The sequence below is a fragment of the Ovis canadensis genome, chromosome X (genome assembly GCF_042477335.2).
Source record: "Ovis canadensis isolate MfBH-ARS-UI-01 breed Bighorn chromosome X, ARS-UI_OviCan_v2, whole genome shotgun sequence".
Classification (NCBI taxonomy): domain Eukaryota; kingdom Metazoa; phylum Chordata; class Mammalia; order Artiodactyla; family Bovidae; genus Ovis; species Ovis canadensis.
Genome location: NC_091727.1, coordinates 116,572,111 through 116,704,023, shown reverse-complemented (window position 1 = coordinate 116,704,023; position 131,913 = coordinate 116,572,111). Strand labels below are relative to the sequence as shown.

Genomic DNA, 131,913 nt, shown 5'->3' with positions numbered 1-131,913 from the left:
GCTGCCTTCAGGTACAAGGATGACACATACGTGTACTTCCTATTACAGTAGGTGTTAAGAGCTGCTAGTTATAGGGAACAATAAGACAACAAAATTTTTAAAAGCCAGTTCCTAATTTACTAGCTGTACTTCTAAGTACTCGGTAGCTAAAGAACATTTCTATCATTGGACAGCCCCGTATCCTAACTGACAGGAATATTTATTCAGTACGTCATCACAAACCATATAATACAACAGTTCCAACGTTTCATATTTATTACTGAGTCTCAGACTGATAGTTAGGAAATAAGATACATCAGGAGCCAAGCATTACAGTAGTGATGTTCTCACTGTGATTTGGCTGCTTAAAAAAGTGGTCTTCACATGTGTGGCACACATGTGAAGACCACTTCTTATAGACCCAGCTTGCTTCTTATAGACCCAGCTTGGTTCTTCTCCAATGTCTTCTCTTGGAGTTGTACCTACACAGAAGGAAATACCAAGTTACAAAGGCAGTCTGACCTCAAATTAGTTGCTCTTACTCACCATAAACTTCGCCTTAAAAGTACCATAAAAAAAAAATCTTTGAAAGCAAAGGGTTCCATTTTCCCTTCTTTAGCAAGTTTGGAGTTCTTTTTGGAGAGTAAAAAATGATTTGCTAGATGTGTTAAAGAACTAGTCAAATCAATTTTTTACCTCTCAAAATGACTCCAGGCTAAGGAAAACACACTCGTTCTTTACTGGGAGTAAGTAGTAGAGAAGCTCACTTACTTTTGATTCAACAGAACTGGAGCAGACCCAGACGGAGATATATAACCCCAACTACTAAACTAGATCAAACCAGTCATTCTACATAATGGCTTACATGTACATACAAGCTCTTGCATAATGTTAATACATTAATATCCTCAGTCACTTCAAAGGCCATCAACTGTTCATGTCAATCTGTCATGATTTTACCCCCATAAATGGCAAAATCAAAAAACGATCAACAGATTTTCTGTCAGCAGGATAATGTCAGTACTTCCACAAAAGAAAGCACTGTAATTGCAACCTGCTTTCTCTGCATTTTAAAAGTTAGACCATAGAGCAAAAGACCAGCATCTGATAATTGCAGGTACCCTCTACTGAGCTATGCACTGAGCTTTACATACATTTCTTTCATTTCTCACAACTACACAGGCAGGTCCTACCATCACTGATGGGATACAATAAATCAAAGTTTGCAATTGGCCTATAAAGCTACAGTGGGTTGCGATTTCCACATGTCTAACTGGCTAAATGAACTAAGGAAATGGGCCTTCATTTTAGCCCTGACAATTCACATCTCAACCTTGGTCTTCACATCAGCAAACTAATCCCACGTCTATTTGCCATACAACCAAATCAGACTTCTACACTAGCTTCACAATCTTGCACTCCTGAGCTTCAGTGTTTATTTTGGCAAGGACTCACTTGCTAGGCCCAACCTACAGTGTCAGCTTAAAAATGCTCTGAAAATACTTTGGTTGAAAGGCATGCAGGAGAGTCTTAGATCCAGCTTTGTCTAGAGTTAACCTAAATGACCTCAGAGGTCCTTTGGAGAAATTCTAGTAATGTCTTTCTCCTAAAACCATCAGCTCAATTCTGCAGGGGAAAGCAAGTCTTTCAATCTTCAGAAAAAATAAACAGTTTCTGGTCTTCCCACTGGGATGTGTAATGAGAGAGCCACCTTATGTTCTGGCTCAGAGGGAAAGCAACCAGGAAATAAAAAAAAGAATTTCAGAATGGTGGCACAAGATTAATTAATTAAACTGCATATAACTTTCAACTGTGCACCCAAAGTAATCCTAAATTTAACAAAACACATGGGTGGGGGAGTGTGTCCTTACCTGATTTTATTGCCAGTTTTCATTCGAATCCATTGAGGAATGGGACGATTCTGCTTTTGTTTCTTGGCCAGGAATCGCTTGATCCTGAAAGTCTTGTGAGAAGACTGGGAAGGAAACGCAATCAATTTAACAGCAATACCAGAACTTATTCAAAAGTTGGGAACTCTCTAAATCCAACAAATACTCAAATGCTTAATATATGCCCCAAACCTTTTCAATGCTAAACCCATCACTGCCCCTTGCTTTGTTCCTCACTTTCCCCAAGGCAGATACAAGGCTAGGGTGTGATCCAGTCTTCCCTGCTGTCACCCTAGGACTGAGAGGACCACAATCACTGAAGACTGGGACTAGAGCACATGGTTTCCACTAACAACTTGCAAGTCAACCAGCTTCAGTGCACTGTTTTGTACACCAGGGTACTGGGAATCCCCTGGCAGGCCAGTGGTTAGGGAATCTGTGTTTACACTGCAGGGGGCCACCTTCGATCCCCGGTCGGGAACTAAGATTCCTGCAAGCCATGCGGTGCATTCAAAAAAGAGAAAAAACACCTTACACAAAGTCCTTGACATTTGGCAGACCTGTTCCAGCTCACCGACCATCTTGGTATTAAATCTAACTCTACTTAAAATGTCACTTTCCCAAGTTCCCGCTGTTTTTTGGCTTTCATAAAGAACTTGGGTCATCTAGTTAGTGTTAGTCGCTCAGTCGTGTCCGACTCTTTGCGACCCCATGGACTGCAGCCCGCCAGGCTCCTCTGTCCATGAGATTTTCCAGGCAAGGATACTGGAGTGGGTTGCCATTTCCTTCTCCATGGGTCATCTAATCCAAACCCAAACACCTCCCTCCCCGGTGTGCAGTAGAGTTCAGAGAAATGGCCTGAGTGCTGGTTTAAAGTCTGACCGATGTGGCTCAACACACCCTTGCATAACAGGAGTTATTACAAAGGAAAAGACTACACTCCTCTCTCCCAGCTCATAGCAGCAACTGTAAATTTCTGCTAATAAAACCGTATAACACCAGATACCGATCCTCTCCACATCTAAAAGCATATACACAGTTAAAATTTTCCAGGGTACTATCACAGGAAAAACCCAGTTTTTCCCACAGGAAAAATCCGCACGCGGCTAGCATTTTACGAAGAACGCCCGAATGACACACAGATTCACACTACATCACCCCTTGTCCCTCAAGTTTAAACGGGGTAACGTTCAAGTTCCCGAACAAAGGGCTAAAAAATCCTATAATCTCATCAAGTGGAAGGATTCTGGCCCCCAAGTTAATAAGTCTTCGAAAACCAGCAGTCCACATTCCCTTGACCGAAACATCCCGCGTCTCACTGACAACATCCCGAAGTCGGCCCAGTTTCTGGGACGCCCACTCGACGTCTTGCCCCAGAAACACAGTTCGCTCTGGGAAAAACGGGAATCCCCGCCCGCCTGAGTAACGGCCTGCAACACAGAGAGCCCTCTCGGACCTTGCGGGGCCGGCACAGCCCGCCCTTTCCTAGGCGCTAGCTCGCTCGCTTCCCGCCAGGCCCTCGGGCTGGAGCCGAGGCCAAACTCCCATCTCCTCTGGAAAAGGCCTTAAAAAGGATCCCGCACCTCGACGCAGCCCGCGGCGCTGGGGAGCTAGCAGAGATCTCAGGTCTCGGAAAGCCACCCCAGAACCGATGGTAACGGATGGACTTACCATGGTGAGGAGAGAACTCAACCGCACATACGATGGCGGAGAAGAGAAAAGAGGAGGAAGTGAGCGGAAGGACGTGTTTAGAAGGCGCCGCTGGGGGCGGGGCTTGGGGAGGTCACACTGTGCGCCAACCAACGCCCTCTGGCGGTCCCTCTCTGCCCACGCTCCCGTTAGACCGTGGGAAAGAGCGCTTGTTCGTGTGAAATGGAATTTGGTTTGCTTCAGTTACGTAACTGGGTTCCTCTGGAGCCTGTTAGTGTGCCAGGGGCACCTTGTGTCATGGGTGAGGCAGAAGGTCCATGATAAGTGCCAAGGCAGAAACCCTTCCGAAGGCGGGAGGAGCAAGGGGGCGGGGCTATCTCCAAAGAGGGCGGGGGAGACGTCATGTTCCAGCGCAAGGGACTTCGGTCCTCGGCTAGGGAGGGAGCACGCGAAGGGGCGGGGGCGGGGGCGGGGCGGGGGCGGGGCGGGGGCGGGGCGAGGGCCGCCCAACCAGGGAGGGCCAGTGGGATTTGCACCCACACCTGCTTCTCTGCGGGGCTACCCTGGTGGTTAAATGGCAAAGAACACGCCTGCCAATACAGGAGATGAGGGTTGGATCCCTGCGTGGGGAAGATCCCTTGGAGAATCAAATGACAAACCACTCCAGTATTCCTGCCTGGAAAATCCCATGGACAGAGGAGCCTGGCAGACTAAGGTCCCTGGGGTCGCACGGAGTCGTGTTAGCGACTAAACAACAGTTCTTTCTTGGCAGTCGCTTCTTTTTCTTCTCCACATTTAAAAACAAAGACCTCTATCTTTTCAATCACTTCAAGCATTTTTACAGTAATAGATTTAGGTAAGGATTTTTAACAGCAGAAGTTTAGTTACTTTAATCCCACTTAGTGTTTAGGTTCAGACCCTCATCCAAACTTACATTTGATTCAAGTGAGACCTCAGGCTTCTTACCTTGGATTTTTATTATTTATTTAAGAGCCAGTATTTTATTTTTGGTGGCCAGAAGGAGCAACAGATAAATAAGCCTTTAATAGATGAATTTTAATTGTCATCATCATCATCATAGCTACCATTTCCTCAGGTTTAGAGTGTGACTGACACTGCTAAGAGCTTATATAAATCATTCTTTTAATTCTTACAGCTTCATAGGGCACTTGTTCTGCCTGGTTTTCCTTCTACCTTGCATGTCACCCTTTCTGAGTTTTTTTTGCTGATTCTTCCTTATCTCACTTCCTTATCTCTCTTTTTTTAAACATTGTAGAGCCCTGAGGTTCAGATTTGGACTTCTTCTCTTTCCTATATACACTCTCTCCTTTGGTGACCTCACCCAATATCATGGCTTTAAATTCTCTCTTGGACTTCTTCCTTGGAAGTCCGGTGGTAAAGACTGCGCTTCCAATGCAGGGCACATGGGTTCGATCCCTGGTCGGGGAACTGGGATCCCCCATGCTGCACAGTGCGGCCAAAAAATAAAAAGGAGTTGGTGGTTTCTGGTAGATCATGGAGAGAAAGGCAGGAAGGAGAGACATTAAAGATGCAGGGAAACCCAGGTTTAATAGTGTGGGGGTCTCAGCGGACACAGTGGGCAGGCTGAAGAGCATCAGGAAAGAAATTTGCCTTGAAAAGGACAACAGTCGTTTCCCAAGTTAGGAGGGAAAAAAGATGGATGAAGAGAGAATTTGTTTTTGTAAATTTAATTTTGTTTTTTAATCATGTAAATATTTTCCATGGTTCCACTTACATTCTATATGGCCCTACATTTCCTCTCCTAGATGTTTCTCCAACAGAAAGGTGAACAAATATGCATCAAAAAGTATGTACTGGGACTTTCCTGGTGGTCCAGTGGTTAAGACTCTGTGCTCCCAATGCAGGGGGCACAGGTTCCATCCCTGGTCAAGGAACTAAGGTTCCACGTGTCATAGGGTGTGGCTTTAAAAAGTAAATATATATATTTTTTTAATTTGAAAAAAGGCATGTACTAAATTGTTTATAGCAAAATTATTTCTAACAACCCCAAACAGGAAACTGTCTATCTTCAACTGAACATGTAAAGTGTGGTATATTTACAGGGCTATTGTACAACAGCAGTTTTCAAAGTGTGATCCAGGGAACTCTGGGAGATCCTCAAGACCCCTTTCAAAGGGCCTGCAGGATCAAAGTATTTTTATAATAATACAAAGAAGTCATCTGCTTCTTTTACTCTTGTCCTCTCACAGGTGTACCATGGGGTTTCAGAGACTCGGTTCGGTTCAGTTCAGTTCAGTTCAGTTGATAGACATAATCCACACGAAGGCCCTTTGTGAAAGTGTTAGTTGCTCAGTCATGTCTGATTCTTTGCGACCCCATGGACTCTAGCCCACTAGGCTCCTCTGTACATGGAATTCTCCAGGCAAGAATACTGGAGTGGGTTGTCATTTCCTTCTCCAGGGGATCTTCCCCATCCAGGTATCAAACCTGGGTCTCCTGAATTGGCAGGCGGATTCTTTACCATCTGAGTCACCAGGGAAGCCCTAAAGGCCCTTTGGAGTCCTTAATAATTTTTTTTTTCTGGTTTTATTACTGGTAGTTTATTGCACATGTTTTTCTGCATCAAAAATGTATCTGCTAAAAGGAGAAATGGGTGTGTCTGAATTCAGATCTTCCTCAGACCTCTAAATCCACTCATCTAATTTTAAAGTAAATATACTTTTTACACAAGACAATCCAAACTGATGCAAAATATTTATTCCAAGTTAGTTATTTTATGCAGTAGTTTTCCCCCTCAACAGACTTGTGATAACTACATCTTTTAAATCTATAAATAATGTTATCAAAATAATCTTAATCTTTGAAATCTCACAAAAATTTATATTTTACAATCCACCCTGAATATCAAGGCTGCAAGAATAACACAATATTTCCTATATCCAAATATTTTACAGCTGTACCCAGAAAGGGAAGAAAACCACATATGCTTGGTTAAGGGCTAACGTGACCCGAGCAGCCAGAAATAAAATAAAATATCCAAATTGTTAGCATTAATTTAATACAATTATAACTTCAATAGTTACTTTGTCATTGACAGTGATTGCTTGAGCAATGGGCTGAGTGCCCCAAGGGCTGGTAGTAGAAGCTGTTGCTGCAAACCAGTGTGTCCTCCTCACTCAGGACTGCCAGCTCCCACCTGTGCATTGCCCCATATATGCTTTGTGTATGTGTGTGTGTGTTTTTAAAGTTCTTCCCACCACACAAAGTTCTCTCTATTAAGCAGATAACAGGGAAGAACAACAACAAAAGCTGAACAAGCCAATTGCTCACTTTCTCTTTGGGATATGATTATTTCCCTTGTGCGTGAAGTATTCAACAATAACATAGAAAAGGAAAAGAACGATTTCTTCTGTGTAATCCCTAAACACACAAGCTGAGTTTACTGGGTCAGATTTAACTGTGAGCACTTATATGCCTATTTTCAGGCATTGTCATCAGATGTCTCACTGCTACTTGTCTCCTTGGCCGAGTCCTTAAACTCTGCTCTGCAAATGCTTCTCTTAGGGGAGAATAGGCTGGAACTTCGACCCTGCAAGAAGCCATTCTTTCCAAAGCCATTTCTTCTCAGCTTCTCTGTCTTCATGTGGAACTCTCTGAGCTCATCCTCTGTGAAGGGAAGGCAATTCTCATCATTTTCAGGATACTCCTGCCATCCCATTGCTTTCAGTAACCTGTGCTCTGCTTCCAAAGAGTGAGAGGGGGGCCTTCCCTTCCTCTTCTACAGGGAAGTGAAGTGAATTGAAGTGAAGTGAAGTCATTCAGTCGTGTCCGACTCTTTGCGACCCTGTGGACTGCAGCCCACCAGGCTCCTCTGTCCATGGGATTGTCCAGGCAAGAATACTGGAGTGGGTTGCCATTTCCTTCTCCAGGGAAAACGAGACCATTCTGATGACAGCCTTCCTCTCATTTTCCTTTGGTTCAGGTGTGCTGTTGTCCTCCAAATCTTCCAACTTCTTACCCTCTCTGCTCTCTGAGAAACCCCCATTCTGGTTATCCTTCAGAGTCTTCAGGAAGTCGCTCTTCCTGTCAGTAGTTCTGTGGGTCAACTTGGTCAGACGAGAGGCGCTGATCTCAATCAGAGGAGTGGTGCTGGCGGGGCTCTCTTTGGGAGAGGCTAAAACTACACCACCAGCCAGTACTACTGGTTTGGTAACAGAGATTGGACTGGTAAAAACAGACTCTCGGCTAGAGGAAAGGGATCCTGATTTGTGTTCCATTCTGTTAGCTTTCCATGCACTGGCCTTGGATGGAGGTGGTACAGGCTTAGGAACCAGGTTCTTATAGACACTTGGAACCATGGTTGACGATTTGTTTCCATTTGCATGGTGAGATCCTGGTGAGGTGAATGCAGCAGAGAAGGCAGCAGCAGGATCCTCTCTGGAAAGTTTTTTGATGACTAGCATTTTGGAGGGCTGCTTGGCACTAGGTGGGCTTTCCCACACTCCAGAAGGGGTCCCAATAGGTCTGCATGGCTGATTGTGTTTGCCAGCTTCTGGATTCAAAGAAGGAAAGTCTTCCTCTTCAAACTGCAACTTTTCCACCTTCTTTCTTCTCTTCCCTAATATCTGCAGGTGGCTTTTCCTGAAAGGCACAGCCTTTCTGGGAGTGGAAGCTGCCATTCCAGTGGCAGTGGTTTCCTGTGCCACCCCTACTATGCTGGCTCATGCCATCACGACCTCGTGAAGAGCCATGCCAACCAGATAGGTTCCCTATGATTCCAGCATATGCTCCCTTAGAGACACCAGAGTCCACAGAATCATGGCGAAACAGGGAGGGCTGGTGCCAATAACCTCCTGTCGTTCGAAGAGATCCATTGTTGAAAAAGCCATCAGAGGAATTATGTCTACAATGGCTTACTCCAAATCTACCATTTCCTTGGGGTAGGTGCTCCCCATGTTTTTCAAAAGTCACTGTAGGTGACTTAGCTGACTGTGGCGTTAAGAAATTTAGCCAAGCAGGAACAAAGTCATGCTGCACCATTTAGGTCCAGTGTCTCTTTTCAACAAGGTGAGGCATCCAAGCTCATGACCAGGATCCCAGAGTATAACCTCTGTGGTCCTGCTTCCTGAACTTCTTGAGTTGCCAGCTGGATTTCCATGGGGTTCTCTTGTTAAAAGGGTACTTAATTAGGCTGGCCAGCAGAATGCCTTACGATGAAGCACAAAGAAGCCAGGCTCTTTGTGGATCAATCTCTCAGTCCCCTCAATTGCTCGTCTTAAACTATCTAGTTCCTGACATGTTTCCCAAAGGGGAAGGGGAAAGGGGAAAGGAAAGGGGAACATAAAAAGTATTTGTTACATTTAAAAAATGGGGGGGAAGGGGAAAGAGCTATATCAATGTTTACCTCATTCAACTTCCTTGAGTGATGGCACTACGATGTTGCTTACATAGATAATACATGGACATTTGCACAGTGAATGCAGATACTGTTCACAAGGTCATAGCTTAAGAAGACAGAATGACTTCTGTTTGGTCAAATAATGTCATTGAAGTGATAGATCAAAAATAAAACATTGAAGAGCTATAAAAGATTTTCTGAGTAGTCAACTCTAGTAGCAAAACATCTACATTACAAAGCCTTTAATTTACAAATCTCATTATTCTTACACAGCTGTAAAAATAGTCTGCAGGTATGAATTTATATGTCCTATCCTTCAAAATCTAAGGACATAAGAAACCTTGTTAAAAAGAAAAAAGAGAGGAACTTGATATGCTTTTCCCTCCAAGAATAGCAGCTTTCTAGGCAAATTTCTTGGTATAAAGCTCCCAAATGTTTTTTCTATTTCTTTGGTCCTCACTATTTATAAATTTACAGCAAAATTAAAACAAGTAGAAAGGCAGGGTTTAAGAATAGTCATGGAGAAAGTTCCAAAGTGAGGTTTTCTTCTCTTCAGTTTTCTGTACTTCACTCATTCTGCCCGTTCCCGAAGACTAAATTGAGTTAATGGAAGATAATAAGAATCTTCTGCTTCAGTAGAGAAGTCACTTTGGATCCATTTTTATCGTTATTAAATCATTTAAAAGGCCACAGGAATCTATCATGAGTAGCGGAGGGGCTACAGTTAGGGACCAGTCGTGGCATCTGAGGGTGTGTCCCCAGCTTCCTGATCCGGCAGAGGTGGAAAGCCCACAACCATAACAAAGGTCTTCCCACTTAATAATTTTTAACTGTAAAGGGGTCCTAAAGACTAAAATGTTTGTGAACCGCTCCTATACAGCAATGAGAATAAACAAACTACAGCTACCCACAATGGCATGGGTGGATCTCACAAACATCCACTAATGTGGAACAAAGGAAGCCAGACACAGAAACATGCTTACTGTATGATTCCATTTATGTCAAAAAACAAAAACTGGGCGAGGCTAATCTATGCCTTTAGAAGTCAGCATAGTGGTTGTCCTTGTTGGGGGAGGAGACACTGGTCACATTCTATTTCGTGATCTGGGTGCTAGTTCTATGGGTGTGTTCCCTTTGTGAAAATTCATCTAGCTGAACACTTTGGGTTTGTGTGCTTTTCTGTATGGGTGTTATATTTCAACATAAAGATACTTTTACTTGGATCCAAAGATAAAACTATAGATGAAATGTAACTCAGTCCCCTGCATTGGACTCGAGGAGTCTTTTTTTTTTTTAGTATTTATTATTTGGGACTTCCCTGGTGGTTAAGAATCCACCTTCCCATGCAGGGGATGTGGGTTCAATCCCTGGTTGGGGAACTAGGATCCCATATGGTGCAGAGCAGATTAGCCCTGCATGCCCACGTGCCACAACTAAGACCCAATGCAGCCAAATGAATATTTTTAATATTTATTATTTTTATTTATTTGGATGCACTGGGTCTTAGTTGACTAAGCACGTGGATTCTTTCTGTTGCAGCATTCGAGATCTTAATTGCGGCATGTGGGATCTAGTTCCCGGATCAGGGATCGAAACTGAGTGCCCTGCATTGGGAGCATGGAGTCTTAGCCACTGTACCACCAGGGAAGTCCTTTTTTTCTTTCTTTATTGCCTAACTCCCTCCCTAGAAAGTAAATTTCATGAGGTCATAGATTATGTATTTTGTTCACTGCTGTCTTCCCCAAGCCTAGAATAGTGCCTCACACATGGTAGGTGCTCAGTAAACATTTGATGAATGAATGACCTTGGTTTGGTGGTTTAGTCACTAAGTTGTGTCTGACTCTTGCAACCCCATGGACTGTAGCCCACCAGGCTCCTCTGTGCATGGGATTCTCCAGGCAAGAATACTGGAGTGGGTTGCCATTTCCTTCTCCAGGGGATCTTCCTGGCCCTGGAATTGAACCCAGGTCTCCTGCATTGCAGGCAGATTCTTTACCAACTGAGCTACAAGGGAAGCTTAATGAATGGCTAAAGACCTCAGACAGACAAAACAGAACAGGCCCCTCAGGGCAGTGGACAGCTTCAGTGTTTGGCCTGGACACTTCTTGTTTGAGGAACCCCTAAAGCACTTCTGCCTAGCCAAGAGGGTTCCTCAGAGTAGAGCTTCAAAAAGAGTGGAAACAAGGAGACCCACAGGGGCCGCTGCTGCAAGTCCCAGCACAACCATGCGCTCTTTCATTGTAGTGTCCCCCAGCCTCTCCCACCATTCCTTGCAGACTTAACTCCTGGCTCACTGCTGCTCTCTCCAGCACTGTCATGATTTCGGGTGAATTCAGCATCCACTTGTAGCCTCTTGTTCCTTTGCCCTGCCTTCAACCTTACGACGATCCCACTCTCTGCTCTCCTTGCAGCTAACTTCCTGTAGGACCCCAATACTGATGATGCTCCCACCTCACTAGGACCACTCAGCCTTTGAACCTATACCCTTTCCCTATTCCCTCCGCTGCCCCGCCATGTCTCCTCTTCCCTCCTTATTTCACTTAAATTGTATCAGCCACTCAGTGGTCCACACCCTGCCCTTTTTTGTACTTGCTTGGAGAAACCGTAACCCTGGTAAATCCAGTTCACCTCCTTGACAGCCTGTGCCTCTGGCAGCTGAATGAGGCTGAAGAAGACTGACGGGCCTCCCTTGAGGTTCACAACCTCTGGCTTCCAGTGGTCTCTCAGTGCTGCCCTGCAGCTCTGAACTCCCCCAGTGTAGCCACCCTCTGGTCCTCTTAGAGCAGTGCTCTTCAAAATTCAGCGTGCACACGAGTCACCTGGGAAATTTGTTGGACATGGACGACAGGTTCTCTCTTTTTTTTTCTTTTGGTTAAGCTGGGTCCTCGTTTCTGCACTTGGGCTTTGTCTAGTTTCAGTGAGCGGGGGCTACTCTCTAGTTGCAGTGTGCAGGCTTTTCATCACAGTGTCTTCTCTTGTTGCGGAGCACAGGCTCTAGGCATGCAGGCTTTGGTAGTTGTGGCACACAGGCTTAGTTGCTCCATTGCATATGGAATCTTCCCAGATCAGGAATTGAACCGGTGTCCCCTGCGTTGGCGGGCGGATTCTTACACACTGTACCACCAGGGAAGTCCAAGATGAGAGGTTCTGAGTCTGCATTTCTGACAGCTTCCCAGGTGACCCCTGGTCCCAGAAAGGGCCTTAATCAGGGGGCTGGCACACTGTTTCTGATAGCAAATATTTTAGGCTTTGCAGGTGACATACGATGTTTCTTATAGCTAGTCAACTCTGCTGCTGTAGCTACTGTACATAAACTAATGGGTGCGATCAGGTTCCAACAAAATTTTAGTTACAGAGACTAAAATTTTAATTCATAGAATTATTTTATATCACAAAATATTATTCTCTTTATTTTTTCCCCATTAGTTATAAATACAAACCAGTCAATCCTAAAGGAAATCAGTCCTGAATATTCATTGGAAGGACTGAAACTGAAGCTGAAGTTCCAATACTTTGGCCACCTGATGTGAAGAGCCGACTTCATTGGGAAAGACCCTGATGCTTGGAAAGATTGAAGGCAGGAGAAGGGTAGTTGGATGGCATCACCAACTCAATGGACATGCGTCTGAGCAAGCTCTGGGAGATGGTGAATGACAGGGATGTCTGGCATGCTGCAGTCCATGGGGTCACAAAGAACTGGACACGACTGAGTGACTGAAAAATAATCACATAAATACAAAAGCCATTCTTAGCTTGCAGGCTGTATACAAATAGGCAATGACCAGGCTTGGTCCACAGTTTGCCCACTGTTGGCCTGGATGGCTGTCTCAGCCCTGCTTCCTCCCTTCTCACTCTCAGCGACAGCCTTGCTTCCTAATCACTGAGAAAACTTCAGCAATTACAGGAGAACTCCACAACTCACCTACCATATGCCAGCTACCAACACTGTACTCCAATCCTCTCTACCTTTGTCCTGTTCCTACAATGGATCCTAACCCCTGTTACCTATTCAGAAACCTGTCTCTGGCTGTTTCTCCCTTTCTGTCCCTGCTTTTCCCTGGATTGTTCCCATCAATGCACAGATAAATACGTGGTCGTTTCTCCCATCTTAAAAACCCACTCAAAACAAAAACCTGGTCTTTATTTAATTAATTAATTTATTATTTATTTAAATATAAATTTATTTATTTTAATTGGAGGTTAATTACTTTACAATATTGTATTGGTTTCACCATACATCAACATGAATCCGCCACAGGTATACATGTGTTCCCCATCCTGAACCCTCCTCCCTCCTCCCTCCCTGTACCATCCCTCTGGGTCGTCCCAGTGCACCAGCCCCAAGCCTTCAGTATCATACATCGGACCTGGACTGGTGATTCGTTTCATATATGATATTATACATGTTTCAATGCCATTCTCCCAAATCATCCCACCCTCTCCCTCTCCCACAGAGTCCGAAAGACTGTTCTCTACATCTGTGTCTCTTTTGCTGTCTTGCATACAGAGTTATCATTACCATCTTTCTAAATTCCATATATATGCGTTAGTATACTGTATTGGTGTTTTTCTTTCTGACTTACTATCACTCTATATGTACTTTTCAATTACTCTCCCCATCCTTTTTTTTTGAGCTATAGTTCATATACCATAAACATCACCATTTTAAGTGTATAATTCAGTGGGTTTTAGTATGTGCACAACCATCACCAGTATCTAAGTCCAGAACATTTTGATTACCCCAAGAAGAAACCTGTGCCCATTAGCAGTCACTCTGCAGTCCCCTTCTCCTCCCAGGCCTGGGCAACCATGTTCTGTTTTTATGGATTTGCATATTCTGGACATTTCATATAAATGGAATCATACATTATGTGACCATTTGTGTCTGGCTTCTTTTACATAATGTAATTTTTCAGGGTTCTTTCATATTGTGGTATGTGTCAGTACTTCTTTCCTTCTATGGCTAAATAATATTCCACTGTGTGGACATATCATTTTGTTTATCCATTTATCAGTTGATGGACAGTAGGGTTGCTTCTGTGTTTGGGGCTACTATGAATAGTGCTATAAACACTGGTGTGCAATTATGTTTGAGTTGTTTAGTTGCTAAGTTGTGTCCAACTGTTTTTACTACCCCATGGACTGTAATCTTCCAGGTTCCTCTGTCCATGGAATTTCCCAGGCAGAATACTGGAGTGGGTTGCCATATTCCCAACCCAGGGATCAAACCGCATCTCCTGCATTGGCCAGAGGATTCTTTACCACTGAGCCACTGGGGAAGCCAGTATGTTTGACTACGGTGTTTTCAGTTATTTTGGATATATATCTAGGAGTGGAATTGCTGGGTCATATGGTAACTGTTTAACCTTTTGAGCAACTAGTGGGGTATTTTCCACAATGGCTGTACCATTTTACATTCCCTGTAACACTGCATAATAGTTCAAATTTTTCTACAACCTCCCAAGTGCTTGTTATTTTCTATTAAAAAAATTATAGCCATCCTAGTGGGTACCCGTACTCTCAGGAGCCCACTCCAATTAGGTTTTCACCTAGCACTCAAGCTGAAATTGTCCTAAGATTATCAGTGACCCCTGTGTTGTGAAATACTCATTTCTCTGATCTGATCTGACCTGTCAACATTTGTCTTAGCTGACCTCTCCTTAGAATGCTTTATTTACTTGACTTCCAGGACAGCACATTTGGCTTGGTTTTCTTCCTATCTTACTGACTGCTCCATCAGAATCTTTTTTTCTGGTTTTTATCTCATTTCCTTCTCTTTATTCAAAAGTCATCTTCTCATGGAAGTCTTTCAGCCCCCATCCACGACCATCATACTCCTTTTCCCCTGATTTATTTTTCCCCCTAAGTGCCTGTCACTTTCTAACCATAAGTAGTTTGCTTATTTTCTCTCTCTACTTTAATGTAAGCTCCATGAAGGCAGGAAGTTTGTGTTTTGTTCACTGATGTAATTTCAGAATCTAGAACATGAATGGCATATGGTGTGTGCTCAGAAAATGGTGAATCTTGACTAAATGGCTGCATGAATGATGGCAGCCTGAACCTGGGCTATGAAGGGCTGGAGAGGAGGGAGATGAATGGGCAGAATGATTGAGTGGCCATGGGGAGTGAGGATGGAGTCAGACCTGATCCTCAGTGCTGAGTGAGTAGGTGGTTCACATCCTCTGTAAAACCGGATGGGAGGAACCTGAGTTCAGTTTGCGGCCAGAGATACTTGGGGTCTTTGGATGATGTCCAGGGGATGGATTAGTCAGGGCTGGAGATGTGGAGAGTCTTAAAGTCTGGAAATGTGGATAATACATCAGGTACCACAGTAGCAATGAACTGTTATGCATTTACCCATGTCTCCAGAGTAGGAGCTGAAATCAGTATTTGGTAGATGAACAAATGAACTCTGTGAGATTTTGAAGGATGGCCGATCCTATATATTGTCAGTATACACTTTCCAAGAATTCACCAAATGGCAGCTTATCTGCTCCTTGCTTCCTTTCTAAGGATATAAATGGTCATAATACATTGTTACAGTGTAGAGGACAGTCCCAGAGATAGTAAATTCTGGACTACTCCATAAAAACATGTACACTGAGCTTCTATATACCCAGAAAAGGCCACAAAACTAATTAATCTCCTATGGAACTAAAGATAAGGTCAAGTTAGATCTTAATTTATAATCAGTTAAATGACTGCCTCAGGACTACTTTGTATATGCCTGCTGGGCAAGGGGATATGGTTTCTGATTTTGAAGGCATGAAAGCCTCATGAATGTATAGGCCACCCCCTTTCCACTGCCCTGTAGGTACCTATTCTCACTACCCTCGCTCCTTGAACTTTTCCTGCCTATTTTCCCTTAGCATCACTTCTCTCCACCAGAGCAGCAAACTCTGCAAGGCTGTCAGCCTCAGGAGGGCAGGGACCTTATTCACAACTATGGCCTTAGTGCCAACATACAGGAGGTGCTAGATGAATATTCAGATATCCAGTGTTTGAACTGTCTCCATCCTGTCTTTATTTCCAAAGAAATCAAATCTGTATCTGAAGAAGGCAAAAATGCCATCAGTTGCTTTGCAGGAGGGAGGGCCCTCCTGTAGTCTCAGCAGTTGGCCTGGTTTAGGGATTTTCTTCAGCAACATTTGGCAGCCTAGGGGCAGATCCCCACTCCTTCTCACATGGTGCACTGTGCTCTGGTTATTTCTGGTTGTCTCTTGACACCACTGGCTGATGGTTCCTCAAGGACAAGGGCTTGTTTGAGTCTTTGAATCCCAGGGCTTAGCACACAGTCAGAGACTAGTAAATGTTTGTTAAAGGGAGTACATCAATGGATGGAAATTTAACAGGGGATAGGTAAGTATGGTTTAACGAGTTGGACTGGCAAGGCCAGCAGAAGAGAAGAGGGAGGTAGTGACACAAAAACAGCCATGAGGGCTGGAAACAGGCCCCAGGCTGGGTACAAAGGCAAGTGATGCCAACTCATGACTGATAGTTTTGGGGCGATGCTCCTCCGAAGGCCAACTCCTCTACTGTCAACAACCTCAGCTGTCAAGAGGCTCCCTTTTCACCTGCCTTCTCAGGAAACCTACACTACTGGTTCTCTCTTCCCCTGGTATTCATCTCTTCTCAGATCTTTCCTTTGGGCTTCTAAAAATGCTTTAGTATTTGTCATATTTAAAAAAAAATCCTTCCCCAATACCCTTTATCTATCACCATTTTTTTTTATTTCTCTGAAGAGCTGTCTATGCTGTTTCCATTCTCAGGGCAGTCTGGCTTTCATTCCTTATCATTCCAGGTCATCAGTGATTTGTTAAGTCACTGAATTCCATGGCCTTTTTTCAGGCATCACACTGACCTTCCAGCAGCATCTAACCCTGATGGCCACTCCCCTTTCCTTCTTCATTCTTTTCTCTTGGGTTAGGTAATACTGGTCTTCTGGTTTTTCACCTACTTTCTGGCTACTCCTTTTCTGTCTTTATAGATACATTCCCTTACCTGTTTAGCATCCTTAAGAGTTCTTTAAGGCTGGGCTCTAGGTCTATTTCTGTTTTTTCCCTACTCTTTCCCTCTAAGTGATTAAATCCAGGTCCATGGCTTCAATGATCACCTAAAAATAGATGAATTCCAAACTGGTATCTACAGTGCAAATCTCTCCTCTGAGCTCCAAGACCCGTATGTCCATCTGCCCCCATCTCCACTTCCCACCTGCCACTCACCCCTCACTATAACATGGTTTCTTTCTCACCAGTTCACACATGCTTCAATAGTGCCAAATCCAGTGAACACTGCATGTTTGTCTTCCTTAATCTCCTGTCCCTGTGGCATGGGACACTGCCAGACATTCTTCTCCTTGAAAATTCCTCTTCCTTTGTGTCAGCTGAGGAGCATTCTCTTTCAATCACCTTCAATGTCTCTTCCTCTTTACCTGCCTTTTGGGATTCTGGTTTCTAAAAGCTGAGTAAACATAAAGCAGTGACTTATTAAGTAAACGCAAACTGACGCCATCATAGGAGAAGCTGGCAAGATGGAAATGAAGCAGTAGCTCAAGGATGTCGTCCAGACGAATTCTGGTTCTCATGGAACAAGAATGGTGAACCATGATTTGGTCTTCTTTGGGGGTAAAAGAAAAGCACGGTGCTCGTGAAGGCAGAAACAAATAGCATTCATCCACTTTCAAAATTCCCAAAAGATAAGTATCAAAAGTTTAATTTCTCAAAAGTAATAGCTATTTTGTAAGGTTAATAAACACACTTAGCTTCATACTTGAGTGATGTTGATATTTATTGACATCAATGCAAAACAAGCTAAGTTGCTATTTAACAGGAACAAATATTGGTGCAGTTTCCTTCCTGGAGAGGGTAGGCACTCAGCTCATGAGACCTAAAGTCAAACAAAGACTGGATTGTCAAGAATCAACTAAGGGTTAAACTTTACAAATATAAAAATTACTAAAGGCAAAAGGAGATGTTTAAAAACAATTTTTTTACACTAATCTCACGTAAGCAAACAAAGAACTAAACTGAAAGTGAAAGTTGCTGAGTTGTGTCTGACTCTTTGCAACCCCATGGACTACATAGTCCATGGAATTCTCCAGGCCAGAATACTGGAGTGGGTAGCTGTTCCCAAACTAATCCTAAAACTTTAGGACATAAGATATCGACATGACATGACTATTTAAATTTCTGCATAAGTGAAAATGTGTTATATCCTTCACTGTACTTGTATTACAATTACATGCTTCTTGCTTCTACACTACACAAAGTCAACAGTTATCACCAACAATGACTATAACTAGATCTGAACGAGACTTCACAGTGACTCTGCTCCATTGAAATTTAAGAAAATTCAATCCAGGATTAAGAAAACCTTTTGATTTTAAAGCCACTTCTATCTTCTTCTCGTGTCATACCTAAATAAGTCCTCTCGTGATACTTCTTGCCTGCAAACTGCAATGCGTGTCCTCTCCCCCTCAGCTTTGTCTGACACTTTAAATTTGTAGGAACTGCATGAAAAATGAAAATTGTACTTCCAATCTGAACCTGCAATCGGGTTCCTGCTTTAACGCAAAACATACTCCTCTGCAGTGTACCCCACCAGCACAGCGACCCCCTTTCTCTCTCTCTCTATTCCTTTGCCCTGAAGGCACTTCTGGATTGCTTAATTCGTGCTCTTTGGCTGCCTAGACAGTCAGGACACCTAAGGCCATTTGGACCTATCACTCCTCGCTTCCTTCTTTTCTATGGCTAATACCACTTTCCTGCTTTTTTTCTATGGCTGAATCTCCGGACTTGGTGCTGTCATCAGGGGGACAGAGTCGATTTCGGCTTCGAGCTCCTGGCTGGTAAAGCTGCATCGCTGGGCGATCCTAAAGTAAAATGAAATGCTCATGTTACAAAACTGCTACTAAGCATGTCCAGGGGAATATATATACCAGTGAGAGCCCACACGAGATCAAAATTTGAGGGCACAGTACATCACAGTAAGTGTTGATGGTTACTTGGCTTCAAACTGCCTGCTTCCTTTCCCCTACCTACAAAGAAAAACAACTATTTCACAACTATTTATTTTTATAAATAAAAAACAACTATTTATAAGCAATAGTTATCAAGTATTATTTTATATGCCCAGAGTAAATTTTGATAAGTTTACTGCCTAATTTTCTTTACTATCTCAAGATGTTCTGAATCAGCTTGAATAGTTTTTATTTAGAAACTGTGGTTGTTGTCTACCTCTCCTCCCCATCAGTAAATGGATTTTAAAATGCACCGCCACTTAAGAAAATTTTAGGAGTGAAAACAATAATAAAGAATGCCAATTCTTAATACTGCAAAGTCCCTGAAGTTATGAGCTCAGACACTAGTAACTTAGCACAAATATGACTCTCTCTTAATTCAGATTTGACAAGGTGACAACCCAGCTTGAGAATCTCTAGGTAACACTTTACATCTCAGGTTCCTAAATAGGCCTCAATATCATCACCAGGTACCTCTCAGTTCAAGTAATGTGTTTGGTTTCTCACAATATGACCCTGGAAAACTTAAATGTATAGGCCTTTTTTCCCCTAATTCAACAAAAGACAACATGAGCCTTCCTTGTCCTTTCTCCCTGACATATGAAAGAGCCTTAAAGCATTATTCTCAAGCGAGTAATTCCAGCAAAACATTTCACTGTTTTAACAAGAAGAAACATTAAAACAGATGAGACTGCCACATAGTATTTAGAGAAGCCGATGATGGGGCTGCCAGTGTGCAAAGATAGTACAAGTTAAACGTCAACAAGGGCAATAACTGATAATAACAAGTTGGAGTTCACCAAGTATTTCTAAATCCACAAGTTATTTAAAGACTAAGCAGAACAAAACTCATTGATAACCCCTACAAGTTGCTGGGACACCAACGCATTACTCTGAATACTGTAAATAAAAGGAATGGATCAAGTGCTATTTTTGCCTTTCCTGTGTGAACTGAATTTCAAGACTAACCAAATAGTTGATAAGGGAAAACAACTCTCTGTGGAAGAATTTCAGATCATAAATGCAACAGGAAAGGCAGAATTTGTATATATATCAACATTTTCCAATCTCTCCCTATGAAATAATGAATCTAAACAACATCATTAGGAGAAAGGCTGACAAAATCTTACATGGATCAGGCTTACAATACCTGAGCTAACTGATCAGCCATTTTTCCAACTTTTTATCTCAAAAAATTTTAAATCTATAGAAATGTTGCCAAACTTGTACAATGAATACCTAATACCCTTCTCCTAGATTCATGATGATTAACATTTTGTCAAAAATGCCTTTGCTGTCTCTAGTGTGTATGCAGGCACACACATACATAGATACATTATTATTTTTGCAGAACCACTGGAGAATAAGTGCTTGTGTATCAGCTTGTATATCCTCGGAGCAAGGACATCCTATCACATAACCATAATACCATTATTATTGATCATATGATTCTTCATTGGTAATATTTCAGCTTGTGTATCCTAAGAGCAAGAACATCTTATCACATAACCATAGTACCATTACTATTGGTCAATCTTAACATCACAATAAACGGATACCAAGACATTGTATGCTTCCTGATACAATGCAGTAGGAACTGCACACCACCACCTATCAAGTATTCTTGCCAACAATTGGGTCTGAATATATTAAGGCCTCTAGATGAGGGGGCCACCCACCTCTTTCTGTGAAAAAAGTTTGGCTCTCAGCCATGCTTATTCTTTTACATGCTGTTTATGCCTACTTTCCTACAAAGCTTACTGGTTTTGACAGAGACCACGTGGCCCACAAAAGCCTAAAATATTTACCATCTGGCCCTTGAACGAAAAAAAATTTCTGACCCTGCTCTAGATATGACTACTGGTTTTCAAGGAAACATAGAAGGTAGCGGAACATGTTCAGTGTTACCACAGGGATATAATTAGCCACTCTGGACTATTAGACGCTCTAGAGGGCAAACTGGTTTCTGCAACAAAGAAATGGTAGAAAACGAAAGGAGGAGGAATTACTTAGATTAAAAGAGACTTAAGGGAACATTTCAAGCAAATACAATTTGTGGACCTTGTTTAGAGCCTATAAAAAAGATGTTAATGAAAAGAGATGTTAATGAGACAATTGGGAAAATCTATACATTGGGTAGATAGGATGCTAAGGAGTTATTGTCAGAAATTCTTCTGTCTGGTGTGAAAATGCTATTAGGGTTATTTTATTAAGAAAAATAATATTAGGGTTATTTTATTAAGAAAAAACCCTGGCAATCCAATGGTTAAGGCTCCACACTCCCACTGTAGAGAGCATGGGTTTTGTCCCTGGTTGGGGAACTAAGATCCCATATCCCATTTGCCTCACAGTGTGACCAAACTTTTTTTTAAAAAAGTCTTTACTCTTTACATATTTACATATGTCTTTACATATTTAAAGAAGAAATTATCTGTCTAGGTTTTGCTTGAAAATAATCCCATAGGAGTAAGATGGGGTAGAGTAGAAAGAAAATTGGCCACAAGGTGATAATTGCCAAAGCTGGGTGATAAGTACATCCTACTACTCCTCTGTTCTCTCTACTTTTGTGTATGTTTGAAAAGTACTGCTACTGCTGCTGCTAAATTGCTTCAGTCGCGTCCGACTCTGTGTGACCCCATAGATGGCAGCCCACCAGGCTCCCCCGTCCCTGGGATTCTCCAGGCACGAACACTGGAGTGGGTTGCCATTTCCTTCTCCAATGCATGAAAGTGAAACCTGAAAGTGAAGTCGCTCAGTCATATCCGACTCATAGTGACCCCATGGACTGCAGCCCACCAGCCTCCTCCGTCCATGGGATTCTCCAGGCAAGAGTACTGGAGTGGGTTGCCATTGCCTTCTCCGTTGAAAAGTATACACAAACTTTAATAAAAGGACCCCACCAAGACTGAAAAAAGATACAGATAAAGTTCCCCTAAAATTCCATAACAATGAGCTAGCCCTCTCCTTTATACTTGCAGGAAAAGACAAAGAAAACCCTCATGAAAAGAAGTTTAATGAAATGCAGCACCTTGTTTCTTATGCGATCTCTCTTAACCACTTCTTCTTTCTTTTCAGTTTTTTCTGAGCTGCCTACTGGCTCTGTACTTTCAGGCTTCTTTCCTTTATCCCGAAGTGTTTCTTTCTCCTTCTTCATTTCTTCTTCCTTTCTCTTGAAAGCCTTCTCTTTCTCATAGCGCTCCTTCTGCCTCCGGCGCTCTTCTTCCTGCCGCTTCAGCCTCTCTCTCTCCCGCAGGATGCGCTCTTGGTCTCGATCATAATCCCGCTCCCTCTCCCTGTATTCTCTGCCACTCTCATCTTCAGGTCTGCACGAAAAACAAATCTGAGAATGCACCCTTGAAGCTCTTCTAATCACAAGGAACACTCTGATCCTGCCTTGGCCACTCCAACGAGGCTGAACTTTCGGAGCAGCATTGAAAAACACAAAAAAACTACTATTTTGAAAAGCAATTTGGAAAAAAACCCCAAGTCATTCAGCCAGATTAAGATACTAAAATACTTGAAACCTGTCCTCCTCATCCCCATACCCCTCATAAAACCCAGTATCTTGATTCAGGTACAAGTCCAGAATGCAGCAGTAAAACTAGCAGCCAGAAACAGGTCGAAAACAAATGTACCCAAGAGCCCTCGACTACCGACCTCTTAGGCTTTTCATCTTTAAATTCACCCTCAGAACGCTTGGGCAATGTACAACTTTGCCCACTGGCTCTTTCATCACTCAGATTCTCTTTGTCCAATTTCTTGAGCTTTTCTCTTTTGTCCAATTCTTTTTCATCTCCTTTTTCTGGCTTCTTGAGCAGCTTTAAAGAGAACAAACTTAGGTTTATTTTGAAGGATGGGATTGTCTTCTGATTCTCGCAAAGAAAACAATATACTAAATATTTTCAATGCAGGCTACTGAAGGCCCCGTCTCTGCAGTACTCAAACTTTCAGGTGAACAAACAGTGCACAAAGAGCAGTAATTTGCTAAAAGGGTGCTATTAATGTGAAAGTGTTATGCACTCCAGTGAAGTGGTTTAATCACTTTGTGGCAATAGGATCAAGACTCCTTTGGCTTTAAATGGGTCAACCTTTGAGTAGATCAACCCTTACTTTCAAGTATGCCTTCTGTAGCAAGCCAGCATATCGGTATAACTTGATAGGAAAATATGGTACAAATTTAAAATGCTAGCCAGGTCATTATTGCTGGACTATTTTTACACAGTTATTAGAACAACAAATACCTTGTCACCAAAGGAGAGATCCATTGCAGGAATAATTTTGCCTTGAGTCTGAGAGTAGCTACATACTTATGATGGTACAATCATACTATCATTAGAGATGAAAAGCAAGAATTATTTGGCATTTGATTTAAAAATCCAAATATCTCATACAACAGAACTGTGAAGTTCCATCTCTACTGAATAGGAACTCTGTTCAATGTCATATGTATATATGACAGAATGCAATTCTAAAAAAAGTGGTTTATAAAGTTCAGATTGTTAACAGAAGTTTATTATGCCGCTTCTACAAATCTCTCTAGAATACACCCCCAAGTGTTGGATATTCAGAGAGATTTTTAGGAATTTCAAGTCTCAGAGTGAAGGCATCATACAGAGTTTCATCTCAGTGTGAAGGCATCATACAAGCCACGAAGCTAAAGGCAAAGCATCGCGCATGAGACTTAAGCATGAAGTATTTCAGCACACAGACAGCCACTGAAAACAGTGAGTCCAGAGTGGACACTATAGAGGCACCAGTGCAAAGTGAGGATAACATGTGCAGGTTTCATTGCAAGTGTTCTTATTTCTCTAATGAACATCTTCGTCAGGAGCCAAGATGTTCATTATTCTAATAAGACTATTAACGAACGTCTCTAGCATAGCCGGCTTGACCTTCTGCCTTGCTGACAGAAATAGCGAGTCAGGTTGCTTGTAGCAGGGCAGACACAGAGATTGATAGAAGGAATTAAGACGAGAACCTCCCCACCCTGCCACCGCCAAGCCCCTTATCACCAGTGAGTCCTGGAGAGCCTCGGGGTGCCCTAGCGACTTGACCGGCTGAATTCTGAGGAGGTAAAAGGAGACTCAGCCATCATCTCTGTGAGATTTTCTCTGACTTTCTCTGCCATACTATGTACAAGTACTTCCCTGGGCAGTTTGCTGGAGCAAGGGCTGCCCAAGCCAGGCCCCTGGAAGGGAAGCAGCTAGGCTGGAGTCTTTCCACAGGTTTTCCTCTTCCTACATGCACTGTGTTAATCAGAATCTGCTGCTCACAGATTCCCAGGGAGACCCAAGAAGGTAACGTGGGGAATCATGTGAGAGGGGAGAGGATGTATATTCCAAAAACTCCCACAAGGCAGCCAGGTATGAGAGGTGTATAAAGGAAGGGGAAAGAGCTCTTAAGGCATGGCTGTCCTCTCACTGCACATTGTTGAAGCTTCTGGGTACACAGCAGAGCATCAGGAAATCATCTGGGTTTCTTTCTAAATCAGGAATTTAAAACGGTTCAGCTTTTAAGACTCAAGTCAGCCTGAGGGCATTTTCTACAGGTAACACTACCACCACCGCCACCAAAAGGACTTATTAACTAAGACCTGTGTGTGTGTGACATGATACTAGGTGCTCTGTATCATGTACTTGGTCCTTACATTTTTCTGATTCACAGCTTGTAACAGAAACCTGTGTACCTGAAGACAGTGGAAAACAAACAGATGAGGCAACTTCATGTATCAAATATGAAGGAAAAGCTGAATAAAACCCATAATTCATGCCAGCCAGCCCTACGCCCTTATATATGAACTGAGAGAATAATAATCCAAAATCGAACATTTTCAATGATTATAAATAACACTGCACTAAAGAAATCCCATGTAAACTACTTAATCTTTTAAATTATCTTAAATTAAGAGTAATACATGAATATTACAGGAAAGATTCACTCCCTCCCAAAAAAGACAAAAACAAAACTAAAATAGTTTACACCAATACAAGATGCATGCATATTTGAAGAAGTAGATATAGTACATGCAATTTTCAGCAACATGCAGTCGGTTTAACTTATGTTCATACCTTAATCTTTGGTTCATCCTTTAATTTGTCCCTTTCTGGAACTCTGTCTATCTTCTTTAGCTTTTCTATATCTTTCCGTTTTCGTTTCTCTTCTTCTTTCCACTTTCTCCTCTCTTCTTCTCTTTGTCTTTTTCTTTCTATTTCTCGCCGCCTCCTTTCTTCTCTCTTTTCTTCTCTCATCCTCTGCAAAGAAACATCAACAGTCTTCAGACAAGGTAATTACCACCAAAAACATAGTTCAGAAAGTACGGTGGGCACCCACTTAACTGTATCATCTTTCCTTCCCACTTTCCACTTCCTTAACCCCCTCCCGACTCCATTCAGAATATGAGAGAGAAAAAGACCACAGCCTGCTCATCAGTTTCCCACTGCTGCCTTGCTACAGTATCCAAAGGCTTTCAAGAATGCCACTGGAACAAGCTAAGGAACCCCTAGCTCTGCAGAGTGAATCTATGGTCCAACAACCAGAGTGAAGGAGCAGGTCAGAGAGCCAAATATTTAAAGAACAGTGGTAGAGAAAGCAGCTATCCCTACTGTACGATCCCAATGCTCTTAAATTTACAGAATGCGAACCAATGAAATAGAAGTATTGTGAGAACCAGAAAAACAAAAGGTTTACCTGCTTGTTTTTCAGGAAGCTCAAAAGTGGAGTTGTCTTTTTAGCTACACAAATGTAAACAGATTATTAATAATACTTAATCAAACCCTAGAAAGGAGTCCATTTTCTGACATTCCCTGCCAACCACCCGAGGTGGGAAAACTACACCCCTCAAACAGTAAGTTCACAACTATCTTATTGGAAAGAAGTTTTACAATAGTCTACTTAAATTAGGAAGGTTTAAAATATTAAAAGTTAAGAAATTTAAATTAAAACAATAAAACAATTTTTAAAAAGAGCAATTCCTGGTGTCAGTGAGAATAAGGTGTGAAGGACATTCTCTTGTTTTACAGATGGGAGTATAAATCTGTTCAACCAGGAAGAAACTGGGATAAGGGGCTAAAAATATCTAATACTTTTGACCCCGTAATTCCACTTCTGGGAATTTATTTTATGGAAACTATCAGAGGTGGGCTTATACTATGAAAGTGAAAGTCGCTCAGTCGTGTCTGACTCTTTGCAACCCCATGGACTATATAGTCCATGGAATTCTCCAGGCCAGAATACTGGGGTGGGTAGCCTTTCCCTTCTCCAGGGGATCTTCCCAACCCGGGGATGAACCCCAGGTCTCCCGCACTGCGGGTGGATTCTTTACCAGCTGAGCCACCAGGGAAGCATCCATTAATAAAAACCAAGTTTTAAAAGAATATTTAATTCATTTTTCAATATTCTGAACAATGCTATCTAATCTTACAGCTAGCTTTTTGAAAAGCATACTTCCTTTGGAGAAATTCCTAGGAGTGGAAATCCTGTGCAGGTTGGAGGCTATGCTTATGTTTAGAGCCGATGCAGTAGTGACAACTTAATACCAAAACCAACATCCAAGCTAGAATTTCTCAAGAGGTTTTCAATTCTGCAGTAACCAATGTCATTTTTTTTAATATTTTCAAGTCAAAATTTTTTTTTACGAATATGAACTTATTAGTAGAAAACATCAACTGATCTTCAAAGACTCATTAACATCTTAAGGTCCCATATAGCTCTTCAAAGTTTTATACTAACATTTGTGTGGCACTAAATAAGTCAGAGGGGGCTTCCCAGGTGGCTCTTCTGGTAAAGAACCCGCCTGCCAATGCAAGAGATATAAGAGACCCAGGTTCTATCCCTGGGTGGGGAAGATTCCTTGGAGGGCATGGCAACCCACTCTGGTATTCTTGCCTGGAGAATCCCATGGACAGAGGAGCCTGGCAGGCTATAGTCCATGTGGTCACAAAGAGTTGGACATGACTTAATTGCATATGTGCAATTAAGTCAGAGAATATTTCCCATCTTATTGATGGATTCTTATAATCCTGTGAGTCAGCTATTATCTGCACTTTATAGTAGAATGAACAGTCTCAGAGAAGTTAGTGCCTTTACTATGGTCACATAGCTAGCAAATGATGGAAGTGGGAGTCTGACAGGTCTTCTGATGAAAAAACCATAATGCTTAATTTCTTTTGCCCACTTACCTATTAGTTCTCTATTTTTTGCTTCTATTTCCTCTAGCAGTGTCTCTGGAGTAGATGTCATTTTCTCATTATCTGCAGCATAGCTCTCCAAAAATTTTCTATATTCTGGATCTAAATAATTATTTAAGTAAATAGAAAATATAGCAGACTTTAAACAAAATAAGAAATATTATCCAGGATATTTACTTATCAAAGAAGATAATTTTCTGCTTCATGGAAGATTGAAAATAAACCCAACTATACCCATAAGATAGACTATTTGGGGCTTTATTGGTCACTTACTCTGAGAACTCCTATTAGATATACCGACAGAGTCAGGCAAAGTGAGACACCATGCATTGTAACACAACCTCGAGGGATGTTAAGTAGTTTGCTTTTAAAAACCACCACTCCTATTAATCCAGAGTCATACTTATGGGAGAACTGTAAGCTATAGCTATGGGACCCTCAGAGAGTATCATGTAGAGCATGTAAGCAGTTCCTACATGGGTACACCTCACTTTAAAGAAACTCAGAATATGAAAATTGGGTGTTCTAAACACCCAATAAATGAGGGGGGATGTCCTAGATGTGGCACTAGAGGTGATGGTAATATCTGGAATTCTTTCCTACATGCCTCCGACATCAGAAGGGGTAGCACATCTGAGTCATTATATTCTATGTGGAGAATGCACTGTGGAGCATGTCACCTGATCTAGTCTTCAACATCTGAGTCTATGATACAGTCAATAAGCAGCTGTGTGTTGAGTCTTGCCTGCGTTTTCTTTATAAAATACACATTATAGTAATAAATAATAATGGAAACCAAACTAGGTGATTCTGAAATACCAATCTGATATAAAATATTATGGCTAAGTCCTTAACCAACAACCACATTACTGAGATCTCAAAACCTGGATCCAGTTTACCATAAATGGCAATTATTTGTTTTTTAGTTCCAGTATTTCAGTTCAATGTGTGCAGTTAACTGCATATTCAAAGCCTAGAAACAGGATTGGCCACTTCAGTTACTTTATGTTGTTACTCAAGCACAGAAATTTTTCCATCACAGTTCTCAATGATAACTCTTCTTCTTTATACAAATGGAAACCAAAAGTCAAATAAATAATCATAAAAATGGTAAGAGGCCTTAAGGAGTTGTATTTTGAAACATCTGACTTTTTCCATTGTCTTCTAATGAATATACCTAAGGTGATTTACTACTCAACAGTCAACAATATATTGTTTAATGGTGAAGGAATGAAAAGCCATTAGCCAAAGAGAGTGATAACTAGAGGAAACCCATCTCCATTCTAACAAGCAAAGCTTTCATCAGTGAATTACATTTCTCATGAACTTTATTTCATATGTTTTCTTAATTTAAAAGATTGGAGTCCACTCAATTCCCACAAAGGTAATATATTCTTTTAAAAATCTATGGCCCTACTATATAGCACAGGGAACTCTATTCAGTATTTGGTAATAATCCATATGGGAAAAGAATCTGAAAAAGAATGGATATATGTATAACTGAATCACTTTAACACAACATTGTAAATCAATTATTAATCGAAGATTAAATTTAAAAACACATGGCATTAGCGCATTAAGTAACTAGAGCTATACTATACCATCATCAATAGTTCCAACTTTAGTATCTCTTTTCTTAGTCTTCTTTTTTGCAGCTTTTTGAAAAGGTGCAAATTCTACGATGGCAGGATATTCCTGACCTGTTTAGAAAAAATAGCACACTTGCTAAAAGAAAGAAAATGTCAAAAATGGATACAAGAGACTCAACCTCCTGCTCTCTAGGCTTCCTTTGATGACAGTGATCTGAATAGGGTCTCCCAAAAGGCATAAATCTTATTGGCACAACTAAAATCAACATGGTACCAAAGCAGTCCCCAATTCATACCGAAAATACAACAAAAATACATGGGAGGGAATTAAAATATTCATTTAAATTCAACCTCTAAACTCTGATATTGTGATATGTGGGGGGAAAAATCTACAAACTAATTTTCATTTAAAAAATATATCAAAGGGAATCCTTGGTGGTCCAGTGCTTAATACTTGGCACTTTCACTTCAGGGTCCAGACTGGATTCCTGGTGGGGGAACTAAGATCCTGCAAACTGCATGGCACAGCCAAAAAGCAAACAAACAAAAAACAAAACAAGATCACAATACTGACTATACAGGGGTATAAATATGTCAAAAGTCACCAAATGCACATGTAAAATGGATGCATTTTAAAATGAAAATTATACCTTAATTGATTTTTTTACAAAACCAGAAATCTCTACAATAAGTAAGGCTAGAGACAGAAGGCAGGTTAGTGCTTGTCTAGAGATGGGGTGTAACAACTAATGGGTACATGGTGTGATGAATGTGTTCTAAAATTAGATTGTAGTGATAGCTGCACAACTTTGTGAATATACTAAAAAAACACTGAACTGTAATTATTTAAAAGGGTGAATTTTATGGCATGTGCATTATATCTCAGTAAAGCTGTTATTAGAAAATACAGCAGGAGACACCAAAAGCACAGGCAACAAAAGTGAAAAACAGATAAACTGTGCTGCATCAAAATTAAGAACTTCTGTGCATCTAGGGACACAATCAACAGAGTGAAAAGGAAGCCTACAGAACTGGAGAAAATATTTTCAAATCATATATCTGATAAGGGGTCAATATACAGAATATGTAAAGAACTGTAACTCAACAACAACAAAACCCCCAAATAATCTGATTTTTAAATGTTCAAAGGACTTGAATAGGCATTTCTCCAGAGATGATATATAAATGGCCAATAAGCAAATGAAAAGATGCTATGTGCTTAAGAATGTGAAGAGATTAAAATATTACCTCACTAATCATTAGGGAAATGTAAATCAAAACCACAATGCAATATCACCTTATACCTGTCAGAATGGTTACTATTAAAGGGGGGAAAAAAAAACAGAAAATAGCAAGTGTTGGCAAGGACATGGAGAAATTAGAACCCTCAGGCATTACTGGTGGGAATATAAAATGGTGCAGCCACTATGGCAAACAGTATGGTGGTTCCTCAAAGAATTAAAAATAGAATTACCACATGACAGAGCAATTCCACTTTGGGGTATATATTCAAAAGAAGTGAAAGCAGAAATTTGAACAGATGTTTGTACATTTCCAGCAGCAGCATTCACAATAGCCAAATGTCTCTCAAAGGATGAAAGGATAAAGAAAATGAAGTATATACATACAATGGAAAAGGAAATTCTGACACATGCTATAACATGGATTAACCTTGAGGACAATATGCTAATTAAAATAAGCCAGTCACTAAAAGTCAAATACTATTATTCCATCTATATGAGACACCTAGAATGGTCAACTTAATAAGAATAGTGGTTCAAAGAGGCAGAATGTATTAACAGCTAGCTGTCAGAGGCTTGGGGCAGGGAGAAATGGGGAGTTGTTTAATGGGCAGAGTTTCAGTCTTACAAGATGAAGTTCTAGAGATTAGCTGCAGAACAATGTGAATGTACTCAGCACTACTGAACTGCACACTTAAAAATGGTTAAGATGATAAATTTTATTTATGTGTATTTTACCATAATTTTTAATAATGTCAAAAACCAAAAAAAAGCAATGAGATAATGATACATACTATAACATGGATGAATCTTGAAAACATGCTAAGTAAAAGAGGTAGTCACAAAAGGCCATATATTATATGATTTAGTTCATATGAAATGTTCAGAATAAGGAAATCCATAGTTAGTAGATTAGCCGTTGCCAGGGGCTGGGGGAGAGGAGAATGGGAGATGACTGCTAATGAATACAGGATTCTTTTTGAAGTGATGAAAACATTCTGGAATTACCCAGTGGTGATAGTTATAAACCTTTGTGAATATACTAAAAACCACTGAATTTTATGGTATGAGTTATATCTCAATAATAATTTTTTAAAAACCTAAGTGACTACTGGAAAAATACATCAAATCCTTGCTATAGAATAATGTAATAGAAGGTATAAAATACCATCTTTACACCTTTGGTGTGTAAACATAAGCCAGGATAAATTACTAGAACTGACCATTAGATATCACAAAGCAGTCACAGAGGAAACAAGATTTTAGAAATCCTAGTGAGTGCAGAATCATATTACCTTAATAACTGATATACCTGAAAAGGAATAGATAAACCAGACCGAAGCAAAAGGAAATTGTGGAATATAGGCAAAAAAAAAAAAAAAATTAGAAGTGAGGCCAAACAATGGGAGATGACTGCTAATGAATACAGGATTCTTTCTGAAGTGATGAAAACATTTTGTCTACCTAAGGAATTTGGACTTTTTCCCCACAACTGCTGTCTTAAGTCACTATCTTCAAAAAGATTATTTTCATGGCAAAGTAAGACTAAATTATACAGAAAATGGAAAATTCTATAAGTTTAGAGAGAGTGGTTGTCTAAGCATTAGGTGATGAGGACATGTGAAAGTATCAGTAAGTCTAACGTCCTCAGTCTAGATGAACAAGATATTAAAAAGCAATAAATTGACAAAATCCATCACTTGTTTAAATGTAAGGGATAAAGAGAGGAAAAAGTTAAACACAACTCAGATTTTCAGGAAACCATTTGCTATCTACTGGAATAAATTTGTGGAGCAGAAAAGTAGCTGGTTTGGGGGGATTAATAAAAACTGGACAAACATAGTAGCAATTCTTCAACTTTTACTGGCATATTCCCTGACAAAGATTTCATTTTTTACCAACTCTGAAGTAATATTGAAAAAATATAATCTAACAAAAACACACATCATTCAATATTGCATAGCCAAAAGAAAAGTAGCAAACTTAGTAGCAAAAGTAGCCAGACTTGGACATTCTCTGGCTAAATGTTGCAAGCAACAAATAATAAAATGAGGGTTAATGCAGAAGTTTTTCTTCCCTATAAACTCCTGGATAGGAAGTGGGAAATCATCAAGCTCAGTGGTTTAATTACATACAACTTAGAATGTTAAACAGTACTCCAACTGGCAACTATTGACATAAAGGATCTGAATTAAATAAGTATTGGTCCTTGAAGCAAGATGAGAAGTAAATATTTAAAACTTGTCATACAAGTTTAAAGAGTCACTTGTCAGTATCACTTAAAACTAGTAAATACTCAAGACAACGGATCACCTAAAACAGGGCAAAAGAACTGTCACAGGAGGAGAAAACAGTGGCAATTTCCTTTGGTTGACAAACTAGAGAAATAATAGGTTAATACAAATACCTGTAAAACCTCATATTATCTATTTATAAGGCTGTCATAAGCTTATCAAATGCATAAAACTCTTTAAATGTTGCTCATCTTATCACTCAGGATTTCAGAAACACTATGAAGGCATCAAGAGAACAGGGATACATTGTCTTAAACAAATGACAAACTCCCCTTCAGTTAAAAGGACTCACCTTTATTGTCAAGGAATACATAACCATCAAAACGATCCCTGAACAAAATAATGTCCTCTTGGTTTTTAAAGTTGATGTATGCTCTTGCATACATATGAGGATACAAACTGCAGGAAGGAAAGCAATTATGTGAATGTGCTTGCAGGTGTCTGGCTGAATTACAAGTATGCATATATTAAAAAGGCTCAAAAATCAAATAGAAATCATGAGTAGGATTAAAAAAAAGAATGGAAGAAACCTTTTTCATTTACCCCTCCCTCTTATTTTACCTAGTATCATTAGAAAAAAACTCAAAATAATCATGCTCAGGCATAGGCTGAAGATGTTCCTGAAGCTGCTCCTTGGTCAAAGTGGGCGGTAATCTCCGAATTACCACCTTAAGAAATGAATAAGGAAAATAAAATTAGTACAAATCAATTTTCTGTCATACCTGAATCACTGTTCCTGAAGAAAGTTGGCCTTTAAAAGATGAGATCACTTCTAAAAACCCAAGAGAATGTTCAGAACGCTCAGAACGATTAGTCAAACGTTAACAGTAACATAGTTTAAAAAAAAAAAAAAACAACTCTCAGAAACGAGAACTGCCTGGAGCAAGGAAATCTTAGGTTCTGTTAACCCGAAGCCCCACGGTTTACTAGGTTTTCGCCTCATTTTCTGTCACCCATTTTTCAGTAGTGGTAAGAAATTTGTAAACCAACCCTGGTCTTTTGTGGGTGCCAGGAATTCTTGATTGATAAAGTCCTTATTCAGTCAGCATAAAGAATTCAAAATTCTAAGAAATACCCCCAATTCCCTCACTGCTCCCCGAACAGAATGTACCCGATTTGGCCCAAGACCATTAATAGCCGCCACCCACCCATTCCCTCAACTAACCTGTTAATATTCCTATCACGTACTACTCCCGCTGGTGATAGCACCTTTCTGTTTAATAATTCCCCCTCAATTCCTCATCCTTTTCGCTATCGGCCCCCCCTCCCATCATCATCTCACGGCTCTGACCTAAACCCTTCCAGTCAGGGAATCCCCCCGCCCTCCCTCACTCCCATCCCGGAGCTCTGCCGGGAAGGGAACCCCCATTTTGGGAGAGTGGATGAGACAGGGTGATGCGATTTTCACTCAAGTGAAGAAACAGAGGAAGAGATTGGGAGAGGAAGAGGGCAGCCCCATTCCCAACCATCTTTCTCGGGTGGTGGAACCGTCCCGCCCTCTCCTGGGCCAACAGCCGGCCAGACACCTTGCTCAACGCCTCTTTCTTCTCCTTGTTCCGATCCTGCTTATCTTCCCCTTTGGTGCTGTCTCCCGAAGCCCCACCGCCGCTGCCTGTAGCACCTGGAGGAGTCAAGAGGGTTACTCGCTTCTCCTTAGGCCTGTGCTCCTTCTCCTCCTTCATGGCCACAGCTTCGCTCCTCACCGCGGTAGCTCGGCCTAAACGCCGCTACGCCGGGCACCTACGCCTCCCGGCCCGCTCAGGGCAGAGCTCCGCCCCCAACAAGCTCTCCTAGTGATAAGCCGACCCCAACGCTCCATTGGGCCCCGGCAGGATCTCGCGAGACTTCAGGGCATCCGGCTTCCTTCGCTGGAAAGGTTGTAACACCTGGTCTTAGCTTCCCTCCCGCGGAATCCCCGCATCGCCCAATCCCCTCGCGGCCCAGACTCCCTCGGGGCCGCTCATTAGCATATCCGCCATCTTGGTTAGGACGAGTATTTCACGGACTACAAATCCCGGCATTCAAAGCGGTTACCCGCTTCTGGCTGAGTTCTGAAGTCGTAGTATTTCAGGTTCCCTGTTTATAAGTAAATGGAAAGTTTAATCTTGAAAGGTTAATGTTTTTCAGATCGAAAGATACACTCTAAAAAAAAAAAAAGAAAGATACATTCTGTGGGCTTCGTTTTCCAGAGATAAAATCGATGTTATCCAAAGTTTACCTCACGAACGACTTGTATTTTCTATTATTGGTTGTAAAGTGAGCTTTCAGAACCTTTAGAATTTCTTTTCCTTATATTTTTTAGGATTCACAGACACTCAATGCACAAAACACTGACATTTAAAGGAGTATCATGACCAAAATGTGTGAGATTTGTTTTCACCGCTCTTTTTAAAAGTTAATAGGAATCTATCATGGTACTGATGCCCTGTAGGTAGGAGAAAATAAAATCCAACTCACTTTAGATAGGATTGACCTCCTTCCAGCTTTTAAAAAGGCCAGTTATGCATTATTTATAATATCTCCAAACTGGAACAACCCAAATGTCTGTCAATCCACTAATGCATAAACAAAATGTGGCACATCCATAGAATGAAATACTGCTGCTGCTGCTGCTAAGTCGCTTCAGTCGTGTCCGACTCTGTGCGACCCCATGGATGGCAGCCCACCAGGCTCCCCCGTCCCTGGGATTCTCCCGGCAAGAACACTGGAGTGGGTTGCCATTTCCTTCTCCAATGCATGAAAGTGAAAAGGGAAAGTGAAGTCACTCAGTGGTGTCTGACTCTTCCTGACCCCATGGACTGCCGCCCACCAGGCTCCTCCGTCCATGGGACTTTCCAGGCAAGAGTACTGGAGTGGGGTGCCATTGCCTTCTCTGGAATGAAATACTACTTAATTACAAATGAACCCATCCATCCATCCACATGAATGAATCTCAAAATGGTCATGCTGAGTGAAAGAAACAGAACACAAAGAGTACATGCTGTATGATCTCATTGATACGAAATTCCAGACAAGGTAAAACTAGTGAGAGAAAATTCTTAAAGAGATAGGAATACCAGACCACCTGACCTGCCTCTTGAGAAATCTGCATGCGGGTCAGGAAGCAACAATTAGAACTGGAATCGAACAACAGACTGGTTCCAAATTGGGAAAGGAGTAGTCAAAGCTGTATATTGTCACCTTGCTTATTTAACTTATATGAAAACTACATCATGAGAAACACTGGGCTGGATGAACCACAAGCTGGAATCAAGATTGCCGGGAGAAATATCAATAACCTCAGATATGCAGATGACACAACCCTTATGCCAGAAAGCAAAGAAAGAGCCTCTTGACTGATGAAAGTGAAAGAAGAGAGTGAAAAAGTTGGCTTAAAACTCAACATTTAGAAAACTAAGATCATGGCATCTGGTCCCGTCACTTCATGGTAAATAGATGGGGAAACAATGGAAACAGTGACAGGCTTTATTTTGGGGGGCTCCAAAATCACTGCAGATGGTGACTACAGCCATGAAATTAAAAGACACTTGCTCCTTGGAAGAAAAGCTATGACCAACCTAGACAGCATATTAAAAAGCAGAGACATTACTTTGCCCACAAAGGTCCATCTAGTCAAGGCTATGTTTTTTCCAGTAGGCATGTGTGGATATGAGAGTTGGACTATACAGAAACCTGAGCTCTGAAGAATTGATGCTTTTGAACTGTGGTGTTGGAGAAGACTCTTGAGAGTCCCTTGGACTGCAAGGAGATCCAACCAGTCCATCCTAAAGGAGATCAGTCCTGAATACTCATTGGAAGAACTGATGCTGAAGCTGAAACTCCAATACTTTGGCCACCTGATGTGAAGAACTGACTCACTGGAAAAGACCCTGATGCTGGGAAAGATTGAAGGTGGGAGGAGACAGGGACGGCAGAGGATGAGATGGTTGGATGGTATTACCGACTCAATGGACATGAGTTTGAGTAAACTCTGGGAGTTGGTGATGGACAGGGAGGCCTGGTGTGCTGCAGTTCATGAGGTCGCAAAGAGTCGGACACGACTGACCAACTGAACTGAACTGAGTGAGAGAAGGGCTTCCCAGGTGGCGCTAGTGGTAAAGAACCCATCTGCCAATGCAGGAGATTGAAGAGATGGGGTTCAGTCCCGGGAAGATCCTCTGGAGGAGGACATGGCAACCCACTCCAGTATTCTTGCCTGGAGAATTCCTTGTACAGAGGAGCCTGGCAGGCTACAGTCCATGGGGTTTCAGAGTCCTGACTCGACCGAAGCCATTTTAGCATGCACACAAGCAGATCAGTGATAGCCAGGGGCAGGGTTGGGGAGAAGGGAGGGACTGCAGAGGGGCTTCAGGAAACATTTTGGAATAATAAAAAATATATTTTTTTATCATGACTGTGGTGGTGGTTGCATTTGTGTAAACTCATTGAATTGTACACAAAATTGCCAAATGTTATTTTATGTAAATTATTTTTCGAAGATCAGCCCCTGAAATGAAAAGAAATGCAAAATTTGAAAAATATTGCTCTGCAAAAGTCCCAGAAGGCTCCTTAGGAGAACGGAATGGAAGACCCATGTGTCTCCTCCCAACCCAAGAAAAAGAAATCTTTTTGCATGGAGGAGCTAGTTAGTAGTGATCTTGAAGAGACAGCTGATGGTGGAAGTTGTTCCAAGAGGAAGAACTCTTTCCCCAAAGAGGAAGCAGTTAGTGACCCTGAGGAGTCAGGAAAGAAGAGAGTCCCCAAGATAAAGAGGAAATTCTCTTTCAAGGAGGAGCCACTCAACCGTGGACCTGCTGCTCAGCAAGAGCAGCAGCTCCAAGAAAAAGCTCCAAAAAGCTATTGCAGGAAGATTATTAATAGAATGGTGAGGAATAATTTGCAGACCCCTATATCCCAATAACGGAGAAGGCAATGGCACCCCACTCCAGTACTCCTGCCTGGAAAATCCCATGGATGAAGGAGCCTGGTAGGCTGCAGTCCATGGGGTCGAGAAGAGTCAGACATGACTGAGTGACTTCACTTTCCCTTTTCACTTTCATGCATTGGAGAAGGAAATGGCAATCCACTCCAGTGTTCTTGCCCGGAGAATCCCAGGGACGGGGGAGCCTGATGGGCTGCCGTCTATGGGGTCGCACAGAGTCAGACATGACTGAAGTGACTTAGCAGCATATCCCAATAGAAAGGAAAAAAAGAAGTATTGCTCTAAGTGATAGAGCATTTGTATTTCATCAAAGCTAAGATATCAATGAACCTAAAACCATTATTTTATATACCAAAAAAAGAAAAAAATGCTGCCGATTGAAATATGGCATACCATCAATTTTAAGATGCATCTTGGTTTCAGAGGTGTTAAAATGTGAGGAAAAAAAAAAAAGTCTTACAGAGAATGAACTTGTGGTTGGGGCAGGGGAAGAGTTAGGGAGTTTGGGACGAACATGTACCCACTGCTATATTTTAAATGGATGGCCAACAGGCACCTACTGTGTAGCACAGGGAACTTGCTCAATGTTATGTGGCAGCCTTGATAGGAGGGAAGTTTAGGGGAGAGTGAGTGCTCAGTTGCTTCAGTTGTATCCGACCCTTTGCGACCCCATGGGCTGTAGCCTACCAGTGTCCTCTGTCCATGGAGTTCTTCAGGCAAGAATACTGGAGTGGGTTGCCATTTCCTTCTTCAGGGGATCTTCCCAACTCAGGGATCGAAACTGCATCTCCTGCATTGGCAGGCGGGCTCTTTACCACCAGCACCACCTGGAAAGCCCCTGGGGGAGAGTGAATACTTGTATACGTATGGCTAAACAGCTCTGCTGTGAGCCTGAAACTATCACAATATTGTTAATCAGCTATACTCCAATATAAAATAAAAAGTTTTAGAATGTGAAAAAAAGTCTTAGTATGAATTGAACATATTATATCTGTATTATGTGCCATTAAGGTAAAAAGAGGTAAAATGGGAGAGGAGGGCAAATGATAAGCCAGAGTGAGATACAGACAGCCACAGCAGGCAGGAACCAAATTAAGGATGTAATAGAAACACAAAGCAGAAAGCTGGCTCAGGGCCAAGGCTCCATTTTTTGTAGACATCTAGAATATATTACCCAGATTCTGTACTTAAATTTTCTTATCTCTGTTGCCAAGCTTATGTTTGAGTTCATAATTCCTGTTGCCATGACTGTTTTCCTGTATTTGAGATCTGTCACTCACTCTTGCCTCCAGTATCTGCCCACTCTTACAAGCCTAGCCAAGTATCTATCTGCTTCTGACCTCCTACTTAGCTCTGCATTTATATCTTGGTATTGGAGAAGGAAATGGCAATCCACTCCAGTACTCTTGCCTGGAAAATCCCATGGACGGAGGAGCCTGGTAGGCTACCGTCTATGGGGTCGCAAAGAGTCGGACACGACTGAGCGACTTCACTTATATCCTGGTATATGCCTGTTTTGGGGTGCTTGCTAGATTTAAACAACTCTATTTCAGTCGTCAGAGTTGGGTATTCCAGGGCTCGGTTTGTAGACCTTTTTTCTATCTGTGCTCACTCCTTTATTACTATCATCTGTTCTTTTGGCTTTTCTCTCTTCGCTGACAACTCCAAAACTTATACCACCAGCCCATAGTTCTCCTGTGAATTCAAGACTCATGTATCTAACTGCCTACTTTGACATCTCCACTTAGATATCAAACACATTGAGATTTTCTGAACATGTCTGAAACCAAACACCTGATCTCTCCTAACATGGCCTGTATTAGTTTCTTATTGCTGCTGAAACAAATTACCACAAATTCGGTGGGTTAAAATAACAGTTTTATCATCTTACAGTTCTGTATGTTAAAAGTCCAACAGGGATGTCATTAGACTAAAACTGAAATGATAGCAGGACTGAGTTCCTTCCTGGAGGCTGTAGGAAAGAATCTAGTTCCTTGTCTTTTTCAGATTCTTAAGGTTACTCTATTCCTCAGCTTGTGGCCCTTTCCTCCGTCTTCAAAGCCAATAACATGGCATCTCTCTCTAACCCTGCTTCATCTATGTCTCTTTCACTCTCTCTTCCTCCCCCGTCCACTTTTTCTTGGTTGTGCTGGGTCTTCATTGCCATGCAGCCTTTTTTCTAGTTGCAGCGAGCAGGGGCTACCCTCTTGTTGTGGTGCGTGGGCTTCTCATTGTGGGGAGGCTTCTACTGTCGCAGAGTGCAGGCTCCAGGGTGTGCAGGCTTCAGCAGTTTTGGTGTATGGGCTCAGTAGTCGCAGTTCCTAGGCTCTAGAGCACAGGCTCAATAGATTTGGTGCTCAGGCTTGGTTGCCCTGTGGCATGTGGGATCTTCCTGGATCAGGAATCGAACCCATTTCTCCCCCACTGGCAGGCAGATTTTTTACCACTGAGCCACCAGGGGAGCCCCCTCCTTCCTCTTTTAAGGACCCCTGTGACTTCGTTGTGCCCACCTGGATAATATAGGATACTCTCCCTATGTTTAAGTCAGCTGGTTAGTAACTTTAATTCCCTTTGCCACATAATTTAACATAGTCACTGGAGTTCTGGGGATTAGGGTGTAGATAGTTTGAAAGGATCAATGTTTTGTCTACCACACACTGTAAAGTTTCTTTTTAATTAAAATTTGAAAGTGTAGCACATGCACAGATAAGTGCACAAAAAATAAACATATAGCTTGATGCATTTTCACAGAGTGAATACACTCTTGTAAGCAGCACTGAGATCAAGAAGCAGAACAAAGCCAACATTCCAGATGCTCTCTTTGTGTTCCTTCCCAGTTACTTCCCCCACCAAGACCATTGGTTAGTTTTGCTTAAACTAGTTTGCTTAAACTTTATGTAAACTGAATCACATAGTATGTATTCTTTTATGTTGAGCTTCTTTCTCTCAATTTTTATCATTAATTAATTAATTTTGGTTGCACCATGTGGCTTACAGGATCTCAGTTCCCTGATCAGGGACTGAACCCAGGCCACAGCAGTGAAAGCCCAGAATCCTAACCACTAGGCAACCAGGGAACTCCCTTTTGCAATTTTTATGACTATGAGATTCATTTATGTTGTCCTATGTAGCTTTGAATTGTTCATTCTCATTGCTGTGTACTATTGCATTGAATGAATCTACCACAATTTATCCATTCCAATATTTGAGATGCGACTCTGAACATTGTAGTACATGTTATTTGGTGATCATAGGTATGCATTTACATATCTATGGATACATATCTAGGAGTGGAATTGCTGGATCATAGAGTAAGCATACACTTCACTCCATTAGATACTGCCAAATAGTTTTCCAAGAGGTTGTACCAGTTTACACTCTCACAATAGTGTGTGAGAGTCCAAGTTGCTTCACATCGTTCCCAACACTTGGTAATGTCTGGTGGATGTACACTGGTAGCTCATTGTAGTTTGGGGCTTCCCTGGGGCTCAGATGGTAAAGAATCCGCCTGCAGTGTGGGAGACCTGGGTTTGATCCCTTGGTTGGGAAGATCCCCCTGGAGAAGGGAATAGCTACCCACTCCAGTATTCTTGCCTGGAGAATTCCATGGACAGAGGAGCCTGGTGGGCTACAGTCCATGGGGTCACAAGGAGTTGGACACAACTGAGCCACTAAGCACACATTGTAGCTTTACTTTGCATTTCTCTGATGACTAATTCAGTTGAGCACCTTTTCATATATATATATTTTTTTTACTGTATGCCTTTTTAACCTTTTGGTTATCGCACCATGTCAATATATTATTTATTCCAAAGCAAAAGAAAAGAACATAACCATGGTGAAGAGGTGTTATGGCTCCTTTTCACCAGTTGAGGGAGAGCAAAAGAGAGACAGAAAGAACTCTCCCCAAAGTTCCTTACATCACTGATTCTCAGCATTTGGTTGAACATTGCAAGATCCTTCTTCCAGCTTCCCAAGCTGGCAATATCATGGTTGGGACCCTACTGTAGAAAAGCAGAAAGAATTTTGTCTATCTACACATACAAGAGAAAAATTCTTACTTGAAAATTCTTCCCTGGCCTTCACTGAGCAGGCAGCTTTTTATCAATTGTATTGTCCCTTTTATATTAACTCCTTTCCCAGATAACATGAGGAGTGGCGGGGGGGAAGGACCATAAAACCCTGCTCCACTTCATAAGGACTTAAGGACTCATAATATTTTACTAAAGAACTTGTCTTTACCCATCTTATTTTAGGCATGTATTAGCTCCAGTAGCTTGTAAAACATGTTTTGGAGAATTTTGTGATGCCATAAATATGTCTATTGTAGAAAATAGTTCTGGCTCACAAATTGTAGGTTATAAATCACTCATATCATGGCAGAGTGATAAACCGCAAGTAAATAACAGCTTCCAACAGGATTTATTCACAATGCCACATCTTGTTCTTGCATATACTTCTCCTTACCCCATTTAGTTTTATTTTTTCATTTAATCCTAATTCAATGTTAACATTATTTGTTTTTTTGTTGAGTCGCTCAGGCCTATCCAACTCTTTGTGACCCCATGGACTGTAGCCTTCCAGGCTCCTCTGTCCACAGGATTTCCCAGGCAAAAATACTGGAGTGGGTTGCCATTTCCTTCTCCAGGGGATCTTCCCAACCTAGGGATTAAAACTGTGTCTCCTGCATTGCAGGCAGATTCTTTACCACTGAGCTACCAGGAAAGCCTGTTAACGTTGACTATGTGAATGTTGTTCCTAGCTGAGACATATAACATATTATTATTATTATTCCTTTAGTATATGACATTTTCCCCCTGAAGTTATTAATTACTTTGCTTATTTTATTTTTTTGGCTATGCCCTGCAGCTTGTAGGATCCTAGTTCCCTGACAAGGGATCAAACACACGCCCTCAGCAGTGAAAGCGAGGAGTCCCAACCACTAGACTGCTGGGAAATTCTTACTTTGGTTATTTACTTAGTTTGACTGATTTGTCTCCTTGTACTACCTGTTACTAAATTTTCTGCCAAACCCATCCAGAGATGTCAAGTCATACTCCATAAGGTCAAACAAATCAGGTCATTTACTAGTTTTTGTTTTCTATTTGGAGACATATTTCCTCCTGCCATCTACCATTCTACTCCTGTAAGGGTTGATTGATCTTTAGGCCTGCTACATAAATGTTTTCCTGGGACTTCACTTTGCCTTTCTTGGACTCCCCTGTCTATTGGATGTCATTCTGTGTTTGACTATTTGGGTTGTTTTCAATTTTTGGCTATTATGTACGTTTTTGTAATGCTGTGTGCAGGCTTCTCATTGTGGTGGCTTCTCTTGTTGGGGAACACGGGCTCTGTGCACTCAGGCTTCAATAGTTTCGGTTTGTGGGCTCAGTAGTTGCAGTTCACTGGCTCTAGAGCGTTGATTCAGTAGTTGGGGCTCACTGTCTCAGTTTTCACGCAGCATGTGGGATCTTCCCAGAGGAAGGATTAAACCTGTGTCCCCTGCATTGGCAGGCAGATTCTTAACCACTGGACCACCAGGGAAGCCCCTCTTCAGCACTTTGAAGATATTATTTTATCATCTTATTATTCTATCATCTCTGTCATTTATTTTTTTTGAGAAGCCTGTTATTCTGTAGTTATTCTGCTATTGTTACTGTGTGGGTAATCTATCTCTCTTATCTTTTAAGATTTTTTTCTGTGTTTTTGATGCTCTGCAGTTTTACTACAACATGTCAGATGTGGATCAGTTATTATTTATCTTGCCAAGTGCTTGAGGCTGCTCCTTTAGCTTGAAGATTTACTTTCTTCCTAAAAATTTACTTCATTTATTAAAAATTTCTCAATTGTTATTTCTTCAAATATTGTCTGTCTCTCATTCTCTCCTTCTTGACTCCCTATTAGATGTGTGTTGGAGTGTCTCATTCCCCCTACCATGTAATCAGGTTTTCTTTTACTGTTTTACTGTGTTAGGTTCCAGGTTATTTCTTCTGATCTGTATTCCAATTCAGTGACTTTTTTTCCTTGGCTGTGTCTAGTCTATCCATTTATAAACTTTGTTCAAAGTTTAATGATTATTTTTTAGTTGTTACAAGTGCTATTGGCATGTAGTGGGTAGCAGACAGAGATGCTGCTAAAATTTCTCTTTGGATATTTTTCAAATCCATCTTTTTTAATGCTTTAACATTTTTTTGTATTATGGTTCTTATTCCTTTCTTTTTCCAAAAGCTCTTTTGGACTGCTCTATTATCCCTAATTACATAAGCAGGGTGACAGTATACAGCCTTGACATACTTCCTTTCCCGATTTGGAACCAGACTGTTGTTTCATGTCCAGTTCTAACTGTTGCTTCTTGATCTGCATACAGATTTCTCAGGAGGCAGGTCAGGTGGTCTGGTATTCTCATCTCTTGAAGAATTTTCCACAGTTTGTTGTGATCCACACAGTCAAAGGCTTTGGCATAGTCAGTAAAGCAGAAATAGATGTTTTTCTGGAACTCTCTTCCATGTTCAATGATCCAAAAGATGTTGGCTATTTGTTCCCTGGTTCCTCTGCCTTTTCTAAACCCAGCTTGAACATCTGAAAGTTCACGGTTCATGTACTGTTGAAGCCTAGCTTGGAGAATTTTGAGCATTACTTTGCTACCGTGTGAGATGTGTGCAATTGTGTGGTAGTTTGAGCATTCTTTGGCATTTCCTTTCTTTGGGATTGGAATGAAAACTGACCTTTTCCAGTCCTGTGGCCACTGCTGAGTTTTCCAAATTTGCTGGCATATTGAGGGCAGCACTTTCACAGCATCATCTTTCAGGATTTGAAACAACTCAACTGGAATTCCATCACCTCCGCTAGCTTTGTTCGTAGTGATGCTTCCTAAGGCCCACTTGACTTCACATTCCAGGATGTCTGGCTCTAGGTGAGTGATTACACCATCTTGATTATCTGGGTCGTGAAGATCTTTTTTGTAGAGTTCTTCTATGTATTCTTGCCACCTCTTCTTAATATCTTCTGCTTCTTTTAGGTCCATACCATTTCTGTCCTTTATTGCTCCCATCTTTTCATGAAAGTTTCCTTGGTATCTCTAATTTTCTTGAAGAGATCTCTAGTCTTTCCCATTCTGTTGTTTTCCTCTATTGCTTTGCATTGATCACTGAGGAAGGCTTTCTTATTTCTCCTTGGTATTCTTTGGAACTCTGCATTCAAATAGGTATATCTTTCCTTTTCTCCTTTGCATTTTGCTTCTCTTTTCATAGCTATTTGTAAAGCCTCCTCAGACAACCATTCTGCCTTTTTGCATTTCTTTCTCTTGAGGATAGTCTTGATCACCGCCTCCATCCATAGTTCTTCAGGCACTCTATCAAATCTAATCCCTTGAATCTATTTGTCACTTCCACTGTATAATTGTAAGGGATTTTATTTAGGTCATACCTAAATGGTCTAGTGGTTCCAATGGGGAACTGGTACCAAATTGGGAAAGGAGTCTGCCAAGGCTGTATATTATCACCCTGCTTATTTAACTTATATGCTGAGTACATCATGAGAAATGCTGAACTGGATGAGGCACAAGCTTGGAATCAAGATTGCCGGCAGAAATATCAATGACCTCAGATATGCAAATGACACCACCCTTATGGCCTAAAGCGAAGAAGAGCTAAAAAGCCTCTTGAAAGTGAAAGAGGAGAGTGAAAAAGTTGGCTTAAAACTCAACATTCAGAAAACTAAGATCATGGCATCTGGTCCCATCACTTCATGGCAAATAGATGGGGAAGCAATGGAAACAGTGACAGGCTTTATTTTGGGGGGCTCCAAAATCACTGCAGATGGTGATTGCAGCCATGAAACTAAAAGACACTTGCTCCTTGGAAGAAAAGCTATGACCAACATAGACAGCATGTTAAAAAGCAGAGACATTACTTTGCCCACAAAGGTCCATCTAGTCAAGGCTATGGTTTTTCCAGTAGTCATGTGTGGATATGAGAGTTGGACTGTGAAGAAAGCTGAGCAACGAAGAATTGATGCTTTTGAACGGTGGTGTTGGAGAAGACTCTTGAGAGTCCCTTGGACTACAAGGAGATCCAACCAGTGCATTCTAAAGGAGATCAGTCATGGGTGTTCATTGGAAGGACTGATGCTGAAGCTGAAACTCCAATACTTTGGCCACCTGATGTGAAGAACTGACTCACTGGAAAAGACCCTGATGCTGGGAAAGATTGAGGGCAGGAGGAGCAGGGGACGACAGAGGATGAGATGGTTGGATGGCATCACCGACTCGATGGACATGAGTTTGAGTGGACTCTGAGAGTTGGTGATGGACAGGAAGGCCTGGTGTGCTGCAGTCCATGGGGTTGCAAAGAGTCAGACACGACTGACCGACTGAACTGAGCTGATTATCCCTAGTTCCTCAGATGTAAATTATCCCATTTGTTGCCTCTTCTGACTCCTCCCTCAAGCAGAGGGAAGATTTCCTGATGTGGTCTATAATCTTAGCTATAAGCCCATATTCATTGGGCTTGCTCTCTGTAGAAGTCCCATGTGTCTGGGTATAAGAATGTCCTTACAGATAAATTTTGTGTTTGCCTTTACTGGATTCCTTGATTTCCACCAGTTCAGATCTGTTTTACTGTCATTTTTGTTGTTACTATTGTTTGTTTCTCAGCTTGAGGGACCTTGCATTTTGCAGGTGTGAAGAATTTAAACTGTACTCCCAAGCACCTCTGGGCCTGATGCATCCTTGATGTTGAACCCCTTTTGCAATTGTTTACCCTTGTGCAAACTACCTCAGGCCTCCTGGGATTCTGTTTTGCTCTTCTGCTTCAATCCAATCTTGTCTGCTTAAGATTAAATTTAATACTTTTTAAAACAAGACAAAAGTATTTGTTTCTCCTGTAAATGAAGTCAGAAGGCATAAAGTCCAAGGTGGGAATAGTGGCTTCATGTTCATCAGGGACACAGGCTTGTTCTCTATTGTTGCTCCACCATCCTTAGCATGAGGCTTCTGTTTCATGTCCAAAATAACTGTTTGAAAACAAACAAACAAAAAACCAAAATAGCTGCTTGAGCTCCAGCCAATTCATCTGCATTCTAGCCAAAAGGAAGGAGGAAGGTAAGAAGAACATGCCCTCCTCTTTTAAAGGACACATACCACTTTCACTTATATCACAAGACTAGGACTTAGTAAGGGAGGTTGAGAAATGTTTTTACTAGGCAGACATCAGGGCTTCTTTTATTCAAGACAAAATGATAGAAAGGATAATGGAGGATAATTAACAGTTTCTATCACACCCATTAAATTGTAAACCACCCTAGAATTAGGATCCTGCTTTATACCCTTTATGAAATTCAGTGCTTAAGGAGCTAAAATAAAATTATCTTAATAATGATGATTAATCTTTTTAGCAAACATTTATTCAGCACCTATATTTTAATTTTACCTTTTCTTCATTCAGCACCTACTCTATGCCAGGGACTATGTTAGGCACTGGAGCTTGAAAAATGAAATTAAGGTGGTCCAGTGGTGACTCTGCACTTCTAATGCAGGGGTCACAGGTACGATCTCTGACCAGGGAATTAAGATCCCACATGCTGTGTGGCATGGCCAAAAAAAAAAAAAAGGAAAGAAATTAACACAGGAAACAAAGACTTTACCCAAGAAAGGTATTTTAAGCAGGTATTTGAACCATTAACAAATGTCAGGCAGAGGAGGAGGCGGGAAGATATTACAGATGAAGGAAATAGTTTATGCAAATTATCTGAGGTATGAAACAGCATGTCATGTTAGGAAATGCTGGCTGTCTGGTATACCTAGACCAGTGGTTTCAACCAGGGGCTGTTTTTCTAGAAACAGGTGCTAACCTCTCTGCCACAGTGACTTAGTTTCCACTACCCCCAAATTAGGACCCCTGATCTGACAAGTTTGATTTCATTTTATTATCATGAGATAATATTTATAAAATGCTAGCCATGCATGTCTCTATAAATAGTAGCAGTTGTATGCTGCAGAGAAATAAAATAAGGTAAATACTAAAAATTATAATTTGGAACTAGGTTATACTTTAGAAAGGTATAAACCTTTTGTTAAGGCTGGATGACCTTAGCAAAAGTCATTACAGTGGAGTGCTGAGTTTGGGGGGTTCAGATGCAAGTAATAAAGCAGGACTGAAAATACTGTGTAAAGATGCAGAGATCTATAAGAATACAAATGCAGGTTTGCTTGTCTTTGAAGTTCAAAGAGAGGAAAATAACCTAACAGCAGTTATGAAGGGAGTGGGGTGGGAATAAGGAAGAGGGGAGGACAAAGGCCTTTTCAAGTTTTGGGATATTTGAACTATGTGAATGTATTGTCTATTCAGACAAAATTAACAATCATTTAGTTCTACATCTGTTGAAATTAACCTCAATTCTTCATATACTGACCCCTCCTCAGCCCTCCTTTCCCCAGGCTCAGGACTAACCTGATTCCCCAACACTTCAGGCTCTATTGTTCACTTGACCTGCCTGCCCTTGTCCATGGGGAAATCCAAGGTTCCTGTTCTATGTCTCATCCCCCGCATTGCTCCATCTGATGTTAATTTGGTATAAGTCTCGTGTTTCTGGCTGATTGATCCTAAAACTGCAGTCCACCATTGCTCTGACTACACCACTAGGGTCCTGGGGATTCCTGGGGACCCTAAGGTACTATAGGGAGTCTGTCCCGTCTGTGTACCCAGGACCAGCTTTTATGAGCTCTGATCAGGTGCCAGGCACTATTATCTAGGTGCCTGAGATGTGGAGTCACCAACTTGTCCCCATCTGCCTAAGACCTTCCTGGTTCAAAAACTAAGTATCACATTCCAGGAACCCCCTCAGTCCTCTTCATGTCTGCTAGCCCATGTCCTCTCAGCTTCACTCCCCTCCCCAACCTCGGTACAAGTGCTACCATGATGCCCTTTATAGAGATGGGAAAACCAAGAACCAGGATGTGCATTTGACCTCAGGAAACTCAGTGCAGGAACCCAGGCTGCCACTATACCCAGCCAGGCTCACCAGTCTTTCCACCAAAGCATAACCTAGGAAGGCTTGGACCTGCTCCCACCCCTGACCTGACTGAGAGGCAGGAGCCCCCAAACCCAGGTCCCTAACTGGCGTCCAGGCTGTGAGGTTGTAGGAGGGGAACTTGGGCCAGAGTGGAGATCTGCAGAGCCAGGAGGGAGGTGCCTCCCAGCCCCCATTCCAGTAGGCATGTCTCAGCAGACCCCAGTCCCCGCTGTCAGTATGGGACTGCTACCCCTAGCCTTCAGTTATTCAGCTCCCTCTCTTCTGACCCTTGGTAACTGGCCAGAGGGTTGGCCCTAACTAGAGCTTCCTGGGGACTGGAATGGGTTCTGAGGGAACCCATGTCCCATGGCCAGGGACAGTGTCTGAACTCCATGTCCTCAAGGACCTTCAGACCATCCTGAGATGGGGGATTTGTGTCTCTTCTACAAAAGGTAAAACAGGCTCAGAGAGGCTAAGTAGCTGGCCTATGGTCACACAGCCAGGGAGACCTTGGGTTTCAAACCTAGTTGTCCATGTTTAGTCACTAAATCATGTCTGACTCTTTGCAACCCCATGGACTATAGCTAACCAGGCTCCTCTGTCCTTGGGGTTTCCCAGGGAAGAATACTGGAGTGGGTTGCCATTTCCTTCTCCAGGTGAATTTTTTAAACCTCTTTATTTTATTTTTTGGCTGCACCACACAGATTGTGAGATCTCAGTTCCCCCAACTAGGAATCTAAGCCAGGCCAAGGCAGTGAAAGTGCCAAGTCCTAACCACTGGACCACCAGGGAATTTCCTGGAATGCTGAATTTATCAAGACAGGGTAGACGATGTTGCAATACAGACAACACCAGAAATTTCAGTGGTGTGAGACAAGACTCTCCCTTTCCCTAAGTCTTTCAGGTCCAAAAAAACTCATCAAAACAGCTGTCCCCACTGGGGTGACTAAAATTTGATTATGCTTTGATATGTTAACTTCACCATCTCAACAGGAGGCTTCCAGGTTCACTTGGGCAGGGGAAGGGAGAAACTGGAGACTCACATAGAGGCTTTGTGCAGATATTGCTTCTGTTCACATTTCCTTGGTCAGATCTAGCCATGTGGCATTGTGTAATTCAGGGTATTTAGAAGTGTAGTCTCCTGTGCCCCAGAAGGAAGGGAAACAAGATATTGGTCATCACTAATAAATGTCCCTGAGAAATGATAAGGCCAAAAACAGGCTTTTTGGTGAGCTAAAGAGGAAGCAGGAGGAAAGACTGAATTCTTACAAATGGCATGAGGAGCTCCATGGACCCACTCCCCAGCGAAACTGGTGAATATTATTAAAAAAAAACAAACAAACAAACCAACAACAACCATTTACAGTCTCTGGAAATAATCCTAAAAGTATACACCAAATGAAGAAAATACCTATCCAAGAAAATCTACCGGGACTTCCCTGGCTATTCAGTGGTTAGGACCCTGTGGTTCCACTTCAGGGGGCTCAGGTTTGATCTCCGGTTGGGAAACTTAAGTTCCCATGTGATGCAGCAAAAAGAAAGAAGGAAAGAAAGAAAGAAAGATCTACTAAGATTCTATAAGAACAGCAAGAGCCTATGGTATTTGAACCAAGACTGCTCTCTCCCTCCCACTTCCCAGCTCAGTGAGATGGAAGCTCCATTCCAGACTGGTGTAGCCAAGAATACAGGGCTCCCTCTCTTTGTAGCTCCCATAGAGGGCTATCTTCCTTGGAAGGGCAAGACATTGCCATTTCTCATCCTGCCTCTGGCTACCTGTTGCTATGGCTAAGTAGTGGGGTAATGTGGCTGAAAGGTCGGGGTCCCTTCTTTCACCCAGCTCCCTCTGGTGGGACAGAGGCTCTATCATGAGCACAGTGGAGCCAAAAATACTGGGGCCCTGATCACCACTGCCCTGGCTGATATGGTGGTTCCACACTGGTAGAGGCAAGCTGAGAAGACCTGAGTTTATTGCCACACCTCTGCCTAGCACTCAAGTCCTAAAGTGTGGAGGTTGCACAGAAAGAAACAACCTCAGCCCTCAACCCCAGAGTCTTGGCTTGGAGCTTTTTCTTTGGAGGAGGTCACAAAACAGTCAGTAATCTCATCCCAAAGGAACTGACTTTATTAGCAACACGGGATGAGGAAATTTGAGCTTTAAGGGTATTCTCAAACACAGTGGAGGTCATGGTAAAAGGAAGAGTTTGCTCTTTGGGAGCATTTAAGATTATTAGATTCAGTGGCGATATAAACTAAACCGTAGGCCAGTTCCTCTAAGAAGAGAACTGTGTAAGGAGCCCTCCTATGTGCAGAACAAAGCTCAAACACTGACCTCAGGAACTGGTCCTCCAAAGGAGCTCTCGTTTGATTGGGATGGACAATAGAGCAGTTTATGCCTCAGGGTGTTGTAGAAGACTGTAGAACAACAATGTTGCAAATAAAGGAGTCTAACAGCTGGGTACTGTCAGGAAAAGAGACAGAGAAACCTGTCAAAACCACTGTCATCTTGGGAGACTATGGGTTCACCAAGGCCATACTCTGTGAGGACCAACATCAGAGGTTTACACTGGGAGGGGTACAGTGGGGGATGGAGAGCAAGGAGAGACTTCATTAACGATCCAGCCTCTCAGTAAGCAAATAACAATAAGAAGCCCAGAGTGGTGGCTGGGGAGCCTACACCCAGAGTCAGTATATTATCTAAAACACCCAGATTCCAATGAAAATATTAGGAGATATACAAAGAAACAGAAAAGTATTACCCACACACTTGGGGAGGAATAGGTAACAAAAACTATCTGTGATAGTAACCAGGTGTCAGATTTTTAAAAAATATTTATATATTTGGCTGTGCCAGGTCCTAGCTGTAGCATGTGGGATCCAGTTCCCTGACCAGAGACCAAACCCAGGCCCCCTTGCATTGGGACCACAAAGTCTCAGCCACTGAATCACCAGGGAAGAACCAGGTATCAGATTTAACAAAGACTTCAAAGTATCCATTATAGATACATTCAAAGAACTAAAGAAAACCATGATTAAAGAAATAAAAGTGTGAGACAATATGAAATAGAATTGTATGAAATAGAATTGTATGAAATTGTATGAAATAGAGAACTCAACAAAAATAAATTATATATAAAAAAAAGAATTGGAAATTCTGGAAGGAAAGGTACAGTAACTTAAATGAAAAACTTACTAGAGAGTCTTATATTAATTACCTTTGGCAGGCAAGTTCTTTACCATGAGTGCCACCTGTTGTCATTGTTTAGTCTCTCAGTCATGTCCAGTTCTTTGTGACCCTGTGGACTGCAGCATGCCAGGCTTCCCTGTCCATCACTCTCTCCCCAAATTTGCTCTAATTCATGTCCGCTGAGTCGGTGATGTCATCCAACCATCTCATCCTCTGTCGCCCCCTTCTCCTCCTGCCCTCAGTCTTTCCCAGCATCAGGGTCTTTCCCAATGAGTTGGCTCTTCCCATTAGGTGGCCAAAGTGAAGTCACTCAGTCGTGTCCGACTCTTTGTGACCCTATGGACTGTAGCCCACCAGGCTCCTCTGTCCATGGGATTTTCCAGGTAAGAATACTGGAGTGGGTTGCCATTTCCTTCTCCAGGGGATCTTCCCAACCCAGGGATCGAACTTGGATCTTCCACATTGCAGGCAGACTCTTTACCATCTGAGCAACCAGGGAATCCCATCAGGTGGCCAAAGTAAGCCCTATATTACCTTGCTAGGACTGCCATAACAAAATACCACACACTGGGCAGCTTAAACAGCAGATATTTACTTTCTCACAGTTCCGGAGGCTAGAATTCCAAGATCAAAGCGTCCCCATGTTTTATGTCTGCGGACTCTCTCCTTGGCTTGCAGATGGCTATCTTTCACTATGTTCTCACATGGTCATTCCTCTATGTACATGTACCCCTGATGTTTCTTTTTTTTTTTTTTTTTTTGGCTGTGCTGGGTCTTCCTTGCTGTGCACGGGCTTTCTCTGGTTGTGGTGAGCAGGGGCCACTCTCTCTTTATGGTATGCAAGCTTCTCATCGCAGTGGCTTCTCTCGTTGTGGAGCTTTAGAGTGCAGGCTCAGTAGCTATAGCACTCAGGCTTAGTTGCCCTGAGGCATGTGGAATCTTCCAGAAGCAGGGATCGAACCCATGTCACTTCCACTGGCAGACAGATTCTTGACCACTGGACCACCAGGGAAGGCCCCTGATTTCTTTTTGTATCCACATTTCTTCTTTTCATAAGGATACTGCTCAGTGGTAAGCAGACTCATTATGGTGATCATTTTGAAATGTATATAGATATGGAATCACTATGCTGTATACTAGCAGCTAAGCTAGTATTGTAGGTCAGTTAAACTTCAAAAACAAACAAATTCACAGAAAAAGAGATCAGATTTGTGGTTACCAGAAGTGGAGATGGGGAGAGGGGAAGTTGAACGAAAGTAATCAAAAGGTACTGGAAAAAACACAATGTAAGAACTGTGAGTTAAATCTATTCTGACTCTTGCTGAGGACTGTAGCCCAGGAGACAGCCTCTCAGAAAACTCTGAGAAATAGTTTTGAAGAGGTAGTACATATAGTGCAGTCAAGATCTTGGTGAAAGTTTACTGCTCATGAGGATCAAGTATCTCAGTTAATGATTTTAGTACTTTTCTAAGTATGGGAAGATCCAAGAATAATGGGGTCATTGAAATTCATCCTTAGATATGCATTTTAACTATCTAGGGGCCCATATATCTCCTTAGATATGCATTTTAACTATCTAGGGGACCATATATTTAAAACACACAATGTTTCATCCTAAATTCTTTCAGGGTGCCTTGTAGGTCAGTGACTGCAGTGGCCAATGACTTTATCCTTGTAGAACTGGAATGCCACTCCACATTGTCTGTTTACAGTACAAACTTCAAGTTATAAGAAAAATAAATATAATTAACACTGCTGTACATTATATATGAAAGTTGTTACGAGAGTGAATTTGGTGGGTGGATGCAGGATTTACTCAGCTTGCAGCCACCCAAGACAAGCCTCCTATGTAACTTCCCTTGCTTATTTTTTTTTATTTTTTTATTTTTTTATTTTTATTTTTTTTTTACATTTTGTACCTTATTTACTTTTTTTTTTAAATTTTAAAATCTTTAATTCTTACATGCATTCCCAAACATGAACCTCCCTCCCATCTCCCTCCCCATAACATCTTTCTGGGTCATCCCCATGCACCAGCCCCAAGCATACTGCATCCTGCGTCAGACATAGACTGGCGATTCAATTCACATGATAGTATACATGTTAGAATGTCATTCTCCCAAATCATCCCACCCTCTCCCTCTCCCTCTGAGTCCAAAAGTCCATTATACACATTTGTGTCTCTTTCCCTGTCTTGCATACAGGGTCGTCATTGCCATCTTCTTCCCTTGCTTATTAAAACTGCAACCTGCAAATCTGGAGAGGTCTGCCTCTTTTATTGGTCTCTCCTTATGCTCCATGTAAGGGGGTCAATTTCAGATTTCACTCAGGGAAGTTCTGAGGTTACAAACCAATAGTAGTTGTATAATAATTTTTTTGGGGGGGGCTCCAAAATCACTGCAGATGGTGACTGCAGCCATGAAATTAAAAGACGCTTGCTCTTTGATAGAAAAGCTATGACCAACCTAGACAGCATATTGAAAAGCAGAGACATTACTTTGCCAACAAAGATCCGTCTAGTCAAGGCTATGGTTTTTCCAGTAGTCATGTATGGTTGTGAGAGTTGGACTATAAAGACAGCTGAGTGCCAAAGAATTGATGCTTTTGAACGGTGGTGTTGGAGAAGACTCTTGAGAGTCCCCTGGTCTGCAAGGAGATCCAACCAGTCCATCCTAAAGGAAATCAGTCCTGAATATTCATTGGAAGTACTGATGCTGAAGCTGAAACTCCAATACTTTGGCCACCTGATGCGAAGAACTGACTCATTTGAAAAGACCCTGATGCTAGGAAAGATTGAGGGCAGGAGGAGAAGGGGACGACAGAGGATTAGATGGCTGGATGGCATCACCGACTCGATGGACATGAATTTGAGCAACCTCTGTGAGTTGGTGATGGACAGTGAAGCCTGGCGCGCTGCAGTCCATGGGGTTGCAAAGAGTCAGACACGACTAAGAGACTGAACTGAATTATTAAAAAACAATATAAATGTGTATTTCTTCTCCCTTCTTCTCTCAAACGATTTATATATTAACTGTATAAAGTAATATATCTGTACCGTATTGTTGGGTCTACAACAGAAATGTAATATATTTTCCAATAATAGCACGAAAGAGGTGGGTGGAACAAACATGTATTGGGCTAAGAAAATGACACCAGATGGTTTTTCAGATCTACCAGAATAAATAAAGAGAATCAGAAATGATAAAAAGAAGGTTAATATAACAGAAGGTATAAATATATAATTGTTTTCATTTCTTTTCTTAGGTCCTATAAAAGTCATAAAAGTATATAGAATAATATAATAACACAGTGGTGCCCAGGGACCAGTGTCATGGAAGACAATTTTTCCATGGACTGGGGTGGTGGTAGGGGTGGTTTCAGGATAACTCAGATGCATTACATTTATTGTGCTTCTCTGAGAATCTAATGCTGTTGCTGATTTGACAGGAGGGGGAACTCAGGTTCATGTTCCCAGGGAACAGCTGTAAATGCAGATGAAGCTATGCTTGTTCGCACGCCACTCACCTCCTGTTGTGTGGCCTGGTTCTTAACAAGCCACAGAGTGGTATCAGTCTGTGGCCTGGGGGTTGGGGACCCCTGTGATAATGTATTGTTAGTTTGTAACATTTATAGATGTAATATGTATCATGAAAAGGGACAAAAGAGAATAGAAGTATATAGGAATGTTTTATGTCTCACTGGAATTAAATTACTATAAATCTGAAGCTGATTCTGATGCACTAAGACATGAATGGTGGGTTTCCCTGGTGGTCCAGTGGTTGAGAATCTACCTGCCAATGCAGGGGACACAGGTTCGATCCCCGGGTCCAGGAAGATCTCACATGCCCCAGAGCACCTAAGCCTATGCGTCACAACTACTGAGCCCACGTGCTGCAACTACTGAAGCCCGTGTGCTCTAGAGCCCGTGCTCTGCACTAAGAGAAATCACTGCAGTGAGAAGGCCACACACCACAACAAAGAGTAGCCCCCGCTCACTACAACTAGAGAAAGTCTGAGTGCAGCAACAAAGACCCAGAATATCCAAAAATAAATAAATAAAATTAAAAAAATAAAATGCTGGAAAAGCGTATTTTCCATCTAAACCTAAAGCAAGCATTAGGAAGGTAATAATAAAGATTAGAAGGAAATTAATGAAAGAGAGACTAGAAAAACAGCAGAGAAAAATAAATGAAACCAGAAGTTGGTTCTTTGAAAAGATCAATAAAATTGGCAAACTTTTAGCTAGATTGACTCAAAAATAACAACAGAGAAGAGGATTCAAATGACTAGAATCAGAAACCAATAGGAAATTTCCTGACAGTCCAATGGTTAGAACTTAGCATTTCACTGCCCAGACTGGGTTTAACTTATATCCACAAGACATGCAGCATGGCCAAAAAAAAAAAAAAAAAAAGAAATGAGGAGGGCATATTACTGCTGATCCTATGCAGATAAAAAGGATTACAAATGAACACCTTGAATAATTGTAAAAGAAAATAAAGATTAAAATGAATGGAAAACCATCCTATGTTCACTGAGTTTGATTAGAAGATTACTATTAATTAACATTGTTTATTTATTTATTTTTGGCCCTGCCACCTCTCAGCTTTCAGGGTCTTAGTTCCTGACCAGGGGTCGAGCCCAGGCCCCCTGCAGTGAAAGCATGTAGTCCTAACCACAGGACCACCAGGGAATTCCCCATATTAGTTAACATTATTTAGATGGAAATAATCCCTAAATTGATTTACAGATTCAGTGAAATCTCTATTAAAATACCAGCTGATTTATTCGTAGAAGTTGATGAGCTGACTCAAACATTCATAAGGAATTTTGGAGATCCAGAATATCCAAAACAATAGGGAGGTTCACACTTCTGATTTTAAAACTTTCTATAAAATGACAGTAATCAAGACCTTGTGGTACTGGCATAAGAATAGACATATCGGTAAATGGAGTAGAACTGACAGTCCAGAAACAAGTCCACTTGGCTACAGTCAACTGATTCATTTTAAAAGAGTGCCAAGAACATTCAATGGTCTTTTCAACAAATGGTGCTAGATCACTGGATAGCCACAGGGTGAAGAATGAAATCAAACCCTTATATCATGCCATACACAAAAATTAAAATGGATCAAAAACCTAAATGAAAGAGCTAAAACTATAAAACTCTTGAAAACATAAGGGTAAATCTCTATGACTTCAGATTTATCAATGTATTTTCAGATATAACACCAGAAGCATGAATAACAAGAAAAGTGGTTAAATTGTACTCCATCAAAATGAAAAGCTTTTGTGGTTCAAAGAATACCAACAAGAAAGTAAAAAGACAACTCAGATTGGGAGAAAAATTTTGTACATTATATATCTGATATGGGCCTGGTATGCAGAATATATAAGGAACTCTTACAACTGAACAACCAGAGTCAAGGTAAAGGACGTGAATAGACAGTTCTCCAAAGATGACATAAATGGCTAACATGCACATGTAAAGATGCTCAGTCATTAGTCATTCAGTTCAGTTCAGTCGCTCAGTCATGTCCGACTCTTTGCAACCCCATGAATTGCAGCACGCCAGGCCTCCCTGTCCATCACCAACTTCTGGAGTTCACTCAAACTCATGTCCATCGATTCGGTGATGCCATCCAGCCATCTCATCCTCTGTCATACCCTTCTCCTCCTGCCCCCAATCCCTCCCAGCATCAGAGTCTTTTCCAGTGAGTCAACTCTTCACACAAGGTTGGCCAAAGTACTGGAGTTTCAGCTTTAGCATCATTCCTTCCAAAGAACACCCAGGACTGATCTCCTTTACGATGGACTGGTTGGATCTCCTTGCAGTTCAAGGGACTCTCAAGAGTCTTCTCCAATACCACAATTCAAAAGCATCAATTCTTCGGCGCTCAGCTTTCTTTATAGTCCAACTCTCACATCCATACATGACTGCTGGAAAAACCATAGCCTTGACTAGATGGACCTTTGATGGCAAAGTAATGTCTCTGCTTTTGAATATGCTATCTAGGTTGGTCATAACTTTCCTTTCAAGGAGTAAGCGTCATTTAATTTCATGGCTGCAATCACCATCTGCAGTACTTTTGGAGCCCCAAAAAATAAAGTCTGACACTGTTTCCACTGTTTTCCCATCTATTTCCCATGAAGTGATGGGACCAGATGCCATGATCTTCGTTTTCTCAATGTTGAGCTTTTTAGTTCCTCTTCACTTTCTACCATAAGGGTGGTGGCATCTGCATATCTGAGGTTATTGATATTTTTCCCAGCAATCTTGATTCCAGCTTGTGCTTCTTCCAGCTCAGCGTTTCTCATGATGTACTCTGCATAGAAGTTAAATAAGCAGGGTGACAATATACAGCCTTGACGTACTCCTTTGCCTATTTGGAACCAGTCTGTTGTTCCATGTCCAATTCTAACTGTTGTTTCCTGACCTGCATACAGGTTTCTCAAGAGGCAGGTCAGGGGGTCTGATATTCCCATCTCTTTCAGAATTTTCCACAGTTTATCGTGATCCACACAGTCAAAGGCTTTGGCATAGTCAATAGAGCAGAAATAGATGTTTTTCTGGAATGCTCTTCCTTTTTTGATGATCCGGCGGATGTTGGCAATTTGATCTCTGGTTCCTCTGCCTTTTCTAAAACCAGCTTGAACATCTGGAAGTTCACAGTTCACGTATTGCTGAAGCCTGGCTTGCAGAATTTTGAGCATTACTTTACTAGCATGTGAGATGAGTGCAATTGTGTGGTAGTTTGAGCATTCTTTCGCATTGGCTTTCTTTGGGATTGGAATGAAAACTGACCTTTTCCAGTCCTGTGGCCACTGCTGAGTTTTCCAAATTTGCTGGCATATTGAGTGCAGCACTTTCACAGCATCATCTTTCAGGATTTGAAATAGCTCAACTGCAATTTCATCACCGTCACTAGCTTTGTTCATAGTGATGCTTTCTAAGGTCCACTTGACTTCACATTCCAGGATGTCTGGCTCTAGGTGAGTGATCACACCATCGTGATTATCTTGGTCATGAAGATCTTCTTTGTACAGTTCTTCTGTGTATTCTTGCCACCTCTTCTTAATATCTTCTGCTTCTTTTAGGTCCATACCATTTCTGTCCTTTATCAAGCCCATCTTTGCATGAAATGTTCCCTTGGTATCTCTAATTTTCTTGAAGAGATCTCTAGTCTTTCCCATTCTGTTGTTTTCCTCTTTATTTGCATTGATCACTGAGGAAGGCTTTCTTATCTCTCCTTGCTATTCTTTGGAACTCTGCATTCAGATCTGCATTATATCTTTCCTTTTCTCCTTTGCTTTTTGCTTCTCTTCTTTTCACAGCTATTTGTAATGGCTCCCCAGACAGCCATTTGGTTTTTTGCATTTCTTTTTCTTGGGGATGATCTTGCTCCCTGTCTCCTGTACAATGTCATGAACCTCTGTCCATAGTTCATCATAGGCACTCTATCTATCAGATCTAGTCCCTTAAATCTATTTCTCATTTCCACTGTATAATCATTAGGAAAGTACAAATCCAAGCCATGATGAGATACTGCTTCACACCTACTAGGATTGCTATTAAGAAAAAGGGAAATAACAAGTGCTGGTGATGTGGAGAAATTGGCGCCCTCTTACACTGCTGGTAGGAATATATTGGGTTGGCCAAAACTTTGTTCAGACATAGAAGGGTGGGAGGGAAGTTCAAGAGGGAGGGGACATATGTATACCTATGGCTGATTCATGTTGACGTATGGAAGAAACCAACACAATACTGTAAAGCAATTATCCTTCAATTAAAAATACGTAAAAAAAAAATGTTTTGTTCAGGTTTCCTAAATAAAATGCCTTAGCTGCTCAAAAAAGACAGTTTGCCAGTGCTTCAAAAAGTTAGAGAGCATTACCATATGACCTAGCAATTCTACTCCTAGGTGAATACTCAAAAGAATCGAAAAACAGGTACTCAATGATATATACACTCATTTTTCAGAGCAGCACTATTCACAATTGACAAAAGGTGGAAAATACAAAAATATCCATCAACAGAAAGACGGATAATAAATTATGGTGTATACATACAATGGAATATTATTCAGCTTCAAAAAGTAAGTGTTGATACATATACATACTACAATGTGAATGAACCTTGAAAACATTGTATTAAGTGAAAGCCAGACACAAGACAACATACTGTATGATTCCTTTTACATGAAGTATCTAGAATAGCTAAATCCACGGAAACAATGAAGATTGGTGGTTGCCAGAAGATGCTGAGAGGAGAGACTCAGGAGCATTTACTTAATGGGTATGAGGTTTTCTTCTGGGGTGATGAAAATGTTTTGGAATTATATAGAGCTAGTAGTTTCATAGGGCTTCCCAGGTGATGCTAGTGGTAAAAAACCTGCCTGCCAATGCAGGGGACATAGAGACGCCTGGGTCGGGAAGATCCCCTGGAGGAGGGCATGGCAACCCACTCCAATATTCTTGCCTGGAGAATCCCATGGACAGCAGAGCCTGGCGGGCTATAGTCCATGGAGTCACAAAGAGTTGGACGCGACTGAAGCGACTGAGCACACACGCACAGTAGTTTCACAACATTGTGAATGCCACCAAACTGTTCACTTTAAACTGGTTAATATCATGTTATGTGAATTTCACTTCAGTTAAAAAACAGTTTTAAAAAGGTTAAGCAGTTAACCACATAACAGCATTTCTACTCCTATATATCTCCCCAAGAGAAATGAAGATACACCTAAACACAGAAGTATGTGTCCATGAATGTATCATTACTCATAATAGCCAAAATATGGAAGCAATCTAAAGTCCATCAATTGATAGATGGATAAACAAAAGGTAGTATCTCCGTAAAATGGAGTATTACTCAGCCACATTACGGAATGTATTGATATACTCGACAACATGGATGAACCCTAAGAACACGCTAAAAGAAAGCAGGCAGACACAAAAGGCCACACATTGTATTGGGCTGGCCCAAATGTTCAGTCCAGGCTTTCTGTAAAAAACCCAAATGAACTTTCGGGCCAACCCAGTATGATTCCATTGATACGAAATGTCCAGGAAAGGCAAATATATAGAGACAGAAAGACTGCTGGATGACGGGGGAGATGGAGAATGACTGCTAATGGGTATGCTTTTCTATTCTTAGAAAAATTTTTAAATTTTAATTTTATTGGAACATAGTTGATTTACACTATTGTGTTAGTTTCAGATATAGGGTAGGCTTTTCTTTTTGAAGTATTGAGAAAATGTTCTGAAATTATAGTGGGGATGATTGCACAACCTTGTGAATATACTTGTGAATAAAAGCAACTCAAGGGCATATTTTAAAATGGTGAATTATATGATATGCAAGTTGTATCTCAGTAAAGCTGTTATAAGAAAATGAGAGATACTAAGTATATATTATTCTTGTTGGTGAGAGGGAAGGAGAGAGAAATAGCTAAAGAGGAAGATCAATGTAAAAAGAGCAAGGGAGTCATTACCTTAAAAATCAGCAGAGTGTTTACCTGTGTGTGCCATCTGGAGAATCCGGATACTTGAGGGGCTTCTTGAGCATTGTTACTTTTGTATTTCTTGACCTGGGTGGTGGTTATGCCAAGGCTTCCTATGTAGCTACTTGTTATATTGCAAAGTTGTGTTTTATGTACTTTTCTGTATGTGCCTCTCTCCATCTCACTAAGTGGTACCACTTTCCACCCAGTTACTCAAGTCAAAAATGTTGGAGTCACCTTGACTCTTCTCTTTATCTTACACCTCATATCTAACCTGCCAAGACATCTTGTCGGTTTTACCTTCAGACTACATCTAGAGTCTGACCCCTTCTCATCACCACCTGGTTTGAGGCACTTGCTGTCTCTCACGTGGACAATAGCAGTAGCCTTCTGATCTCTCCGCTTCATCCCTTGACCTGCCTACCCTCGAGTATTTTCTACATAGCAACCAGTTTCTGTTTTCTCCTTTGACTTGAAGGTATTTCTTAATGAAATATTAATCACACACAATGAAATGCACGTACATGTACATTCCAATGAGTTTGACAAATGTAGACACTAGTGTAACATACACCCCAGTTAAGACATAAAACATTCCCACTACCCCCCCCCCATAAGTTCCAGAAGGATCCTTTCTAAAGCCAGTGTCAGATCATGTGAGTCCTCTGCTTAAAACCTCCCAGTGACCCTCCTTGTCACTGAAAATAAAACCTCAAGTTCTTGCACTGGCTCGTAAAGCTGTACACAGTCTGCCCTCACCCCCCATTACTTCTCTTATCTCATCTTAGAGTTCTTTCCTCTTCCTTGAGTTCATTCTGTGTGGGCTCCCTAAAACAGATCATTAAATTTCTTCCTCTCTGTTCTCAGGACAAATTGAGCAGTTTCCTGCCTCAAGGCTTTTGTACTGAGTGTCCTCAGTCTGGAATGCTGTTCTCCCAGATTATCTGCTTCATTTAGGTCTCTGCTCAAATGTCACCTTATCAGAAAGAGATCCTCCCTGACCACCCTATATACAACAACATGCCCCTCCCTGCTGCCCACTGCTCTCTCATCCCCTTACCTTGCTCCAGTGTTCTTTATAGCACTTAGCTCCATTTATTATATATTATGCATGTGCGATTCTGCTACACTCTCTCATGTAAGTTCTAGAGTGTGGGGATTTGAGTGCCTTTGCTTTGGCTGTATCTCCAGTGCATAGCACCTGACTTGGTGGCTCAGACGGTAGAGTCTGCCCGCAATGCGAGAGACCTGGGTTCGATCCCTGGGTTGGGAAGATCCTCTGGAGAGGGAAATGGCAACCCACTCCAGTACTCTTGCTTGAAAAATTCTGTGGATGGAGTGAGCCTGGTAGGCTACAGTCCAGGAGTCGCAAAGAATCGGACACAACTGAGCGACTTTCCTTTCCAGTGCATAACTTAATGCCTGGCATATAGTGGGTGCTCAAAAACTATTTATTAGGCTAGCGGGAACCCCAGAGGGCGGCGCTGCAGCCGAGGGGCGAGCACGGACCGCGGGCAGCCCGGGCGTTGGTCCTGGGCCGCGTCTCGACCTCTCCGGAGCCGGGGGCAGGCCGCGTGAAGGTGACTTAGGGAGACCTTGCGGTGTTGCCGTGGATCGCGCCTCCTGGCTGGGCTGGAAAAAAGGCGGAAGGACAGGCCGAGCGCGTTCGTGCGAGAGCCTAGAGTGGCCCCGGGCGGCGCGAGGAGCACCAGGCGGAGCCAGGGAGAGCTCCGGCCCTGCCCCAGGGGAGGATTTTGAAATTGGAACAGGAACAAGAAAAAAACCAAAATTTTATCAGAAGCGCTGGCGACTCTAGCCACTGAACATCACGAATTAGAGCAGTCTCTGGTCAAAGGCTCCCCGCCTCTGAGCATCTTTAGTGAGGGCGAGTCCTGTCCTTGAGCAGACTGGAAGCAGTGACTGACCACGCACTCCTTGGAAGAGGAAGCAGAGCACCCGAGCAGTAGACAGCACAGAATGTCGGAAGGCAAGGACTCTGGTGGTGGAGACGCGTTCTCCAAAGGCATCAAAAAACACAGAACAAGCCTGCCCTCCCCTATGTTTTCCAGAAATGACTTCAGTATCTGGAGCAGCCTCAGGAAATGTATCGGAATGGAACTCTCCACAATCACCATGCCAGTTATATTTAATGAGCCTTTGAGCTTCCTCCAGCGACTCACTGAATTTATGGAGCATGCATACCTCACCCACAAGGCCAGTTCGTTTGCAGATCCTGTGGAAAGGATGCAGTGGGTAGCTGCCTTTGCTGTCTCTGCTGTTGCTTCTCAGTGTAAACGCACTGGAAAGCCTTTCAACCCACTTCTGGGAGAGAATTATGAATTAGTTCGAGATGACCTTGGTTTCAGACTCATCTCTGAGCAAGTCAGCCATCACCCACCCATTAGTGCATTTCATGCTGAAGGAGTAAACAATGATTTCATCTTTCATGGCTCAATCTATCCCAAACTGAAGTTCTGGGGGAAAAGCATAGAAGCAGAACCCAAAGGAACCACGACAAGCTTCTTGAACACAATGAAGCATATACGTGGATGAATCCTACCTGCTGTGTGCACAACATCATTGTGGGAAAGCTCTGGATGGAGCAGTATGGGAATGTGGAGATCACAAACCACAAGACTGGGGACAAATGTGTGTTGAATTTTAAGCCATGAGGCCTTTTTGGTAAAGAATTACCCATAGTTGAAGGCTACATTCAAGATAAAAGCAGAAAGAAGCTCTGTGCTCTCTCTACGGGAAGTAGACAGAATGTTTATACAGTGTTGACCTGGCCACATTTGATGCTTACCAAAAAAATGATAAGAAAAACACTGAAGAGAAGAACAGCAAACAGGTGAGTGCTTCTGAGGAGTCGGATGAAATGCCAGTGCCAGAATTCCAGAGCGTGTTTGTCATCCCTGGGAGCGTTCTCCTGTGGCAAATAGTCCCGCGGCCTCCGAATTTGGCCCAGATGAATAATTTTACTAGCTTTGCAGTGGTTTTGAATGAAGTAGACAAGGAGATGGAGAGCATGCTTCCTAAGACAGACTGCAGGCTGCGACCTGACACCAGAGCCATGGAGAACAGGGAAATGGATCAAGCCAGTGAAGAAAAAAGCGACCTGAGAAACAAAGAGTGGCACGCAAGAACAGGTCCAAGTCAGAGGACTGGAAGACGAGGTGGTTCCATCAAGGCCCTAATCCCTACAGCGGAGCTCAGGACTGGCTTTATTCTGGCAGCTACTGGGACAGAAACTACTTCAATTTGCCTGACGTTTACTAAAATGTAGACAAGTTGGGGTGTTTTGGCTCATCCACAGATAAGTCTTAAATCTATGTTTCAAAATTTTCTTCCTTAGTTTCTCCTTATCTTTTTTCAAAGGGAAAAACCATCTTATGATAACTTGCACTTCACCCAACAATAGTGGGGCATAGAGTGATACTGGTGATGAAAGTCTTAGGAAAAATGGGTAATTCTGCTTTCCAGTCATGCTTCTTTGGAATACTATTTTATACAGAGGTATGGGAAACTGCTGGCAAATATGCTTTTGATGTTTGCTGTTGCCATATTTACTGAAAGTTTATACTGAAATGTAACTTTAGCTTTATGGAATTATATAGTAACCCAAATAAAGTTTTTTGAATATTTTTATGCTGTCATGCTTGAATGTTTTAGATTTAACTTTGTAATGGTTAGAATTCTCCTATATGAGGTTTATATGCTCAAATATAGAGAAGGTTTTATGTCATTTTTGTAAAGACTACATTGAAAAGATGGCTTTTCTTCACACTATTCCTATCAATTTTAATCCTTCCTATTCCTAAAAAGAAAAAAAAAAAGCCTGAATGTTTGGAAGAGACAGTCCTGATTTGAAAATTCTAAACTGGAAAAAGTATTTCATTTGCTTATTTTAGTACTCTCAACTTACTTGTACAGTTTTCTATAATTAATGTCATTAGAATTAAAAAGTGAATAAAACCTAGCAATTCACAAAAATACCATAGAAATAGAGGTTTTAGGCACCATCATTACATAATGACAAACCTTTTTAAATGCTTCAACTTCCATTGACAAATGCCACCAGAGAAACTCAGTTGTATTCATGTATTATAAATATCAAACTATATAAAAGGAGGTCTTGTGCATTTGAGGTTTGCAAGGCACCTGTGTACTTAAGATATGTATGGAGACCTACTGTACAGTAGCTTTGCTCCTTTAATTGGGGTACATTAATCTTTTGGTATTTATCTACCCAATCCCAGACTGAGATTTTGCTCCTATGGGCCTTAAGTAACCTCCAGCAAGTTATTTCAATGGCTGTCTTGAAGTTAAGAAGTTATAATGAAATAATCTACCTGATGCTAATAACGGCTTTAGAATGGTAAAAAAAAAAAAAAAAAAAAATGAATGTCTGCAGTCCCCAGTCTAGTCCAGTCTGCCATGATATCACATGGACTGGTGCACCAGCCTCCAGACTGATCTGTCTTGTGTCCAGATTCTACAGTCCATTCCCCACACTGAAGAATTACCTTTTTAAAATTCAAATCTGATCAGCTCACTTTCTTTCTTAAAACTTTTTGATGGCATCCCTTTGCCTTTCTGATAAAGTCCAGAGTCCTTAACATGACAGCAAGATGGCTGTTCTTTGGCCCTGACTACCTGGCCACCTGTCTTTTTCCTCCAGCATCCTGGACTGCTTGGAGTTCTTAGCTGAAGCCAGTCTCTCACTTCAGGTCCTTGGTATCTACTGACCCTCTGACTTGGATACTCTTCCTAATCCCCATTTACAGGTCTCCAGTTGAGGGTCGTCTCCTAGGGGAGCCTCCTATGAACTCTCAGACTAGGTTAGTGCCTTTAGGGTCCAGCTGCAACTCATCTCGGCTGGCATGCTCTTTATCCCCCCATATTTATTTTATTTATTTTTGGCTATGCCGCAAGGCCTGCAGGATCTCAGTTCCCTAACCATGAATTGAACCCGGGCCATGGCAGTGGAAGCCCAGAGTCCTAACCACTAGGCCACCAGGGAACCACCCCCATATTTAATTTTTTTCTAATTTGTAAGAAGAACTATTTAGTTTTCACCTATGAAATGAAGTTGCACAATTTAGAGTAATAAAAATAGTTCTTTTAAAAATTTTAATCAGAAACTTTGTAAACATGAAAAATACCTTGAGCATACCACGATTTTTGCTACTCATTATCCTGTTTCTTTCCATAACACTTGTTAGAACAGTTTACTTTGCCTTCCACCTCAGTGTGTGTGTTAAGTTGCTTCACCTGTGTCCGACTCTCTGTGACCCTATGGACTGTAGCCCTCGGGCTCCTCTGTCCAAGGTAATCGCCAGGCAAGAATACAGGAGTGGGTTGCCATGCCCTCCTCCAGAGGATCTTCCTGACTCAGGGATCGAACCTACGTCATTTTACATCTTCTGCATTGGCAGGCAGTTTATCTACCACTAGCGCCACCTAAGTTTCTCTTTCTCCAACTGCCTCTACAACTATTTCTTTCCTTTCTGGTTTTTTTTTTTTTTTTTGGTCTCATCCCTTAAATGCTGTTTTCTGTGTCATACTTTCTTAAGCCCTTTTCCCGCTAGGCTTCTCATGTATCCCCACTGTACTTAATACATTCTGTTAAAGAATATATGACATTGTATGAAATGACTTTGATTCTGAATTCTCTCAAGGGCTGGAATTGGCTTAATCCTGAGAGGTCAGCCCAGTGCACTTTTGTTTTTGTACTCATCAAACCTGCACTGTTTGATGTCCAGCTCCATGAGGTCAGGGGCTATGTCTATCTTCTTTGCTAATATCCCGTATGCTAGGCACAGTGCCTGACAAGGGTGGCTCCTCAAAGAATATCTTTAAATAGATTAATGTATATGAATATAAAAATTCAAACCCACAATTTATTCTTACATCTTTTCCCTGGGATCAGCCCAAATTCTACTCAGATCAATAAAAATTTACTAGTCATTTGTCCTAACTGGCCTCCCTGCCTTCCATCTTGCTGCAGTCTGATAGCCTGTAACCATAGTTATATTTAAAAAAAAAAAAGTTTGATTGTGTTCCCCTCCCGAAATCTCTTTACCTACAGAATATAGTCAAAGCTCCTCGGCTTGGGTTCAAGGCTTTGGCCCCGATCTCCTTTTTCAGACCTCTCTGAGTTTATTTATTAAGTGCTTATTATATGCCAAGCACTGGCCTGGTCACTGAGGAATTCACAGGCTAGTTGGGAAAACAGGTACATAGATTAATAGGGCATGATCAGCTCTATGAAAACAGTTTCAGACAAATGTTAGGTTTTTGCCTTCTGCAGGTTCACAAGTTCAGTCCAGAACTGCATAGGGTCACTACCAGCTACATTTCAAATGTTCAACAGCCACATGAAGCTAGTGGCTATCATATTGGACCCCGGAGCACAGACCATTTCAATCATCCAGGGAAGAAGTTACCTATGCTTCAAGGAGAGCAAGGAGCAGTCCCCATACACAGGTTGCAGGGCTAGCTACCAGTCCCCCATCCTAATTCTCCCACTCTTACTGCTCCCTCAACCCCTAACACACACACACACACACACCTTGGCTGGGGTGTATTTTGAAGTACTACAGGCTCCCAAAAGATCATGCATGAAAATACTTTTGTAAATTACTAAGTGATGCATAATTGTGATATAATAAATAGGTTCAGTTCTTGTTTTTATCACAGCTTTGGTCACTTCAAGCAAATTCTAGCTCTTTTGTTGAACTTCTCCCATCCCCCAAATTTATGTAAAAAGGTTATGAAAAGTAACTGTTACACACAGGCAGCATTTATACCAGGTAAAACTCCAGATTTTACCTACCTTGATGCTTTTGCAAGCCATCCATCCAGGACCCCACTTCACCACCCACCCTTTCTTCTCACTCACTTTCCCCAGAAAGGAAGCACGAGAGTTAAAATTTCCAAAACAACAAAACGTTTATTTTGAGATTTGAGAATAATGGGAAAATTTAAGTAATGGGAACTGGATCCTCATCGGGGTCTTCTGGGAAATCTGAAGCACCACCCCCTTCTGCAGCTCGGTGTTTCTCCAGTTTAGCAATCAATTCTTTCGCTGGATTGAAGACGCCATTGGTCTGCTGGTCACAGACATAGCAGCGCGGGGTGGTGCGGAAATGCTGCAGCGCGCAGCTCTCGCAGAAATAATGCCTGCACTTGGTGACAACTGGGTTTTGGAAGGTCTGGCGACAGATGAAACACTTGAATGGTATTTCCTCCTCATCGCTTCCCACTTCATAGTTTTCATCCTCATAGACACCATAGCGACCCTCATCAAGCTCGCGTTCGATCTGCCACCCGTGCTTGTAATCTGAACGGTCATGGAGGAATTTGCAGCTGTCTCCGAAGCCACAAAAGCCAGTCTCCTTGTAGTCCTTACAAATGTCGGGCTGGTAATCCCAGCGCACGGTGGCACGCAGATGCTCGGGAGCTCGGATGGGGCCCTTCCTCACCATTCCGGAGGAAGCATTGCCCATAGACGTATCCTTGGGTTTCATGTATTTTTGATAATTATTGATTCCCCGATAGATCTTGTCATCTTCCTTGCCCCTCAGCTCTTCCTGGATCTTCTGGCTGCGCTCAAAGATGGCTTGTGCGTCACGCTCCTTCTCTGTGTCTAGCTCGTAGACAGCAGTCGCCCCCATATCTTCTGGCCCCACGGGTTTCGCCGAGCGAGTGGACTTATAGACCACGCCGAGACTCTCGGATTTGTTCTCCTCCTCCTCCTCGCTACTCAGGTCGCCGTATGCCACCTTCTGTTTACCACTGCCACGGGTCTTCTGTATCATCGGATTGTGGACCGCTCGCTTCTTTTCCGGGCGAACCACAGTGTTCCCTTCGTCACTGCTGCTGCTGCTGTCTCCGGACTCCTGGTTGCAGATTGGGCGCTTTCTGCGGCCTGCAGCCACTTTTCGCCCAGGCTTTTTGAAAAGAAAGGTGCACACCTGGTCTGTCGTCTTTCCTGGGGAAAGTTGCTCTGCCATTTTTAGAGTCTTGAGATCCGAAACGGCGATGGTCTACTGGCTGGCTCGGGGCTGCCTGGCGTTACTGCACGTCGGGCGCACGACTGCGAGTTGATGCAAAATCTGCTGCAGAAAGAGGACTGCGGGAGCAGGGAGTGTGCGAGAGCGCAGAGGACTGCGGGAGCAGGGAGTGTACGAGAGCGCGGGCGCGCGCCCCTCTTGAGCCCTGCCGCGCCCCGTCGCTTCCTCTGGAGGCTTACGTGACTTCTGCCCCGCTCGCGCGCAGCCGCGGAGTTTACCCGGAAGAGATCGAAGCCGGGTCACCTTTAAGGGACCTGGAAGGGAGTGTTTGGCCTCGGGAACGGCGTCGCGATGTGGTTCGAGGTTCTCCCCGGGATCGCCGTCATGGGCGTGTGCTTGTTCATCCCGGGAATGGCCACCGCGCGCATCCACAGGTTCAGTAACGGGGGCAAGGTAAGGCGGCTTCGCCGGCCCGGCGGCTAATTCCAACGCTGCCGTTACGTAATGGATGGTGGCGTCGGGAGGCCCTTAGGACCCGGAGGCTGTCTGCGAGTTGGTAATACTGAGATCCGTCCTCGCCAGTCTTTTTTATTGCCTAAAAGCGGAGACTTGCGGAACGAAACCCGTCCGGAACCGTATTCCACTTTAGTAAGGATTTAGTAAGGTTGCTGGGTGAAGCCAGGGCGGGAGGGTGGAGTAGAGACTTGGGGGCTGGAAAGGTAGGAGATTAAAAGAGGTTAAGTCCAAACTCCTAGGCAGAGGAGAAAGAACATAGAAAGTATTAGTCGCTCAGTCGTGCCCGACTCTGCAATCCCATGGACTGTAGCCCGCCAGGCTCCACTGTCCATAGAATTCTCCAGGCAAGAATACTGGAGTGGGTTATTATATCCTTCTCCAGGGGATCTTCCCGACCTAGGGATCGAACCGGGGTTTCCTGCATTGCAGGCAGATTCTTTACCGTCTGAACCACCAGGAAAGCCCTACCTAGGCAGAGGAGAGAGGCGTCAATTAGTCTTGCCTCCACTCCAAGTCTCCTTTCTGGCTGGATTTTGATTTTAATTTCTCGCATCCATATCTCGGTAGCTTCTCGTTTTTCACTTTTTCCTAGCCTTGATTTAATTAGTTTGTCTTGTTTTGTTTTTTTGGCCTTGACGCGCTGTTTGCGAAATCTCAGTTCTCGACCAGGGATTGAACCCCGGCAACTGGCTGTGAAAGCTCCAAGTCCTAATCACTGGACGGCCAGGGAATTCCCCTTAATTAGGTTTTTCCCTTGACATTTTTTTTTTAATCCCCCATTTTCTCTTGCAAGCCTTTAGGAATTTAGCTCAAGCTCCTGTTTTTCACTTTAGGATTGTGATTTTCCTCTCTAACTAGTTTTTTAGTCAAGTCAAGTGGAGTCGCTCGGTGGTGTCCGACTCTTTGCGACCCCATGGACTGTAGCCTGGCAGGCTCCTCTGTCCATGGGATTTCCAGGGAAGAATACTGGAGTGGGTTGCCATTTCCTTCTCCAGGGGATCTTCCCAATCTAGGGATCAAACCCAGGTCTCCTGTAGGCAGATGCTTTTACCATGTGAGCCACCAGGGAAGTCATAAAGTATCAATGTATTTGCTTTCTGGTTTTGTGATTGTCTTTCACTTGTGACCTACCGCTGTTCTTTCATCTCAGTGTCCCCAAAAGGAACAAGTAGTCATGACTTAAAAAAAAAAAAAAAGGAAAGAAAGAAAATGATGCTGGTTAAAACAGAAAATGTAAGAAGTCGTGGTTACCATCTTAATTCTAAAGTTTAGTGGTCTGATTTTATTTAAGTCTATCTTAATTTGGTTTTTATATGAGTGATGATTCCATTTTTCTGGAATGTCACTTATTAAAGTTCTAATATCTCTCTGTTGGCTCACTCACCTTTATAAACTGCAATAATGATTTCCTTTCATTGTAGGAAAAAAGGGTTGCCCATTATTCATATCAGTGGTATTTGATGGAAAGAGATAGGCGCGTCTCTGGAGTAAACCGTTACTATGTGTCAAAGGTAAGATGGCTCTGATGCTAGCTCACCTGTCAGGGTTGAGGTGCATTCTGGTTAACATTTTCCAAAGGGCTCACAGCAGACTGGGAAAATGCAAATTAAAGTAGCACAGTGCCTTTTTCATACTTAATGATCATCTTATTCTCTGCATTGTCTGCCTGTATCCTTTCTTGTTCTGTTGTCTTTTTTCTTTTTGATTTATAAAGGTTCTTATTATACATTACAGATGTTAATCTTTTGTCTCTTTTATATGTGGCAAATATTTTTCTGTCTACTGTCCTTTTTACTTTATCCTGGCTTTCATCAGATAGATTTTTAATCTGGATGTTCTGTTTGTCATAGTTTACATTGATACAAAGGACTTTCATATCCAAGATTCTAAAAAATATTTCTACAATTTCTCCAAATACAATTAACAGTCCTTTCCCCTTTTTCACAGTTAGTACTCTGACCTGTCTACAGGTCATTTGGGGGTATAATGTGTAAGCAAGGGTTTAACTTTAGTTTTTTCCAAGAAACAGCCAGTTATAAGAATTATCGTATAGAACAGTCCATTTTTTTGTTTGTTTCAGATACCACTCTAGTAAACTAAATTTCCATACACACATGGGCCTGTTTCACTAATGTACTCTTTTGTACTCCATTGGTTTGTCAGTTCATGCACCAGTACATTAAAGAATTACTATAATTTATATTTGATTGAATCACAAAATGACTTTTTGTGGGTTGAAAATGGTCAAACAGTAGCATTTCCATATGGTTTGGCCTAATAGTATGTTCTTTATGTTGTAGAAGTTTGTCCTCATTCTTTAAAAAGATTATTCCTACAATAGAAACAGAATCCCTGGACTGTGTTATTTTAACAACCTGGAAGAAATGTCATCACTGATGACACTTTTACTCTATAGTTTCTGAACTGTTTGTTTGTGAACTGAGTGTGATAGAATGGTCTTCTGAACCGGGGGGTGTGTGGGGGGTGTGTGTGGGGGGAGGGCGGTCCCTGAACTTGAATTCTGACTCTATTACTTCCTGACTGACTTAAGCAAGGGTCTTTTAACGTGGCTGAGGCTTCGTTGTTTTGTTTTGTTTTTTAACTTTTTTCATTTGTAAAAAAGTAGAATAAGGCTAATCATCTCTTCCTGATGTTGGCTGTTGTTTTATAAAACAGTTTTAAGTGATATGTTTGCTGCTGTCGGAAAGTGAAAACTAGGACTCATTACAGGTTCTAGGAGTCATTGTACATCTTTGAGAAGAACAGAATTCTCTCATTTTCCTTTTTAAACTGTTTTCCAGGGTTTGGAGAACATTGATTAAGGAAACGTTTTCCTGGTTGATGAAGAACAACTCAGTCATGCTCTTCTATCCCTGCTAGGAGATTATGCAGCATATTGTGTAGCATGCATTGTATTTTGTAGTGTGTGATAAAAATAAAAAATAAAATCAGAGGTTTTCTTTACTTTTTAAAATAATACTACACAAGATCAAGACGTCTACCCGATGTATCGTGATCACTTAAAAAAAACTAGAAGGCAACTGAGGCTTGTAAAATTACAGCTGTACACCAAGCACCAATAACTGCCCAGCGCATGATGTGTCCAAAGGTAGTTCCTATTCTTGCAGTAGATGTTAAAATATTGGAAAACAGTGTTTCTTTGGAGATTGCTAGAAGGATACAGAAAATAGTATTTTTTTCCTCGTTCCTTTTCTGGGTGAATCCCTATATGCTTAAAATTCCAGACTGCACCTTCATCGTTCGTGCATCCTGTATCCACATATAGTAGTCACTTAAGTGTTGATTCTTATTTTAGCTTATTATGTAGAGCAGCAACAATGATTATGTTTATTAAAATGAATGTATTTGAAATAAAGAATTGCATGTCCAGTGCTAAAGGTAACCAGATAACATTAAGATCTGAAAAGATGTAACTACTGTGAAGAAGGTGATAATCCATGTGTATAGATCAACACCCCAGGTGACCACGGAACCTCTAGGTGAGAAAATTAAGTTACCTTTCTTCTCCCATCTTTTATCTGGGCCTTCCCAGATGGTAAAGAATCCACCTGCTAATGCAGGAGATGCAGGTTCGATCCTTGGGTTGGGAAGATCCCCTGGAGAAGGGAATGGCAACCCACCCCAATATTCTTGCCTAGGAAACCCCAAGGACAGAGGGGCCTGGTGGGCCACAGTTTGTGGGGTCGCAAAGGAGTCAGACATGACTGAGCAGCTAAACAACATCAACAGATATTTTTTTTTAATCCAGTTTAACATTTGATCTACTGATGAATTTAAACACACCTGCACTGTATGGCTTCCGTTGACCTCATCTTACAGGACAGGGCTTACAGAGGACTGAGGTGGCAGTCACATTCAGAGGAATACTCTATATTGTGCCACCTTAAAGGAAAGCTGTGGTCATGATTACAAATTTAACACCACCTCTGGTCTAATGATATTATACAGGGCTCATTTTACGATTGTTATGAGAACTATCTGGAAAGGAAGAGAGAGCAGGTAGTACAGAGAGGAATACAGGAGACTTAACATTACTAAATCTGTCACTAAATGTTTTGATTTTTAGGTCTGTTGTCTGTCCCTGGGCCTCTAGGTGGGGCCTATCCACTAGCAGATTCATCCTTAGATAAATGTCAAGGCTTGTCACAGCAAGGAGCTGCAAAGTGACAGAAATCAGTTGGTCAGGTTCAGCATTAGCATCCGAATTCAACTCCCTTTTTGGTAGCACTTGCTATGAAATTTAGCCTTATTTTTATACTCTACTGCCAGGGAGTGAACCAGATTAAAACAGTTTGAAGCCAGAAGACTATAGTGATGCTTTGCAGCCCATGTTTCTCTTGATTTTTTGGAAGTGCAGTTAGCCAGAAGGGTTTTCTTATAGCAGCTCTGACAGATGTGATCTGGCTACTGACCTCAGATTCACTCTCACCTGCTTTTAAGGCCAGTTGAAAGGACGCTCGGGAAACGATGCCATTCATTTGGTTTTATTACCTTTTTGACTGAAGTATAGTTGATGTACAATATTATATAAGTTTCATGTACACAACAAAGTGATTCACAATTTTTAAAGGTTATACTCCATTTATAGTTAGAAAATATGGGTTATGTTCCTTGTCCTATATAAGGCATCCTTGTAGCTGATTTTATACATATGGTTTTATTCTTTATCTTTAATTTTTAAAATAGATACCATATGTAGCTCAAAAAATCTGACAATATAAGTTGTTCAGTGAAAAGACTTCAAGTTCCCTGCCCATCACCTACCCCGCTGTCACACTACCCTGATGGGTTTCTATGCATGGAGAAAAACAAACACATGTTCTTCTGTCTTCTGTGATGGTAATACTTGACATGTATTTTACCTCTGTCACTTGTTTGGAAGAATGGTTCTTGTTTGAAATTATATTTAACCAGGCTGCCATCATTATTTCTAGGGTCAAATGAAATCGTCACTAGGAAAAGACTTTGAAAAAGATTAGAGGGAGCCATACACTTTCAGAAGGGAGAGGAAGAGGATGGCCCTACTCTTTGTTTGGGAAACACTTTTAAGTGAAATATTTATGGGAAAAAAAGACATTCTAGAATCAGCAATTCCTACTTATAAGGACCCTTAGACATTTAGTCCAAATTCAGATTCTTCAGATGAGGAAACCGGTTCAGGGATGAGAAGCAGTCACCTGGCTAGCTAGTAGCAGACCTAGAGACTAGAATCCTGGTGTCTTGACTCCCAACCTCCTGTGCTGTTAGTCTTTGTGGCTCACTTCAGTAAACCCTTCCTTTTATCTGGGCTTCCCTGATAGCTCAGTTGGTAAAGAATCCACCTGCAGTGCAGGAGGAGACCCGGGATTCATTCCTGGGTCAGGAAGATCCCCTGGAGGAGGGAAAAGCTACCCACTCCAGTATTCTGGCCTGAGGAATTCCACGGACTGTATAGTCCATGGGATCGCAAATCGGACTCGACTGAGCGACTTTCACTTTCTTTTCAGTAAACCCTGCTGAGTGAATGCCACATGAGGCACTATGCCCCAGATATGAACAAGACACAGCCCCGCCCTTCTGGAGCTCAGTCAGTGTAACTGCAAGGCCATTACAGGATGGGGTGCTGAGTTCTGTGACAGGTCTGCAGAAGGTGCTGCGAGCACAGAGCGGGGGCCTGACCCAGTCTTCGGATGGGGGGAAGGGAAATGACTTCAGGTAAGTTCCAGGTGATGCCCACACCAAGCCAAGTCTTGAAGGTTGGAGAACATTTAGGAGATAAGCAACTGAGGTGAGAAAAAAAGCGTGAGTGTGGGCACATCACACTAGCATGGCTGCGTGGGAAAGCGCCACAAGTCGTGCAGAACTAGAGCAAAGAGGGGCGTGGCCGGAAGGAGAGGGAAGAGAGACTGGAGAGGCTGATCGGTCTTCCGCGGTAGCTGGGAGCTCTGCGGGCGGCAGGCAGGAGAGTGAGGTGGGGATCCGGCTCCGTTTGCGGGGCTGCTCTGCGGAGCACCGACTGCAAGCCGTGGTTCTCAGCCAGGGCGAGTTTCGTTCCTAGGGACACATTTAAAAGTTTGGAGATGGTACCATCACCCGGGGAGTCTGGGGAGGTGCTATTGCCATCTAGTGGACAGAGGCCGGCAACGCTCCTCAACACCCTGACCGCAGGGGCTGGCCCTCCCAAGGTAGTTTTAGGAAGTCCATGACATCAACACTGCTGAGATAGAGAAACCCTGAAAACAGCCAGGTCTCCATCAAGCAACATGGCTTCTTCCTCCTGTTCCTCGTCCTTTTTTCATTCAAGTTCAGATCCCAGATTCTCCCTCGTGTGTGTGTGCTAAGTTGCTCCAGTCGTGTCCCACTCTGTGCAACCCCATGGGCTGTAACCCACCAGGCTCCTGTCCATGGGATTCTCCAGGCAAGAGTACTGGAGTGGATTGCTATGCCATTCTCCAGGGGATCTTCCCCTCCCAGGGACTGAACCTGAGTCTCTTTACGTCTCTTGCATTGGCAGGTGGGTTCTTTACCACTAGCACCACTTGAGAAGCCCCGGTTCGCCCTTCGCCCATCTGTAAACCTGAACTTTATCCCATCCTCGGAGGCTTTTGTTTTCCCACAGGTGTATCCCAACTCGCCATGAGTGACGCATCTCAGGTCGAGAAGGGCAAAGAACAAACCGTTTCTTTTCCGAAGGGCTGTGGAGACTGGGAACACTGAGGGTACCAGCACATCAGGAGGCTCTGCCCCCTATCAGCTGTGTGACCTCAGGCAAGTCACTTCACTACTCTGAGCCTCAGATCTCCCATCTTTTAAGGGAGGATATTTGGCACTCTGCACACATCCCTGGGTATCTCTGGCTGTCAGGAGTCGTGTCTGTGGAGCAGTTTGTAAATGGATGGCATCGTGCCTATGGAAGCTGTCTAGTCTGCCCCCAGCTCCCCCAAAGACATCCAAATGTGGTGTCAGGAGGACCCTCAGACCCAGTGCGTAACCAGGTGTAGGCAGTGGCAGCAGTCTTGGCTTCTCTCTTGGAACCTGTGATTACAGCCTGGGGGTTCACAGAACACTGCAGCAAAGATGGCACTAACTTTGATAAGGACACAAATTACTCTGAAGTTGTGTTCTGAAAGAGAGAAAGATGCAGTTTCCTGCCACTGCGAACCCAGGTCCTGGTTTACCCCTCCAGGTAGACGCTCCTTACTCTGTTCCAGGGGAAGGTGGTGACTGGATAGGACTGAAGCTCATCGTTCTCAGCAGGAAACTTCAGGATTGTGGGGAGAGACTTAAACATCACTTGGTTTTCAAGATTTTACATCACCCTGATGCTTTTGTGACCCGAGAACTCAAAATTATTCTACTACACTTTTGTACTTTCACACTTTTGTGACACACAAGACATATGGAACGATTATAGAGGTTTTTCTTTTCCAAGTGTGTTGATGTAGATTTTGCGTGTCTGAAAGACATTGACTTCCCTGGTGGCTCAGCTGGTAAAGCATTCGCTTGCAGTGTGGGAGACCTGGGTTTGATCCCTGGGTTGGGAAGATCCCTTGAAGAAGGGAACAACAGCCACCCACTCCAGTATTTTGGCCTGGAGAATTCCATGGACTGTATAGACCATGGGGCCGCAAAGAGTTGGTCATGATTGAGTGACTTTCACTTTCAAAGACACTAGCATTCAACTTCTTGATTTGAGTCTCTGTGTGCTTGTATAATGCTGCCTTCCTCCCCCCACCACATCCACATGCTCCTGACCAAACAGCTCACCTCTGAGGTTCGCATACTCGGGAATGCTCTTTTTGGGATATGCTCTTCTTATGCTTCCCAGATGAAGCTGGAGTAGTCTGAGGTGGGGAGGAGAATGTTCTTATGACCTTCACAGTTTGATGCATGGTTGAGAAAAGACAAGATGAAGACATTTCTGGAAAGAATCAATCCAAGGATATGTTTGCATAATCTTTCATCATTAAAGGTTTCTTTGGTATATTTGCGTGTCCTCTGTGTCTGATGCTGTTGGCCACCCCCCAAAATTTATTGCTCTTTGGCAATAAAGAGCCAAATCACCAGTTTGGGGATTTCCACAAATCTTGACTGAGGACTAAAGACCTAATTGTTCTTTTCAGGGCATCATTGAGAAAATGGCCTAGCAGACCTGACTTGTGTTAACCCATGTAAATGCTGCTTTATTTGTTTGCAGACATTTCGTTTCATCTGTTGTTTTGTTTCATAGCAGGTGTCTTCCTTAATTCCAGAAAACATGGAGAAATCAATTATTATATGGGCTAGAGGGTGGTCAAGAAATAAAATTTACAAGCAAGTATGCAATTTCTTTTTTAACTTTATTTTTTATTTTTGGCTGCAATGGGTCTTCATTGTGGCAAGCAGGGGCTACTCTCTAGTTGAAGTGCACAAGGTTTCATTGCAGTGGCTTCTCTTGTTGTAGAGCATAGGCTCTGGTGCACACGGGCTTCAGTAGTTGCAGCATGCAGGCTCAGTAGTTGTGGCTTGGAGGCTTAGTTGCTCTGTAGCCTGTGGTATCTTCCTGGACCAGGAATCAAACCCATGTCCCCTGCATCAGCAGGGGGATTCTTATCCATTGCACCACCAGGTAAATCCAACGAGTATGTAATTTCAATTATGACACCAAAGAACTGTAATGCCAAAGGCAGTAGGAGAAAAAGGAAGACAATGGAAACACTGAGTGTCACTTGCCCCCAAGAAAACAAGAAGCTTTCCTGTGTGTTTAAGATTTTCTTTGGCATACATGCCTGTCCCCCTGTGTGCCACCTACCACACGGCTGAGGAATGTCTGTTTCACTTAGCAGACCGATTGTTTTCCTTTTAGGCTTAATACTCTTTGTTTCTAGAGGCCAGAAAACAGTGCAGGCCCCCAGAAGCCCACTCCCATCTCTTAACTTTAAGATCCTAGTCTTTGGGTCAAGCTGGGTCAGGTCTCTAAGGCAACTCTGGAGTTTTCATCCAGTGTCTGTTAAGGGCGGCCCAATGTGGGAATGACCATTTAGGGATCCCCATCGAAAGGCCAGCCATCTGGGAACAGTTCTGTCATAGTACTTGTGTTCCGAGCAGGAAGCTGTTCAATGAGGCACTCCTCCAATGGCAGACCTGCATGCTCAAGGACCGCTGGAATGTTGCAAGAGGTCTTTGTAACATCACAGCTCTCAGGGATCTGCCTACCTGGGGCTGACAGGCACAGTACTCAGGGTGTGTGGCCTTTTTGGATGGAGAACAGGCCTCCATTTAGGAAAGGCCCTGGGCTCCTATCACCTCCTCTCCCTTCCCGGGACAGTCTGGTCAGGCCTTTTATGGTGAAAGTGAAGTCAGTCAGCCACACTTGCTGAGAAGCCACCCAAACCCATGGTGCCTTGCTACATTTGACTCACTGCTTCTTTTTTCAGGTAAGCACAGTTTTTATCCTCCCAACTAGACTGTAGGTGCACTGAGGCGGGGAAACTTGTTTCAGCTTCACTTCACTTCAGGGCCTGCAGCACTCAGAAGACCCGTGCTAGCTGACTGGGATCACTTGCCAGGGGATCATCAGCATATAGCATGAGCTTCGTCTCTGAGAACAGGCTTGTGGGGCATAGGCCAGGGTTGGGGGAGTAAGAAGATAAACAAGGGAAGGGGGTGACAGGCTGAGCATGAAGGTACCAGGAGAGGTGAGGGTAGGAGCTGAGAGGGAACGAACATGACTGAAGGGCTATGTTGAGGCCGTCTGATCGCAGGTTGGAAAAGAATTTCCAGACACAGGGCATCTCAGAAGGGAGTGAGTTTTTATTAAGAACAAAGAGCAGAGATAATGTGGGCACTGTGAATACAGTGGAATGACCTCCTGACAGAGGAGGGAAAGCTGACAGTTTTCATGAGTTAATAGCCAATTTTTATAGCCTCAAGACAAAGAAAATTCCTGCTGGAAGGCTGGCATTAGGTGATGGGTTGGGGCGCTATGGGGTGTTTAGTGGAGTGGGCACCTTGGCCTAATTGGGAGTCAGGAACTTAGTGATGATCAGGGGGGCTTTTGGCAACCATTACAAAGGGGCTCAGTCAGCTTGGGAGGTGTCCTTGGTTCTGGGCTTCGATTCTGTGGCCTTGGTGCAAGGCCTCGCACCTGTGGCCTGGGATAAGCCTCAACAGGTTACAGGTGGGAAGGAAGAAAAGCCAAGGCCCGGGGTGTGGCTGTCCTTTCTCCTGCGCTGATGTCAACTTGTCCCTGCGGGACCCCCTGCCCGCTTCTGCCCCCCTCCCCAACTTGTTCCTCCCCTAACTGTCCTCAAGTCAGGAAGAAGCTGACAGCGGCCAAAGCAACACCCCCCACAGAGCACCGCATGCTGGGTACCAATTCACCCCACTTTCCACACGCGGGGCAAGCGAGGCCCCGCCCCTTCTCTCTCCCCTGGCTGGAGCAAGGGACGAAGACTGGGAGACGGCACGTTTCTGACCCCGTGTGACCCCGTGTCCAAGGTACCCCCTAAGCAGACCGCGCACACTCACCAGGCTGCCCGCAGGGTCTAGAAGGGCCCTGAGGCGGGGCAGCGGGGCATGTCTTAGCACACAGGCTCCGTGTTCTCGAAGGCGCAGGCTGGCGCGAGGCTGGAGCAGGCGCTGCCCCCGCTCTCCCCGGGCCCGGCCCCAGCTCCAGGGCAAGAGCCTGCGGACCGGGGTGTGTGAGAGGGGAGCTTCCACAGGCTTATTTTATGCTCTTTCTCCTCCTGCCCTACCTGCTTCTCTCCCATCTGTGCCCCCACTTAAAAACCGCACCCTCCCCTGAACACTCTTGTGCGGCGCTGCCCGGGGAGGAGGCATCCGAGGAGGGCATGGTTTGGAAGACCCTGTCCTCGTTGCTGATGAGGGTTCAAAAGGTCTCTCAATCTGTTAGGCCCAAGTTTGTCGCTTCAGAGAGGGGCTTGGCTGGGGGTAGAAGGTGACGTTCTGGCCACCCACTTGAAGCTTCTGCCTCAAAGAGGAAGGAGCCTTTCTAATCAGCTGGGAAATCTTTCCTGGCTTCCCCTTGAGAACATTTTTACCTTCTAAGAGCGTCTCATCGGTGGATTGCACGTCTCTCTCCTCTGGGCAGTTAAGAATCCCACTGCCCACCCTTCCATGCTCACCCTGGGCCTCGCACCAATGGCCCCAGGGCTTCTTAGGTCTTGCTGCCCCTGCCGCATACAGGCGGCTGGAGCTCTGTCCTTTTGGAGTGCAGGTGCCTCCCGGCCCAGTGTTTCCAGTTACCCTCTTTCTCCCAGGGAACCCAGGGAGGGCTGTGGATCAGGGCCTGCTGAGGCACTAGAAGGTTCATGGCAGTTGGTCCCATGGGCCGTATGGGAGTCAGATCAACAAACAGAACTCAGGCCAGTCCTCATCATCCAGCGTTTTCACAGCTCAGGAACCTCTGTGCTCCCCAATGTCAGTGTCCACACGAGCCCTCCTCCTGCCTTGGCTCTGATGTACCAAGCACTGTTCTCAGCCTTTTCTGTAAAACTGTGATTTGATCCTCATTAAGAATCCTATTCCACAGGCACTGTCACCCCCATTTTATAGACAAACTAAGAAATGTTAAGTAAATTGTTCCTGGGTATATGCTGATAACTATTACAATATAAGCTCATCCTGGATTCATAAAAGACATCTTTGAAAACAATCAGGCACACAAGGGAGATCCTAACCTCAGAGGTTGGGAATAAATACGTGAAAGCTCAGTCAATGAAGGTGGACAGCTCTGGGTTTGAGTTTTAGCTAACTTATGTAATACACTCTGTGCCCCTCCTCAACTGTAATGAAAACACCAACACCTACTTCTTGGGGCTATTGTGATGTATCACTTCCCAGTGACTGGCACACAATAAGGACTCCCAGTATATACCAGCTGCGAGGCTCACTACTGGAGCAGCCCTGCAATCCCACCTGCTGGGGGGAAGCTAGCTTGGACAGGACAGCCTAGTTCTGGTCCATAGGTCAGATTGCTGCTGTGACTGGACTAGCCCCTTCTCTCACTAACAGAAGTCAATCACTTGGGCTTTGGTTTCTATTGGCTGAAATTGGTGTTGTCCTGGTAGCACATGTAAACATTCCAGCCGGGAAGCCTGGGGAAAGCTGCCCAGCGACTCTTTCTGAGGCTTCCTGGGCCACTGCTGTTTCATACGAGGATCCAGGATCCGAGGATCCAGTCACTCAGGTATTGAGGGTTATGAAGGGTGGGAGGGCTCTGCAAAAGGGGCCTGCACTTGTTTTCTCCATTTCTCACTCACATCTCAAACTTGACCCCAACCCTTCATAGCCATTCTGCCTTCTGGCTGCTCATTAGGAAGGGGAGGGAGAGAAAGGGCTAGAAGAGGCCGGTGGGAGGGAGGCTTTGGGTCTGTGGTCCACAGGCATGTGAGGATAAGATGGGAACTGCCTCCTGAGCCCTGCTCCCCACTGGAGCACAGGGTTCCTAGGGTCCTTCTATAGACAAGGCCCCTGCTAATTTGGTGGGTCTGAAGGGCACAGATTTGGCTCCCAGTAAATTCATCAAGAGGCAATTTACTGAAAGTCAAGTCACCAAATGACCAAGTAGCCAAATGGGCCGTTTTCTGAAGGATCACGTTGCTGGATGGGGTTTATGACAAACTGCTTTGGCCAAACTGGCATGGGCCTCGGGGTGGGAGAGCCAGTTCTCGAGGGCTAAGGGCCTCCAGACACCCTTACCCCGACCCTTCAGTCCCTCCTCACTCTAGGATAGGCTGCCTGGGAGGATTCCATTTCCCCCCAAAGGATGACCCTGTCCACCCCTCCACTGCACCCAGGGGAGCTGGGTTGCCTAGTACAGCACCCACCACAGCCTGGGACCAGTGATGACATCCAGAAAGGGAACAAAGGATGACCTTCTTGAAAGAGGCTCACAGTGATGAGGTCATCACTCATTGTGAAGCGTGGAGGGGAGGAAGGAGGCAGGGTGGAGAAGAGGCAGGCTGTGGAGCTGGATGGCCTGGTGTGAGGTTGGCTTCCTGGTTCATGTGGTAACTAGAGTCCTTTTTATGATTTAGGGCCCCAGTGGGGAAACTGCTGGCATACAGAAAGTTGGAGAGAAGGGTTAAGTAAAGAGAATATTTACAAAGGTATGGGCAGAGGGTAGGGAAAGGAGGGTGAGGACGGCTCCTTGGGGCTGGTAACAGTGGGGCCATGACGTTGAGGGGAGAGGATGGTTACCCTCACCAGACTGAGAAGTGAGTGAGCTGCCCTGGGACTGGTGGCCACCTCCTCCATGCAGCCAGTCAGGGGTGACCCGGGAGGCGGAGAGCCCCGGGGGAATACCTGCCTGGAGCTCACTCTCCTTTCAGCCTGATCTCCCCATTGTGTGGCACCTCCTGGAAGCCAGAGGGCACAGACAGCCCATTGATACAGTCCTGGCAGTTCAGTGTTCCCGGCTGGAGAGCAGGGGAGGTGGGGAAAGTGGGCCTGGAAGGCATAAGATAGGTGTCCAGCCATGATCTCACAGCCATGCTGAGAGCTAAATGGAATGAGGCACATTCAGTTCAGTTCAGTCGCTCAGTTGTATCCGACTCTTTGCGACCCCATGAATCATAGCACGCCAGGCCTCCCTGTCCATCACCAACTCCCGGAGTTCACTCAGACTCACGTCCATCGAGTCAGTGATGCCATCCAGCCATCTCATACTGGGTCATCCCCTTCTCCTCCTGCCCCCAATCCCTCCTAGCATCAGAGTCTTTTCCAATGAGTCAACACTTCGCATGAGGTGGCCAAAGTACTGGAGTTTCAGCTTTAGCATCATTCCTTCCAAAGAAATGCCAGGGTTGATCTTCAGAATGGACTGGTTGGATCTCCTTGCAGTCCAAGGGACTCTCAAGAGTCTTCTCCAACACCACAGTTCAAACGCATCAATTCTTCGGTGCTCAGCCTTCTTCACAGTCCAACTCTCACATCCATACATGACCACAGGGAAAACCATAGCCTGGACTAGAGGGACCTTAGTCGGCAAAGTAATGTCTCTGTACATTAAACCCCCCAAATTGGGAGTTGCTATTTATAGAGAAATAAATAGCTTCCTTAGGAGCGAGAGAGCCACTTTCAGGCAGCACTGGCCAAGCAGGGATTGCCTGCATGGGGTTTATAACTACGCTAGAAATGAGTGCACCTCAGTGAGGAGACTTCAGCATAGCAGGGAAAGAAAGACTCTAAGACTCAAGGGAAAAAGATGGAAAATGTTCAAAGACTTCTAGCTCTGTGATGAACCCTTTACAGTACTAATAACTAATTTCCACAATCTGGATAAGTGTTAAACACACTTGGAAAAATTTAATTATCTCTTACAAACATCTTGGGCTTCCCTGGTGGCTCAGATGGTGAAGAATCTGCCTACAATGCAGGAGACGTGGCTTTGATCCCTGGGTCGGGAAGATCCCATGGAGAAGGACATGGCAACCCACTCCAGTATTCTTGCCTGGAGAATCCCATGGACAGAGGAGCCTGGCGGGCTACAGTCCATGGGGTCGCAAAGAGTCAGACATGACCAAGTGACTAACACACACAAACATCTTACTAAAATAGGAGCTGCTGCTGCTGCTGCTAAGTTGCTTCAGTCGTGTCCGACTCTGTGCGACTCCAGAGACAGCAGCCCACCAGTCTCCCCCTTCCCCGGGATTCTTCAGGCAAGAACACTGGAGTGGGTTGCCATTTCCTTCTCCAATACATGAAAGTGAAAAGTGAAAGTGAAGTCGCTCAGTCGTGTCTGACTCTTAGCGACCCCATGGCAGACAAATATTTTCTTAACAAATTTCAAGCTCTGAGCCAGCATCATACTTACTGGTGCCACACCAAAAAGAACACCCCTTGAAGCCTGAAGGAAAAGAAGCCACTGTCTCATTTCCCTTCCATTTTTCTGGAAGTGTTACCCAAAGCTAACACTTATATATTGCAGGGAAAGAGATGGCAAAAGAAAAGATAGTTTCTGACAGATAATTGCATATCTGGAAAATCCAAGAGGAATAAAACTGAAAAGCAAACCCCTCCTCTACTGTACTGCCTTGAATCCTTTTAATTCACTTTATCTTCAAAGAGCCACATGCCCTCAGTAGCCTAAAGCAGGGTTTGAAGTTGTTGTTATTTTATAATTTTATTTATATATTTTTGGTTGTGCTGGGTCTTCGTTGCTGCACAGGCTTTCTCTAGGTGCTGCAAGTGGGGGCTCTTCTTTGTTGCAGTGCACGGGCTTCTCATTGTGGTGGCTTCTCGTTGCAGAGCACAGGCTCCAGGGCCTTTGGTCGTTGCAGTGCCTGGGCTCAGTCATTGAGGCTCCTGCGCTCTAGAGCACAGGCTCAATAGCTGTGGCCCAGGAGCTTAGTTGCTCGCGGCATGTTGGATCTTCCCAGATCAGGGATTGAACCTACATCTCCTGCATTAGCAGGCGGATTCTTTACCACTGAGCCACCAGGGAAACCTGGGGGTTGAAGTTCTAATAAAGACTTAATTAGAAATCAATACTGTTAGAACTATAAGGAAGTTAGGAATCAGTTACACCTTCCTTGACTTAAGTCTTCATGGTTATGAGAATCAGAAAATCCTTGGTTTTCAGGAATAGTGGATCTCAGCATTCAGGCACAGAAGGTAAACAGCGAGACCCCTCCTACCCTAACACCTAATACCCTCTCTAGAGGCGACAACCGTTTCCTGTGTCTTGTGATTCTTCAAGAGATAGTCTGTACTTAAGATGAGTTTGTACAGGCATGCACACACACACAAAGTAACTTCTTGAGTTTCTTTTTCTAGTGAAAAGAAAATGAATGTGACCAAAAATGTCAAATTTGAGAAGGAAGCAAATGAGGATAAAGCTTCTACAAGCCAGGCGATGGCTACAGAAGACCCCCAAGACATAACAAAAATAGCTCTAACTTTAGCCAAGGATGCCATCACTGCTGCTGTCAGATCTGCAGAAGGTAGTAAACCTGTCTGGGTCCCTATGGTCTCATTAGGTAATGCTCCACTAGGAAGTAACTAATACATTCATACTTCGTTTGCAGAAGCTGAAAACCCTGTCAAAAATATTGACTGGATCACCCATGGTGAATTCACAGAAGAAAAGGGCCGTCAACAAGTTGAGGAGTTTGTTTTGGTAAGTCCTTTGGCCACTCCAGCTTTGCACACAAGGGCGAAGAATGACAAAAAGGCTCCTGTTTGATGAAAAGTTGGAAGTCCTGCTAGAAAGCCTAAGTGATGATACCACAGGCGACTTGAATAAATAAAAACTGTCTCATCTGGATTTCAAAATCAAGATGGGATAGTCTTTGAAGGTGAACAGCACAATCGTATTCCCAGTGTTTGTATTGTCTTCACCGTACACTTCCCCAAGAAAATCAGATTCTCAGCTAAGCAATTTTCCCATGCCACTGCCCCTAATGGCCTAAGAAGGAATTGTTGTTTAGTTGTTAAGTCGTGTCTGACTTGTGCAACCCTGTGGACTGTAGCCCACCGGTTCCTCTGCCCATGGGATTTCCCAGGCAAGATTATGGGAGTGGGTTGCCATTCCCTTCTCCAGGGGATCTTCCCAAACCAGGGATTGAACCTGCATCTCCTGCATTGGCAGGCAGATTCTTTACCACTGAGCCACTGGGGAAGCCCTTCTAAGGAGGGAGATGCCTCTGTAAAAACAGGGGTTCTGTAGTCCCAGCTCTAGAGTTCTCATGTTAACAGAGGGGATGTAGAGAGATCACAAGGCATTTTGCCTTAGCTCTGGGATGTATTCATTGTACAGTCAGATGCACATGCTCCTAACTCCTTTTCTTTTTCCTCCTGGTCCTGGTTCTGACCTATTTGTGGGGCTTATCCTGGCAGCTCTGGGGAGAAGGCCCTGGGTTGCTTTGTGTACTGGCGGGGTGGAGGAAGAAGACTGGTCTGAAACCCCTACTTGCTCTATTTCCTTGGAAGAGAAAGCAGTTGAAACTGGTGGAGGCAAACTCCCGGAGCCTGGAAGAAGTGTCCAGCTGTATCTGTTCCTCTGGTCAGTCCATCCAAGCCTTCTGGCCTAAGGGCACTTTCCCAGGCCCAGGAAGGTCCCAGTCAAGTGGGAAAGAGGAAAGGTCGGGGGTTTGGGACTCCACACCCTCCATTTGTGATCCAGCGGCACGACTGCTGTTGCCATTGCAAGAGGTACCAGGGACACAATGAAGACAAATGGTGCAAAGTTCTGGTTCCCCTTGGGCCTTCCCACTTGGAGAACATCTCCCATTTCGGTTTGGGCCAAAGGTTCTGCCTGCTGCACCCAGGGCTTATGCATCAGACTGAATGGGACAGAGAACAAGCAGGAAAACGTGCCTCTGGAGATCCTACTGGTCCCGAGTGAAAGGCTAAAAGTCAGTCCTGCCTGGGCTACAGGGCCCCATGTGATCTGAATCTCCATCCCCACCTCTTCCCAACTGACTGCTCAGACCCCATCACCTACCACCTTCTCCCTGGTCACTTTTCTCACTCAAGTTGTACTTGCAGTTCAACTGCCAGGCATGCTCCCAACTCAGGGTCTCTGCACTTGCTGTTCCCTCTCCCCTGAGATCTACTCTCATGGGTCACGTTTTCCCCCTCTTCAGGTCTTTAAGACGCCTTATGCTCAGAGGCCTTTCCCCGCCACCTGATTTAAAATTGCACCCATTTCTCCTCTGACTTCTTTTCCATCAGAACTCAGCTCTATCTAGGATATTAGATTTTATTTACCCTATTGCCTTTTATCTGCCATCAGAACACATGGTCCATGAGGGCAGAGATTTTTGTTCACTGTCATGTCTCCAGGCCTTAGAAAGGTCAGGTACATAGTAGTGAAAGTGAAGGGTGCTCAGTCATGTCCGACTCTTTGTGACCCCATGAATTCTCCAGGCCAGAATACTGGAGTGGGTAGCCGTTCTCTTCTTCAGGAGATCTTCCCAACCCAGGGATCAAACCCAGGTCTCCGGCATTGCAAGCAGATGCTTTACCAGCTGAGTCACCAGGGTAGCTGCTCTATAAATGTGTTGAATATATGAACAGACTTATTCTCTGTGCCATTATTTCTTCACAGATGAAAAGCTAAGTCAAAGTATTTGTCTTACTCATTGGTAGGACTGTTTTGAGGACAGAGACAAATTAGAAAGTAGAAGGTGATGGAAAAGCTAGAAGCTCTATGTAACTCCTGACATAAAACCACCATTTCCAGTCCTACTAATGCAGCAAGCTCTAGAAGTAAAGTCTACCATCTAAGTGCCAGGCATTTCTAATGGAGCGCTTTCTCAAGCTTACTGAAGATTTCTTAGAGTTCACCACACACCAGAGGATGGCAAATTAGGAGTTATTACCATTTACTGAGCGAGCACTGCAATGTGCCAAGCACCACTAAGCACTTCACATGCATTATCTCATTTAATCCTCACAACAAACCTCAGTGTACCCATTTTACAGATGATGAACCCTGAGGGTCAGAGAGGTTGGGCAATTTGTCCAAAGTCTTTCTGATTAATCAGCAAAATGAAGTTTTGACTGTAGGTCTATCTGATATACTTTTCTCATCATAATAGGAAGAGTCCTTTTTGATGCCAAAAATAATACAGTTTACTATCAATGAAAAATGCAAATTCAAAAGATTTTAAGGTATTACAATGTGAATAAGAATGATTCAATCTGGTATCAGAAGGCTTGTGTGTTTGTGGGGAGGGAATGGGTACACTTATACACTACCAGTGGGCATAACTGGTTTATTCTCTTCAGCAATGCAATGTGGTAACAAGAACACAAAAAACAGTTCTTTAAAAATTTTATTTTAAATTTATATTTATCTTTTGGTGCACTTCACGGCATGTGGGATCTTAGTCCTCTGACCAGGGATTGAACGCATGCCTCCAGCATTGGCAGCAAGGAGTCTTAACCACTGGACCACTGAGAAGTCCCAAGAATACACAAAGAAGTTCTTTATACAAGAAAACCTGGAAAATTCCTCATGCCTATCACACACAATATTTTCATAATAAAATTAAGATATCATTATTTTAAAAAAACTCAGTGAGCAAAAAGACACAAAGTAGACAATGAAACCCCCCTTCTAATCCCACAATATCCAGTTCTACTCCCTCAGATGTCACTTACCAGGGATAACAGTTTTGTGCATATACTTCCAGGTGCCTGTTGATTTTGAGTGTCAATAGTATGTAATTGTCTAAGCCATCCATGGCAGAATAGCACAATGAGATACTCTTTTCCTGGAAGTGAGTATATAAAGCAATGTTATGTAGAAATGACAAAACATGGGATAACACACACTCACAGCATAGAGATAAAAATGGGAAGATTGGTTTGATGGAGACAGCTGAATTTACTGTCTAAACCCGCTTTAGAATATCCTAGAGCTGAGACATCTGATGGGGTGGAGAGCACTGAGCTGGCTGCCAGGGAGCCCGGGTCCCAGTCTCAGCTGTTTTTGTTTGTCCTTTCCTATTTCTAGGTCCCAGGATCCTCATGTGCAAAGCGAGGGGCTCTGTTAGATGATCTTTAGGGACCACTCTAATGCTACAGAGCCTGTGACTGTGTGACAGATTTTTAAAAAAATTTTGGCTGCGCTGAGAGGCATGTGGGAATCTTAGTCCCTGACCAGGGATTGAACCACACTCCCTGCATTGGAAGTACAGTCTTAACCACTGGACCATCAGAAAAGTCTCTGTGACATTAAACATTAGGCCTGAAAAAGTGTATCAAGCATAACACAGAAATGTTGAAAATAAAAGGTATGCTCCAATGGTCCTCACAGGGTTGACTGGCAACTCCTTAATTCAAAGGAATAATGATCTATGTAAGAACACACAGACCTGATCTCAAGAAATTTAGAGTCTGATGTTCCTCTCTGGCCAACTCTAACAGCCAATTGGGTATAAGTTTGAAATAAAATCAGCTGAGGCAGAAGCCCAGCCTACAGTTTTTCTTTTTATTATTATTTTGTCTGCACTGGGTCTTTGTTGTAGCATGCGGGTTCTTCGTGTGGCATGCAGTCGCACAGGCGTTAGGTTCCTTTCAGCATGTGGCATCTTAGTTCCCCAGTCAAGGATCAAACCCACGTCCCTTGCATTGGGAGATGGATTCTTAACCACTGGACCACCAGGGAAGTCCCAATATTTATTTTTTTTAAAGGAAGCCCTGAAGTTTTTTACTATCTCCTCCCAAACTCTCTTCTGATAGTTATCACTGGGATTGTTAGAGAATCCTACTCCTGTCCTTCTGTGGACCTTCATCTTAATTTAGGATGTTTTCCAATTTGGAAGCTTTCTGTGCCCAACAGCCAGAGCAAGGGGATTTCGTTGAACTTGATGAATATCTCTGGCTTTCAAGGCCTGGTGCTAAGACTCAAGGGTGCAATGTGACTTGTGTGGACTTGAGGTGTTATTAAGGTGTGTGCTTTGGAGGGGGAAGCTTCTCCAAGCCATCTGGGTGATCCTGACCTATTCCTTTTCTGACCTTATTTTACTTACCACCTAGGGCTGCAATGAAGTGAGTCTGGTTTTCCCAACAGGTGATGAAATCAGCCTCATCACTTTCCTTTTATTTTTTAAAAAGTCTATTGAATTTATTACAATATTGTTTCTGTCTTATGTTTTGGGCCACAAGGCACATAGGATCTTAGCTCCCCGAGCAAGGATCGAACCTGTATCCCCCTGCATTGGAAGGTGAAGTCTTAACCCACTGGACCACCAGGGAAGTCCCAGCCTCATTACTTCCTAGTCACACATTTAGGTCTCCTGGAGTGAGCAGAACACATGTTCTAAGCACTTTCTAATTATCTGCCAATTAACCAAACTCGCCTTCCAAGTAAGGGTCCGGAAGGAAGTCACTGTGGATATGCATGCAGTGTGTATGTACACACACCTGAGTGTGAGCCCCTGCACTCCAGAGTCCAATCTCAAGCAATGTCTGCACTGTTAGCTTATTTCCCATTTTAGCTCCACCTTTTCTCTCCTCTACCCTTGGAGATAAGTGAGAGTTGACTGTAGTTTGAACCCTGGTCTAAAAGGTTAGAAATAGATTCCAGAAGCGGGGCTCTAATCCCTACTGTTGTGTGCTGCCTTCATCGCAGGGGTCCCCAACATGCGGGCTACAGACCGGAAGGTACCTCCAGTCAGATCAGCGGCAGCATTAGATTAGAAACAAAAGGGCCCAATAAATGCAATGCACCTGAATCAGCCCCAAACCATCCCCCTCACCCTGGCCGTGGAAAAACTGTCTTTCACGAAACTGGTCCCTAGTGCCTAAAAGGCTGGGGTGCGCTGAGAGGACTTGAACAGAAATCTGCTTCTCTTCCTCTGTGTGCTTTTTCTTTTCTCCTGTGAAACAGAACTGGGAGTATCAGGACCGCTGGGAGCACTACACAGAGTTTTTAAGGAAGGAAGACGCGTTTCACAGCTTCTACTACATCTACTGTGTACGGTGGAGCATCCCAACTGCTCGGAGACCCATAGCCCAAATCACCGCCAGTGTGTACTTCACCATCAAGGTCAACAAAAACAAACCTCTGGTAAGCGCTTCCTTGGCTGCCCTGTTCCCTTCAGTGAGACTTCAATGAGAACAGACTTCGCATGTCAAGGCCATGGATGGCCCCTTCCTTGTGAAACTCAACAGTCATATTTCTGTCTTCAATCTGGTGGAGCCCATCTGTAGCACTTGCCATCGCTGATCATGCTCTCCTCTGTGAAATGTTCCATCTGGCTTCTAGAACAACATTCTCTCCTAGTTTTCCTCTTGCCTCACTGACCACTGTTTACTCTACTGGTCCTCTGGTCTCTTCTCTCACTGACCTCTTCATGTTTGCATGTCCTGAAACTCAGCCTTTGGGTATCTTCTCTAGCCTCTTTTCTTGCACAATCTTATCCAGTCTCCTGGCTTTAAATGCTACCACTAGCTTATTTTTAAAAAACATTTATTTTTTCTACATTGGGTCTTTGTTGCTACGTGTGAGCTTTCTCTAGTTGCAGTGAGCAGGGGCTACTCTTCATTGTGGTGTGCAGGCTTCTTATTGCGGAGCACAGGCCTAGGGTGCATGGGCTTGGTTGCTCTGCAGTGTGTGTATTCCTGGACCAGGGATCGAACCTGTGTCCCCTGCATTGGCAGGAGGATTCTCAACCACTACACCACCAGGGAAGCCTCACCTCTAGCTTATGATTCCCAAATTTCTGTCTCCAGACCAGACTTCTGTCACTTGGATATTTAAACATCTCCCTTACTGTATCCAAAGCTGAACTTCTGACTTTCCTTTCAAAGTCTGACCTACCTATGCCTTCCTCATTTCAGCTGATGGCCAAAATCCCTGTCATCTTCCTTGACTCTTCTTTTTCAGTCACATCCATTAGGAAATCCTGTTGGCCCTACCTTCAAAGTAGGCGCTCAATCCAAGCCTCTCTTCCTACTGCACCTCTACCACCTTGGGCCAAGACACCATCATCCCTCACCAGCTATTTCAACAGCCTTCTAGCCAGTCTTTTGGCTTCCACCTTTACCTGCATCCTGTCTCTTTTCAGCTAGCCAGAGGTAGTCTTGGAAAAATGAAGTTATGTCACACCTCAAATGTTCCAACATGCCTCTCCAACTCCAAAATGCATGTGAATTACTCAGGGATCTTGTTAAAAGGAAGATTCAGATTGAGCAGGTCTGAGCTTCTGCATTACTAAGAAGCTCCCAGGAGCTGCTGATGCTGCAGATCCGCAGATGACACCCTGAGTAGTGAGGGCCTACAGCCCTTGTGTGACCTGGTCCCTTGTTATTTCTGCTTTCCCATTACCCCTGCCCCTTCACTTACTCTGGTCCAGCCATTCTGATCTTGCTACTCCTCAAATAAGCCAGGTAGAGTCCCACCTCAGGGTTTCTGTACTTGCTGTTCTCTTTGACTGGAACCCTCCTTGCCTCCCTAATACTTTACCATCTTCTGATCGTCTATGTAATTTCTTACCTTGTTATACTCTGCAACCCCACCAGAATGTAAGCTCCATGAAGGCACGGATTTTGCTGCTGCTGTAAAACAAGACCTGGCAAATAGTTGGCACTGAGTATTTGAAGGAATGACTGCTTGTCACCACTAGGTTGACTGTGAATATGAAATATGTTGACAGCTGCTGTGAAAGGAGTCCAAATGACACCCATGAATCCAGGGTTAGGATCCTTAGGACCAGGGTGGTACTAACCATGATGCCTGGAATACAGGAGACATAAAAGTGTTACTTCCCCTTTGCCTTCATCCTTTCACAAGCTATTTGAGGCTCTCCTGACTCTAAGGCTTTATAGATGACCACACCATAGTCAGCCAACCATGTCCTATATTTATCCTATCCTAGTACAAACTTACCTATTTGGAGAGTTTGGAACCTGGAGTGATCTAAAGAGGTAGACTACAAGGCGTTCTCATTTCTCCTGGTCATACAGTCCACCATCAGCTATCTTGCTAACTGGCAAGCTCTAAGATTGGAAAGGGAGGCTGCTGGAGGTACACGAGACCACACAGAGAGAAGACTTGGGGCTGAGCAAGAGCCTGGCTCAGAATTCCAAGTATAATTTTGGAGGAGACACTGGATGGGGGTCACTGAGACAGAACTATAACTGTAAAAGACATTTTAAAAATGTCTTTGAACCGTGTTCATCTATATTTTTTCATTCTTAGGCTGACCCTACAAGGTAAGTTGGTTCTGTTGGCTGAGTAAACTGGACCACGTAAAGAAGGCACATGACTTCCTCATGCTCCTAGTAATGAGAGCACAGCCTCCCCTGACTTGTTTTCAATTTTGTGGAGACTCTTAAGGTATTCATTGCCTAAAAGATCTTTTGGGCGAACACAGGTTTGAAGTGACAAAGAACTACCACCCACAGATCTCCAATTCACAGGGAAGATGAATTCTAGAAATTAAGGAGTATACTTATGGATACATGTAGCAATGTAAAGAATCATGAGTTGGTATGACTGGTCTTGGCTGACAGTTGTCTTTTTCTCTTAGGACACACCCATTGATGTCTCTTATGTCTTTGAGGGTCATTCATTAGTTCACAGGTAAAGAAAATTTAGAGATTTTAAAAGGGTAGTAGGACAAGGTCATCATACTCCAAGAAGCCAGCGGGCCTGTTTTGTCGTTGCTGCTGTTTAGTTGCTACATCGTGTCTTACTCTTTTGTAACCCCATGGAGTGTAGCCCTCCAGACCCCTCTGTCCTTGGGATTTCCCAGGCAAGAATACTGGGAAATCTTTCTCCAGGGATCTTCCCAACCCAGGGATTGAACCTGAGTCTCCTGCATTTCAGGCAGATTCTTTACCACTGAGCTACCTTGGGAAGCCCTCAGCGGCAGATAATTTATGTAATGGTCACTTTTCTTCTTTGGACCACCTACTCCATTAAGATGGGCTGAAAGTAAGATTCTGCTTTTATTCTAGAAAATGGATTTTATCTGTAATGTCTTGCTTTTCAGTGACTAACAACTTGAGGTTAGTTGCTGGACTAGGGTGTGGCCAAAGCAGGTCCCGTCTATTGTTTCAATGGGAAACTTCACAATCACATGGAACTCACTCATAAATAATATTCAATGATTCCTTTTATTTGTACAGCAGGTCTCTTACAGAATCTTTACATATAAACTCACCCTTTTATTGACGGGGCCTAAGGAATGGAGACAGTCTTTGCCTCCACCCCCAAAAGGCATTTTGCTCACTAGGAACTGTAACAGAGTAAACAGGGAATCAATGGATCCCTGGCTCAGTGTTTTCTTTCCCTTTAAAAGCTTTTGTTGTGTTTGTTTTTCCTCCTCTGCAGACCAGGAGTGATTCGCTTTCGAGAAAAATGGCTAAGGGACATTATTGAGGCCAAATATGTTTTAATGAATCCAAATATCTTCCAATTCAACAGTATGGGAATCTTCCAGAATATTTTAGGAGATTTCTAATCAGAGCATATTAAAAATATGATGCTGTACATCAAACCACAGAATATTTATTGAATAATAAATTTGTGGCACACAATCTAGCTGCATTGTTTTTCTTTGCATTCGTTTTCCAGTTGGCAACTTCCATTACATTAGCAGAGTGACCACTAAGTTGTCTTCTATTTTCTAAAAGGTTTTTCCCGTCACTATCTATATTGCTCAGAGTCTTTCAGATACAAAAGCTGAGTTTAGGGAGTAGATAAAATTCACCTGTCAGACCAAACTGAGATTGATCCTTGGCTCTTTGTTCCCCCATTTGAGCCTGAGTCTCCAGCCTGAACATACCTCTCTCATGGGCACAACTGGGGAACAGTAAAATGGCAACAGTTCTACAGCTCATAATATAACCAGTCTGAAGCGTTTCCCTACTCACAGCTCCCTTTATTTAATGCAACTTAAGCCTCATTGTTAAACAATACATTCTGAAATTCTGCAACTGGGCACGCTGCCTACCACAACACAGCGTCACAACTGTGATGGCACCAGGGTGGCTTGAGGATTGGCTTGATGAAACAGGGAAGGTTCAATCACCACCCTTACTATTCCTGGCCTTCTTCCATCCATCCTCACACCAGATCATTTGTTCCTACCATCCTGTGAAGCTGTCTTGCCTGGCTGCAAGATTTTAAAACATCAAAGACAAAATTACGAGTGATTACTTACAGGTATATCAGAATACGTATTTACGTAGATAAGCACTGGAAAGGAACACAGAATACTAAAGACAACTGATGGGGTAAAACTGTGGGTAATTTTTCTTTCTTCTTCAACTATTACATTTGTGAAATAAATTGAAAAGGAGGGAAAAATCTCATCAGAGCAACAGGTGAGGAGGTGGGAGAACTAGGTAAGCCTCCTTGGAGAACAAAAAAATATATTTCAAATACAACAGCCCTCCCATTTGACTTATGGCTCAGGTGACTAAAACACAGTTTGAAGCAGTAATTCTAATGGGCTGAAAATAAAATACTCTTAGTCCTTTTATTCTTCCCTCTTCTTTCCCAAATATGCTACCAAAGCTATTCTTTGGCAGATCTTTCCTGAAAAAATCTTAATGAAAGATATGATAAAATTCTGAAATAAATTAACATATTTTCTTTCATTTACTCAATAAGCATTTATTGAGTATCTACTCTGTGGAGGATACAGGAGAATCCAATGGAAATTCATAATATTCACATATCACAAAATTGTTACATTTAGGGGGAAGGATGGGGGTAAGGGTTAGGGAGTTTGGAATTGACACATATACACTGCTATATTTCATAATGGGTAACCAACAAGGACTACTGTATAGCACAGGGAACTCTGCTCAATGTTATGTGGCAGGCTGGATGGGAGGGGAATTTGGGGAAGAATGAATACATGTTTATTTATGGCTGAGCCCCTTTGCTGTCCACCAGAAACTATCATGACATTGTTAATCAGCTATAGTCCAATACAAAATAAAAAGTTTTTAACAACTGTTGCATTTAAACTACCTTGCCTACTGAATGAAAATCAGAGAACAACCCCATTCAGTCTCTAGGAACTAGTAACAAAAACTAATGTTCTTAGAGAACAAAATTTTTTTAAAATGTGGCCCCCTTTTGCAGTTTGTGGCATCTCAGTTCCCTGACAAGGGACTGCAGTTGGGCCCTCGGCAGTGAAAGCATGGAGTCCTCACCACTGGACTATTGGGGAATTCCTGAGAATAAAATTTTTAAATGGGAAATAAAAATTTATGTTTTATTACACAGGGAAATGGACAGATTATGACTCACAAATTTGGGACCTAGTTTCAACTTTTGGAAATAATAGATTAGGCTAGGCAACAATGATGATAAATCACAATCACTTCAAATTCAGGCATCATAAATGTTGCCACGTGCCAACTGGCTGTTTAGTTCATTAATTGTGGGTTAAAGGTAGACATTTTCCTAGAATATATGTTAAGTAGTAAATTTTGTATCTATACTTTAATAAAGTATATCAAGTATACTTTCACTGTTTTGTTTTAAAACTTAAAAAAAAAACTTTCAACTATTATAATACTGGAGTGGATTGCCATTCCCTTCTCCAGAAGATCTTCCTGACCCAGGGATCGAACCCAGGTCTTCTGCATTGCAGGCAGACTCTTTACCATCTGAGTCATCTGGGAAGTTAGCTTATAAAGAGAGAGGGCATTTTATAACAGCAGAGTCTGAAATTCCCCATCATTCAGATAATTTATACTTATCTTAGGCACATAATAATGCAGTTCAAAACAACCTTAACAAAAACAGCCAAAACTTCTACTGTCCCCTTCCCACTTCCCTCCTATGTCTTAACAACTAAACTTGAACAAAAGGAGGGAAGAAAAAGATCATGATCTCATAGTCCCAGAATTTTTCATTTTTCCCAAAGTCAAAAGTCAACAGTAGCCATAAAAAAGTGATAAAGTGAGAAGTTAACCTGAATGACAGATGTAAAAGAGAAACTGAAAAGTTTAAGAATGTTTAAAATGAAATCTGCATTTACATGAAGTACAGACATAAAAAAATTTTAATATCACATTATCTTCATCCTTATGACATAATGAAGTTAAAGCAATGATTCATTACATTTTTCCTTATTAAACTCCTGATTATTATTGATTCCTATTCATTTACAGTGTTCAAATAATGATTTAAACACAGTCCAGATGAAAATAATGTACTTACATTTACACAATAGACTTCCCAATATTTTATATTTGAAAGAGCCATTCTTAAGTAACCTGTTAAGAATTTTAAACTTAATGTTCACATTTTTGATTCAGTAAGTCTGTGGGTTAGTTTGCTGTTTGGTCTGTTGGTTGGTCTGGGGGTGGAGGTAGGGACTAAAATTGAAATACATTATTTCCAGAGCAGACAACATATTGTAATAAACAAGTCAATCTTCAAATTATAAATTTGCTTTTTTTCAGCCATGCCTTCTTTCTGTTAACAAAAGTGGCCTCCTGTATGTTTCTATCAAGTCCCTTTATGACATTCAACACAGAGGAATGATAACTTCCACAAGTTCAGTTGGGGTGGGCATCATGTAGAACTCGTGGCAGCACTGTCCCATAATGTAAGAGTTCAGTTCCTCATTTCACCAGCACTTTCTCTCAATGCCTCCTCCCCCAACACAGTAGAATTTCACTCATAATTTGGATTTTTAAACCAGAAAGTTGTTTTGGTTAATCCAAAATAACCCAAAGAGCTTGCTAAAGTTATATCAATACGCAGCTTTTTTTATAGGACTGAAAGAATTAAATAGAAGGCACAGTAGCACTGTAAAGCTTTTTCAGATCATAATCTTTTTTTGTGTGTATATATGGAACCCAAACTTTCTTTTTTGTTGTTAAAAATGTCTGATGGACAATCAGAAAATCCTTATTTGTCCTCTTTCCCTTTAGTTTTTCTGTATACCATCTCTCGAAAACTGGCCAGGATCTTGTTTTCTCTCTTTCGTCTCTCTTCTTGGTTAAAGGATGCAAGGGCTCTCTTCTCATCAGCACTATAGATCTGGTTCTCTTTTCGCAGACGCACAGCTTCCATTCGGCGATGCCTGGAGATAATTGTATTTTTGGCTTAATTTCTCAGTAGTTATTCTCATAGTGCTTCCTCACTAATCCTTTCCTAATACAGAGTGGTCGATTTAAAATGCTAACAAATAGAAACTTTCTCTAATGGGTTAGATTTTCCAAGGATCATTCATTTTATCCACTGATATGTCCTTTGATTAATTTCTAGTATGTAAATAATGATCTCTGAGGTTCTGTCAATAGAGTGAAGTTATTAATTTCAAATTCTAAGGGCATAAGTCTAGTTCTGTTGTTTCCAGTAAGACAAGCAAACAGGCAAGTTATTAAACTTCTTAAGTGGTGTGCAGACTTGATAGTAGGACAGATAAGATTTAAGTTGTTATCTAGCTGGTAGAACTTCTTCAGAGTTCTAATTTATCCTATAACCAAAAGAACTAGGTTTAAATCTACAACTGAATCTTTGGATGTCTTGTGGGTGGATTTAACTTCCTTAGAATCCAGTAGCAGCTCACAGAAAAGAAAGAAGGGATTTTAGCCCAAGGGCCAAATCAGCAAAGTATAGGCTCTGTGGAAGAGGGAAACTCTTAGATCGTCTTCAAAAGGTCTGCTTATTTAGAAGGAAAACTTCACGAAAACCTGTTGCCTTTATGTGTATGTATGCAAACCTACACAATCAATTACAGATGAAGCTTGAACTACACCTAGAAAAACAGAGCAAAATGAGTAAAGCGAAGAGGGGAGACTCATTTCAGGTTAGTGTGAAGGTGGGGGAGTGGCAGGTCAAGGAGTCAAGGAGATGACAATGTATTTAGGTTGCTCAGCGTACACTGAGTAGAGGAATTTATCTGGAACAGAAAGTGCTGTATGAATAATGCTGTAGTAAACATCCATATACACATCTCCCGGTACATGGGAAAGACCCTCTTAGGTACACAGGTATGGAATTGCTGGGTCATAAACTATGTGAATGCTCAACTTTCCTAGACAACATCAGACTGTGTTTCCAGAATGGTTGTTACCAATGTATACCACCACTAGCAATACTTAAGAGATCCTATAGACCCACATCCTATCAAATGCTTGCAGTTGTTAGAACTTTGAACTTCTATTGAATGGATGAAAAACCATATGTCCATAAGTTGATTTCCATTTCCAATGATTATGAACATCTTTTTCAGTTCAGTTCAGTTGCTCAGTCATGTCAGACTCTTTGTGACCCCATGGACTGCAGCATGCCAGGCCTCCTAACCATCACCAACTGTCAGAGTCTATCCAAACCTGTGTCCATTGAGTCGGTGATGCCATCCAACCATCTCATCCTCTGTCGTCCCCTTCTCCTCCTGCCCTCAATCTTCCCAGCATCAGGGTCTTCTCAAATGAGTTAGCTCTTCGCATCAGGTGGCCAAAGTATTGAAGTTTCAGCTTCAACATCAGTCCTTCCAATGAACACCCAGGACCGATCTCCTTGTAGTCCAAGGGACTCTCCTTGCAGTCCAAGGGACTCTCAAGAGTCTTCTCCAACACCACAGTCCAAAAGCATCAATTCTTCTGTGCTCAGCTTTCTTCACAGTCCAACTCTCACATCTATACATGACTACTGGAAAAACCATAGCCTGGACTAGACGGACCTTTGTTGACAAAGTAATGTCTCTGCTTTTTAATATGTTGTCTAGGTTGGTCATAACTTTCCTTCCAAGGAGTAAGCATCTTTTAATTTCATGGCTGCAGCCACCATCTGCAGTGATTTTGGAGCCCAGAAATAAAGCCAGCTACTGTTTCCATTGTTTCCCCATCTATTTCCCATGGCACTGGATGCCATGATCTTCGTTTTCTGAATGTTGAGCCTCAAGCCAACTTTTTCACTCTCCTCTTTCACTTTCATTAAGAGGCTCTTTAGTTCTTCTTCACTTTCTGCCATAAGGGTGGTATCATCTGCATCTCTGAGGTTATTGATATTTCTCCTGGCAATCTTGATTCCAGCTTGTGCTTCTTCCAGCCCAGCGTTTCTCATGATGTACTCTGCATAGAAGTTAAATAAGCAGGGTGACAATATACAGCCTTGATGTACTCCTTTTCCTATTTGGAACCAGTCTGTTGTTCTATGTCCGTTTCTAACTATGTTGCTTCCTGACCTGCAAACAGATTTCTCAGGAGGCAGGTCAGGTGGTCTGGTATTCCCATCTCTTTCAGAATTTTCCACAGTTGATTGTGATCCACACAGTCAAAGGCTTTGGCATAGTCAATAAAGCAGAAATAGATGTCTTTCTGGAACTCTCTTGCTTTTTTGATGATCCAGAGGATGTTGGCAATTTAATCTCTGGTTCCTCTGCCTTTTCTAAAACCAGCTTGAACATCTGCAAGTCCACGAATTACTGTGTTCACGAATTGCTGAAGCCTGGCTTGCAGAATTTTGAGCATTACTTTACTAGTGTGTGAAATGACTGCAATTGTGTGGTAGGTTGAGTATTCTTTGGCACTGGCTTTCTTTATTGGAATGAAAACTGATCTTTTCCAGTCCTGTGGCCTCTGCTGAGTTTTCCAAATTTTCTGGCATATTGAGGGCAGCACTTTCACAGCATCATCTTTCAGGATTTGAAACAGCTCAACTGGAATTGCATCACCTCCACTAGCTTTGTTCGTAGTGATGCTTCCTAAGGCCCACTTGACTTCACATTCCAGGATGTCTGGCTCTAGGTGAGTGTGAGTGATCAGACCATCGTGATAATCTGGGTTGAGAAGATCTTTTTTGTACAGTTCTTCTGTGTATTCTTGCCACCTCTTCTTAATATCTTCTGCTTCTGCTAGGTCCATACCATTTCTGTACTTTATTGAGCCCATCTTTGCATGAAATGTTCCCTTGGTATCTCTAATTTTCTTGAAGAGATCTCTAGTTTTTGCCATTCTATTGTTTTCCTCTATTTCTTTGCATCGATCGCTAAGGAAGGCTTTCTTATCTCTCCTTGGTATTCTTTGGAACTCTGCATTCAAATGGGTATATCTTTCCTTTTCTCCTTTGCTTTTCACTTCTCTTTTTTTCACAGCTATTTCTAAGGCCTCCTCAGACAGCCATTTTGCTTTTTGCATTTCTTTTTCTTGGGGATGGTTTGACTCCTGTCTCCTGTACAGTGTCACAAACCTCCATCCATAGTTCATCAGGCACTCTGTCTATCAGATCTAGTCCCTTAAATCTATTTCTCACTTCCACTGTATAGTATAAAGGATTTGATTTAGGTCATACCTGAATGGTCTAGTGGTTTTCCCTACTTTCTTCAATTTAAGTCTGAATTTGGCAATAAGGAATTCATGATCTGATCAAGATCACGAACATCTTTTTATGTGTAGCCATATATTTTTTCTTCTGACAAATGCCTGTTTGTGTAATTTTCTCACTTTCCTTTTGTTTACAGAAATTCTTTAAATACTCTCAGTACTGACTCTTTATCAGTTGTGTGTATTACAAGATCTTATCCCAACTTGTCTTTTCACTTATTTTAAGATGTTCTGATGAACAAAAGTTGTTGCTTTTACCTCAGGTAAAGTTATCAATATATTATTGTGTGTTTGCTGCATTTTTTGGTCTACTTTAAGAAATACTTCCCCACTCCAAGATCTAGTAGATATCTGTTCATATTCTATACTAAGAGTAATGAAGTTGTTTTTGACATTTAAGTCCATAATCTAGCTGCACTGACTTTTAAATAGTGATAAAGGGTTCTACTTTCATTTTTCTCCATACAGGTGACCATTTTCTTCCTGCTCCATTTACTGCCTAGTTCCTTCTTTCCCCACTGACTGAAGAAAGCAGCTATTTCATGTAATGAAGTTCCATACATACATAACTCTACCAGGCTCTGTATTTTATTCCACTGAACAGTTCATTTGTTTCCCCCACTCCTTCTGAAGTGAAGTGCTGTAAGCTTCATAATAAGCCCTCATGTCAGTAGGAAAAATCACCTTCCTGCTCTTCTTCAGAAATGAGATGGCTACTCTTAGCCCCTTAGTCTAACATTTTAATTTTGTGAGAACTGATAACTCTACAGTATTGCCTTCCTATTCATGAACATGGTATCTCTCTATTTATTTAGGTCTTCTTAAATCTCTCAGTGTTTTATAGTTTTGCCTGTAAAGATCTTAGACTTCTTTTGTTAAGATTTACTCCTAAGTCCTTCATATTCTCTGATGATACTGTTATAAATGTTTTCCTTTCATTTAATTATATTTTCTAGTTGTTTGTTGCTGGCACACAGAAATGCTATTGATTTCTTTGTATTAACTTTATATCTAACCATTTGTTAAACATTCCTGTTATTTATAATTCATCTGAGGATTCCTCAGGATTTTCTATTATTCACAAAAAGTGAAAGTGTTACATCCTTTGTTCCAATTCTTGTGCCTCTCATTTTTTTTCTTGTCTTATTGGTTCTTAGATATAATGTTTTCAAATGTCAGTCCTCAGAATTCCAAGATTCTGAAGATGCTTCCAGGGTCCTGCAAATATTTGCCCACTTTTAAAAGTTTATGAAGTTTTAAAATTCAGCTTGATCTTGGTATTGAGGCCCTATTAGTTCACTCTCCTTGTTCTTTCTGGTATTTTGCTTTTTCTTCCCCATTTTATATTCCTTTTCTCATGCTGAAACTGACCTCTGTCATATCCTTTTTCACTCTTCATTCTCAGTGTCCAGAGGACTAGAGAGTCCACGTTCTCCACAGAGAACTACAGGCAAACTCAGAAACTTTTACTGTCTTATGAAACTGCTTTCTTAACTACCAGAATGCCACATTGCTCATGGGACACTGATAAGTAACCAAATTTCACTATCTCCTCCAGAAGATAAACTATCTGTATCAAACTATAAACGAGAAAATGACACTGGAAAGACTAATTCTTTGAAGCTGGAGATACAATTGAGTTGCATACCTACTTGGAATTTTAGACAACTATATTTATACCAATAAAACCAATAAAAACCCAACATTTATAATCTACTTTTTGTTAGAAATGGGCACTTAATGAAATCTATCACCGAAATATAATTTTGGTAGTTATAAAGAAAACTGACCTCATTGCCAAGAACATACCTGCTACCACTCATTACATAACCTGAACATTCAAATGATGCAATTTCTTCACTTGTCAAGCCAATTTCACCTCTTCGTGGGATACGTTTTCCAGCTTTTACATATTCAGCCATAGCTGCACCTTCACCGGGTAACAGAGCATGGCCATAGCTACAAAGTAATACAGAATTAAGAAAAGGTTCATTATAAAAGAAAGCACAAAACACATTTCTCTCAGAAAACAGTAGGAATAACAGTTGCTGGGCAGCATGCTGGGAAGCCTCATGTAAATTACCTTAATTTAATTAGGGAACACTGCACTGTGACCTATATTACTAACCCAGAAATGCAGAGATACTTTGGAAGAATAAAAAGGTTGATGTTAGTGAGCATATATTCATGGTTTACAATTATGGATCAATTTTCCCTACAGGTGTTGTCTTTATTGCTTCTGCCTCCAGTGAATTCCTTTTCCCTTTAAATACAAAGTAGAGAAATAATATACCTCACATTAACATATTTTTTTAGACTTACAGGCAATAATAATGCTATACAGTAACAGTTCTCTATTAACTTTCATTCAAGGGGACTTTGAAAACTACCATCCTGGGACTTCCGTGGTGGTCCAGTAGCTAAGACTCCATGTTCCCAGTGCAGGGGGCCTGGGTTCGATCCCTGGTCAGGGAACTAAACCCCAAATGCCACAACTAAGACCTAATACACTTGAAGAAAAAAAATCTTAAAACAAGAAACAAAAACTACCACCCCTTCATTCAAGTCACTAAATTCTTTGTATCTATTAAACTCAAAGCTTGTAACACACAGTAAAAATAATCTCTGTTCTTGTGGAATTTATATATTAATAAGGATATAACACTAATACAATGTAGAATATATATTACAATACACAAAAGAAAATGCTGTGAGTACTAAAGAATTAAAGAGGGGTAGGAATCACACCTACCTGTGGAGGGAAGGTATTGGGAATCAGCACATGCCCCTCCTTTTGAAAAGGGCTTTGGGAAATGTTAAGGATTTTAACAGGAAGGAATTGGGGTTAGTGAAGAAACCAGGACTGGGGAAGAAGGGAAGGCGTGTTGGAGGAAGAAGTAAGGTGAAAGTGCACAGAAACTTTGAGTCTAAATAAGGGAGTAGTGAAAGATATACTTGGAAGAGTAAGTTAGGACCATACTTTTGGGAAGGCACTTTAGAGATTATAAACATGCTCTTACTTACTTCAGAGGTTTATCATCTTGAGAGGCAAGTGTTTTGGGAGCCTCTGGGCCAATCAAATCTGAGGGTTCTTCAGGCTCTGCAGGAAAGATATTCAGAAACATATTCACATTTCGACTAATCAGTTAATTCAGTGTTTTATCTGTTCTGAAGTCAAACTCTATCAGAAGAACCTACTTGATCGATCCTTCCAAGGATTCTCCAGAAACTCTTCTTGGGACTCTTTAGAACTTGAGTCACTGGAATCTTTTCTGCTCTTCTTAGACTTCTTTTTCTTATATTTCTTCCTGCATTGATTATAATTTGATATAAATTGATTTAATATTCCCAGGCTAAAGGGCATCTTACTTTTTCAAGGCAACGAAAGACTGATTGAAATGATTTGGATGCTCAGCTTATTCAAATGTGTTAGAAAAGAATTTGTATTAAAAAATTTAACTTATTTCACTATAAGCTGGCTCAGACAGTAAAGAATCTGCCTGCAATGCAGGAGACCCAGGTTCGATTCCTGGATTGGGATGATCCCCTGGAGAAGGGAATGGCAACTCAATCCAGTAGTCTTGCCTGGAGAATTCCATGTACAGAGGAGCCTGGTGGGCTACAGTCCATGGGGTCGAAAAGAGTCAGATAAGACTGAGCGACAAACACTTTCACTTTCAAGGGAACAATAAAATATAGTTCTCATGTTGTAGAAAGAGAGCAGAAATAAAGCAGTTTAAGAAAACAGCTCTTATCAATTTGAACATCAGTAATTTTCAGTATAATGGATTAAAATACATCAAATATGCTTGAATCCTTGGGCTCATGACGATAAAAACCTCAAAAAACCTCAACTCATTATTTTGAAAACTCCTAAAACAAGTAAGCAATTATTCCACCCTTCCTATACCAACTATACTTCAGGGTAACCAAATAGGTAATGAGGGTAGGCTTCTCATATAGAATTATTTTACCTAATAAATGAAGAATCATTTTGCAATCCCTAATGAAGTAAGGGACCTAAACAAAGACTACTGATGCAGGTTAATATGACAAAAAGAGATGACCAAACATTATCTGCCTCCTGCTGGAAGTACACAGTACTACTTATGAAGTATTCCTACCAAAAACTCAAATCTGAACCTTATCAAGACCTAACTATCAATCTACAGGAAATATAAAGGACAGAAAGCATGTTAAAAGGACACCATAAGAATAGAACCAGCAAAATTCACACTGCAGGAAACTCTCCAGGGCAAATGATATTGTTTCCTCTACAACTAAACTGCAGGAACAAAAGGGAAGGGAAAGCTATCTATTTAAAGAGTTGGAAAAGACTGATCAACCAATCACAATTCATGTACATTGTTTAGATTCTAATTTGAGGAAACTATTAAAAAAACTGCTGAGACCTGAATGAAGAATTATTATTAAATATTTTATGTAGATTAATAGTACTGTACTTTTTTTTAAAAAAAGAATGCCTATCTTTTAGAGAAACTTGCAGCTTTATGGATGAAATGATATCTGGGACTGGTTTCAATATAACAGTAGGGTGGACAGCAGAGACTGTCAATAAGTTGATAATTGTTCAAGCTGAGTGATGGTTACACAGAAGTCCATTATACTATTTTATATAATTGTATATATTTTTAAAATTTTCCATAATAAAAATTAAAGAAAAAAACTGACGATCTGTGTTTCTTCTTCTTTTCCTTTTTCTTGGCTTTCTTTGCTCTCCTTTTTGTATCTTCATCTGCAAATTAAAGCATATTATAATTAAAAAAAATTTTAACCCTAAAACTTTAATACTTTTGAGTAGTTAAATACCTTATAACTCTTCTATTTGTTGTTACAGAGAATTTAATTCATTCAAACATTTATTGTTAGGAAATGTGCAAGGAATGAGGGACATAGAAATTAAAGTTGCACTAAGCATTTGGTTCTATAGGGTATTATTATTAACTTGATTGCATGAGATAATAGTATTGTGATTAGACAGGAAAATTTCCTTATTGTTTAAAGATGTACACAGAGATATTTAGGGTGGCAGTGTGATATTTTAATTTACCTTGAATATCTCAACAACAAAAAATCCATATTTGAAGCAAACATGTCAAAATGCTAACAGATGGTACACCTGAATGACAAGCAGTGTATATGGCATTAATGACTCTACTCCCTTCACTTTTCTGGATGTTTGAGTATCCTCATGATGTTTGTGTTTTGGGCGATGCTTTCCAGGAGCTCAGTCTAGTGGAGGAGACAGAGGGAAAGGGGTCAGTAGAATCCGAGTGACAGGGAAGTGTGGGGGCGGTATTCTGGGCGCACACAGGAGTCTCACCATCAGTCTGGTTTGGAGAGGGTGGGTGAAGAATGGTTGACCGTGAAAAGGTGACTCTTAAGCTAGTTCTTTCTAAAGTCAGTTTTATTACAAAAGTAATGCACGTCCATCCATGCAGTGAGTAGGCCAAGCCACATGAAAGGAGACTGGCACTGTAGGCAGCCGGATTCTGTACTACATGGCAGAGTCAGGAGAAAGGACATGCAATATGAGGGGACGAAAGTCACTCTCAAGCCACACAGGACCCTGCAGGAGAGTGACAGGGTACCTGTGATGAGAAATCCATAGAAATGTGTCCCCAGAGGAGGCACCCTCTGTCAATCACCAGCCATGGGAGGACACCAAAAGACGGCTTTGTTGTGATGCAGCCACACAGGAAGTGTCCTCCAGTAATCAACTGCTGGCCTGAAGGGTCCCCTATGTTGTACCTCTGAAAATCACACAAAGCTGACCGCTGAGTGTGAGAATCTCTCCAAAGAGCTACTCCACTGGGCTGATGCAGCCCCCTATGGCCTGGTTTGGCACCACACGTCTCAGAGACTGACCCCAACTTGGTTCGGTGCCACACGCCTTGTGCAGCTACACACAACCACTCTGGAGTCACACCGCTTAGCTCTGAATCCCAACTGCGTGACCTTGGGTATGAGCGGTACTTATCACCTGCTCAGGTCCTCTGTCTCCCCAGCTCTATGATGTGTCTGACAGTGGCTGTGTGGATTAAACAGCAATACTGCCTATCAGGCACTTAGCAGGGTGCCTGACACAAAGCCAGTGCATGCTCAAAACTCCTGGTTATTATTATTTTAAAGAACCTTTTTCTAGCATAAGCTTTGGACTTCCTTGGTGGTCCAGTGGTTAAGAATCCGCCTGCCAATGCAAGGGAAAAAGGTTCAATCCCTGGTCCAGGAAAATCCCATGCGCCAGGGAACAGCTAAGTCCATGCGCCACAACCACTGAGCCTGCACGCTCTAGAGCCTGAGCTCCACAACAAGAGAAGCCTGTGTACCGCAACGAACAATAGCCTCCACTTGCCATAACTAGAGAAAGCCCCCACGTAGGAACGAAGATCCAGCACAGCCAAAAATAAATAAAACTAAAATAAACTTTAAGAAGTAAAACTAGTTTTGAAGTAAGGCGGGCAGAATGATATTGGCTTTCTTACCACTGGAGTCTGTGTCAGAATCAGAGTCGCTGTCACTATCATCAGAATACTTCTTGTGTTTTCTTTTAGATGATTTTTTCTTCCTCCTTTTCTTGGATCTTTCTTTTGAATGACTAGACTTCTTCTTCTTCTTCTTTTCTTCTACATAAAATACAAATAAAAATTACTTCTAAAGAAGTATTTCTTTTTAAATTTTTTAAAAAAAACTTATTTTGTACTGGGGTATAGCCGATTGACAATGCTGTGATAGTTTCAGGTGAACAGTGAAGGGACTCAGCCATACATATACAAGTATCACAAGTATTTCTGAGTATCAATTTTATTGTATTTGAAATACTGAAAAGGAAATGATGACAGGCAATTTGAATACAAGTAAAGTGTAATGTTCAACTATTTATAAATGTATTTTTAAAAATTTCTCAATAAAAAGCTCTCAATTAAAAAAATACCTTCTGAAGTAGAAGCTGAACTGGTGCTTTTCTTTGGCTCTTCATCCTCTACTGGTGTGTGTTCATCAGAGCTGAATTTAAAGAAAACAGTAATAAGAATCAGAAGAGTGTTAAAGGCAACCTACTGAATGTTGTTGTTGTTCAGTCGCTCAGTTGTGTCTGACTCTTTGCAACCCCAGGGGACTGCAGCATGGACTGAATGAGAGACACCATTTGCAAATCATATCCGAGAAGAGATTAATAGTAAAAAAAAAAAAACACGCAAACCCAAAAAATGATGTGATTTTACACATAGGCAGAGGATCTGAATAGAGATTTTTTCAAAGAAGACACACAGATGGCCAATAGGTAATGAAGAGATGTTCAACATCATTAATCACTGGGGAAATGCAAATCAAGACCACAATGAGATATCACTTCACACCTGTTTGGATGAACGTTATCAAAAAGACAAAAGATAACAACTGTTGGTGAGAATATGGAAAAGAGGGAACACTTACACTGTTATAATATAACAGAGTGAGAATATAAAATGGTACAGCTATTATAGAATCCAGAATGGAGGTTCTTCAAGAAATTAAAAATTGAACTTCCATATCACCTAACAATCTCATTTCTGGATATATATCTGATGGAACTGAAATCAATATCTCAAAGAGATATCTGGACTCTCATGCTCACTGCAGCATTACTTATAATAGCCAAAATGTTAAAACAACCAAATATGCATGAATGTATGAATGGATAAAGGAACTATGAGAAACACACATGCATACCCCACAGCAGAATATTATTTATCTTTAAAAAAGAATGAAGCTTGCCATTTTCAACAACATGGACAGCCTGTGAGGGCATTTGCTAAATGAAATGTCAAACAGAGAAAGATAAGACATGATCTCTCTTATATGTGAAATCTAAAAAACAAAAAACCACCACACCACAGATACAGAGAACAGAGTGATGGTTGCCAGAGTGCAGAAGGTGGGGGCAGGGCATGGGTAAAACACAAACTCCAGTTATAAAATAAGGAAGTCATGGGGATGTGATGTACAGCATGGTGACTGCAGTTAATAATGCTGTACTGCATATCTAACAGTTGATAAGAAAGTAAATCTTAGAAGTTCTCATCACAAGAAAAAACTTTTTATAACTATATATGGTGATGGATGCTAACTAGACTTACTATGGTGATTATTTTGCAAAATATACAAATATTGAATCATGTTATAACATGCCTGAAACTAATATTGTATGTCAAATATATCTCAAAAAATTATAGGGGGTGGGAAAAAATAACAATTTTTTAAGAAGAAAAAAGAACTTTCAGATAATAATGCTTTATCACCCTGTCACAAATTACAAGTTTACCTGTCAAGCACCTTGTCTCAACTCTAAAGAAAACACAGAAATAGAGCAGAGGGTAGATGCAGCTTCTGAATGGCACCAAAGAGAGAAAAGCCGCAGTCCATAGGGTCGCAAAGAGTTGGACATGACTGAACAACAACACAGAGGAAAAAAAAATAAGGAAAAGGAAAAAGCATTAGGCCTTTAATAATACTGAATACAGGAAACTAAACAGACTCAGTATATTCATTTTTAAAAACTTTTTGTAATGTTAATGTCTGAAATTTAATCAGTTACTGGACTGAGAAAAAATAATTCAAATATAAATGTATTTGTTTCAACACTGAACCCTTCTATGAATAGGAAATTAGCATCCCATGAATTACAATTTAAAGAGAACAATTAGCATGCTAAAATCCACTAGGAGCATGTTTTAATACTAAGGTATGTTTAATGTTTTTAAAACTCAAGGCACAGAATAGCATAAATCACAAGAAAGAGGGAAAAAAAGAGCTGTAGTTAAAGTTCTTCACTTAACAAAAATTTTGACCATAGACTCTGGATTTAAACAAATGTTGCATTTAAAATATATATATATTTAAATTTTATTTTTATTAATTGAAGGATAATTGCTTTACAATATTGTGTTGGTTTCTGCCATATAAAAGATGCATTTTTGATCACTTACTCTGGTTCTGGATTCTTTGGAGAAAGTCCCCACACTTCAGGAGCTCCCAATTCTCCAATCCTCTCTCTCTCACTTAGTCTCCTAGAAGAGATAGGCAGGTAAACTGTTTCCTAAATGTATTATAAGATTCAAAGGGGTCCAGTTAAGTCCTGTTTTCCCTCTACATTTTAAACTTTAAACTAATAAAAACTTGGTTTAAACTCAGGAACTTCCCTGGCAGTCCAGTGGTTAAGACACTGTGCTACCACTGCAGGTGATACAGGTTTGATCCCTGGTTCAGATACTAAGATTCCGCATGCCACAAGAGGTGGCCAACTTTTTTTTTTTTAAGTAAACTCAACATTAGGATCTAACTCAGTATTAGGATCTAATATTCTGATGTATCTGATGTTCTATCAAATAGTGCAAACTACAGACAGCCCGATAGGCCTGGCCAGAGATTCAGCCTGGGAGGCTGTCCAGTGTGTCATTTCTAGTACATGCATCACACAGCTCCCAATTGCTCATTTCATCTTCTGCAATATGTGACAAAAATGGTCTTACATTTGGAAATAACTTCATTTGTTTATGTATCCTTATGAAAGTAAAGAGAATTCTCTACTCCTGACAAGGTCAAACCTTCGTTTTCAAAAAGTCAGGAATTAATGAAGAAAATAAAAATGAAGCATTAGAAGTAGAAAATAAAGGGACCTCTGAAAGTAAAAGAAAAGTTTTGACAAAACTTTACTTAATGAGATATAGCGTTTGTTTTCTGTTTTTCCCCTAATTTTTTTTTCAAAAAGGAGTAAATTCTCTATCTACCCTTGGAAAACAAAATTATTTTGTTTTATGTTTGTGATTTCTTTTTTATTTTTTTAATTTTAAAATCTTTAATTCTTACATGCATTCCCAAACATGTGATTTCTTAATGTTTGATATTCCTTATAAACACACAAATACACAACAAAAACTAAGGTTTACTTCTTCAAACTTCAGCTGCTGTGACTCCACTTGTTTAAAAAAAGAACCTTATTAAAGAAATAAAATCCTTTTTGATTTTTTAAAACAAAATATTTTTTTCTTCCTTATTCAGGGGAAAAGGTATAATTGTGCAGAGTTAGACTCCGGTTTCCTACTTGAAGTAACATAAAATCTAATAGAGGACATACTTATAGCTAAACTTTGAATACATACATACAGGATGAAGAATGCTTGACAGGCTAAAAAGACCAAGCAGTAAAGTTCTTATCCCTCCTGCCACCCAACTTCGTGGATACTTTAAAATTATTTACTTCCTAAATGTACAAACGAAAATTTCATCCAAGGAATTCTGACATCTTTTGGTAAGGAATGTTTAGCATGGAAACTGGATGCTTTTTGATGGACACAGCCTGGGGGTTACCTTCTGGAAATTTTAATTTGGAGAAGTCAGTCTCCAATCTATTTTAGGACTGTTTCTACTGTTTCTGTTCCCATGCACAAAATACTAACAGCTAACACTTAAGAGCAATTTATTGTGTTCCAGGCACTAAATCATTACATCTCTAAAAAGCTTTTGTACTAATTTTTCCCTTTTACATGGTGAAGAAATGAAACTAAGAGAGGTTAAATAACTTGCCCAAGGTCACACAAGTATTAAGCAACAAAGGAGGGCTTCAGACTCAGGCAGTCTGATTCTGGAGCCTGTTCTCTTAATCACTAGACTTTAGTGGCCCCCACTTTTGGAAGAAAAAGACTCAAGCTATCTCCCAATTGTTGAAACCTTAACCTGCCCCTCAATGCCTGTTACACTTTTAAATTTTTTTTTTATTTTTAAACACATACAGTATGATCAGTACAGTGTCTGACACACAATTTAACACTCAATAAGCATTAGATATTAAGAATTACAAAGCACATAACTGCTATAAATGAAGTATAACCTTTAAAAATAGTGAATCACTATATTATTGTACACTGGTAACTTAAAAACACTGTATATCTACTATACTTCAATTTTTTTAAGTAAAAAAAAATAAAGCTTACAAAACAGTAATTATAATTATTTTCCTTTCTCCTTATTCATCTTCCTCTCCAATACTCAGTCATTAAAGAAGATCTGATGTCAATCTGACCTCATTTTTCATGCTGAAGATTGAGACCGCTTAAGATCTTTCTCAATGTAGTCCAACCTTACAGTTTAACAGATCATTTTTTCCTACACATCATTTTTTCCCTACATTTAGTCAAACATCTTGTTTCAGAGGTTCTCCTCCCCTCCAATTTAAACCTTATATCTCAACCTTTCCCAAGTCGCTGCAAAACAACTCCACTCACTTATCCTATTGTCTCAAACCTGTTTGATCATTCAACAAGCAATGGTTGCGCACCTACAAAGTGCTCCGCACTGTAAATTTTGTGATCAATAATCTGGGCTCTTCCAAGGGCTCAGTCTACTGGGGAATGAAAACGTGATCACTAATGACAACGACACAACCAAGTAAATGCTGTAATTCCGGCAGGTCCGAGGCTCTTGACCATGCCCGCAACAAGCCAGGAGGCTGGAAGGGGTAGCGGGAGGGAGACCAAGGCATTAGATGAAGGGGCCGGAGGATGAGCGGAAAAACCTAACGATGGAAAGGGATGAATAAGGCGTCATCGTGGGTGGACTGACGGAAAGGATGAAAACGCGCGCAAGTCAGGGAGAGAGCGAAATGCAAACAGTCGGGTGCGAAATGAACGATAAATCGGACTCTAAAGGCAGGTGGGCTTGCGAAAGAAAGTGCGTTCGTCTCACTCACTTCTGCCGCAAGCTCTCCTCCCTCTCCTTGTCCAGGAGGCTAGGCCACGGCTTGTCGCTCCCGTAGGGGCGTGAGTAGCCGCCATAATAGGCAGACGAGGAGGCAGAAGCGAAAGGGGCGCCGCGCGGTGCGGAGGGCCGCTCTCGAGAGCGTGATCGCGAGCGCGAACGGTAGGACTGGTTTCGGGAGCCTTGGCTGGAGCCAGTCAGCTGATGGCTGAGGCCATTCCGGTCCCCGGACCGAGAGCAAGAGCGCGAGCGAGAGCGGCGGCCGCGCGGGGAGCGAGAGGATTTGCTAGGCTTAGGGCTCTTCGAAGAACTGCGACGCTTCCCCCCGGAGCTCGAGGCCTCCCACTCCGGGCTGCGGGAGCCAGACACCGGAGCCATCGCTATTGCTGGGTCCCTGAATCCGTGGGTGAAGGGGGCGCTCGCGCGAGCCTGGGAAAATTCTCCGTTGCCTTGGCTCCCGGGACCGGCAGCCGTACCTCCGCCAGAACCCGAGGAAACCTTGGAAACAGTTCCGGGTACGTCGGCAAATTCCTTCCCCAGGCCTAGGCGGTCCTACTGACTCAGGAACGGGATGTGTGTAGCCGTGTAAGGAAGCCGGTGGGGCAACAAGGTTCCCTCATCCTTCGGGTTCCGAATGAGGCTGCTCAATTCTAAGATCTACATGTTCAGTTCAGTTCAGTTCAGTCGCTCAGTCGTGTCCGACTCTTTGCGACCCCATGAATCGCAGCATGCCAGGCCTCCCTGTCCATCACCAACTCCCGGAGTTCACTCAGACTCACGTCCATCGAGTCAGTGATGCCATCCAGCCATCTCATCCTCTGTCGTCCCCTTCTCCTCCTGCCCCCAATCCCTCCCAGCATCAGAGTCTTTTCCAATGAGTCAACTCTTCTCATGAGGTGGCCAAAGTACTGGAGTTTCAGCTTTAGCATCATTCCTTCCAAAGAAATCCCAGGGCTGATCTCCTTTAGGATGGACTGATTGGATCTCCTTGCAGTCCAAGGGACTCTCAAGAGTCTTCTCCAACACCACAGTTCAAAAGCATCAATTCTTCGGCGCTCAGCCTTCTTCACAGTCCAACCCTCACATCCATACGTGACTACTGGAAAAACCATAGCCTTGACTAGACAGACCTTAGTCGGCAAAGTAATGTCTCTGCTTTTGAATATGCTATCTAGGTTGGTCATAACTTTTCTTCCAAGGAGTAAGAGTCTTTTAATTTCATGGCTGCAATCACCATCTGCAGTGATTTTGGAGCCCCCCAAAATAAAGTCAGCCACTGTTTCCACTGTTTCCCTGTCTATTTCCCATGAAGTGATGGGACCAGATGCCATGATCTTCGTTTTCTGAATGTTGAGCTTTAAGCCAACTTTTTCACTCTCCTCTTTCACTTTCATCAAGAGGCTTTTTAGTTCCTCTTCACTTTCTGCCATAAGGGTGGTGTCATCTGCATATCTGAGGTTATTGATATTTCTCCTGGCAATCTTGATTCCAGCTTCAGCGTTTCTCATGATGTACTCTGCATATAAGTTAAATAAGCAGGGTGACAACATACAGCCTTGATGTACTCCTTTTCCTATTTGGAACCAGTCTGTTGTTCCATGTCCAGTTTTAACTGTTGCTTCCTGACCTGCATACAGATTTCTCAAGAGGCAGGTCAGGTGGTCTGGCATTCCCATCTCTCTCAGAATTTTCCACAGTTTATTGTGATCCACACAGTCAAAGGCTTTGGCATAGTCAATAAAGCAGAAGTAGATGTTTTTCTGGAACTCTCTTGCTTTTTCCATGATCCAGCGGATGTTGGCAATTTGATCTCTGGTTCCTCTGCCTTTTCTAAAACCTCTACATGAGACTGTACTTTTTTCATCTTTGACTTGAAAGACCTAAAGGTAAGGACAACAGGCCACAGGACATGTGTCACTAAACAGCTGTATGAACAATAAGTACTGTGTAACTAAGTAAATAAACAATTGTATGTCTATGTATGTATGCATGTAAGTATAAGTTCCCAGGTGGCTCTAGTGGTAAAGAATCCACCTGCCAGTGCAGGAGACATAAGAGATGTGGGTTCCATCCCTGGGTCAGGAAGATCCCCTGGAGGAGGGCATGGCCACCCACACAAATATTCTTGCCTGGAGAATGCCATGGACAGAGGAACCTGGCGTGCTACAGCCTATAGTGTCACAAAGAGTCGGAAACGACTGCAGTGACTTAGAAGGCACAAACACACACACCGTTTTTTTTAAATTTCCAGTTCCAAGCAAATTAAAGGGGATTTATCTAAATTGACAAAACGTGGTCCACTGGAAAAGGGACTGGCAAACCACTTCAGTATTCTTGCCTTAAGAACCCCATGAACAGCATGAAAAGGCAAAAAGATAGGAGGACCCTGAAAGATGAACTCCCCAGGTCAGTAGGTGCCCAATATGCTACTGGACATCAGTGGAGAAATAACTCCAGAAAGAATGAAGAGACAGAGCCAAAGCAAAAACAGCACCCAGTTGTGGATGTGACTGGTGATGGAAGTAAAGTCAGATGCTGTAAAGAACAATATTGCATAGGAACCTGGAATGTTAGGTCCATGAATCAAGGTGATAGAGTCCACATGGGGGTCTCACTGATAAGATGGCTTGTTGTGTTGACCTCACAAACAAATAATAAATCACAGTCATCCTTGAGACTGACCAAATTGCTCAAATGGTATCCTGTTATCGCACTGGTACCTATCTTCTCAAAGCTGGGAGACCATCAGATTCCAGACCTCTGGCTACGTGACCATCCTTTCAGAGAATTTTTCGTTGGTGAGGTATAAGAAGGACTCCATCAGAAAGGGAGGACGCTGGTTCTCCTTAAGGGCCAGTCACCCTCTCTCTTCCCTCTAATAAAATTTCCCTTTTCTTGCCTGACTCCCCGGCTTGCTCTCTTTTTCTCTGCACTCGCCTTACATTCTGGTGCTGAAGCCCGGGAGGGAAGATCCAACGCAACTGGGTGGGCTCCTCTCATGATCCCACCTCCGGTGGTCCCCTCCTTGGACCTTGCCGAGAAACTGAGGCAAGCTCGGGAATGGGACTTTCCACTTGCCTTGCTGGACTGACATCCACACACTGGCCCACATTGTATCCGTTGGTTACAAGGGAGAGTGAAATCCCATTCTCTTGGATCCTGTGTCTCTCGCCTCACTTCCAAGTCCTAGCGCTAGGCGGGAGGATCCCCACAGCCCTCGTGACCTTGGCCTTGTGCCCTGTCTGACTTTGAAATAGGGGACACCCATTTCAAAGCAGACTATTATTACTCTCTGAGAAAGTCCTGAGTACAAGGATGCCTTTTCTCTGGGACCTTTCTGCTCACTTTCTCTCGCCCTTGTCTAACCTCCCTATTCAGCTGCAATGGGAAATTCTCAATCCCAGCCCTCAAAATCTACTCCTCTAGGATGCCTTCTCCGAAACCTAAAAGCTTTGGGCTTCCAAGAGGCGATCAGACCAAAAAGACTTATTTACTATTCTAACACTGTCTGGCCACAATACAGACTTGATAATAGGTCCCAATGGCCAGAAAATGGAACTCTTGATTATAATACTCTATGGAACCTCGATAACTTCTGCCTCCACAAAGGCAAGTGGTTAGACATCCCTTATGTTCAGGTTTTCTTAGCTCTCCACTCTTGATCCTCTCTCTGTAAATACTGTTCTACCTCTCATATACTCTTAGCCAATTCTGGGCCACATCCTCCTAATACAATGTCTCCTGATCCCTGTTCAGACTTTTCTTCTTCTTCCTTCAACCCTTCCAACCACAGCCCACCCCTAGCATTCCCAATCCCCTTGCAGCCGTTCCAGATCCAGTTCCACAACCTCCACCTTACGTCCCCTCCTCCCTCCCTCCTTCTGAAGCACAGGCCTCTGCCACAGCAGCTCCCAATCCCCCTCCCCAGCTTGTGCCTGAGATAAACTCTGAGACCTCAGCCCCAACCTCTACCCTGAGGGTTCCAAGGCTTTACCCCAACCTCCCTAGATCCCTTCCCATAATGGCCCTGAACAACTTTAAAACAGGAAACTTCACCACAGGACCCTGCTCCTTCCCCTAATTCATTGCTCCCTTTATGGGAAGTAGCTAGAGCAGAAGGCATTGTTCGGGTTCATGTCCCATTCTTTCTCACTGATCTATCTCAGATTGAAAAGTATCTTGGCTCCTTCTCCTCAGACCCTGATAATTATCTAAAAGAATTCAAGTATCTTACCCAGTCTTATGACTTAACCTGGCATGATATTTACATCATACTTTCCTCCACTCTTCTCCCAGAAGAGAAGGAATGAGTATGGGAAGCCTCTCAGGCGCATGCTGATGAGATACACAGGACAGAGGACACTAAGCCTGTAGCGGCAATGGCTGTCCCCCGAGATGATCCCAACTGGGATTATCAGGCAGGGAGCCCTGGACAAGCAGCCTGTAATCGTATGATTGCTTGCCTCATTGTGGGTCTTCAAGAGGCAAGGCATAAAGCTGTCAACTTTGATAAGCTCTGGGAAAGAACTCAAAGATTAGATGAAAACCCAGCACAACTTCTAGCCAGGTTAAAGGAAGTGCTACACAAACATACACAATTAGACCCCACTTCAGCCAGAGGGCACCATTGTCCTTAGCACCCATTTAATCTCCCAGTCATCCCCAGACATCCTAAAGAAACTAAAAAAGGTAGAAGAAGGCCCTCAAATCCCTCAACAAGACCTTTTAAATTTAGCCTTTAAGATTTTCAATAACCAGGAAGAACAGGCAAAACTAGAGAAGGCCCAATGAGATCATGCCAAATACCACCTTTTAGCCACTGCCCTACATGGCTCCAAGCCTCCATCAACCAACAAAGAAAGGAAGCCTCCTGGGCCCTGCTTCAAATGTGGCAAAGAAGGCCACTGGGCCCGCCTATGCCTAAAGCCAAGGCCCCCTCCAGGTCCATGTCCCAGCTGTGGCATAAAGGAACATTGGAAGGTCGACTGCCCAAATCCCCCTCCAGGGACCTGGACATCCCCTCCTGGTCCTGAGCAGGAGTCCTTTGACCCGGCTCTGCCTAGCCTCCTCACCGCTGAAGACTGAAGGTGCCCAGGGCGCCAGGCCCCAATTCTCATTACCTCTACGGAGCCCAGGGTACCTCTTACTGTGGCAGGTAAGCCGATCTCCTTTCTCATTGACACAGGGGCCACTTACACTGCTATGCCTGCCTAATCTGGAAAAACCAAGGTCTCTCAGGTCTCTGTTATGGGGGTTGATGGTTTAATATCTACACCATGAATAACCGAGCCTCTACCTTGCACACTTCAAGATACCCCATTATCCCATTCTTTTCTCATACTCCCAAAGTGCCCCACTCCTATTCTTGGGAGAGACCTTCTCTCAAAATTCAAAGCCTCTATTACTATCCCAAGTCCACCCTCTGATCTAGCCTGGCTACTGCTTCTTAACCCCACCTCTTCTTTCCCCACCCCATTGCCCTCCTCGTCCACAAACACCATAGTTTGGGATACAGACAACTCATCTGTTGCCTCTCACCATGCTCCAATTCATATCCATCTCAAAGACCACTCTAAATTCCCCAATCAACCACAATACTGCATCTCCCAAAAACATCAACAAGGGTTAAAGCCTATCGTCACTAAACTCCTACGTCAGGGCCTCTTGCACCCAACTCATTCTCCCTATAACACCCCTATCCTACCTGTCATAAAGCCAAATGGCTCCTATTGCCTGGTCCAGGACGTGAGACTTATCATTGCGGCTGTTATCCCCATACACCCAGTAGTTCCAAATTCCTATACTCTTCTCTCTCTCATTCCCTCTTCCACTACCCACTTCACTGTTTTAGACCTCAAAGATGCCTTCTTTACTATTCCTTTACACCCAGACTCTCAAGACCTCTTCCTTTACCTGGACTGATCCAGACAATCATCGCTCCCAACAGCTGACATGGACAGTCCTCCCACAGGCTTTTGTGATAGCCCTCATTTCTTTGGCCAAGCTTGAACATCAGACCTAATCTCTCTTGACCTTACTCCAAGTACTGTCCTCCAAAATGTGGATGGTCTCCTCCTTTGTAGTCCTTTGCTTACATATTCTCAACAACATACTATATAATTCCTTAATTTTCTAGCTGATCGAGGCTATCAAGTATCTCCCATCAAGGTTCAGCTCTCTCTTCCTAGAGTCACCTATCTCAGAATCTTTTTAACACCAACAAAAAGATATATTACTACCAATAGAAAGTCCCTTATATCCACCCTACCACTCCCTACATCAGAAACAGAGATCCAGTCCTTCTTGGGGTTAGCTGGATATCTACGCCTCTGGATTCCTAATTTGGCCCTCTTGGCACAACCCCTATATCAAGCCAAGGAGATCTTTCAGAACCCCTAGAGTTAAAATCAAATATATGTTCAGCCTTTAACAACCTTAAGCAAGCCATTCTCTCAGCCCCAGCTCTAACGCTTCCTGACCTTTCTCGCCCCTTTATACTCTACACTACTGAGAGAAACAAAATTGCCCTAGGAGTTTTGGGACAAAATCAGGGCCCTTCTTCACCCCTGTTGCTCATCTGTCAAAGCAATTAGATACCACAATTCAAGGATGGCTAACCTGCCTACATGCTCTGGCAGCAGCTGCACTCCTCGCTCAGGAAAGTAAAAAACTTACTTTTGGAGAACCGCTGTCATTCATTCACCAGATGACTTTAAGGACTTACTTTCTCACAAATCCATGAGCCTTCTATCTCCTTCAGGCATTCAACTAATTCATGTCACCCTTCTCGAATCTCCTGAGTTTTCCTTTGAACGCTGTCCTACTCTAAACCCTGCCACACTTATCCCTAATTCTTCTGAGCCCCCTATTCATACTTGCAAAGCAGCATTAGAAGACCTGATGCCCCATTTTCCCCACATTTCCTCAACCCCTTTAAATAACCCTGACTTTACTTGGTATATTGATGGCAGCTCCTCTATGACATCAAAAGAAAAAAAAGTAGCTGGATATGCAATTGTCTCTGACACCGAAATTATTGAATCCCAGCCTCTCCCCTGAGGAACCCCTTCCCAAAAGGCAGAACTTATTGCACTAACTAGACCTCTTACCTCTTAGCTAACAAGAAAACAAATATATACACTGACTCTAAATACACTTTCCACATCATACACTCACATGCTGCCATTTGGAGGGAATGAGGGCTCCTATCTACTACAGGCTCTCCCATAACTAATGCCCCGCTTATACTCCAACTTTTAAAAGCAGCTAACATGCCAAGTGAAGTAGGCATCATACATTGCTGAAGTCACCAGGTGGCCTCAGGCTCCATTTCACGGGGCAACAATACCACACTCAGGGAAGCAAAACAAGCCTCACTCCGATCACCAGCTCAACAACTTATAGTAATCCCCAACTTAAAGCCCCTTTACTTCCCTGAAGAAAAAACAATTATTACAAGATGATTACAAGAGGGAGCACAACCACAAGGAGACTGGTTACAAAACAGGGCCACCATGTCCTTCCCCAATCTCAGCACAAAGATTCCCCATCAGGCCCTACACATAGGCACTAAACCTCTTTATCATCTCCTAAAACCTCTTATCACCTTCTTTCACTCCTACAACAAATCACTCTTGCATTATCTGCCCCTCAGTCTCACCACAGAGAGCCCTAAAGCCTATTCCCTCATTCCCAACAAATGAGGCTCGAGGTCATATCCCAGGAGAGGACTGGCAAGTTGACCTCATTCACATGCCTCCAACACGAAAAATAAAACTCATGCTCACTCTAGTACATACATTTTTAGGGTGGATTAAAGCTTTTCCTATGAGATCAAAAACTGCCTCAGAGGTTAACACAATTTCTCATACGAGAAATCATCCCTCGCTTTGGCCTCCCACACTCCAATCCGATAATGGGCCAGCTTTAATCTCCCAAATCACTCAACAGGTAGCCCAATCCCTTGGCATAACCTGGAAATTACATATTCCTTACAGAACCCAATCAACGGGAAAAGTAGAAAAGGCAAATTCTATTCTCAAAACGGACCTAAGCAAACACTAGAACTACAAAGGCCATGGACTGAATGCCTTCCCATGGCTTTGGCTCACATTAGGGCTATGCCACATGGACTCTCTTTTCTCTTAGGTCAGTCCCCTACTGCCAGCCCCTTGCTGGAGATTATCTTCCTATCCTTAACCTTATTAGACTCATCATGAGAGAACATGCAGATCGCTCTCTCCCAAAGCCTCATCAAATGAATTCAGCTGACTTAACACTCACACACAGGGACCTCAGTCAGGCAGTCAGTTCAGTCACTCAGTTGTGCCCGACTCTTTGTGACCCCATGAACCGCAGCATGCCAGGCCTCCCTGTCCATCACCAACTCCCGGAGTTTACCCAAACTCATGTCCATTGAGTCGGTGATGCCATCGAATCATCTCATCCTTTGTCATCCCCTTCTCCTCTGCCTTCAGTCTTTCCCAGCATCAGGGTCTTTTTAAATGAGTCAGCTCTTCGCATCAGGTGGCCCAAGTATCGGAGTTTCAGCTTCAACATCAGTCCTTCCAATGAACACCCAGGACTGATCTCCTTTAGGATGGACTGGTTGGATCTCCTTGCAGTCCAAGGGACTCTCAAGAGTCTTCTACAACACCACAGTTCAAAACCATCAATTCTTCAGCACTCAGCTTTCTTTATACTCCAACTCTCACATCCATACATGACTACTGGAAAAACCATGGCTTTGACTAGATGGACCTTTGTTGACAAAGTAATGCCTCTGCTTTTGAATATGCTATCTAGGTTGGTCATAACTTTCCTTCCAAGGAGTAAGCGTCTTTTAATTTCATGGCTGCAATCACCATCTGCAGTGATTTTGAAGACCAAAAAAATAAAGTCTTTCACTGTTTCCACTGTTTCCCCATCTATTTGCCATGAAGTGATGGGGCCGGATGTCTTGATCTTAGTTTTCTGGATATTGAGTTTTAAACCAGATTTTGCACTCTCCTCTTTCACTTCCATCAAGAGGCTCTTTAGTTCTTCCTCACTTTCTGCTATAAGAGTGATGTCATCTGCATATCTGAGGTTACTGATATTTCTCCCGGCAATCTTGATTTCAGCTTGTGCTTCATCCAGCCCAGCATTTCTCATGATGTACTCTGCATATAAGTTAAATAAGCAGGGTGACAACATACAGCTTTGACGTACTCTTTTTCCTATTTGGAACCAGTCTGTTGTTCCATGTCCAGTTCCAATTGTTGCTTCCTGAGCTGCATACAGGTTTCTCAAGAGGCAGGTCAGGTGGTCTGGTGTTCCTAGCTCTTTCAGAATTTTCCACAGTTTATTGTGATCCACACAGTCAAAGGCTTTGGCATAGTCAATAAAGCAGAAGTAGATGTTTTTCTGGAACTCTCTTGCTTTTTCCATGATCCAGCGGATGTTGGCAATTTGATCTCTGGTTCCTCTGCCTTTTCTAAAACCAGCTTGAACGTCTGGAAGTTCACAGTTCATGAATTGCTGAAGCTTGGCTTGGAGAATTTTGAGCATTACTTTACTAGCATGTGAGATGAGTATGACTGTGTGGTAGTTTGAGCATTCTTTGGCATTTCCTTTCTTTAGGATTGGAATGAAAACTGACCTTTTCCAGTCCTGTGGCCACTGCTGAGTTTTCCAAATTTGCTGGCATATTGAGTGCAGCACTTTCACAGCATCATCTTTCAGGATTTGAAATAGCTCCACTGGAATTCCATCACCTCCACTAGCTCTGATCATAGTGATGCTTCCTAAGGCCCACTTGACGTCACATTCCAGGATGTCTGGCTCTAGATGAGTGATCACACCATCGTGATTATCTGGGTTCTGAAGATCTTTTTTGTACAATTCTTCTGTGTATTCTTGCCACCTCTTCTTAATATCTTCTGCTTCTGTTAGGTCCATACCATTTCTGTCCTTTATTGAGCCCATCTTTTCATGAAAAGCTCCCTTGGTATCTCCAATTTTCTTGAAGATCTCTATTCTTTCCTGTTCTATTGTTTTCCTCTATTTCTTTGCATGATCACCGAGGAAGGCTTTCTTATCTCTCCTCGGTATTCTTTCGAACTCTGTATTCAAATGGGTATATCTTTCCTTTTCTCCTTTGCTTTTCACTTCCCTTTTTTTCACAGCTATTTGTAAGGCCTCCTCAGGCAGCCATTTTGCTTTTTTGCATTTGTTTTTCTTGGGGATGGTCTTGATCCCTGTCTCCTTTACAATGTCATGACCCTCCATCCATAGTTCATCAGACACTCTGTCTATCAGGTAAGAGAAACCCAAGTAAGACGGTAGGCGCTGAAAGAGGGCATCAGAGGGCAGACAGACTGAAACAACAATCACAGACAACTAGCTAATCTGATCACACGGACCACAGCTTATCTAATTCAATGAAACTAAGCCATGCCATGTGGGGCCACCCAAGACGGACGGGTCATGGTGGAGAGGTCTGAGAGAATATGGTCCACTGGAGAAAGGAATGGCAAACCATTTCAGTATTCTTGCCTTGAGAACCCCATGATCAGTATGAAAAGGCAAAAAGATAGAACACTGAAAAATGAACTCCCCAGGTTGGTAGGTGCCCAGTATGCTACTAGAGATCAGTGGAGAAGTAACTCCAGAAAGAATGAAGGGATGGAGCCAAAGCAAAAACAATACCCAGTTGTGGTTGTGACTGGTCATAGAAGCAAGTTCCGATGGTGTAATGAGCAATACTGCATAGGAACCTGGAATGTTAGGTCCATGAATCAAGGCAAATTGGAAGTGGTCAAACAGGAGATGGCAAGAGTGAACGTCGATATTCTAGGAATCAACGAACTAAGACTGGAATGGGTAAATTTAACTCAGATGACCATTATATCTACTACTGTGGGCAGGAATCCCTTAGAAGAAATGGAGTAGCCATCTTAGTCAACAAGAGAGTCCAAAATGCAGCACTTGGATGCAATGTCAAAAACCACAGAATGATCTCTGTTCATTTCAAAGGGAAACCATTCAACATCATGGTAATCCAAGTCTATGCTCCGACCAGTAATGCTGAAGAAGCTGAAGTTGAATGGTTCTATGAAGACCTACAAGACCTTTTAGAACTAACACCCCCAAAAGATGTCCTTTTCATTATAGGGGACTGGAATGCAGAAGTAGGAAGTCAAGAAACACCTGGAGTAACAGGTAAATTTGGCCTTGGAGTACAAAATGAAGCAGGGCAAAGGCTAATAAAATTTTGCCAAGAGAATACACTGGTCATAGCAAACACCCTCTTCCAACAACACAAGAGAAGACTCTACACATGGACATCACCAGATGGTCAACACTGAAATCTGATTATATTCTTTGCAGCCAAAGATGGAGAAGCTATATACAGTCAGCAAAAACAAGACTGGGAGCTGACTATGGCTCAGATAATGAATTCCTTATTGCCAAATTCAGACTGAAATAGAAGAAAGTGGGCAAAACCACTAGACCATTCAGATAATGGTGACCTTCTTCAAAAGATCCCATGCATGTACTGCTACACTCAGTGCCCCCAACCCTGCAGCAGGCCACCACTGACCCATGCCTCCACTGGAGACTTCCGGACACAAACAGGCAAGTCTGGGTCACTCTTGTGAGGTCACTGCTCCTTTCTCCTGGGTCCTGGTGCACAAGGTTCTGTTTGTGCCCTCCAAGAGTCTATTTCCCAGTCCTGTGTAAGTTCTGGCGGCTCTATGGTGCACTTAATGGCAACCTCCTCCAAGAAGACTTATGTTATACCCAAGTCTGCTGTACACAGAGCCCCTGTCCCCGTGGCAGAAAAACAAATATCGATAAGTAAAACAAAAATAGATGTATTGGTTACTAATTGGACTGGGATTTCCCCTACTTACCTTATTCACAATAGGACTTTATTCTGTGTCTCCCCCTGAGTGGACTATCATTCTAAAACTTTCCCTCTGTTTTACCTACTCCTCCATAGTTCTTGTTTTTTTGGGCGTGGCCCTCCTCTACTGTGATCAGCCTAGATGAATTCATTATCCACTTTCCTTCACATAGTAACACAAGCCCTTACCTTTCCTGGAAACACCACTGTTACTGATCTCCCCTTATTCCTTGACTTTATAGCTGATCTTTGGCTCCAGGGAGATTTCATAGCGTTCACACCTACCCAAATTGATTTCTACACCTGGATTCTTATTTTTATCATTTTTTCGCCTTAGACATGAGACACCACATCATGATTTTACTTTTACTCCCTCTTCTTTTACAGTTCAAACTTCACATTAATACCCTATCTATAACTCACCCTGCCCCAAACCTTGCCTGCTGCTGCTGCTAGGTTGCTTCAGTCGTGTCCGACTCTTTGACCCCATAGACGGCAGCCCACCAGGCTCCTCCATCCCTGGGATTCTCCAGGCAAGAATACTGGAGTGGGTTGCCATTTCCTTCTCCAATGCATGCATGCATGCTAAGTCGCTTCAGTCGTGTCTGACTCTATGCACCATATGGATAGCAGCCCACCAGGCTCTTCTGTCCACAGGATTCTCTAGGCAAGAATACTGGAGTGGGTTGCCATTTCCTTCTCCAAAACCTTGTCTTCCTATTCATAACTTTACATCTGACCCATCGTTTACTCAACACCTCAAACCCAACCCTGGCCAGGCCAATTACGTAACATGTTTCATATCAAAGGCATTGCATTTAATACAAAGAATTGATGCTTTGGCCTGTGGTGTTGGAGAAGACTCTTGAGAGTCTGTTGGACTGCAAGGAGATAAAACCAGTCAATCATAAAGGAAATCAGTCCTGAATATTCATTGGAAGGGCTGATGCTGAAGCTGAAACTCCAATACTTTGGCCACCTGATGTGAAGAACTGACTCATTGGAAAAGACCCTGTTGCTAGGAAAGATTGAAGGCGGGAGAAGAAGGGGATGACAGAGATGAGATGGTTGGATGGCATCACCAACTCGATGGACATGAGTTTGAGCAAGGTCTGGGAGTTGATGATGGACAGGGACACCTGGCATGCTGCAGTCCATGGGGTTGCAAAGAGTCAGACATGACTGAGCAACTGAACTGAACTGAATTTGGAAGTGCCACACTATTTTGATTATAGTAGATTTATAGTGAGTCTTGAAGTTGGATAGTGTCAGTCTTCTGGCTTTGTTCTTCTTCAGTATTAATTTGGCCATTCTGGGTCTTCTGCCTTTACATATAAATTTTAGGATCAGTTTGTCAATTTCTCTAAGGTAACTTGCTGGAATTTTGATTTGGATTGTGTTCAATCTATAGATCAAGTTGGGAAGAACTTACTTCTTAACATTATCAAGTCTTCCTATCCATAAACGTAGACTATCTCTTCATTTATTCAGATCTACTTTTGACTTTTTACATCAGACTTTTATAGTTTTCTGCATATAGATATTGAGATATTACATATATTTTCTTAGGTTTACACACAAGTATCTCAGTTTTGAGGTGCTAATATAAATGGTGTGTAGGGTTTTGTTTTTGAGGTTAAGTTTTTAAATATATATATTTATTTATTTATTTATTTTTATTTATTTGTCTTTGATGGGTCTCAGACACGGCATGTAGAATCTTTAGTTGCTGCATGTGGGATCTAGTTCCCTGACCAGGGATTGAACCCAGGCCCCCTGCACTGGGAACACAGAGTCTTAGCCACTGGACTACAAGGGAAGTCTCATACCTTTTAAATTGTCTACAGTTCTTGAATATTCTTTTCTGTTATTTTAAATTCTTTTTTCTCTTTGCTTATCATTTTCAGATATTCCCATTATCATATTGGGATGTTTCTGTTGTTTTATCTTTTACCTCACTAAGTTTTACCTGCCTCATCCAGTCTTTTGATAAACCCATCAAAGATATTTTTCATTTCTGTCACAGTGTTTTTGATTTCTAGCTTTTCCATTTGATTCTTTCTTAGAGTTTTTATCATTTCCAGCTTACATTACTCATCTGTTCTTATATCTTGTCCACTTTTTTCACTACAACCCTTAGTATATTAATCATAGTTATTTTGAGTTCTAGATTCAATAATTACAAAAATCTCTGCCATATATTAGTTTGGCTCTGATGTCTGCTTTCTCTCTTTTGAATGTTTCTTTTTATTTTTAGCATGCCTTGTAAATTTTTATTGAAAGCCAGTCATGATATATTGGATAAAAGAACTGGAGTAGATATATTTTTCTTGTGAGGTTTTTTTTTTGTGTGTTTATCTGGCTAGGAATTAGGCTGTGTTTACTGTTAGTGGAAGGTGTCAGAGTCTAAAATTTCCACTAGCATCCTTATTCATCTCCCCTGTCATCTTTGTGTTTCCTTAGAGGCTTCTTCTTCTTTTTTTTTTTTAATTTATTTATTTACTATTTGGCTATGGTAGGATCTTTGATGGATCATGGGGGATCTTTTTATTGTGGTGCTTGGGCTCAATAGTTGTGACACTCAGGCTTAGCTGCCTTGAGACATGGGGGATCTTAGTTCCCTGACCAGGGATCAAATCTGCATCCCCTGCATTGCAAGGTGGCTTCTTAACCACTGGACCACTGGGGAAGTCCCTAGAGGCTTCTTCTTAAGCAGAGTCAGAGCTTGCAGTTCTTTCAGCTGTAATCCACTTCTATTACACAGGAGTACTATTGATGTGGTGGTAAGCTTGGGGGCAGGGAAAGCAGTCTGTAGTCCTATGATTGGATCTCAGTCTTTTAGTGAGCCTGTATCCCTGAACTGTGACCTTTACAAGTGCCTCTCAACTTTCGCACCCTTCCCTTTAGCAGAGACAAGAAGGCTAGAAGGAGCTTGAATTGGGTATTTCCCTGCCTCCTGGTCAGCTCAGCTTTAGCAAAACCCAAGGATCTGACAGAAGCAGAAGAGATTAAGAAGAGGTGGCAAGAATGCGAAGAAGAACTAGGCAAAAAAGATGTTAATGGCCCAGATAAACCACAATGGTGTGGTCATTCACGTAGAGCCAGACATCCTGTAATGTGAAGTCAAGTATGCTTTAGGAAGCATTACTACAAACAGAGCTAGATGATGGAATTCCAGCTGAGCTATTTCAAATCCTCAAAGTCAATGCTATTAAAGTGCTGCACTCAATCTTTCAGCTCAAAATCCTACAAGCTAGGCTTTTGCAGTGTATGAACGGAGAACTTCCAGATGTACAAGCTGAAATTAGAAAAGGCATAAAAATGAGAGATCAAATTGCCAACATTCACTGGATCATAGAAACAGCAAGGAGATTCCAGAAAAACATCTACTTCTGCTTCCTTGGTGGCTCAGATGGTAAAGAGTCTGCCTGCAGTGTGGGAGACCTGGCTTCAATTCCTGGGTCAGGAAGATCCCCTGGAGAAGGAAAAGGCAAACCACTCAAGTATTCTTGCCTGGAAAATCTCATGGATGGAGGAGCCTGGCAGTCTATAGCCCATGGGGTCCCAAAGAGTTGGACATAACTGAGTGACTTCACTTTCACTGCTTCAGTGATCACACTAAAGCCTTTGACTGGGTGGGTCATAACAAACTGTGGAAAATTCTTATAGATGGGAATACCAGACCACCTTACTTGTCTTCTGTAAAACCTGTATGCAGGTCAAGAAGCAACAGTTAGAATTGGACATGGAACACCTGACTGGTTCTAAATTGCAAAAGGAGTATGTCAAGGCTGTATAATGTCACTGTGCTTATTTAACTTATATGCAGAATACATCATGTGAAATCCCGAGCTGGATGAATCACAAACTGGAATCAAGGATGCTGGGAGAAATATCAACAATCTCAGATATGCAGGGGCTTCCCTGGTAGCTCAGACAGTAAAGAATTTACCTGTAATGTGGAAGACCTGGGTTTGATCCCTGGTTTGGGAAGATTCCCTGGAGGAAGGCATGGCAACCCACTCCGGTATTCTTGCCTGGACAATCTCCATGGACAGAGGAGCCTGGTGGGCTACAGTCCTTGTGGTCGCAAAAAGTTGGACATGACTGAGGGACTACACACAGATATGCAGATGACACCACTCTAATGGCAGAAAGCGAAGAGGAACTAAAGAGCTTCTTGATTAAGGTGAAAGAGGAGAGTGAAAAAGCTGGCTTAAAACACAACATTCAAAAAACTAAGATGATGGCATCTGGTCCCATCACTTCATGGCAAATAGATGGGGAAACAATGGAAGCAGTGACACACTATTTTCTTTGGCTCCAAAATTACTGCAGATGGTCACTACAGCCATGAAAGATGCTTGCTCCTTGAAAGGAAAACTATGACAAACCTAGACAGAATATTAAAAAGCAATGACATCACTTTGCCAACAAAGTTCTGTATAGTCTCAAAACTATGGTTTTTACAGTAGTCATGTACAGATGTGAGAGTTGGACCATAAAGAAGTCTGAACACCGAAGAATTGATGCTTTCAAATTGTGGTGCTGGAGAAGACTCTTGAGAGTTCCTTGGACTGCAAGGAGATCAAACCAGTCAATCGTAAAGGAGATCAGTCCTGAATATTCATTGGAAGGACTGATACTGAAGCTGAGACTCCAATACTTTGGCCACCTGATGTGAAGAACTGACTCACTGGAAAAGACCCTGATGCTGGGAAAGATTGAAGGCAGGAGGAGAAGGGGAGGACAGAAGATGAGATGGTTGGATGGCATCACTGACTCGATGGACATGAGTTTGAGCAAGGTCTAGGAGTTGGTGATGGACAGGGAAGCCTGGCGTGCTGCAGTCCATGTGTTTGCAAAGAGTCAAACACGACTGAGTGACTGAACTTAACTGAGGCAATGGAGGAAAAAAGAAAAAAGAGCTCTGGGGACTTCCCTGGTGGTCCAGTGGCTAAGACTCCTCACTCCCAATGCAGGGGGCCCCAGGTTCAACTCCTGTTTGAGGAACTAGAGTCCACATGCCACAACCAGAGATTCCCTCATGCTGCAACTAAGATCAAAGATCCTGCATGCCACAACTAAGACCTGAGGCAGCCAAATAAATAAATTAAAAAGAGCTCTGTTGCTTGACCTTGTGATGAGTGCTGTGCAAGGAGATGTAAGGAACTCACTTGCATATGAACCTGAGTCCTGTTTCTCTTTTCTCTTATAAAGCCCAGCTGGCCAGAGTCATCTTCTTGTACCCTTCTGACTTCTATCCAGAGGCAGTGCCGAGCTGCCAGCCTGCCTCAATACCCAGCTCCCTAACCCAGATCAGTAGCTCTGGGCCCAGCTGTTGACATAGATTTCTTTTTCCTCTGGAGCTTCCTTTTCCACTTACTATGAAAACACATCCTTTGTTTCATCCTGTGTGTCTTTTGTTCAAGGGAGAGGTGGACAGAGACTTACTTTTCTTTGGATCTTACCTATCTCATTGTTCCCCCTAGATCAAGATTCTTGGGCCTGAAATAGGAGGAGGTTATGCTAAAGAAGCTGCAGTTCTCATAACAGCTCTAATTTTGTCTGGGGCCTGTGCTTCAAACAGTCTAGGCATATCAGTTATGTATCCATGTCTGAATGCCACCATGTCAGTGTCTGGTGGCCCTTGATTTTGAAAGCGAGAGTATATGTAAGAGGTGTCTTTTGTATGTCTAGAGTCTGAAATATTGGTATGTTGGGGCTTCCCTGGTGGCTCAGTGGTAAAGAATCTGCCTGCCAATGCAGGGGACATGAAGATCCCACATGCCATGTGCCACAACTATTGAGCCTGTGCTCTAGAGCCCAAGAGCCTTGGGCCTTAGAGCCTGTGCTCTGCAACAAGAGAAGCCACCGCAGAGAAGCCCATGCATTGCAACTAGAGAGTAGCCCCGACTCCTTGCAACTAGAGAAAGCCCTGCATGGCAATGAAGACCCAGCACAGCCAAAAATAAATTTATAAATTAATTTTTAAAATAATAAAAGAGTGTACATGTGACACCCGTGGTGGATTCATGTCAATGTATGGGAAAACCAATACACTATTATAAAGTAAAATAAAGTAAAAATAAAAAGTTAAAAAAAATTAAAATGTAAACTTATTTTAACAATTAAAATGTTTTTAGCTAAAAAAATAAAATAAAATAAAATAATAAAAGATTGGCATGTAAATATTAGACATTTACCTGCAGACCTACCCTTTGTGTGGTGATGGTGGGGGGGTGGGTATGTGGATACAGCTCATTGCAGTTGAATATTATGTTTACACCATCACACCAAATGTCCCTGCCCCATAGCTTCATGCTGATGTCTGAGAAGGAGCAAGCGTGACACTGATCAAGACAAACCATAAATTATCAATTTCAAAATGAATATTAATTCCCTAGTGATAGTTTCGGAGCACTGGTTCAGTGGTAAAGAATCCACCTGCCAAGGCAGGAGACTCAGGTTCGATCCCTGGGTTGGGAAGATCCCCTGGAGAAGGGAAATAGCAACCCACTCCAGTATTCCTGTCTGGGAAACCATGGACAGAGGAAAGAGCCTGGGGGCTACAGTCCACCGGGTTGCAAAAGAGCCGGATACAACTTAGCAACTAAACAACAATGACAGCTTCCATGCTGTTATATTAATATTACTTTCCTAAAAAAGCTAATTCAGCATAAGCTCAGGGCTGGCTCTTGCTCATGCATCGTGCCACTGGTTGGCAGACTTGGCTTTGCAAGGAGATTGCGAGAAATGAGGGCTGTTGTAGTGGAAGCACACTTGGGCTTTTGTGAGGAGGGTACAAATTGCATCCTTCTCAGGACCTGAAACTGTGGACACCAGGAGGCCGAATGCCTCTGCAGGGGAGGTTGATTACTTTTCTTAGAGGTAAAATGACTCAGTGATCAGGCTTTGGTGGGAGCTTTGAGTGGGGCACTGGTCATACTGGATGATACAAGGCCCAGCAGACAGCATGGCCACCGAGAGGCTGGTCTTCTCTGGGATGAACTCTGTGCTTTCTTGGGCTGGCCACTCCACTGCTCTGGGCCTGTGTCCCAAATCTGTAAAATGAAGGGTGTGAACTGATGACCCTTGTAGTGTGGAGACCACCAGGGTTTCTTCCT

At 42.5% G+C, this 131,913-nt stretch overlaps 6 protein-coding genes, 1 non-coding gene and 2 pseudogenes across 12 annotated transcripts; 3 read left to right on the top strand and 6 right to left on the bottom strand.

Annotated features, from left to right (window-relative positions):
- Positions 1-237: 237 nt before the first annotated feature.
- On the bottom strand, positions 238-3,622 carry RPL39 (ribosomal protein L39). The gene is made up of 3 exons (XM_070290832.1): positions 3,540-3,622; positions 1,851-1,954; positions 238-461 (listed from the first exon to the last, which is right to left on the bottom strand). Exons 1-3 carry the CDS (start codon positions 3,540-3,542, stop codon positions 413-415), a joined length of 156 nt encoding a protein of 51 aa, XP_070146933.1. The 5' UTR covers positions 3,543-3,622; the 3' UTR covers positions 238-412.
- On the bottom strand, positions 909-1,040 carry LOC138931260 (small nucleolar RNA SNORA69). The gene has a single exon (XR_011446506.1). It is a non-coding gene; the product is annotated as a small nucleolar RNA SNORA69 (small nucleolar RNA).
- Positions 3,623-6,981: 3,359 nt separating the features above from the next.
- On the bottom strand, positions 6,982-8,540 carry LOC138930039 (vasculin-like protein 1; annotated as a pseudogene).
- A 9,127-nt stretch (positions 8,541-17,667) lies between these two features.
- Positions 17,668-34,188, bottom strand: UPF3B (UPF3B regulator of nonsense mediated mRNA decay). 5 transcript variants are annotated; one of them, XM_070290827.1, is made up of 11 exons: positions 33,753-34,188; positions 32,788-32,894; positions 32,519-32,625; positions 28,704-28,802; positions 27,094-27,204; positions 25,604-25,647; positions 24,985-25,167; positions 24,564-24,602; positions 22,574-22,734; positions 21,945-22,239; positions 17,668-18,769 (listed from the first exon to the last, which is right to left on the bottom strand). In XM_070290827.1, the coding sequence occupies exons 1-11, from the start codon at positions 33,906-33,908 to the stop codon at positions 18,620-18,622; spliced, it is 1,452 nt and encodes a 483-aa protein (XP_070146928.1). In that variant the 5' UTR covers positions 33,909-34,188; the 3' UTR covers positions 17,668-18,619. The 5 variants fall into 5 exon arrangements, with proteins under 5 accessions (XP_070146928.1, XP_070146930.1, XP_070146932.1 ...); XM_070290829.1 differs by having other exon boundaries at positions 33,848-34,168; XM_070290831.1 differs by lacking the exon at positions 32,788-32,894 and adding an exon at positions 32,949-32,998 and having other exon boundaries at positions 33,848-33,976.
- Positions 34,189-62,424: 28,236 nt separating this feature from the next.
- Positions 62,425-64,427, top strand: LOC138929720 (oxysterol-binding protein-related protein 1 pseudogene; annotated as a pseudogene).
- A 3,352-nt stretch (positions 64,428-67,779) lies between these two features.
- On the bottom strand, positions 67,780-69,714 carry RNF113A (ring finger protein 113A). Its single transcript, XM_070290824.1, has one exon. The coding sequence runs from the start codon at positions 68,860-68,862 to the stop codon at positions 67,831-67,833; it is 1,032 nt and encodes a 343-aa protein (XP_070146925.1). The 5' UTR covers positions 68,863-69,714; the 3' UTR covers positions 67,780-67,830.
- On the top strand, positions 67,928-72,331 carry NDUFA1 (NADH:ubiquinone oxidoreductase subunit A1). Of its 2 annotated transcripts, none has more exons than XM_070290826.1 (3): positions 67,928-69,315; positions 70,800-70,889; positions 72,180-72,331. In XM_070290826.1, the coding sequence occupies exons 1-3, from the start codon at positions 69,214-69,216 to the stop codon at positions 72,198-72,200; spliced, it is 213 nt and encodes a 70-aa protein (XP_070146927.1). In that variant the 5' UTR covers positions 67,928-69,213; the 3' UTR covers positions 72,201-72,331. The 2 variants fall into 2 exon arrangements, with proteins under 2 accessions (XP_070146927.1, XP_070146926.1); XM_070290825.1 differs by having other exon boundaries at positions 69,132-69,510.
- Positions 72,332-81,476: 9,145 nt separating this feature from the next.
- On the top strand, positions 81,477-94,384 carry AKAP14 (A-kinase anchoring protein 14). The gene is made up of 6 exons (XM_070290823.1): positions 81,477-81,568; positions 85,159-85,325; positions 85,410-85,501; positions 90,725-90,904; positions 93,369-93,421; positions 94,175-94,384. The coding sequence occupies exons 2-6, from the start codon at positions 85,169-85,171 to the stop codon at positions 94,302-94,304; spliced, it is 612 nt and encodes a 203-aa protein (XP_070146924.1). The 5' UTR covers positions 81,477-81,568; positions 85,159-85,168; the 3' UTR covers positions 94,305-94,384.
- NKAP (NFKB activating protein) lies at positions 94,219-115,791 on the bottom strand. Its single transcript, XM_070290822.1, has 9 exons — positions 112,889-115,791; positions 110,130-110,210; positions 108,098-108,168; positions 107,649-107,789; positions 105,835-105,898; positions 104,341-104,450; positions 104,167-104,242; positions 102,952-103,101; positions 94,219-97,895 (listed from the first exon to the last, which is right to left on the bottom strand). The coding sequence occupies exons 1-9, from the start codon at positions 113,272-113,274 to the stop codon at positions 97,721-97,723; spliced, it is 1,254 nt and encodes a 417-aa protein (XP_070146923.1). The 5' UTR covers positions 113,275-115,791; the 3' UTR covers positions 94,219-97,720.
- Between the last annotated feature and the right edge of the window lie 16,122 nt (positions 115,792-131,913).

Excerpts from the sequence above, each read along its gene's own strand:
- RPL39 (XM_070290832.1), bottom strand. Across the intron at positions 462-1,850 it reads AAAACTGGCAATAAAATCAG|GTACAACTCCAAGAGAAGAC; the intron begins GTAAGGACACAC and ends CCTTCTGTGTAG.
- UPF3B (XM_070290827.1), bottom strand. The coding sequence starts at position 33,908 with ATGAAGGAGGAGAAGGAGCACAGGCCTAAGGAGAAGCGAGTAACCCTC. Across the intron at positions 22,735-24,563 it reads AAGCTGTGAATCAGAAAAAT|CTGCTCAAGAAGCCAGAAAA; the intron begins GTAAGGACCAAG and ends TTCTCTTTAAAG. Across the intron at positions 18,770-21,944 it reads GAGATCGCATAAGAAACAAG|GATCGCCCAGCGATGCAGCT; the intron begins GTGCTGCATTTC and ends ATTTTACTTTAG.
- RNF113A (XM_070290824.1), bottom strand. The coding sequence starts at position 68,862 with ATGGCAGAGCAACTTTCCCCAGGAAAGACGACAGACCAGGTGTGCACC.
- NDUFA1 (XM_070290825.1), top strand. The coding sequence starts at position 69,367 with ATGGATGGTGGCGTCGGGAGGCCCTTAGGACCCGGAGGCTGTCTGCGA. Across the intron at positions 69,511-70,799 it reads CGGAACCGTATTCCACTTTA|GAAAAAAGGGTTGCCCATTA; the intron begins GTAAGGATTTAG and ends CTTTCATTGTAG. Across the intron at positions 70,890-72,179 it reads ACCGTTACTATGTGTCAAAG|GGTTTGGAGAACATTGATTA; the intron begins GTAAGATGGCTC and ends ACTGTTTTCCAG.
- AKAP14 (XM_070290823.1), top strand. The coding sequence starts at position 85,169 with ATGAATGTGACCAAAAATGTCAAATTTGAGAAGGAAGCAAATGAGGAT. Across the intron at positions 90,905-93,368 it reads TCAACAAAAACAAACCTCTG|GACACACCCATTGATGTCTC; the intron begins GTAAGCGCTTCC and ends TTTTTCTCTTAG. Across the intron at positions 93,422-94,174 it reads GGTCATTCATTAGTTCACAG|ACCAGGAGTGATTCGCTTTC; the intron begins GTAAAGAAAATT and ends CCTCCTCTGCAG.
- NKAP (XM_070290822.1), bottom strand. The coding sequence starts at position 113,274 with ATGGCTCCGGTGTCTGGCTCCCGCAGCCCGGAGTGGGAGGCCTCGAGC. Across the intron at positions 104,451-105,834 it reads AAGAAGAAGAAACACAGATC|GAAGAAATATAAGAAAAAGA; the intron begins GTCAGTTTTTTT and ends TAATCAATGCAG. Across the intron at positions 97,896-102,951 it reads TATGTAATGAGTGGTAGCAG|GCATCGCCGAATGGAAGCTG; the intron begins GTATGTTCTTGG and ends AATTATCTCCAG.